Source organism: Thalia democratica, chromosome 6 (genome assembly GCF_965202585.1).
Source record: "Thalia democratica chromosome 6, ktThaDemo2.hap1.1, whole genome shotgun sequence".
Lineage (NCBI taxonomy): Eukaryota > Metazoa > Chordata > Thaliacea > Salpida > Salpidae > Thalia > Thalia democratica.
The window spans coordinates 3,703,803-3,847,981 of NC_139170.1; the positions used below are offsets into that span (position 1 = coordinate 3,703,803).

The 144,179-nt window shown below is 23.3% G+C and overlaps 1 protein-coding gene across 1 annotated transcript; it reads left to right on the forward strand.

Annotated features, from left to right (window-relative positions):
• The first annotated feature begins 58,666 nt into the window (after positions 1–58,666).
• On the forward strand, positions 58,667–117,254 carry LOC145838132 (uncharacterized). Its single transcript, XM_082945678.1, has 4 exons — positions 58,667–58,745; positions 58,896–60,128; positions 116,989–117,126; positions 117,250–117,254. The coding sequence occupies exons 1-4, from the start codon at positions 58,667–58,669 to the stop codon at positions 117,252–117,254; spliced, it is 1,455 nt and encodes a 484-aa protein (XP_082801804.1).
• The last annotated feature ends 26,925 nt before the right edge of the window (positions 117,255–144,179 follow it).

Consider the following 144,179-nt stretch of genomic DNA (forward strand, 5'->3'; position numbering starts at 1 on the left):
TAAGATAACTTATTTTTCTAATTATCTAAATCTTCTAGATAGCTTTTACTGTCCTTGCAATACCGATTAGTTTTATATTTATAAATTTTTATACTTAAAGGTTTTATTAGCATTTCCAAAAAGCTTGTGATTCTTAAGGTAGTTTTTTTTTTCTCCGAAATGAATTAATCTAGTTGTAAGTCTATTATAACAGCTCTGAAATAAAAATCTAGTTTTACAGGCATTACGTTTCTACAAAGAAAAACAAAATTATAATTAGCTTTTATATGAAATTAAACTTTTCTAGTCGTGCATTTATTTAAATAATAAATCATTTGAAAAAACACGATCTTAATCGTCGTTACAAATTAATGAAGTCTTTGAATGTGCAATACTCTAGAAATTATGTCTATTATAAATAAAAGTATTAAGCTTTTATAAGTTGTGTGAACGTGTATGACGTCAAGATGAGGTTAATGACTTTACTCTTTAATCGTTAATTCTTCAAAATATTCAACAATGAAAAAATATTTAAACTCGAACTAACTGATTTTCTTTTAGAAAAATGTAAACTTTCTGCATATTAACACAATCTAATGTTTTCTAATTAAAAGCCTTTATATTAAAACCCTGTTAATTTCTATTTTTTTTTAAGTTTAAAAATTGTTATATTAAGTATAATTTAAGAAACTATAATGAGTTATTTTTGTACTAGCTAAATCAAAGCTGTGTTAAAAAAAGAAACACCAATAGAACATATAAATAATTGTCCAAATAGAAAATACTATAGCCGATCTTTGTAATGCAATTCTTGAAAATTGTTATTTAAGCTTTAACCAATTAGGTTATTTTATTGGTTTTTATGTTTTATGTCTTAACTACGTGGTCTCCAGTAACTTACTGACTGCTATACTTACGAGAAGCAAATAATATACAAACAGTATAAGTTACAAAACTATTTCCTAAGTTATGAATAAAACACACTTTGAATAAATGCAATTTAATTTATTTTCAATAATAATTCTTAGTTCTGAAGAAAGAAACTATTAAATCACGACACAAATAAAATCTATAAAAAGTATCAACAATCGTAAAGTTACATAAATACTAACATCAACTCCGCGATGTAGACGTTTTCTTGATTCTCGATAATTGAAGTAAAACGTTAAACTTAATCGTAACTAGATCATACCGCGGAATAATTTTTCAACTAACTTTTAACGCGTATTTGAAAGACAAACACCGATATATACGCGTCGGAATGAAATTAACTCCTTAAAATAATAAAAATGTTTGTTTTTTATAAAAATATGTTTGTTTTTTTATTACTAGAAGCACGTCACAAATATCTGCGCAAAACACTCCACAACATTCGCTTTTTAATACGAAAATGAGATGTTAATATCATTACATTGTTTCTTTTTTAATTTTCAATTTTAACGTTTAAAGCCTGGTTTTAAATAATTTAAATCCTTAGAATCCTACTTAACTTAAAGCTTTTTATAATTGTTTTTAGCGCGGGTTAGAAAAAAGTAAGAAAAAGAAACTGTATAACTTATTATCTCAAAAGTTACATAATTTACAAAAACTTAGATAAAACACAACATAAAGACAAAGTAAGTAACAATGATAGTCATTTAGTTGTCCTCAGGCTTCTTATCTTTGGGCTTCTTGTCCTTGTGCCTGTTGTCCTCGGGCATCTTCTATTCCGGCGTTTCACTTCCGATTTCTTCTTCTACGGTGGTTTATTTAGCAGGAACGAATTTTTTTAATTCGCTTGTTCTTCTCTAAACTTCAAATTCAAAAATTCATCAAATTCTTTTGTTGACATAGAAAATATTCATCTTTTCATTTTCCATCATTGTAGTATTCATTTGAAAGAATTCAATCCAAAAAATACGCGGCTCAAAAAAAGATATTCTTTCAAGAAAGTTTAGTAAAAACTACTATGTTATTATGCCACAAGACAATAACGAAACTGTCAGTATTTATTTTCAAACTCATTTTTTTATACAAAACAAAACAAAAATTAAGCATTTAAAGGTGCATTAAAAGAAAATTAATAGTTTAAAAAACATGAAAAACTTTAATTTTGTTTTTAACTTAGAAAAACATATGTTCTTAATATTCAACTAGCAAACTTTAATAAACAAAACAGAAAACATTTTCTTTAAATTATTTTACAAAACAATAAGTAGTATTTTCATGCACAAACTTTTAAAGGATTCAAGTATTAAATATTTCTATTTAAAATATTTAATAATTAATAATTTAATATTTAGCGAGTGCTTTTTTTCGATCGTTAACAGTCAAAACTAAATGGGAGTTGAAAATACTTTTAAATTCAAAATTTATAGGAAAAATTTATCACGAGTCGAATTTGAAAGCTTAAAACTTGAACTTGATTATTTTACGAGCTAAAAAAATCTGGTAATTTAGTTTTGTTTTAAAATTAGAAAAAAATGTAGTTACTAAATTTTTAATATAAAAAAATAGGCATATTAAACTTTTTTATTGTATAATTGTTATGTCTTAGCTTTTGATTAGTAGTTCAATTACTAAACTGTAATTTATAATATAAAAAACTTCATAACACATCATTAAAAGTAAAAAAGCTATAAAATTTTACAATTTAGAAAATTTATCAGAAAAGAATACAAAATAAATACACTTAATAGTTTCTTTCATTTTAAATTCTTAAAAAATTACCTGAGTTTAGAAAATATTTAAATAGATTTTCATGTTAATAAAAAGTTACAACTTTTTACCTTTATTAAAGTCTGTTTCGTTAGTTTTGTGAAAATGTTTATATTTTATCTTCAAAAGGGCTTTATGATAAATGGTAAAAGTTTTAGACCTGCTATTAGTAATTCTGACTCTTTTTTATTCTGTGTTATAATTTCTTTTTTGTCAAAGGAATTAAGTACCGTCAAATTGTTTTTCTCTTTAGCTAATATGTTGCTTGATACACTAGTTTCTGATTTTGTTTTTGAAGAATTGTAATAACCTGAATCTTGTTTATAACTTTTAAGCTGCACTGTTGGCACTTTATGTTTTGGCTCGCTATCATATTTTTTATTGTAACTGCTATTTTTCTGATGTTGTTTCTGATGTTTTTCTTTGCTAAGTTTACCTTGTTTTGCTGTAAAAGCAACAGCTTGCTTATAAGCTCTATTAGCTTTTATTTTCTGCTGTTGGAAGTCACTACAATGATGGTTTGCGTCAAATATTTTTTGTTTAAATTTTTGGTTGTAGTTTGAATTCTTATCTACAGCATACTTAGACCCTTGAACTGCTTTACCATTAGGACCTGCGACGTTTGCGACTTCTGGCATGTTGTTTTTACCTACGACAATATCAAACTGGACTTTCTCTCCTTGTGCAAGAGACCTTAAGAATTTGTTCGGGTTGTTTTTTATGATAGCTGTATAATGAACAAAAATATCGCTGTTCTGATCATCACGATGAATAAAACCGTAACCTTTGCGAACATTAAACCATACTACTTGACCAGTTACTCCAATCGCTATTGTTTTTTTGATTACCTTAGCTTTTTCTTTAACTGTTTGAAACTCTTTGATTGTATTAGATGTTTTTGTAGGTAAGTTTTGATGACATGACAAACACTGTGCTATGATAACATTATTACTACTATTCCCATTGTATGATTTTCTTGGTTTAAAAATATCTCTATCTTGGTTATGTTGACGATAATTGTAATTATGATTAATACCATTATCTCTATAATGAAAATTTTGTTGATAATTAGGACGAACTCGCTTATGGTAATTTATTTTAGACCTATGCTGACTTTGCTCATACTGCTGTAGTCTATTGTAATTAACTTGCTTAGGTATTGATGCGTTTTCTTTATAAGCATTCCATATGGCTTGTCCTTTTCTTTTAAAAACTTCTAAGCTTTCATCAAAATGTTCCCTAATCTTATCTTTGATCGAAAAGGGCATTAAGTATGCAAGAAAAAACTTAATTCTGTCCTGTTCTCGACATTTGGCCCAACTTACGGCTGTAGCAAATATTTTATTAAAGTTTGTACACTCATTCCAAATTGGAATTTTATCTAAAATTTCAGCTAACTGATTGTCCCTATTAATAAAAAAGTTTCTTAAAGAACTGTAATTTCTTTCACCTCGTTCTGTCATTTTATAATAGTCTGACAACTCTTCTCTCGGCCAAAGCCCAGTTAAAAATTTATACTTTTCTGTATTACTAGAAATATTTTCATTTAACATTTCCTCCTCGAAAAAACTAATAATATCACGAGGGTTTCTTACAAAGTCTAACCTTTTAAACTTTTTACTTAGTCTTTGCGCCTTAAATGTGTCGCTAAAAATGTTTAAATTATTTTGATTACTTTTTTCGTAATCATCGTAAAAAGGTTCGCGTTTTTCTAGCATCGCACGTTCGTAATGTGGTGATCTAGACTGCTTTAATCTATTATTTAGTTTTTTTATTTGCTTTTGCAAAATTCTTAACTCTTCTTCATTTGTTAGCTGCTTAACTTCGCTTAATTTTCTAAATTGTTGTTGAATGCTGTTTGACGGATAAAATTCAGCATTATAATTCATCATCTCTGCTTGATGAGAATTATTAAGATTGATATCGTCATTGTTGTTTGTGTGCATTTATTCTGTTGACTGCTTAAAGATTCCTACCAGAAGAAACAAGGTTCTTAAAAGACACTGCGTGGTTTCCACTTTAAACAATTGGGACTTTACTTTTGAGCTAGTTTAATATAGTTACAAACTTATTCCTAAGTTATAATAAAACACACTTTGAATAAATGCAATTTAATTTATTTTCAATAATAATTCTTAGTTCTGAAGAAAGAAACTATTAAATCACGACACAAATAAAATCTATAAAAAGTATCAACAATCGTAAAGTTACATAAATACTAACATCAACTCCGCGATGTAGACGTTTTCTTGATTCTCGATAATTGAAGTAAAACGTTAAACTTAATCGTAACTAGATCATACCGCGGAATAATTTTTCAACTAACTTTTAACGCGTATTTGAAAGACAAACACCGATATATACGCGTCGGAATGAAATTAACTCCTTAAAATAATAAAAATGTTTGTTTTTTATAAAAATATGTTTGTTTTTTTATTACTAGAAGCACGTCACAAATATCTGCGCAAAACACTCCACAACATTCGCTTTTTAATACGAAAATGAGATGTTAATATCATTACAAAGCTTTATTTGTACTTTTTGCTTCAATTTAATTTTAAATATATCCTTTAATAATGTCTGTCTAGTGCTAAAACTACAAACTTTTCGTTAAATATATAAAATTTTTTTTATTTTTCCAAACATTTGTCATTCAAAAACATCTGTTTTTATGAGTTACTAATAATAGAATTTGTTAAGAAATTATAACAGTTTTAAAAAGTAATCATTTAAATGTTATATAAAAACCATAAACTTCAAATTCTTTTTTTATTGTAACTAGTGTTGAACCGGACTCACTATCCGGGTCCAGATTCGGCCGGATATTGCCATTTTTGCCTGATATCCGGACCCGGCCTGGTCTTGATATGAAAAAAGATCCGGATCCGGTTGCGGCTGGATCTCGATTTAAAAAATGATACAGATCCGGTTCCGACAGGATCTTGATTTTTAAAAAAGGTCAGATCCGGTTCCGGCCGGATCCTAACAGAGATCCGGCTGATTCGGATCTAGTTAGTAAAAAAGAACATACAGAAAAGTAGTTTTTCAAAAACAAACCTTTGTGTAAATTAAAAAAAGTCATTTTTGTCAGTTAAAATTAAATACCTACCGTGATTGGCTTATTTTGTACACATGACTTATTTTTATTTGTTAACATTTAAACTATGAAATATACATTTCAGAAATGCAACTCTTTACCTATGTTGTAAATTAAAAACTTTACTACCAAGTTGTCAACCTTATAGCTAGCTGTTCTACTGATTATTAGATTAAAGCATTTTTTTCAGTTTTTAAAAACTTTATTCTGAATCAGGCTAGTTTATACTCACTCTAGCTAGTTTTTTTTTTTTTGACCTAAACGGTGGCAACCCTGCTAGTTTTAAAGTTTTTAAGAGTTTTTGAAAATATTATGCTGCCTCAGGCTAGTTTAATTTTATAAAAACTCAGGCTAGTTTTAAAATTTTTTGAAATACTCAGGCTAGTTTTATTTTAGATTTTGAATGAGTTTGAGCTGATCCAGTTTTAAATATTTTTTGATATTCTAGTTAATTTTTATCAAGAATTTGATTTCAGATTGTTAATTGTAAATATTACCTAAAATTGTCAACCTTGTGGCTTTTATTTACAACATACAATATAAGTAGTTTACACTTTGAATTCAGCAAAACTTATTGACAAGTTCCTAGTGCCGTTATATCTTTTATTTAAACAGTTAAAGCTTTAGTAAAAAGTATATACTGAAGCTATTATATTCTAATATTTTTTCGTCGTTAAATTTAGTACGAGCAGTAAACTCGTTGTTTAAAAAAACATCATCAACTTTACCTGTCTGATAAGTCCTAGTAAGTACGAAACCCGTTGTAGGATTTTTGGGTTGCTTTTGATGGTCGTATGATAAAGTTCACTATTTATTGTTGATGTTGCAAAACAACTTAATATTGTTGGTGGAGGCCGAAATAAATACAGTTTAATATTTCTACCAATAAAATAATATTATTTACTACACATAGTTCGAAAACTTTGTTCTTTGTTTGTTTCTTATCGAGTTTCTAGTGACGTAGTATAAATTAAAAAGTAGTATGAAACTTAAAATATTAATATAATTTATTTGATAAAGAACCAATTAGCCTTTCAAAAAGTTATGTTTAAATATCAGTCATACGGGTATCAAGTTCGTATGTATGTTTATCATATGATAAAAGTGGATTCGTTGACACAAAGAAACATATGTTGGTAGAATAAAGGAAGATTACTGTATAATTTGTTTTTATTTATATTCCAGTGAAGTTACTTTACTAGGATCTTTTGTTAGCAAACGATTAAAACTATATTTTGAACAGTTATATCATGTACAGCTCTAATTAGATTTTAGATTAATATTTTAAGTGGAATTTAAGTTGAAATTTTATGAAATTAGGGTAAGTTAAACTATAATAGAATTAATATATAAAAGTATTAACTTTATGATGAATAAAGGTTTTGACAAACTTTGATCAAGCATTTTTGCATTTTAAATGTCTAGAGACGTCAAATACAGTTGAATAATTGAAGCTAAAACCCATATCATTATTAAAAGCACAATTAAAATAAATATGTATTCCAAAGGAGCATACTGTAACAAACAACTGTAACTAACTACATACTTGTGATTTAAATTAAGCTTGATTTTTATTAAGAAATAATTGAAAGTATAGAAGTAAAACATTTTTATAATGCCGTTTTAAGACAATTTAAAAAGAACGCTTGTGTATCATATTTATTAAAAAGAGTTGAATAAAAGTAACAGATTTTTAATAAAAAAAACTTTTTTGAAAATGTTTTTTGTTTAGGTTTCTAAATTATATCAACCAATATAAAAACTATATTTGTAGATAATTTTAAAAAAATTGACCTAAAATTTTAAAGTTTTTAATCATTTTATTCATATACAAAAGTATATAATTCAAATAGTTATTAATATTTTGTTGTTACTAAAGGTATTAAACTTATTCATTTGATAGTAACAAAATTTCCTGAGAAAGTTTTTCTCTGATGTTGAAGGTTATGAGTAACAAATGCTAAATTTTAAATATTGTATTTCAAAAAACTCGTTCAAATTAAAGTGTTAAGTATAATAGCATCTCTACTGGTTTTATATATGTTATTTGAAATTTAGTAATATGTTAGTTTAACTAATTGATGTTTAGAATACAGCTTTAAATTCTCAGAGGTGAATTTTGTGAATAAGAAGAATATTAACTTAATTATGATTTAAGGAGTAAATGTAATACAGAAGTAAATACTATGCGCATAAATTTATTAAGATTAGTCGTGAATTATACTATTACAAAATAACAAAATCTTTTGAGCTTAGTGCTCGTAAAAACTTCTCTTACCACAGAACCTTATTTCTAGGTAAGATGCTTGTTTAAATATATTTTACTAAGTGTTTAAATTGTTTTAGTTTGTACATGGCATCACTAGAAACTAAACAATCACTTTCGTTTATATTGGGAAACTTTTTAAATGAAAATTATGTTTTTGAAGAAAAAATTAAGAATAATTGATATAATTTAAGTTTTGTGCACTATATGTTTTTATATAGATTAAAAAACAACAAATAAAAATTTTTAATACAATATCACTACTACTAAAAATTAGTAGGTTATTTTAGTTTAGTAGATGGCATAAAGAAAATAATGATCTGGGTGTTAATCTGCACACTGAAGGAAACGAAATGAATAAACTATAAGTAGTTAAACAGTATTTAGTTTTTTAATATTTGCAATTATATTGTGAATTAGAGAAAAAAAAATTATCGCTTAAAATATTACAAAGCTTGCCTGTTAAATTTAAAAAATTTTCATTCTATTTTATACTTTGTTTTAGTTATTTGTTTTATTATCTGATTATATATAAACACTGGTTTTGTATAATCAGAAACTAATAAAAATTTAAAATTACATTTAATACTGTTATACTTTTATATCTTTATTTAAAGAGAAACATAAAATGAACATTCGAACTCTACGTTTTTCATGATAATTATTAACAATATCTAAACAACTTTTAAAACTATTAAAAAGTATATTAATGATTAGTCAAAATTAAAAATTAATTAAAAAATTAAATATATAAGCTAATCATCTGTCACAAATTTCATTTTTTGATTTGTTTATAATTTTAAAACGAGCAAAAAAACTAAATAACTGTTAGAACATTGTTATATTATGAACTTCAAATAGATAGATTTAAACATTATTGAGATATCTTTTTATAAGTTTTAAATAAATTTATGAAATTTTATTATGTTTATTTTTGATAGCTGTTCTAATTAAGTAGTTCTTATTCTTTTATAAAATTTGATTACTTAAACATGTTCAAAAGTAGTTTTATGTATATTACATTTATCTATACTACCTGATAAAAAACACTTTATAATACACCATTTAAAATAACTAAAAATCAACTCGTGCTTTAAGACTTTTTTTTTTTATTAGATAAAAAATGATTTTTAATTAATTTTTTTTTTAATATTAGCTTAGTTTTTACTCAAATAGAAATTTTTCATTATCTAATTTTATATTTTAGGTGTTTTATACTAATAACATTTTATATAACAACTAAAATTCTGTTTTACAATATTAGAAATACAAAAGAACTTTTTACAATTATATTCCCTACTATTTCTAATGACTCTAAAACACAACAAAAATTTTATGGTTTTTTTTAAATATTTTTAATATTATTTTGATCTCTTAATTTATCAACCTCTCGTAAAATTTTTTACATAATATATATAAAACTGTATTGTATATATACTGTAATAAAAACCACTTTTTTTTTATAACTGACACATAGTACTTCTCCAATATTACTTAAAAATTCTCAACATTTTAATTTTGCAATCTAATATAAATTTTGTAGTAAAAAGTATAGATAAAGCAAGTTTTCTTACAAAGTTCTTTATGAAGTTAAAGTGGAACAAACTTTAGATTTTCTTTAAAATTTAGTTTTTAGTAATTATTAACTTTCTTCTAAACTAAGTTTTTAAAACACCTAGTTTGGAAGTCATCGTAAAAACATATTTACTTAATATACTTTTTTATAATGTAATATCAGTTTTAGTTTACAGCAGGCGATAACTAGTTAATTTAATAAAAAAAAGAGTAATAAACTAATCAATTGGACGATAAACATATCGAGCAAATTTTTTTTTAATGCTCTCGGTGACGTCATGCGTAGTAAAAAAGCGAGTTTTAGTATGAACTTAGATTATATAAACAAAAGTTTTCATATGTTTTTGTACACATTTACTTCAATGTTTACTTTAATGTTTTTTTTAAAACGAGTACCATGCTTGTTAAAACCTTAAATTCTTTACATGGAAATATATTTCCACACTCTTATAATACTAAGTTTTTAAACATATAAATAGTTATTTATTGAATTTTTGTATATTAAAAAATACTATCATTTTAAAAGTTAATTAAAGAAACTAGAAAAAGAACTCTTTTCTAAATACAAAACAATAACAAACTTCAAGTATACTACCTAATATAACACTATAGCTTTTGTGAAACTTGTTAATAAAAATATCTTTCTACAATAGAACAATTAAAATGCAAAAAAAAATCATCTTTGTAAGATTTGATAATAGAAAAATTTTATAGGTTAAGAAAGATTCATTTATTGTGTTTAAGTCATATTATGCGTAAAAATAAACGTTTTTGTTTTTAATAGTGTTCACGAAACACAATATAACAGTTTTTAAATCTGATTATATTTCTCATATAAACTTTAAATGGTATATAAAACATTTTCTCGAACTTTTATTAAATTTATTAATAAAATATGTTTTTTAAAAGTATAAAATCAAACGAAAAGCCATTTATAAGAAACTGAACTTCAAATGACATTAACATGAAAATAAATAAATATTAACATTTTCTACTATCAATTAATTAAGTAGATGATTGAGTTTTAAAAAATACTAGGTTCTTTATTAAATGAATTTTGATTAATTTTACAAAGACTAGTCGTTTTACATATAGTCTATTTTTTCAACTTATTAATTTTACTGAAAAACGATTGATTTTTAGTAACAACGTTAACTCTAACGATGATTAAAGGGTTTAAGTTAAACTTAACTCTTGTTTTTAAACCTAAGATGAAAAGCCTTTAAATAATATTCATAATGTTAATAAAAACTTTTGTTTTTATATCTAAAATAAAAACTTTTACTTGCGTTTTACTGCGTATGACGTCACTTGTAGCATAAGTCTACTTTACTTTTTTCTGTTGCAAGAACTTGTCAATATACGTTATTCAACTTTCAACTGTATACTTTTTTTGATATTAACTAAAAAATACATTTAAAATAAATTTGTTCTGTTTTACTTGTTTTGTCTTTTACCGATTTCTAAATTATATCAAACTAACATTTTTGTAATTTTAACTTATATAACTAAAGCTTTACTTTCTATACTGAAAAATTGAGAAATTTTATTTCTAAAAAAAAACAAAAGTTTAATTTTAAGCTTTGTTTTTTATATTTGGTTTATCTACTCTGTAAAACCTTTGAAGTTTTGTTCATAATGAAAAGTTGTTTCTTTTATCAGCTATGTTATATGATTTTGTATATAAACCAATATCTGAAATATAATTAAGTATATTTATTTCATAATTTTGTTTCTTCAACTAAATTTTGTACATTTAAAAGTATTATTTACAAATATTTAAATTTGTTTAAACTTTTAAAGCATGAAAAAATCAAATCACTTTATCTGTTTTTTTGTTATAATTTGAAATATTTATGTTATTCGAATATAATATAAACGTTAAATATAAAATTATAACAGAAGCTATATATCCTTTGTAAAATCTTATAAAGTATGAAGCCGAAATAGATCAGTATAATATTTTGATAAATACATGTAATGTATAAATAAAACAAAATGTACAACTTGGCTTTAGGTTAGCATGACGTTATAAAAACTTAAAGAGTATTTTTTATGTTAAACATATAATTTATTAAAGGTTTGGTGATGTTATATAATGTATTGAAGGTATGTTCCATCATGTAAAACGAAAACGTTTTATAAAAAAATATTTAGTTAGTACATATTACAAGCGACTAGCTTGTTAAAAATATTGAGAAAAACGACTACATTATAGCACAACTGATAACTAGAATGTTTTTTGAATTATATATATATTTGCGACAGAACGTAAAACTTGCGATTAATTGTTAATGACGTCACTAGAAACATAAAATGCAGTTTTGTTTTTTATCTTAGTATTTAAGCTCAATTGCAAATAAAAACAGATAAGTTAAACACTAGTTTTACATATGAATTTTGATAATTTTGAATAATTAGAAAATAAAACTGTAGTTCAGATAAAGCCGAAAAGATAACATTGATTTTTCGATAATCAAGATCAAAACTTCTTATTTATCAATTTAAATTTAATGGAAATTAAGAAACTGTTTTTTTTTAATGTGTTTGTATAATTAGAAAAAATCACGTCTTTTATGTACTAGTAAAAATGCTATTTTTTACAACTAGCTAAAGTTAATAATAATATAATTATAAACTGTTGTTAAAGATTTTTCAGTTACTTAGTAAAAAATATACATTTCAGCAGAATAAATTTAATTAAGTTAAGCAAAACAAACTTTGTGGCCGTTTGAAGATATTAAACTAAAATATGGTGTTTCAATAATTAATAATGGTTTTTCATTCGATCTTTAAAAAAAGAATTTTAATATAATAATAAAATTTTGTATGTTATTACTTTTAAACAAAACTATTTTCCCGTAGTTAGAAAAAAAAAAACATCATTCTTTGTCCAATTAAGAGACACTTAAGTTTCAATGATTATAATGCAGATGTTTTTAGGTAATAAAAAAATAAGTTATTTGAATCATTACAAGTAGTAAATCTTAAAACTATGCAAAAACTAATAAAAAGGAGTTAAACATGTGTTGAAGTCCGAGGAAAACATGTTTTATTAATTTCAGTTACTTTATAACGACTTTTTAGGTTACGGAACAAATCTAAAAACATATTTAAAAAAGTTAAATCGTTTTTTTAGCTATTTATAACAAGGTTAACAAGTTTGAAGTATTTTGATATATATAATTTTAGCTGATTAAGAAAGAAACCTTAAAAACGTTTGCAACCTCAAAAATAGTAATTCACCGTAAGCAAAAGTTATTAGATATAATAATTAAAGAAGATAAAAGCTTTTTTAAGTAAAGAAGAGAAAAGCCAACTGTCAGCAACTTAACTTCTAATTTTTGCTTTAGTTTAAAAAATTTGAAAGTTTGTTTAAAATGCATTTATATTACAAGCATGACACTCGTATTAAAAGTTAATAAAAAAAATTAACAAAAAACAATAGTTAAATTAAAAATCTACTTTATATCTATACAAGAGATTAAAGCTTTAATTTGCGTTTTATTTAATTCGAATTCACGAAGGAACTTATAATACAATTTGTGTTTTTAAAACTACAAATACAGAAGCAGTAAAATTAAAAAAGAAAACAACTAAATTGAATAAACTTAAAGTATATGCACGTTTTTAATTCATAACAGAAAAATTTACTCATTTAACAATATTTAAAAACTGTTATATTTATTTTTAAGACAATAAATCTAAATATAAATTGTTTTAATGCGTTAATCTATTTTAGAAAATCGTTATAAAAAAAACTAATATGTTTAAATTTACGGTTATAAATACAGTTTTTTTAATGTTTAGTTTTTTAAATTTGAAATTATAAAAAAATACATAAATCAACTCGAATTCTTTGGTTTTTTTAGATACTTTCAAGTTATTTTCTAATGTTTTCATAAGTTATATTAAACTCGTTTTAAAAGTTCTGAAAGTTATTTAAACGAATGATTTAGCAAATGTTGTTGTTTAAAATTTATTAAACTCAAATAGTTAATGCTGTTTCATATGTGATATTTCGTTAAAAATAAAATAACATAAGTAAGCTCATAGTGACGTCATACGTTAAAAAAGCAAACAAAAGCATCGTTTTATTGAATATAAATTAAACTGATCTTTAGTTATTGTTTTGATTTCAACCTTCAAACAGCCTACAACTTTTAAAAAGAGCATAAGCTCGTTAATTTAAATGATGAATCTTTATAACTTTCAAAAACAAATAGTTTCAACTATGCTTAGAAAAATAAAACGAACTGCATATATTTACTGGTTTATTGTATACATTTAAATTAAATTTCTGCATTTAGAAAAAGTTGTAGTTTGTCTTCACTATTTCTAAAGGTCTTTAAAATGAGCATAAGCATAAATTGAGTAAAATTAAACGATAAATTTCTTCAATGCTCTAAAACACAAACTTTAAGTAAGCTATTTAGAAATAAAATATGACGAACTTAACATAAAAATTTGAATAAAATTTTATTTAATTGAATTTTTATGTAAGTTTTGTTGTCTCTTTCAGCTTAGTTCAAGTGAAAAAAAAACTTCTTAATTTTATTATGAGTTAGAGAAATATTTACTTATATAGAACTGTAAAATATTTGAAAAAAAAAACATTTAGTTTTTGAAAATTGCAAAACCTTTAAAACTACAACATGCCCTTAAAAAAAAAACAAAATTATTTCTCAATAAAAATAACCTAAAAGTATTTATTTTTAAACCTTAATAAAAAGTAAATTAACGTTATTTAATAAATATACCTATTGTATCATTTTAACTCTGGTGTTTAAAGATGAAATATTAATTTTGATGAGAAGGTTTTTACAGTTTAGGTTTTTTTAATACCCTTCTATGTTTTTGTAATTGTTTTTTTTTAATATATAAGCTTTTAAATTTTTTTGTTCATATGAAAAAGTTTACTTTTAAAATATGTTACTTTATCGTTTTTTAAAGTTATTAACTATTAGCAGTAAACGAAAATGTTGCTAAACTACTTAAAACTTTTATTAGTTCCAAAATGTTATACATAAAACTTAAATTTTATTTTTGATCAATTAACAGTTCCATGTTAAATAGAAACTTAATGCTCTGAAATTAATTTTACTATCCTATATAACTTTTAAACGTATACAATAAACGCTTTAAAGGGTTTAAAAATAACATAAATATATACTTTATTTTAAAGTGGTAATGTTTAAGTTAGTCAAATAATTGCGTTCAACGCGGTACATGAACTTTTAATAATTTTATAAATTTTTATTTCTTTTATAAACAGTAAAAAAAAATTAACAGGAAACTATACTTTAAACTAATACTATCACAATAATGTTCTAATTTTATCTAGTTTACAACTAATAATTCGTGTTTAGCTGAGACAAAAAAAATAATTTTCATAGCATAAATTTTGTTAAGTTTCTATAGTTTACTTTAAGGATACACACTGTTTTACTTTAGTTATTATAATCCATTTAATTAAAACACAGTTAATTTCCTTATAAAACTATTAGTGATATTAATGAAAGAAAACATCATATTATAAATAAAAATATCAGTATTTTTTTAGATATTTATAAGCAAATAATAACGTTTCAAACTTTAACAGCCAATGCTAATACAAATTTAATTCTAGTAATCGGACTTGATTATTATTTTTAGTGTTTAAGATAAAAATCTTCTTTTAAATTGTTTTACTTCCTAAAAGTTTATATGACTGGAATTTCTATAAGTTTTACATTAACATTTGTAAATACAATTTTCTAATCTAATAAATTTAGTTTACTAATTCTTTAAAATTAATTTTAAATAGTTTATAATCATAAAGTTCTTAATAACATTATTTTGCGCATGGTTCTTGTATTACACATTATACCACTCAATTAGTTACATATAGTTTGTATTTAGTAGTAACTAGTGTCATTATTTGTTATTAGTAAGGTAAGGTTTAACTTTGTAATGGTTTGTAAAGTTTACTGTAACAGTACAACTTATTAATTTAAGATATGTTTATGATAGGTTAAACAATTAATAAAATACATAAATTTAAAAAGTTCAAATCTGATCTACGAACTTGATATTTGATATATAGAAAACTATAAAGCCAGTGAAAACACAGGCTGCTAGCTTATTTTTAAATTTGTATTGAATTTTTTTTTGCTAGTCTACATCTATTATTAATTGAAAAGTATTACATTTATTGTAAAAGTAAAATGTAATGTTCTGCAAACTAATATCTTATATAGAAATTTAAAGTTTAAAGCTACTATAATTCTATTTTGCATCTAGGAAATTTTTAATTCTGCTAATCAACTATTTACTTACCTTTTTTTTACATTTAAAATAGATTGGATTTCTTATTTGTTATACTTCTTTAGATATTGTTTTATTTTTAATTTTTTCATTACAGTATAAATATTTTACATAGTTTATTGTTCGAAAATTAAAGTTTATATAGAAAAAATTACAAATCAGTTTTTTAATTAAGAAAATTATTTAATCAATATTGTAAAACTAAAATATTAGATAATTTACGCTGACATTATTCCTCAGATATCTTTTTTTTAAATAAAATTTTTTTAATTTATAACGCTTACGAAAAAAAGTTATGCCTAATATATTCTTATTGCAAATAAATATTGTTTAAAAAACGTGCGAGCTGGCTACACGTTAAAATAATCCGTGATAGATATTGAGTCAAAATACATAAAAAAGTAACATATTTATATTTAAATTGTTTGCCATAATTTGTGTTGTTTTCTGATGACGTCACCAAAATTTAAATTTATAGATTTTGTTTTACAAAAATAGAAAAATTCAATAAAGTTAAACAATATAAGTCTTAAAAGGTCGTTACTATATTAACAGTTTTTAGTTGTAAACAAATGCTTCATGGAGTTGATAGAGTTATACGTAACTAAATAAATATAAACTTAATTTTATTAAGCTAAAAAAAATATTAGTAACATAAAAAAACTAAACTGTTAAAAAACAAAAAAACTAAGAAAAAAACACAACACGTCCTATAACTAAGTTATATGTTGTATTAGTTTAAATGTGTTCCAATGACATATTGTTTTGCAATTGGTTATAATTGTAGGCATGACTTTATATATAAAAGACTTAAAACCTTTAATAACATCCAAGTATTTTCGTTTATTTAATGTTAAACTTAAATTTACATCTCTTTTTGTTAATTATACAAAAATATTCAAAAATTATTGCTGAAAAATTGTTATCTTAATTTAAGAAAATGTAATTACTTTGCAATGCATAAATAATATGCAGATTTTATCAGCAACATGTATTTCTTAAGTTAGACATTATTAATATTTTCAATTATATAGCTAAATTTTAAATTTTAAGACTAAAACGCAGCTATTAAACTTTATAATACGTCCGTACTTATAACAATTACTATTTCAAATACAACAGTAGTAAGTGCTTTAATGAATAAAATATCTTGAAACGAAATATAAGTCAATTACATTTTTGTTTTAAAATATGTGTTATAAACAAAGAAAAGGCTTATTTTGCTTTAAGGCATCCAAGTCTAATTTAAGATTTGTTTTACGAATTTCACCACATTTAAAAAAGCATATACTCAAACAATAAATTACTGTTTTTATTTTCAAAATGTTATGTAAAACAGTACTCTAACTAAAAAAGATTTGTCTCATTCAAAAATAATAGTTTTTAGTTTTCTCAAATTTTTTTGTTGATAGTTAGAGTAAACGACATGTTTATAGAAGTATTAAACAAAATTTATCACTATCTTATTACTACATGATCGGTTTTTTAAAAGTATTTTTTGTAAATACGTTGATGATTAGAAACAATTTTGTTGATAAAATTATTATAAGATACTAACTTTAAAACGACCTACAATATTGTTCAAAATAACTAAAATATGTCAAATACATATTATGTAAGCTTTTAGTTGGCTTTTTTCCACATTTTTTTTTGCAAACAATAGGGTTAGATTTAGTTTAAAATTTTTAAAACAGAGATTATTTGGTCTATATAAAAATTGACTTATTTTATTGGTAATTTCTAATGAACATATAACTTGTTTATTTCCTAATATTTATAATTTGTTTTTATCACAAATAGACTTGAACAATTTATTAAACTTTGTATTTTGTGAAAATAAATGTAAATTTTTCATAAATTAAATTTTATTACTACCTTTTCTACCTAAAGCTACTTAAACTCATAAAATAATAAAAACGGATGCCCAAATTTGAATGCAAACATATAGTAATTTTTATTTATTACAATTCTTTTACAACGCTATTTTCTTGTCGGATTTGAACTCAAATATATAGTTTAAGCTTTATATTATTTAAATAAGTTGTATTTCGAGATATTACGAGCTTGCAGTTTGTTCAAATATTTTACGATCAATGATAAGCTATTATTTACAGATTTGATTATTAATATATAAATAATTGTATCATTAGTTTACTACTTTTTTGAATGACGTCAGTAGACTATGAAATTGTATTAAATGTAAAAACATTTTAAATAATAACTTAATTGACGTTATAAAATATTTAGAAATAAGTTTTAAATTGATTCTAATCTTGTGGTTTTGTTGAATGCTGGTTTTAGACGGAAAAATAAATATAGTGTTCAATATGTAATAAAAAAATTGATATAGAAATAAATTTAATTTTATAACTTATTTCGAAATCAAAATTGTAACCTGTGATAATACTATATTCTTTAAACGTACATAAAGCTTCTATAAACTTGTATTAAAATATATAACTTAAAAGTTTGCTTGTTATGACAAGTTATAAAAATTTATATTCAGTATAAAATAGTATAAGTATATAAAGTATCTTAATATATTAAGATTTCAAAATTTCGATTTTCCTATTAGATACGAGTTGAAGGTTAAGCAGAGCAATATCATATTTCAATATGCAATTTATCAAAATTACGTCTAGAAATGCTTTTGATCAAATCATAATCTATTTTTTAAATTTATTAGTGCCAATTTTGCTGTTTGATATTGATTTGAAGTAAATATATTTTGTTCATTACTATTTTAGTATTGAAAAATAAAAAACACTTTTTTGATATTTATTGCCAATAACTATAAAATCTTTAATAAATCAAATTTTTAGATATTTAAAAAAATTTTAAATAATAAGTTTGATTTTTGATCAATTTTTACCTAATCAAAGAAGTATGTTAAGTCTTTAAATATATTTTTGAGAAATAAAATTAAAAAAAAATTGTTAGAAAAAAAGCGTACTTTTCAATAATTTAGTCTAAATATTTCAAACTACTAAACAAATCTTTTTCTTACTTTAAATTAGATCTATTACAATTGCTGACATTTTTAAGAATGTGACTAGAATTTAATCAGCTTTAAATTTAAACAAATACATTTAAATTTATTTAATAACTAACTAATGTAAAATAAGTTTTGCAGCAACACAAATTTTATTGTTGATGTTTGCATTTTTTAAAGGAACTTATTAATTTCAAATAAAACTAATTATCTTGTAAATAAAAAAAAAAAAAAGCAAAAATAATTAAATACATTTTGTTTATCAATATTGAAATATTAAAATAATAATAATAAGTTACATCAAAATACTTCTAAAATTATCATCCTCTTAAATGATATGGAATATAAACGGATACAACAAGTTTAATGATCGTACAAAATTAGGATATAGCCACCAAAGTATTTGCTGATATGATGCTTGACTATTTATACATACCTTAATAAAATATTGTTCTTTTTTTTATGTAAATGACGTCATTAGAAACCAAAACTTGATTAGTCAACAGTTAAACATATTTTTAAAATAAAAAAAAACTCAAAAAATTTAAGTTCTAAAAATCTTTATGTACACTTATGAAATTAAATGTATGAAATTCCTATAATTTGAAATAAAGTTAAAATTTTGCGTTTAATTATGTTTAATAAGTGGAAGCTGAAAGTATTTTTTCTGGTTTCTTTAAGCTAAAACCGTTATATACTATTTGTATGTTGCATTTAGACTTCTTTACTGATTGATTCTTTAAAATTATTACTTACCTCATAATACCAAACTAAATATTGAAAAATAATTTAAATTCAATTCTACGTTAATTTTAAATATATTCCTTAAAAAATAAAAATGTTAACAAATGTTCTAATTTTAAACTTTATAATTGTTCTAGTTAACATTAGTTAAAGAGAAAGAGCATTCAAACTTTAATTTTAACGTTGAATACAATTGTTACTAGTAAGTAACTATATGTAGCATTTAGTATAAGACATAATAAACACAGCATAATCAGAACGTTTACAAGTATAAAATAATAATAATTAATAAGTAAGAACTAAAATGTCAATTTTTCTGTTTTTACTTGTAAATCAATAAAAACAGAAATAATTTACTATGAGCTTTCTGCGCTTTGAAATACCCGATTTCTTATAATAATAAAATAAAAAATTTAAATAAAATTTATCTGTTTCAACTTGCGGTGTTTGCAGAAAACTTCAATAAATTCTATTTTCTATTACTTTATATACCTTAAAGGCAAAAGAATTTCTATTAAAAAGCTTTCTATTTAACATTTACTAAAAAATTAGTTAATTTTGTTCTTTTACGTTAAGTAAATTTTCTGTTTTAAGTAGTATCATTAAACTACCTTTGAAATATAAAATTTCGTTATAAATTTGTGAATTATATTTTTACCTTAGGATTTAACTTACTTTGTATGGCAAATAGTAAATAATATACGCTATTATAACAATTTTTTATTTTAAATAAATATTGTTTTTTTGTTTATAGAAAAGATATTACATTTACACCATGTTACCAGTACTAAACAAGAATACCAATACATAATTTCAAGTTTTAAAGGTGTTTGAAAATATTATACTCAAGTTTTTTTAATTTCTTAAAGTTTTAATCAAATAACAATTTTCTTTTGAATAACGGTTAACGTTTGGAAAGTTATTAAACAAAGCTAAGTTTTAATAAATTTTATGATAAACAATTTTAAGATTTCGTTACATTAAACTAATATTTTGTTGTAAAACGATGCATTTGTTATTAAATATTTTCTTTCAATAAGATTTATAAACTTTAGTAACTTCTAATACTAAAACTGTCTTTTATACATACTAAATAAAGACATTTTAAAAGCTATATAACATAAAAGTCTTCAACCTTTTTTTGTAACAGTTATGTTTTAAATGGATTTCTTCTTATTAGATTCTTTATTAAAGTTTGGCTTTTACCAAAAATCAAAATTTTAGATATTTTTACTACAAGAATCTATCATCAAAATAATTAAGATCATACAACACTTTTTTTCAATATACTAAAACAAACTAGGTTAAATTAAATTTTACCAGGAGCAGTCACGTTTACTTTGATTAAATTATTAAGAACCAATATCAATTTAAATATTCTAAAGTAGTGTTTCATATTAATTAGTAAAAAAAAAACTAGTTTTAGTGTTTACACGTAGTTTATAAGGAAATAGTCTTATTTATAATAAACTTAAATGTTTAAAAAAATTCCTTTTTTACTTTTGATATGAATTTTAAAAGTGATGACAATTTAACTCTATAAATAAAAAACGTTAATAAATATATAAATTTTATTTAAAACAATAAATAATAACAACAGACTAATATGTTTCATAAAATAAAAAAAAATGTTGTTTTAAAAATTTTGGAATTTTATTTCTTTAGAAATAAAATGGTGCATAAAAATCCGAATTATAAATAATAAAAGCACCTAGTACGTCATGAGCAATAAAAACGCAAGTTGAAGCTCTGAAAGTGTGTACATAAACTTACTTGATCTTAAATTGATTCTTAAACACTCATGAAAGTTTTAAAGAGCTTACAGTTCGTAATACTTATAAATACTTATAAATACTTAAATAATCATAGTTTTTATTTAATGGAAATTTTTAATAAAATGTATGAAACTAAACTATTTTGTTGTATTGAATAACTATCTCAAACTTATTGCAAGTATATTTAAAAACAATGATCATTATTTATACTCGTGTATACGCATCGAGATTAATATTCTAAAAGAATACTATTACATATTTATTATATTAACACTTGTTACGTATATAAGTTTGCAAAAAAAGCATTAAAAATTTATTTAAAAAGTGCATTAAACCTATTGACTTGGTATATTTCTCTTTTAAAAATTAATAGTTTATTAACGTCTTATTATTAAAGTTCTATTAATAAAAATTAATATATTGATTACTTTAGTTATTGTAAAGATCGATTATTAGCTATACTAATACAGTCTAAAAAAGAAAAAAAAACATCTAATTTAGTTTAACTGAGTATTTAAAATAACGTGTTTAGTATTTATAAAAAACTTGTCAGACAACTACTATGTCACTAAAATTTGTTTCAATTAATTTTAATACGATACTATTTCAATGAGATTTAACAATAAGAAAAATATTAAACCTAAAACCAAGAATAAAAACTTAGTAATAACAAAGTTAATTTTTAATTAATCGCTTCAAAACTATGTTTAAATCAAAGTATTGCAAAAAAATGTTCAATAAAATACTTTAAATTTTTTAACGCTTGATTTTCCCAATAAGCTTAAAAAACTACAATTTTGGAATTGAATACAAAAATTAAATAAAATTTTTGTTATGCAAAAAGCAATACTAAAAAGAATAAAGGAGTGTAAAAAAATGAGACAAATTCATTTTATAGACTCCTTGTTCAATAAAATTATGAAAACTGCTTGTTATGTTTGAAGTGACGTCATGCACATCAAAAAGCAAGTGGTATCTTCATTTTGTTATTTATATTTTTAATGAGCTTTTGATTAACATATTGTGAACTTTATTTCCTTTGAATTTTTTATACAAGCAATAAAGATTGTGATATACAACTTAATATTTATGGCTTCTATAAAGCTTATACTTGTTGAATTCTTTGTTATATCAGTGATGAAATTTAAACTGAAGACTAGAAATAATTTGTTTTCAAAAGACTGAATCACAATTAAACTTTTAAATATCCCAAATACTTCTCAAAGCTATAATTAAATAAAAGTTAACCATGTGTTTTTAATACAAATTACAAATAGTAGAAGTAAAAAAATATATCGCAAACGTACTTGTATGCTTGTATGTGAGACGTTAAACACTTTTAGTTTTAGCTGTTTGTTTTGGGTGCTAAATATTTTAGTAATTCAAATATGTAATTGATTATATGTTATTGATAATCCCAAAATCTAATAAACAGTAAGTGTTTAATTTTTAACAACTAACGATTGTTGTAATACATAACTTTTTTTTTAGATTAGAACTTTTAGCATGAAGCAAAGTTAAATGTAGATAATTAGCTTTAGTGAGCTGATTATTAATATAAACTTACATTATGTATCTAGTCATTTTAATGTTGTAGTATTACAGTATTACTACACCATTACAAAACTTATTAAAACAAAAAAATTGTTTATACATATTAAATTAAAATAATTTGTATGTTAAAAATAATTTATATATTCTATCGTATATTAAGACTATTTTTGATACAACTAATAAGGAAGTTATAGCAAAACTACAAATATCTTTACAAACTTATATACTACAGAAGTACACATTTATGAAAATAATTTATAATAATCAATAAGTACTTTCAAAAAATTAAAGTGATTTAATTATTTTTAAATAAATTAAAAAAAAATTATATTAACTTATATAAGAAATTTACTGTTAAAGCTTATTATTTTTATAATCATTGTGGTTTCTTTAACTTACAGCTGTATTAGTACTACATTTCTGTTTTAGAAATTTCAAGCAAAACTCCTAACGACGTCATGGAAAATAAAGATATTAAGCAAAGTTTTAGTTTTCTTTAATTTTAGTGATGTAAAAAAATATGGTTTAAAAGCCCAAAAGTTGTGAAAATATACTTTTTGTTTAGAACTACAATTTTATCAAATACTTAACATTTTGACAAAGTTTTTATATAAGAGTTTTATCATAACTTATAAATTAGTATAAATTTCACCTATTTGTAACGCAAAGTTCTGAAGCACATCGCCTTGACAAATTACTGCGAGAGATTGCAAGTAAAATATTTTTCATACGCATTTCGAATATTTAACTCCTTCTAATAAAACTGTTTTATTTATATTTATAATAATATTTTATGACATTTCAAAGTGACAATTTAATGATATTTATTTATTTAAAAAATCCCATATTTATTTACACGCTTTAAAATTACAAGATAAAAAACTAATTGAGTTACAGAACTTTTAATTAAACATAATACCAACCAAATTAAGTTTTAAATAAAAAAGTATCTTGATACTTTTTTTATAAGTACTATAATTAATACTTAAAATATGTTATAAGTTAGTAATAAGCTTTTTAATCTACTTAGGCATTTAATACATGCTTCTTAAAATATTTTATAATTTATAATTTGTTAAGGTAATTAATACTTGTTTTCAATTAAAACATTCTAGACTAAAAAGTATAATTTATAATTAGTTATTAACTGTTACGTAAATATTACACAAGAATAAACATAAAGTTATATACAAACAAAAGTTTAAAAAAATGGCAAATCAGGGAATTACGAGCTTATTACTGCTCGGTCAAATGCTCAAGTGTAGGAAAAAATACATTTTATAATATTTACTTTAAAAAATGTGTTGAAATGTAAGCTGTATTTTACTTTTTGTTTTTATGACGTCAGTAGAGTATTAATTTTATATACATTAATTTTTTTATTTGACAAACTGTTAAATTTAAAATTTGGAAAAACTTATCTCTACAAAAGTTCTCTTTTTGAGAATTTAAGGGATAAACTATAGTTATTTGGCTCTGTTTCTACTTTAGTTAAAACAATGTTAACATGATTTGTTACCTAAACTATTTAAAGTCTTATACTAGTTATTTATTTTATTTAATAAAAGTTTTACGACACTAATTGAAAAAAGTACAATATGAAAAGTTTATAACTGTTCGGCTTAGTTAATTGTGGACTAAACATACAAGACGAAATAGTTTAGTTTTCAATAACATAGTTAATTCAGTAAACGTTCAGATTTAAAGTTGTTTTCAAATTTAAAACTGAAGTACTTATATTATAAAACGTAAATATCGTAGTTTAACTCTGTATGACATCCATATAACAAGCTTGCTGCTTTTTAGGATTTCATCAAGATAACCTTTTTAATAAAAATAAACTATTATGTATATTTGTAAAAATATAGTGTTTATCTATCTAGTTTAAGTAAAATATAGCAAGCACATTTGCATCTTTTTGAATGCAGTTTAATGCTAGTTGTAGATATATAAGGATAAGACTTATTTAATCTAAAATATTTAAATTGTAACAGTGACAAATATTCCGAGTTTACTGCTCTTTTAATCAGATTAAATAAAGAAATTATTTAAATAATGTAATTTTTATGTAAATACGGAAAGCTATGCAACCTAAATTTTTCTATTACGTCATGAAAAAATATAAAAATAAGTTTTTCATATAAATGTCAAGATTTATTTCTTTTAACTTATATAATAACACACTAAAAAAACTTAAACATCATTACAGTCTTTAATCTTTTTTTTACTTTGTAGTTTATTTAAATTAAGTATTAAGAGTATTAGTTTATTTAAATATTTTGCTATAATGTTAAGGGTTCATTTTACTAAATATAATTTTATTGACGTTGTTAAACTAAAATTATAAATCAAAAACAAATGAAAAATGTTGCATATAATTATAAAAAAATGGTTTTAAAAGTCGTGTGGTGAAGTAAAATATCAATTGTAGATTTAATAAAAAAAGCTGTTGAGTTTAAAAAATAAAATAATTCAGTAAATTTATAGCTATATTATCAACAGCAATTTTTTAACTCAAATACTTGTACAATAAAATTTAAACATGCAATTTTGTTGCTTGCTGTTTGTTGAAATTATTGATTATTATTAATGAAGACTGGAACATAATTAAAACTCAATCCATTTATAACCAAATCAATGTTAAATTGCTACTTTATGTTCTTGATGTCACTTGGAGACCAACAATTTTTGTTTATTTTTTTAATGTCCCATTAACGTCATACGCATAAAAAAATTTTAAAATAAAGCATAAGTTAAGAAATAAATATTTTATAGCTTTTGTTCTTCATACATATCATAGCAACTTTTTAATGCAAGCGGCAAGGTTGCTTTAGTAACCTAGATAAATGTAAAAGATAACGATACAACTTCTGGTATTGCTGAATATTTTTATTAAATTCATAAATGAATCATGATGTTTAAAAGAATTTTAAAACATTTTTTCAGAAATAAATTTAAGATAAAATATAAAAAAAACTTGTCTACTTCAAATAATACGTTAAGTACGATTATTATATTGTAAAACGTTACTTAAAATTATTGTGAGTTGGATATGTAGTAATAATTTGCTTATAATAATTTTATATTGCGAGGTTAGAGCTCATAGAAAACTTTTAAGTAAATGTAATTTTGTTTCAAGTAATGTATACTTTTATTTTGCTAAATAAATCAAAAGTTTTGATATTTGCATTAAGCTTAATTTATTTGATTTATTTGAAGATCGTTACTTTAGAATTACGAATTTGTATAAAATTAGAATAGTTAAAAAATTTTTTGATACTCAAATATATTGTAATGTCATAACTATAATAAACGGCTAGTAATAAATTAAAAAATTTTTAAATAAAAAAGTAATACGAGCTTTTTGCTCGTTCAAATATACAGATTATAACTGTGCACGATAATCGAACACATAACTTATTTATAATAAACATATTTTCCTTAACTTGTGTTGTTGACACATGGCGTCATTAGAAATTAAACAATACTGTTTTTATTTTAACATTTTATTACCAAAATGCTTCTTTTTCATTTAATAGCTAAATATTGTAAAAGATCACAATTATAGGGTTAAATTTTAGTTTTCGTTTTAAAAAACATAGTTATTTAAGCATTAAAAATGTCTTTAACTTACTTCGTTAAAAAAGGTGTAAAAACATGTAAATATATTTTAAAATAAAAATAGATATTATAAATGATTGACTCCAATTTATTACATTGATAATCAAAATTTAAAACAGTTAAAATTTAATTTTTTGTTTAACAGAATCTAAATGTGATGAAACTAAAATATTTAAATTTACCACATAAAGTTATTTATTTAATTTACATTAAATTTTAAGCATACTTCTTAGTACTTTTTACAACTTTAACGATTTATTGCACCTTAGAAATTTTAAAATGCATTTATAATTAAATGATATTTATATTAAAAAGAAACTGAAATAGCTTTTTTAAATATTCATTTTTAAGTTAACTTTGCACTGAAAAAATGTTGCACGCTTTTTATTATTTAAGTATTTCAATACATTTCTGAAACAAAAAAATCTGACTATCTACTATCTACTAGTAGTATATTTAAATTTAAAAATTAAAAATTTAAATATAAATTTATTAATTAAAAACGAACAAAGCTTGCTTGTCCTTTATCACCTTAATTAAAATCTTATAAAAAAGAATTACTTGTCACTTTTTTTAACACTATATATTTTAAAAACTTCTAAGTATAGAAAAGTTACTTCAATGAGATATTAAAAACTAAAACAAGTAAACGTTTTCAAGGAATTTTTAATACAGTTCGTATTCAGTTATCTGGACTTCACTTATCCGGACGCTCACTTATCCAGACAGTTTTGGTCAAAAAAAAAAATTGAAATATAAATTCAAAAAAAAATTCAATAGTAAACACAAAATTTCATTCAAAAAGTTTCGCAACTTTTAAAATTCCATAAGTTTTCTGCTGAAAAATGTGGAAAAACTATGAAACAAACGTATATTATTTCTAGTTTAAGTAAAACTTCAAATTAAAACTAGTTTGTTAGGAGTGATATGTTACCGTTAAATTGACTTTAAACTTGATCAAAGTTTCCCGTTTTCTTTTTTTAATTTTTTTTACTTAAAAAAAAATCATTTCATTTAAAGAGATAGGTTTACATTATTTTTTGTTTTTAAGGACAAATTTAATTTATTTTTTCTCTTAAACAATATTCAATATTTTTGTTAAATTAATAGTTAGGGCAGATGCAATAAAAAATGATGAATTTTAATTGCTTAACCCATAAAAAATGTTTTTAGTTGCAGAGGGTTAGTAAGTCTGATGTTTTTCTACCATAAAAAAATAAATTAGTTAACCTTAAGTTTAGCTTTTATTATTTATTATTTTATTTTATATTACTTACAATTACTATGTATTTGTTTTTACCGTAACACTTTTATAATGCATTGCATTATATATAGCAGTTATATTAATATATGAAAAAAAAAATCTTGTAGTTATACGGATTTTTAGTTATCCGGACATGTTTACAGAAAAATCTTGCCCAACGTGTCCGGATAAGTGAATAAACACTGTACTTCTTTTTTTATTTGATTACTAAAAAGAAATTAACGTAATTTTAACTAAGTAACATATAGTAGCTTTATTTTACTACTTAAATGTAAAGATTGAGCTATTTACAATGATCTATTTTAAAATATATGTAACTAGACTTATTAAAAAATATATATAAATATAAAAGAAAAATTAAATTAATCATCATGTTGTTTGTTTACGCCTATCACTGGTGTTACACATTCAAGTTATACAATCTTAGTGTAAATATTGTATAAACAAGGGAAATAGTCTAAAATTTTTCAAGAGTGGTAACACAATTTTTTCATAGTTAACGAAAAATTTATACAAAAGTAGAATTTTGTAAAAGTTACTAATACTATGCTCTAGAAAATTACATAACATTTTACTACTAAATAACTAAAAGTTTCTAAGGTACACATAAATGTTCAAATTTTAAACTGTTTCAAATTAACACTAAACCGGAATGTGTTCTTAAAAAACAAAGTTTGCTGTTTCGAAGCTTAATGAAAAAAAGTTGAGTTACACAGTTTCAATTTAAATTCTCTAAAATCTAATTTATTTAATAACTATATATTCTTTAAAAAAAATTGAACACATTTAATATTCATTACTGCTTTTTCATAAACGTTTCTCAAAAAATATGGCAATATTATTAACATTAATTAAAATGGTTCATTATTTGTGACTACTATTACATCAAGGTTTTTACTACAAAAGAATTATTAATGGTCTCCATATTCTATAAAAGACATCAACCAACTAGAATCTATTCAAAGAAAATTTACGAGATTAATCTTTAATCGGTGCAACATTTCATATACGTCTTACATAGACAGACTAACAAAGCTTAATATTAAAACTTTAGAGTACAGAAGACTTGAATTTGATCTAATTACTTTTTTTAAACTGATTAACAATGAAACTACTATTGATTCTCAAACTTTCTTTAAACCTTATGAAAATAAATACTCACTCAGAGGTAAAAATAGAAAATATACATGCAAATATCATTTCAACTATGTTGGTTGGCAGTAATCTTTTTTCTATCGTTCAGTAAAAATGTGGAACAAACTTCCAAATGAACTAGTATCGTGCAAAAATCTTAAATATTTTTGATTAAACTTAAAAATATTTGATTTAAATAAAATATTTACCAGTAAAACTTATAAGTGATTAGTTTTGTTCATCTCTTAAGCCATTGATTTGGTGTGTGGTATGTAGTTTATTGGTAGTTTAATCTGTAAGCTACACCTTCCCCTTATAGATTTTAGGTACTTTTCAACTTTGAATTTTTGGAAGGGCTGTTGTTAATGTGCTTTGGGCTCTAGATTTTGAAATTATTGGAAATTCAGTTGATTCCTAAGCTAGATTTGTGAAGTGTTGCTGCCAAATTTTTGAAATGATTTTTGACTGAATTTGCCGTCATAACGAGTGGCAAATAGTAGCTGAGATGAATGTTCTGCAAGATGAAGACATCTTCTGAAGATTTGACAGAAATGCTTGTTACAGGGATTTGTTGCTTTGGAACGTATAATTGGAGATTGGTGACTTTGGAATTGTTGAATATTTTGTTGTGAAAGTTTTAATTTATTCAGTTTTTGCCTTGTATAAGTTTTAAGTTTATGTTTATTTAATCACTGTAATTTGTTTTTTCTTTTTATGTTAGTGTCTTTCAGTTTAAGCGGCATAGGTTTTAATGCCTAGGTCCTTCGTTGGACAATAAACTTAATAATAATAATAATGTCTAATAGTTTTAAATACATTTGTCATCAAAGTTAGTGTTCAGTTTTAGAAATATAAAATAATTTAGCTCTGCGTCTATGTCAAAATTAACATTATTTTAAGACACCATTTTACACATTTCTGTTTTTAATCATAAAACATATCTTGTCTGTCTTTTAGTAAAGTTGTTTGACTAATTGTTTTTTAAAAACTAACTTTGCAAAACTGAAATATTCGAGTTAAAACCATAAAAGCTTTAGCACAAGAATGATATATTGGTTTTTATATAAACTGATTAAAAATATAACCAATAAAACATAAACCCCGGTTGAAGTTGAAAAGTATCTTGGCAAAACTTTTTTTTCTTAAGATTTTTCTGTTTGTTGCTATAATTGCCATATATTTACCATGTTTGCCCTAGTGGTCAAATTTTGCGATGTTTTCTAAAACTTGCTATATTTTGCTAAAATATTCTATCAATATGTTTAACATTATAAAAAGCTACACGTTGTTATAATAAGTATAAATCGGCTTTATACCTGATAAAACAGTTAAAATTTGTTAGTTTTATATTTAAAGTTTTTGTCTCTGGTATAGTGGTTTAAATTATTTAACTTTAATAGTTGTCATGTTAGCACATGATTCGATTTAAGTTATACAACTTTACTGTGAATTTATCTATAAACTAGGGACGTGTCTAAACACTTCAAGTTGAGTAGCACTTTTTTTTTGTTTTATTAGTAAGAAACTATTTATAAAAAATAGTTCTAAAATAGTTAAATAATACCGCTACGAAAGTAACATAACTTTTTCTACATAACTATTTCAACATTAAGAGGTACATAACATAAAAAGCTTTGAAATATTTAAAATTAACAGTAAAAAACAATGCAAAATTCTTTGCAGTTGTATAACTTTTAGGAGAATAATTAAAGAATAAACGTAAGTCCTGTTAATATTGAAAAAATGAACTTATACTTAACATTGTAAAGTTAACATGTATACCGAAACTTTTATACATGAGAAACTAAAAACAAAAAATTATCAAAATAAGCAATTAAATTTTCTTAATAATAGATCAACCTTTTTTAATGGTTTGTAAATAATATACTAGGTCAAAATGTCCCACTTAAAATATTTAAGTTGAAAAACATAATTAGATTAAAAACAAACTGTGTTTTCAGGTAAAATAATAGCAGGCGTAAACTAAAAAGTTTTTATAACGTTATAAAGTTGTTGTCTAAAAAATAATAAGTTAAATATAACTAAGAACTTCTGGTGACATCTATAATAATGTTTTTATACTAAAAATAAATTTTTAGTATCGTAAATAATGTGGTTATCATTTTGCTTAGTTTGTATTAACATCATGGTTCTAATAAAAATTGAGTTAGCTGTTGTCAAATTAGCTGTTGGTACGACTCGGTAAAAATATTTATAAGTAAAATTGAGTATTAAAATTTTTTGTCGAAGAAAATTAATCAATTAACACTGTAGTTGAAAGTTTGTTGTGACCCTAATAATAATAACTATTTTATTGTTTAATATTATAATTAATTTTCTTTTAGTGTTAATATTGTATCTAGCTTAACTTTAAAAAGAAAATCATCATCATAATAGAAACTAAAATAAAGTAGAATATATTTTATAACTAGTGACTACATGGTTGGAAAGTTTATAGTTAAAATGTTATTGTTTTCTATTTAATTAAGAAACAAATAAATTTTTACTAGTTTTTAATAAAGTTTGATCAACTAAAACTAGCGACATTGTAATATCTATATAAGTTTTAAAGTGCTGAAAACAAACTTAATTAATATTTCAATATAAAAGAAAGTGAATGTTTGTAGAATGTACTTTACTTACTCAAGTATCAAAAACTATAGTTTTAAATGTTTAAAACAGTTTAAAGTAAAATCTAAAAAACTTAATTTTTTCGATTACGTTTTGGTATCATTTTTTTACAGTTTAAGACTTAAAACATTTTAAATTTGTATAGTAAATGCTTTAAGTACGTATTTAATACTTTTTGTTCGATGATTGTTTTGTCTAGAAATTCAGTTTCATTCACTCGTTAAAGCTTTCTGGTTCCATTACAATGTTTTAATAAAAAAGAACAATTGCATTGCTTGTTGAGTTATAAGTATTATTTTTGGAATTCAAATAATCGATACAAATTTAAAACAAAAGTTTTATTATTGAAACAAAATACTTCAACAGATATTTTTCTTTTTCAATTTGTTAATTTGTCTGTTTAATTTCAAGTTAATTCAGCTGGTCTTTAGAATATGTTTAAATATGAATCTAATAAGTAAAACATTTCACAGTATCTTGTTTTACGACACAAAAAGAAAATAATTAAGAAGCCTTATATATATTATAATAATTAGGAAGAGTAACGTTTATTTAGATCATTTCGACCCTAAATTGCAAGCATTGCACTCGTAACAAATTTTGAAGTCTAAAATTAAATTTGATTATATAAAATTTTATATATACAAATAGGTAATTTATTTTCATACTTACATGACGTAAATAGGGATTCAACAAGAACAAAATTTTAATAAAAATTATATTTAGTAAACAAAAATATTTTTATTAGTATAATAAATTTCTCAAAAGTTTTTATTTAGAACATAATTGTTTTTAAACTTTGATAAGTTACAATTTTATTTTAAACTTAGTTTCTTAAACAACGTACAATCTAAAAATGACACCAACTTTTTAAAGCCAAAAAAACATTCATATTAAAAATAAAAGAGTATACCTTTTAATTTACAAATTTTATAAATATTACCAAGTATGCATATATTTTTAAACTGATCATATGAAAACAAAATTTTTCGAATTTATCGGTTAATTTTTTAAAACAATAAATAACTTGTCTTTTACTTATACTGCCAAAGTTAGATCTAAAATTGCATCCACAATCTATTACATACGTTACCAATAATGCAAATACAAGCTTAAAAGCTTAATACTTATATGTAAACTTAAGTAAAAAAACCAATTAGAAATTTACTACCTACAATAAGCAACTTTTAAAATGAGCTTCAAACATTTTCCATAACTTATTTAAGTCTTCATATAAGTTTACCAACATTCCTACTGTCATTGTTTTGATGTGAAAAATAATAGTACAATGAATTTGAATATCACACTTAAAGGTAAAAGTCAGTGCAACAAAAATATTTACAAATATTATTGCAAAATTTAGTATGTCAAAGGTACAGCAGCAAAATTAGCAAAATCTTTACAAGTATATATGCTGTTACATCGCTTTAGTTTGCTTTTAGCAACCATGACGTCTATAACAGGTTAGTAAATAAACACATTTAAAATGTATTTTTATTAGTTTGTTAGTAAAATTTTGTTTTGACTAAAATCTACTCTAAACTTTTGTATTATTTGAATATAAATAATTATTTTTATTATTGCAAATTCAATTTGTTTAAAAAAAATAAACATATCGTTATTAAGTTCTTGAAATTAAAGTACGGTATTTTTCGTTTAATATCTTTTCCCACCCTATTAATTTTTCACAATTAGTTTCCACCCAGATCACTTGCCAAATGAATCAATTTCCACCCGAATCAATACCGGTCAAGTTGTCCGTCACTTTTGCAATGATCTTTTTTTTTCACGGCACCATTTTCATACGAGTTTCATTTTTGCACGAAGCGTCACTTTTGGACGAGTGTCTACTTTGCATGACAACACTTTTAAACAAGTCGTCACTTTTGCAAAGATAAAATTTTTGCATAATTTCAGTTTCATAACCCTTAAAATATAATCACGAAGATTATGTAAATAATACAGTGAATTAAAATGATCATATATGGGGTTTAAAATAAAGACTCAAAGTTGTTGAACTAGGAATATCAAAATAACAAACTTTATACAAAATATGTCATGTGTTAAATATATTAAAAAATTATATATAAGGCATCAAATACGGAATATAAAATGAAATAGCTGATATACACTTTTTCTTAATAACTTTGATTTTACAACTTACTAACGTTTAAAGTATAGTTTTCGGGTTTTTGTTTTATGGTTTTTTTAAGAACTTTTTCAACACTTAGCAATTGTAACATTAATGTAGTATTACTTTACGTATTATGTAGTTTACTTTTTAATATTTTAACCGAAACAATTTCTAGAATGGTATTATCACAAGTTAAAAGATTTTTTTTTAATTATGCACTTAATTATAATTTTATGTTTTAAGTCAAACAAAAAAATTAACAAAAAATAAAAACATTGATATATGACCTTTTTTAGTTTTATTTTTTTGCAATCAATACTTGTTTTACCCAATAAGATTTTTTCTATACAGTCTAAATCTATAAAGTTCAGATTGAAATTTTTTATTTATTATTTTCCTTAGTAGAGCTTAGTTTCAATTTTCGATCTACGTTATGTAAATAAATTAAATTTCTATGCTTAATCTGAAAATATTTATTAATTCAATATTTTTAGTTAGTATTAACTTTTTGACGGAAAAATTAAACAATCATAAAGCTTGCAACTCATATATGTTTTAGTTTTATGAAAAATTGAGTTTCTTAAATATTAAAGAATTTTTAGAACCAAAAATTTTTAATTTAGTCAAAATGCTACCTCGAGCGACGTCATGTACTATGTATTTGTAAAATATATGTAATAAAATATACGTAAAATATGTTGTTAAATTATAAAATATATTAGAAATTAAACGAAATTCATGTTCAAATAATATTTTAACATAGAGTTCGCATTACATACATACTGAAGCTTAATATTTTTAACGAGAAATTTAGCTTAGTAATAAATAATAAACAAAATGTATAGTTCTTAGATAATAAATCAATACATTTTGTTCAACTATATAAGGTAACTATAGGTTTTGTGTTTGAAACCATATTTTATAGTTTATTTATCGTAAAAAACAATTATAAATACACATCATTTTAATATCAATTGTAATTAAGTCTTGTTAAGTTCTTAGTGACGTCAAGCAAAAAAACGGAGCAGAATGGACCTACATGTTTTAATATATATTATACTAAATCAACAAGTTACTCGGATCAGCTAAAAGATAAAATTTTAAAAGAGCATCAAGTTCGCAAAATATGTTTGTTATGTGATTAATATATAACTTAAATGACTTTCTCATACGATACATAAAATACAGTTTAATACAACCAACTTTAAATTCACCTTCTCATTGTAAATAAGACCTGAGATATTAAATTATCATACATAAAAGAATCATAAATAGAAACTTCTGTTGTATTCTTCTATGTCGTTATATCAAGCAAATAAAAAGCATCGAAAACTTAAGTACTTTTATTTAATAACAAAAAATGTTAAAAATATTGAGATTTTTTAACTAGATTTAAATTAAATGTAGTAAAATTATTAAAAATAAATTGTATTTAAGCATTCTAAAATTATTTAATAGCTAAAGTTATGAAGTTTAAATTTGAGATCACGTGTTTGATGTTCGCTTGAAGTTGTTTAACCATATTATTAATGTACAAATTAGTATAGAACTATTAAACTAGCTTTGCTTTATATCTTAAATTACAACATTTTAAAAAAGTTTACTTTACACTTTAATTATTGTATACAATTCAACTAAACACTACTAAATAAATTTACTTGAAAAAAATTACGAGTAAAAAAATAAAACAAAAAATAAATGTTCTTAATTTATTACATGCTTTCAAAATCGAAATTCTTCACGATCGAAAGTTATATAAAAGTTATTATTTTTTTTTTCTAGGTAAACTAAAGTTGTGACTAAACTTTTTTTGACGTCTTACGGAGTTAAACAAATCAAGTAAAATATTGACAGAAAGTTTTTAATTAGAATAGGTTTAATCACTAGTCAAAATATTTCATTTTAATTTTTGTGGGATCATCAACCTTGCAGTATGTTGTTATAATAAAGCATTTTTACAACTCCTTTAGTTATATACAATTCAATTTTTACTTAAAAAGATTTTTTTACAAAACTTGAGTATGCTAGTGTAAGTGTTGTCAAGACAATTATAGATAGATATTTTTGAGATATTATGTTTACAAAGATATTAGCATCGTAATAACAAAAGTAAACTTATAAAATTTATTACCCGAACATAACTGTGGAAGAAATTTTTTTAAAAGAAAAGGTAGTTTTTTTTTCTGTAAAATTAAAAGCTTCTTTTTAATAGAACGATTATAAGTTTCAATGAAAAACCTTGAATGAAGTAAAAACCGCGTGAAAGTTTTACTGACAAAAATATAGAAAAACAATTAATTGTTCAGTAAAATAGACAGATTCATAATTTTTGTTTTTTAATAACTATATGAATCTATGTTTATAATTCAGGTATAATTTCACTAAAATAAACGAAGTTTTCATTATTTAAATTATATTATCAACCTTCATAAGATGAGTTAAAATTTTGATTAAACACTTAACTTTGTCAATAAAAATGATTTTATACTTTTAAACTAAACAACAAAAATTTATTAAAAAAACAAACATGTTTTATCCATCTTTATTTTAAAAGTTAGAAAAATTTAGTTGAATTTAAGTTTTTTAACTGCTTTAATTTATACAAGAACTTTTTACTACAAATACTTCTAACTAAAAGGCAATAATTTAAGTTAACTCGTTGTTAAGTATTAATAGACGCAAAAATTATCATTTAAATAAAACTTAAATAATTTTAAGCTCAAGTTAAGTACATTTATTAAATGGACTCTTCAATATAATATACATTTTTGTTCCTGAAAATTTATACGAGCACAAAGCATCGTACAATAGAAATAATATGTTACAGTACTACTTGAACTAAACTTTAGATGAGCTTTTTTTTATAAAACTATAAGTTTTTTCTTACTTAAAAGCCAGATACAAATTAAAACTATGAGGCATATTAAAATTAACCTTATTCATAAAACTTGATCGTTAATAAGTTTTTGAAACATAAAATTTCAAAATCAACTAGTATAATATTTAAGTCTTTAACTTTTTTAGACGTCATACGGATTAAAATAAAGTAAAAAGTATCAGACATTAAGTTTAATCATTAAGTTTATTGTTTTAAGTCAAAATTTATTACATTAGTTGTTTCCTTTTAATACTTAATCAGATATTTTACTATGATAACAGATATAAAGTTTAATTTATAACAACTTAATTGTAACAATGAAGTATAAGCGTTCATAAAACAAGTTATGTTTAAGTATTGCATCATATGTTATATAAGTACGTACAATTTACTAGCTTTTAACTTAAGTATTAATATTTATCTTAATATAAAACGATTTTTCATTACAATTACAACTTTAAAGATCGTCAACTAAAGCAAGATACTAAATAATGTTTTTTTTTTCATTTGTTATTATAAATAAACTTTTTCATAGGTTTACATACTTTATTTATGAGTTTATGGTGCGAGTTTGATTCTCGTTAAAATTTAGAGCAAATGGAACACCGATTAAATAGAAATTTATTTTAAATATTAAGAGAGAAAATATGCTTGTAGTTACTTCTAATTTTCAGTGACGTTAAAGAAAGTAGCTTTAATTTTTCTACAAGTCGAGTTAAACTAAATTATCGAAACTTTTAAAACTTGGTTATAATTTAAATGTTTAAAATCACTTTTTATATAAAAAGCACTATAATAAATAAAAAACTAAATAATTTTTTGTTTTCACAAAATCTCCAGTACCAATACAAGTTATAACACATGCAAAACAAAAAAAATATTACTACTTAACCAAGAATTGTCAACATACTGATTCAATTCATCTATTAATAAAAAAAGAATTAAATAGTTACTTTAACAAAAATAAACTTGACTTTATAGTTTCTCTAATTTCTTATAAATAATACTAAGCATTTTGTTTTTTATCTTTTTAATTTTAATTTACATTAATAATAATTAAATGCATAACACATATACAAAAAACTTTCCCAATTTTTTCTGTGATACTTTATACGTATTACATAACTGTATACGTATAAACTATCACAGAAAAAAATAGAAAATTGTTTTATATATCACTTATGCATTTAAATAAATTATCAAATAATGTTTAAAGTTTTAATAGTTTTTAAATTTTAATGTTATAAAATTAAACTAATTAAGTTTAACGTAGAAAAGATGTAGTTTGATTATGATTTTTTTTTTTTTAGTGTTTTATAATAATTTTGCCTTAATTAAAAATACGTAGTTGTCAATTACACATTTATTTTGTTAAAAGAAATAGTTTTTAATTAAATCAAAAATATAAATATAAAACCTAGTATAATTAGACAATTGTTTCAAATGTGTTTACACTTTTTTATATCACAGTTTTTTTAGTACGGTTGCAATATATGTTATTTTTTATGTAAACCAACTTAAGTGTCATAAGAAAGATATTCGAAATGTGATTTCCAAAAACATTAGAAAATATGTATTTATAAAGTATGCAAACGAAATAAGTTTCTTAATATTTAATGGTTAAACCTTCCAAATTACTCATTATTGAATAATTTATTAAAGTTCAAATTGAATTCAGTTTATTTACTTAAATTCAGAAGTACTGACTTTCAGAAAACTTATTTATGCATTTTTTTAAACTTTTTTTGAAAAATTTTTTTAGTTGTTTTGAAAAGTTTGGAAAAATAGTATTCGTTTAAAATTAGTTATTGAAAAGCTAACACAACTAAACATTAGTATAGCACCACAACTATTGTTTATGCATTTTTTAATTTGTACTTCTTTATAAGTGCTCAATAGCTACTAAAAAGATTAGTTTAATAGAAATAGAGTAATAAATTGGAACTTAGAACTGAGTATAGGTTTAAATTTGTTTAACTTTTTGGCTACCAATCATTTGAAAGAGACTAAAGTTAACTTAAGGGTTTTCAGACGTTCATTGTATTTTATTAATTACATAAACATCGCAACAAACTTAAACAGCAGTAAGTTTTTAAATTTCACCTCTATTAAGCTAAAAAGTAGAGATTTTTAATCAAACGAACATATTTAAAGTATTATCGGGTTTGTAAAGAATCAATCTGGTAGTGATAAAAATAAAATAACTTTAAATGATTCATTACATCACCAGCTTAATTCTTGTTATAAACTGAATCATGTTTTCTAAGCAATTTTAATTAAATTATATAAATAATATTTAAAGTTAAAAAAGCAACTTTTGTTTTTTATTCACATTTGCGACATAAGGAATTGATAAACTAGTTGACGCTTAATTTAAGTTTTATTAATAACTCATACAATATATGTTGTTTTCAAAGTTACGAAACACGTAAGTTTATTAAAGGTTTTAGTTTGAAAAAAACTAAAAGAAATCTTGTAGTTTTAATAAATCCTGTTTTTAAGTGTTATAGCTTATGAATTTACTTTCAAAACATTGTCTAGGAATTTTAACATAAAGTCTACAGTCATTACATAAGCTATTCAAAAATTTATTTAGAGTATTTTAATTAAAACTGCTTATAATAACGATTTACTAGAAAATATTTTCTTTATATTGAAGTTTTACTTCATATAAAGATTGTAATGCCCACAAATATGTTAATAGATAAATTATTATCTGTATCAATTTAAATACTAAGAATTATAATCAAGTTTCAAAGCAACAATTCTTTTATTAGAAATAGGGTTAGTAAAACTTTTATACTACAATATAATTTAAATTTGTAGACTAAGTTCATTTAAAAAGTTAATAAAAACACAATATGATGACAAATAGTTGTTTTTAATGGAACGCGTTGTAGTAAATTTATCAATATTTATTTATCTTAATCCAACAATTAAATAAACTCAGACATTTTTTCAAGTTTTGTACGAACATTAAGCTTGCTGTACTTATTTTTGTACTTGTTTATTTTCATTTAACAATGTATCAAATAAAAAACTGTCAACTTTAGAGAAGTCAAAATGTTAATGTTTTTATTAGGTATTGCGCATTTTTAATTTTTGGTATTTTAATATTTAGCTAAAAAATATTAAAAGCTTGAAAATTATTTATGATTATCCCTTGTTCAAATTAATATATTATAAATTGTTTTTTCTAAAAACAAAGTCTTTAGATACTTTTAAAACATGATAACACTAATTTATGAAATTCAAGATTTGGAAGCAAACTCTAAAGCTTAAGTAAATGTTTTATTAAGTAAAAAATATCTAAAACAATTTCATACGAAAAACTATGTTAACTATATGTTCATTTACTAAAAGAAAGTTAAAAACTATATAGATTAAAACTAAAAAAAAAATAAGGTTTTTCATCAGAATGTTTTATTTTTTTCGAACAATTGTGTTTAATTGTTAAAACTTCAAAAACCTGATTAAAGTGACTTAACTATTTTATAAGTTTTTAAAATTACTTTTTATTAAACAAAAATTTGACTTAGTTGTTAGACTTCTGTTGACGTCAAACAAAATAAAAAATTAAGTTCAGGTTGATGTTGTGAATTTAATTCAAAAATACTTCTAATTTTACTGAGCTGCAATTAACAGGATAGTTTTAACGAGTAGAAAACTCGGAACATTACATTTTAAAACTAGTTAACTTGAAAAAACAAACAAAAGTAAAGTGGTTTTAGTTATTAATATAACATTAGATTAAATTTAGATTAAGTTTTTTAGTTTTAAATTTACAACAAATCGTTAAACTCGTTAACAATACTAAATATCGTGCTCATTATTTAAATATTTTTTATATACCTTTTATTTAGATATTATATCAATATATAGTGGTTACACGTTATTGTTTTTGTAGTTATTTTCAAACATTGCAAAATTTTTGTTTACAAAAGCTGATTAAGTTCTTACTGACGTTCTTGATAACAAAAAAGTTTCGTTTAGTTTATTCTTTGCTACAAATTATAAGTAATACACAAAACTTTATAAGCTGATTTTCGTCTATTTTGTATCAAGCATCAAGATCGTAATATAGCAATATATAGACTATAACTGTAAATAACTATAAAAGTAAGTAAAATATCAAAAATCTCTGGTTTCCATTTAGCGTTATTGATACTAGTTTATACAAAATTTCTAGCATTCGCAACCAGCTTAAGTATTTAGTTAAAGAAAGTAGTTTTATACTTTACTAACTTACTAATACTTTTGATAAGTTTGTTTAATCAAAACTTTCTACTTTCTAGGTTAATGAAGGTGAAATTTGAAACGGACTAATACTTAGTTTGTTGCAAAACTTACAAAATTAAAAATAAAACAGATTTATTTTGCTAAAATGTCTAAAGCAAATTTAGTTATTAAAAGTAAATTAACTGTAAATTTTTACTCAATCCTTCGTTCTTTTTTATAAAGCTAATCTTCTTACTATATAATAAGCAACTAATAAATAAGTAAACATTAAAATTAGGTATAAAAAAAGTATGGTGCTATACTTATGTTTTTTTGTGATAAATGTTTTTATAGTTGAATTTAAAGCATTATAATTTTATCCTAATTTTTTCAAAACAACATCATAATTTATTTTAGAAACGTTTTTCAAAACTTTGTTAAATAGATTTTTCATAGTCAATTGTACTGTTTTAAAGTATAAAAATATAATTTAAGATAAGTTTAAACAATTTTGAACATTTATTACAGGTTGTTATTTTTTAGCTGTTGTTGCAAAGATAAGTTCTTGCTGACGTTATAAATATTATAATCGTTTCGTTTAATTGATTTTCTCTATATATTATGAGTAACACGCAAAATTTTACGTTCAAATATTTTTTCAATTTTGTACCGAGCATCAAGCTCGTAATATAGCAATATATATATTCTAACTATTATCAACCATGAAGACAAGTAAAACATCTATGATAGCTTATTTTCATATTGCGTTTGTGATCCTATGTAGTGATTTACACAACGATTTCTTACATTCGCAACTAGGTTAAATGTTTTTGTTAAATTCAATGATTACTAAAAGAATACTTGCTTAGTTTTATACTGTTCATACTTTATTAAAACAACTTTTATGTGATAATTAAAAAAAAATTAAGTAAGTTAATTTGTCTCAACTTTGCTTTTAGTTCTAAACTGTTAGGCGTACATTGCTGGAAGTTATAAATATAATTTGCTAACGTATTGTCTTAAATCAAAAATGATTTTAACATCAATTAAAAGTATATTTTCTTTTAAAAACGTATTTGTAAAAATGTGCTTTGGTTTTTAAAGTTTTGTTTCATTTAGTTTACTGAAAGTTAGAGTAAACCTTTTAAAAACCTTTTTAATTATTAATGTGCAATAAATTTAGTAGGTTTATTTTAATTTGATGCTTCTAATTAGTACCGTTGTAACAACAACAAAACAAGGATGATTTGTCCTCCTGGATAGATTAAAGTGTTATATTGTATTTATAAAGCTTGTCCAGAAGTAATATGTTTTTTTTCTACTAATTTTTTAATTGTTTGTATTTGGACAAATAGTTATTAAAACTTAAACTCATAAAGCTACATTTTTTGTAAAAAAAAAACTTTGAAAACTTTTCAAACGGTTTTTCAGTATTTTTTACATAAGCACGCTTGGTATGATCTCAGATGTGGTTTATCGCGACAATGCCTGCCTGATGAGTCCAAATAAGGACGAAACCGGTCTTAAGTTGTCTCAGACTCTGCTGTTATTAGTGTTGTAGTGAAGATCGTTATCGGTTAAATAAAAAACAATAAGTTTATTTAGTAATCATAAGTAAAAGTTCAGATTGATTTTAAACCAGAGCCCTTTGCTCGCTTCAAATTTAATTTTTATTACAAACATAAGTGATAAGAAAAAAGAGATAAATCTTCTTCGAATATATAACAAAACTTGTAGCTTAAGTTTTTTTTTCTTGTGTATGACGTCACTATAACCTTTTTATTCGCATTGCTTATTTAACTATGCTATAGTATTCCTTAAGTGTTTGAAAAAATCAAAAGTTTAAAAACCACTGAGATTTTTGTAAATTGTATTTACAAAACACGCTTTTTGCATAAATTTTAGATAATAATAAGTTCAACACCAATAAAAAATAAGTAAAATATTGAAAGTTGATTCAAACTTTTAAAACCAACATGTTTTTTAAAGCTTATGTAGATTTCTTAAACTAAATGATAACATTTTTACTTGTAATGTCATTAGATATAATATGACATTAAAACTTTGAAAACAGCGTATTTTAAGTTTGTATGTTAATATAAAAAGTAAAGTCTTACTTTAGAGATAAAAATAATTACAGTAATCTTCATAATAAAAGCTCGAAAATTGTTTTCTGAATTTTGTTTTTTTCTTTATTATCTTTTTAGAAAATTTATTTACCTAGTTGTAGTACAATGATTGGTGTAACTGATCTATCTATTTTTTATTGCAATTTTTTTTTAAGTAAGATAAATGTGTTCCAAAACTAAATATTTCCTTACTACTCTTATCAAAAGTACATGACTAATTAACTAAATGACGTTGAAATTGTTAAAACCTAAAATATCGACTACTGTTTAGAAAATATTAGTTTAGCAGCTGTGAACATTAAATCAAGTCATCGTTAATATATGAGCTAATTTATGATTTTAAAACTAGTAACTCTACTGAAAGTGCTCGATTTTAATTGTAATAGAAACTGTTTATAATGTATATAAATATACAGTTATAACGAACGTAATGCCTGTTTTTATTGATTACAAACATTACACACTAGTATCAGAAAGGAAGTTAATGGAAGTCACTTTGTTATATACTCTATGTTACAAAATTTAAATTGATTAAACTTTTTGAAGGTTATTTTTCATAAATTCAACAAAAAGTTTTACTTATATTTCTTTATGTTTGACGTCACTAGTTCTGTGAGTAATATAAAATTTAATTTTAGTTTAATTTGATTTGTTTGATATATAAAATAAAACTTGTTGTAACAATATTTCTTAACTTTAAAATAAAAGAAATTTATGTTGCTGTTACTAAATATCCCTTTTCTTACTGTTGACAGTAGGTTAAAATACTTGATATAAAATTTATAACTGTTTTAAAGTATTAAGTTCAAGCCTATTTTGTATACAATAAAATTCTACAAAGTTCTTCAATTAAATTATTTGTTCATCTGCCCATCTTTTATTAATAAATTTACGACTTCCATAACTTGAATTACACCTAGTAATTTTATATTTAGAACTCATATAATAAATAGGTTTTAATAAGTAAGTTAGAGTATAACCACATAAACTGTTCTGCTTTTGAAGTTATAACATTAAAAATCTTATAAATTTTACAATTCTACTCAAAAGCCAGATCTGAGTTTTGTGTGAAAATTCAGACGTTTCAGTTTTAATAAAGTAGTTTCGATTTGTATTTGAAATAGTATTCAATAAAATAAACCTGGCTTAGTAAAATCATGAATAGCGAGCTTAGTGCTCGTACAAAATTGAGACAAATTTAAAAACTTATTTAATAGTTAGTTTAAAAAATATAAATATAGTTTGAACTCAACATTATTTGTTTAAAAAAATTTATGACGTCAATAGGAACTTACACTCAGCTCAATTAAAAAAATTAAACAAGTTAAATTACGAGAAAAATATTTTTTGTAACGATAAATAATGGTTACTTTAAAATTTTTATACGGTTTGTAAAAAGTAACTTTGATAAAAATAAATAGAACATCTGTTAAAGTAACTAAAATTTATTTATCAAACTCCAAACTAAGCTATTTACGACATATTGATATTTTTAATTTTAAAGCTTTATAAATTTACTAAAATATTTAATTTATAGAACATTTTATAGATAGTACATGTTAATTTAATTAAATTAAAATCATACACAGTATTTATGCTTTTGATATTATAAAACTGAACAATCTTTATTTTAGCTTAAAGTTCATAATATTATTTGAATGCCAGAAATGATTTTTGTTTGAATAGTCACACATTAAAATTTTATTACCGTTGGTAAAAATTTTTTTGATATAGTATCAACTAATTAAGTCTAACATAATACAAATAAATAAGCGAGCTTGGTGCTCGTAAAAAGTTAGAAGGATGTTGTAATCAAAATTATTTGGTAATTAGAATAAATTATAAATTTTAAATCAATAATATTTGTTGTTTAAAGTTTATGATGTAAATAGGAACTTTAAACTCAGTTTAGCTAAATTTATAAAAAAAAAGTTAAAAGTTTTTTTATTAAACTTTTTTTAGAGCTCTGAATAAAGTATACAGCTTTGAGTTAGCTAAGAATTACGGTACGGTAAAATGCAGCAATTTGGGAGCTAAAAATATTTTTTAAACTTTAATTTTTAGCTAGAAAATGTATATATGGTGGATATTAGTACTTTTATTTTATTTGTAGGTAAAATAAGCTAAATATTGTTTTAGAATACATATTATTTAAAGAACCGTACAAAGTAAAACTATTTTATACTATTTAGTTTTTAGTTTGAAATAAAATGTAATATCAATCAAACCTAATTAAAATTATAATAAATAATTTAAAAGTATTTTTAAACCATAACTTATAAGTATGTGTGTTAGGTATTCACTAATATATTGAAGTTAATTTGTTAGGTAGCTTCCGTAATATTAGTAAATAATTCTATTTAGAACATGTTGTTCGCTAGTATATCCATAAAACACTCTATTTACCTGTAACTAGAAATAAAAAACTTAAATGGTGACTAAATGTACACTGTACAGAATTTGTGTATTGATTGTAATCATTTTTGAGTGAAAATCTACTTAAAGCTTTCTACTCGTTTAAATTTTTAATGAAAGACATTTAATGGTATAATTATTTCATTAAATAAAATAATAAAACTAGTATACACTTAAATTATAGGAAACTAAGTTAAATTTTAAAAGTACGAATACTTTCCAAAACCTTATATAAACAAAAATCAACCTAGTAATTTTAATCCAAACTACAAGTACTAGATTTTTAAGATACTAAATAAGATTTTAAATAATACAAAAATGTGCTTTTTGTTGAGTTTTTGAATTTATATCGCAAGCTTAATACTTATTTAAAGTTTTTGACACTACTATGAACCATGTCCTGCAAAACTAATTTTAAAACTATAGCAAAAATTTAAACTTGTACTTAATTTTAAATGTAAGCGACATCAATACAATATTATAGTTTATTAAACGAGAAAGAAGATGGTTAAAATATTTAGTCCTTAGAACTGATGCAAAAAAAATCTTTTCAGTTATCGAGTCACACACCACTGATACATTTAACGTCTTGTCCAGGACATATTTGCACTGAAATTTTGATTTGCTTATTTTATGAGAAAAATACAAAAAATATTAAACTTCATGAGTCAAGTTAAATATAAGTTTTAAAGTGTTTATATGTAATTTTATCTTTGATTTTTTAAATTTTATTTTACAAAATAAAGACTACTTTAAACAAAATAAAAAAATATATTAAGCTTTTAAAAAGGCTGCAAAAAAAGAGGAACAAAAAAAAAGTTTAATTGTTTTGCGAAACGTTTTCAAAAAAACAAACTAATTAGTTTGTTACTAAAAAATAACTCAAACATTTTTATTAACAAAATAATAAACAAACTCAAAGTAATAATTATATATCTTGTTTTTTTCTTTACGATTTAGTAAGCAGTCTTCTATTTAAACTTATTCCATTCGCAATTAGATAAATAGTTATTATTTTTTTATTATTAAACTTTTAAAGTTTGAAAAAGTTACGTATGACTTACATAAATTGCATTTTGATATAGCAAAGTAATTTTTATGTATTATTTATGTTTTTAAATCAGGTCAAGTTTTTGTTCAACTGAATTTCTATTATAATTCAGATATATTTAGACCTTTTAATGCAATTAAGTACCATTTAACTACAAGACAAACAAATTTTTTCATTATAAACTTTATTAAAACTTAAGCGCTTTCGGAATGTCCATATTCCCTTATCAAAATACTAAACACTCTCTAGTTAAACTAAGACAAAATAAATTGAGTGAAATTATATCATTTGTAAAAAACACAACTAATTAAAACGACAAGTAATTAACTAAAATGGATTTTTATAAACAATTAAAACAAAATGGATTATTTAAACACATTTATAGTTACTCTTGATCCTTTATCAGGACCAAGCTGATTATTCAAATTTGGCTGGAATTTTTTTATGAGTAGAGCTTCAGAAGATAATAATTCATTATACGAAGTGCACGTTTTAATAACCTTGAAACAATTATAAATATTTTTACAATTAGTACAAAATACACAATTTTCAATATGTTTAAACACCGCACTGTTGGTTGGGGTCACATGTTCTTTAATTCTGACGAAAAGTTGTCTTTCTGTCTCACCAATGTACTGGTTGTTCAGATCTCCTGGACACATAAATTTATAGACAAGACAACTCTGATACAAGCTACTTATTGAATCTTTTAGGGAGAAATATTTCCCTACTTTTTCTGATCTATAAGTAATGCGTACTTTTACCCCGATGCTTTCAAATACTGCTTTTATGTTCTTGGCGAATTTCTCTGATGTCTTTTTAACATATGGTATTGTAAAGAATTGTTTCTTATCATCTTTATTTTCAATTAATTCTGTCTCAAAGGTGTCTTTCTTTTGTATTTGTTCATCGATAAACTTGGCCGGAAATGAGTTTTTCATCAACAGCTCTTTTACCTTTTGCCACTCGTTATTTTGTAAATCTTCTGTAACGAGATTTTTGATTCTGTGATTCAGGTTTTTTACTAAATTTCTCTTCCACGACTGCGGTACACACGAGTTAAAATTCATGAGCACGCCCGTGCTTGTTGGTTTTCTGAATATTGATGTTATAAACTTGTTGTTTTTTATTGTCACCTGTGTATCGAGATATGGTAGTTTACCTTCTTGGCAAGTCTGGATTACAAATTTCATGTCTTGATGCATATTGTTGAGTTTTTCATCAAACCGATCTATTTGTTCTTTATTTTGGAAAATGCAGAAAATGTCGTCAACATATCTGCAGTACATTCTTGGCCTTGCAGTTTTGTTGAGCAGCTCTGTCTCCAATTGACTGACAAACCAGTTGGCCAGTAAAGGGGCAAGAGGAGAGCCCATTGATAAACCGTTTGTTTGTTGATATATGGTCCCATTGAACATAAAGATGCTCTGTGAGCATGCTCTTAGAAGATTTTTAAATACTGTTTGAGTCATTTTTGATCGGGCAAATATTGAACTAGGATTGTCTATGTATACTACTTTCGTAACCTTATTAATAGTCTCCTCCAACGGGACGTTGGTATACAAACTCTTGATATCAAATGTGACACAAATGTCTGTGTTCAATGGTCGAAAGTCTTTCAATTTTTCAACAAACTCAAAGCTTGAGTTAATAATCCAGTCACTTTTTAAGTATGGTTTAAGTTCTGTCTCTAGCCATTTACATAAGGCGTATTCTGGGGTTTTTGTTGCTGATAGTACTGGTCTAAGAGGACAATCAGTTTTATGGTTTTTAGCAAAACCGTACATTTTTCCAGGCTGTGTTCCTTTGGGTATTAACTTATAGTACACTTTGTCAGTGACTAATGGTTTAATGTATTTGTATACAAGTCTGTATATAGTTTTTTCTTTTAAGTACCAAGGTGCTCTGCTGTAGTTGTTTGAGTTTGGATCAAAGTTAAGTTTTTTGAACCTACTGCCATCTTCTAGAATCTTATTCATTTTATCATTGTAATCTTTTGTGTTCATTATCACAACTCCGTTACCTTTGTCCATATTTAGGCACCTAATGTTTTTATTCCTTGCAAGGTTTATTAGTGTTCTGTGTATTGCCTTGTTTTTGTTGGTTGCACATGCTTTGTTGCTCTCAGAAATAAACTTTGTGGTACTGTTTCTTAGACTTTCTAGCAAGTCATAATTCAGAGTTTTGTTTTCTTTTGAACAAACATTTTTGGTTTGACTCTCAATAGAAGCTTTAGTTTTTATTTCATCAATGTGTTTAGGCATAATGCTTCGTTTGAAACCAAACATCAATGCTGATTTTTCGCTTAGTGACAACTTGTAGGAACTTAAATTGATTACACAGTCTGGCGTTTTACTTTTTCTCTGTTTGTTCCACAAGTTGAAGAGCTTCTTTTGGTGTGTTTTACTCTTATCCGACACCATACATTTGATGCTGTGATCTCTGATCTGCTGTAATATCAATTGATATTGACATATAGTTAACCTATCACGGAGATTGTACATGATATCATCTCTTGATCTTTTTGTAGAATGAAACTCTTTTTTGGCTATCTTAATTTGTTCTAAAAGAACTTTACGGTAATACTTGTGCACGTTTTCATAAACGTTTAACTTTGGTGGCCTGAATTTCAAAAATTCAGGAATTAAGTCTAACTCTTCGCACTTTTTTAAATATTTAATATCCATTCTTCTCATACTTGTCTTAATCATTAGTTTTTCTAATTTTCTTAATTCATAAACTTTAACATCGGTCATACTTGCAGTTTTCTTGTATAATTCAGATATATTTAGACCTTTTAATGCAATTAAGTACCATTTAACTACAAGACAAACAAATTTTTTCATTATAAACTTTATTAAAACTTAAGCGCTTTCGGAATGTCCATATTCCCTTATCAAAATACTAAACACTCTCTAGTTAAACTAAGACAAAATAAATTGAGTGAAATTATATCATTTGTAAAAAACACAACTAATTAAAACGACAAGTAATTAACTAAAATGGATTTTTATAAACAATTAAAACAAAATGGATTATTTAAACACATTTATAGTTACTCTTGATCCTTTATCAGGACCAAGCTGATTATTCAAATTTGGCTGGAATTTTTTTATGAGTAGAGCTTCAGAAGATATTAATTCATTATACGAAGTGCACGTTTTAATAACCTTGAAACAATTATAAATATTTTTACAATTAGTACAAAATACACAATTTTCAATATGTTTAAACACCGCACTGTTGGTTGGGGTCACATGTTCTTTAATTCTGACGAAAAGTTGTCTTTCTGTCTCACCAATGTACTGGTTGTTCAGATCTCCTGGACACATAAATTTATAGACAAGACAACTCTGATACAAGCTACTTATTGAATCTTTTAGGGAGAAATATTTCCCTACTTTTTCTGATCTATAAGTAATGCGTACTTTTACCCCGATGCTTTCAAATACTGCTTTTATGTTCTTGGCGAATTTCTCTGATGTCTTTTTAACATATGGTATTGTAAAGAATTGTTTCTTATCATCTTTATTTTCAATTAATTCTGTCTCAAAGGTGTCTTTCTTTTGTATTTGTTCATCGATAAACTTGGCCGGAAATGAGTTTTTCATCAACAGCTCTTTTACCTTTTGCCACTCGTTATTTTGTAAATCTTCTGTAACGAGATTTTTGATTCTGTGATTCAGGTTTTTTACTAAATTTCTCTTCCACGACTGCGGTACACACGAGTTAAAATTCATGAGCACGCCCGTGCTTGTTGGTTTTCTGAATATTGATGTTATAAACTTGTTGTTTTTTATTGTCACCTGTGTATCGAGATATGGTAGTTTACCTTCTTGGCAAGTCTGGATTACAAATTTCATGTCTTGATGCATATTGTTGAGTTTTTCATCAAACCGATCTATTTGTTCTTTATTTTGGAAAATGCAGAAAATGTCGTCAACATATCTGCAGTACATTCTTGGCCTTGCAGTTTTGTTGAGCAGCTCTGTCTCCAATTGACTGACAAACCAGTTGGCCAGTAAAGGGGCAAGAGGAGAGCCCATTGATAAACCGTTTGTTTGTTGATATATGGTCCCATTGAACATAAAGATGCTCTGTGAGCATGCTCTTAGAAGATTTTTAAATACTGTTTGAGTCATTTTTGATCGGGCAAATATTGAACTAGGATTGTCTATGTATACTACTTTCGTAACCTTATTAATAGTCTCCTCCAACGGGACGTTGGTATACAAACTCTTGATATCAAATGTGACACAAATGTCTGTGTTCAATGGTCGAAAGTCTTTCAATTTTTCAACAAACTCAAAGCTTGAGTTAATAATCCAGTCACTTTTTAAGTATGGTTTAAGTTCTGTCTCTAGCCATTTACATAAGGCGTATTCTGGGGTTTTTGTTGCTGATAGTACTGGTCTAAGAGGACAATCAGTTTTATGGTTTTTAGCAAAACCGTACATTTTTCCAGGCTGTGTTCCTTTGGGTATTAACTTATAGTACACTTTGTCAGTGACTAATGGTTTAATGTATTTGTATACAAGTCTGTATATAGTTTTTTCTTTTAAGTACCAAGGTGCTCTGCTGTAGTTGTTTGAGTTTGGATCAAAGTTAAGTTTTTTGAACCTACTACCATCTTCTAGAATCTTATTCATTTTATCATTGTAATCTTTTGTGTTCATTATCACAACTCCGTTACCTTTGTCCATATTTAGGCACCTAATGTTTTTATTCCTTGCAAGGTTTATTAGTGTTCTGTGTATTGCCTTGTTTTTGTTGGTTGCACATGCTTTGTTGCTCTCAGAAATAAACTTTGTGGTACTGTTTCTTAGACTTTCTAGCAAGTCATAATTCAGAGTTTTGTTTTCTTTTGAACAAACATTTTTGGTTTGACTCTCAATAGAAGCTTTAGTTTTTATTTCATCAATGTGTTTAGGCATAATGCTTCGTTTGAAACCAAACATCAATGCTGATTTTTCGCTTAGTGACAACTTGTAGGAACTTAAATTGATTACACAGTCTGGCGTTTTTATGTATCAAGACATGAAATTTGTAATCCAGACTTGCCAAGAAGGTAAACTACCATATCTCGATACACAGGTGACAATAAAAAACAACAAGTTTATAACATCAATATTCAGAAAACCAACAAGCACGGGCGTGCTCATGAATTTTAACTCGTGTGTACCGCAGTCGTGGAAGAGAAATTTAGTAAAAAACCTGAATCACAGAATCAAAAATCTCGTTACAGAAGATTTACAAAATAACGAGTGGCAAAAGGTAAAAGAGCTGTTGATGAAAAACTCATTTCCGGCCAAGTTTATCGATGAACAAATACAAAAGAAAGACACCTTTGAGACAGAATTAATTGAAAATAAAGATGATAAGAAACAATTCTTTACAATACCATATGTTAAAAAGACATCAGAGAAATTCGCCAAGAACATAAAAGCAGTATTTGAAAGCATCGGGGTAAAAGTACGCATTACTTATAGATCAGAAAAAGTAGGGAAATATTTCTCCCTAAAAGATTCAATAAGTAGCTTGTATCAGAGTTGTCTTGTCTATAAATTTATGTGTCCAGGAGATCTGAACAACCAGTACATTGGTGAGACAGAAAGACAACTTTTCGTCAGAATTAAAGAACATGTGACCCCAACCAACAGTGCGGTGTTTAAACATATTGAAAATTGTGTATTTTGTACTAATTGTAAAAATATTTATAATTGTTTCAAGGTTATTAAAACGTGCACTTCGTATAATGAATTATTATCTTCTGAAGCTCTACTCATAAAAAAATTCCAGCCAAATTTGAATAATCAGCTTGGTCCTGATAAAGGATCAAGAGTAACTATAAATGTGTTTAAATAATCCATTTTGTTTTAATTGTTTATAAAAATCCATTTTAGTTAATTACTTGTCGTTTTAATTAGTTGTGTTTTTTACAAATGATATAATTTCACTCAATTTATTTTGTCTTAGTTTAACTAGAGAGTGTTTAGTATTTTGATAAGGGAATATGGACATTCCGAAAGCGCTTAAGTTTTAATAAAGTTTATAATGAAAAAATTTGTTTGTCTTGTAGTTAAATGGTACTTAATTGCATTAAAAGGTCTAAATATATCTGAATTATACAAGAAAACTGCAAGTATGACCGATGTTAAAGTTTATGAATTAAGAAAATTAGAAAAACTAATGATTAAGACAAGTATGAGAAGAATGGATATTAAATATTTAAAAAAGTGCGAAGAGTTAGACTTAATTCCTGAATTTTTGAAATTCAGGCCACCAAAGTTAAACGTTTATGAAAACGTGCACAAGTATTACCGTAAAGTTCTTTTAGAACAAATTAAGATAGCCAAAAAAGAGTTTCATTCTACAAAAAGATCAAGAGATGATATCATGTACAATCTCCGTGATAGGTTAACTATATGTCAATATCAATTGATATTACAGCAGATCAGAGATCACAGCATCAAATGTATGGTGTCGGATAAGAGTAAAACACACCAAAAGAAGCTCTTCAACTTGTGGAACAAACAGAGAAAAAGTAAAACGCCAGACTGTGTAATCAATTTAAGTTCCTACAAGTTGTCACTAAGCGAAAAATCAGCATTGATGTTTGGTTTCAAACGAAGCATTATGCCTAAACACATTGATGAAATAAAAACTAAAGCTTCTATTGAGAGTCAAACCAAAAATGTTTGTTCAAAAGAAAACAAAACTCTGAATTATGACTTGCTAGAAAGTCTAAGAAACAGTACCACAAAGTTTATTTCTGAGAGCAACAAAGCATGTGCAACCAACAAAAACAAGGCAATACACAGAACACTAATAAACCTTGCAAGGAATAAAAACATTAGGTGCCTAAATATGGACAAAGGTAACGGAGTTGTGATAATGAACACAAAAGATTACAATGATAAAATGAATAAGATTCTAGAAGATGGCAGTAGGTTCAAAAAACTTAACTTTGATCCAAACTCAAACAACTACAGCAGAGCACCTTGGTACTTAAAAGAAAAAACTATATACAGACTTGTATACAAATACATTAAACCATTAGTCACTGACAAAGTGTACTATAAGTTAATACCCAAAGGAACACAGCCTGGAAAAATGTACGGTTTTGCTAAAAACCATAAAACTGATTGTCCTCTTAGACCAGTACTATCAGCAACAAAAACCCCAGAATACGCCTTATGTAAATGGCTAGAGACAGAACTTAAACCATACTTAAAAAGTGACTGGATTATTAACTCAAGCTTTGAGTTTGTTGAAAAATTGAAAGACTTTCGACCATTGAACACAGACATTTGTGTCACATTTGATATCAAGAGTTTGTATACCAACGTCCCGTTGGAGGAGACTATTAATAAGGTTACGAAAGTAGTATACATAGACAATCCTAGTTCAATATTTGCCCGATCAAAAATGACTCAAACAGTATTTAAAAATCTTCTAAGAGCATGCTCACAGAGCATCTTTATGTTCAATGGGACCATATATCAACAAACAAACGGTTTATCAATGGGCTCTCCTCTTGCCCCTTTACTGGCCAACTGGTTTGTCAGTCAATTGGAGACAGAGCTGCTCAACAAAACTGCAAGGCCAAGAATGTACTGCAGATATGTTGACGACATTTTCTGCATTTTCCAAAATAAAGAACAAATAGATCGGTTTGATGAAAAACTCAACAATATGCATCAAGACATGAAATTTGTAATCCAGACTTGCCAAGAAGGTAAACTACCATATCTCGATACACAGGTGACAATAAAAAACAACAAGTTTATAACATCAATATTCAGAAAACCAACAAGCACGGGCGTGCTCATGAATTTTAACTCGTGTGTACCGCAGTCGTGGAAGAGAAATTTAGTAAAAAACCTGAATCACAGAATCAAAAATCTCGTTACAGAAGATTTACAAAATAACGAGTGGCAAAAGGTAAAAGAGCTGTTGATGAAAAACTCATTTCCGGCCAAGTTTATCGATGAACAAATACAAAAGAAAGACACCTTTGAGACAGAATTAATTGAAAATAAAGATGATAAGAAACAATTCTTTACAATACCATATGTTAAAAAGACATCAGAGAAATTCGCCAAGAACATAAAAGCAGTATTTGAAAGCATCGGGGTAAAAGTACGCATTACTTATAGATCAGAAAAAGTAGGGAAATATTTCTCCCTAAAAGATTCAATAAGTAGCTTGTATCAGAGTTGTCTTGTCTATAAATTTATGTGTCCAGGAGATCTGAACAACCAGTACATTGGTGAGACAGAAAGACAACTTTTCGTCAGAATTAAAGAACATGTGACCCCAACCAACAGTGCGGTGTTTAAACATATTGAAAATTGTGTATTTTGTACTAATTGTAAAAATATTTATAATTGTTTCAAGGTTATTAAAACGTGCACTTCGTATAATGAATTATTATCTTCTGAAGCTCTACTCATAAAAAAATTCCAGCCAAATTTGAATAATCAGCTTGGTCCTGATAAAGGATCAAGAGTAACTATAAATGTGTTTAAATAATCCATTTTGTTTTAATTGTTTATAAAAATCCATTTTAGTTAATTACTTGTCGTTTTAATTAGTTGTGTTTTTTACAAATGATATAATTTCACTCAATTTATTTTGTCTTAGTTTAACTAGAGAGTGTTTAGTATTTTGATAAGGGAATATGGACATTCCGAAAGCGCTTAAGTTTTAATAAAGTTTATAATGAAAAAATTTGTTTGTCTTGTAGTTAAATGGTACTTAATTGCATTAAAAGGTCTAAATATATCTGAATTATACAAGAAAACTGCAAGTATGACCGATGTTAAAGTTTATGAATTAAGAAAATTAGAAAAACTAATGATTAAGACAAGTATGAGAAGAATGGATATTAAATATTTAAAAAAGTGCGAAGAGTTAGACTTAATTCCTGAATTTTTGAAATTCAGGCCACCAAAGTTAAACGTTTATGAAAACGTGCACAAGTATTACCGTAAAGTTCTTTTAGAACAAATTAAGATAGCCAAAAAAGAGTTTCATTCTACAAAAAGATCAAGAGATGATATCATGTACAATCTCCGTGATAGGTTAACTATATGTCAATATCAATTGATATTACAGCAGATCAGAGATCACAGCATCAAATGTATGGTGTCGGATAAGAGTAAAACACACCAAAAGAAGCTCTTCAACTTGTGGAACAAACAGAGAAAAAGTAAAACGCCAGACTGTGTAATCAATTTAAGTTCCTACAAGTTGTCACTAAGCGAAAAATCAGCATTGATGTTTGGTTTCAAACGAAGCATTATGCCTAAACACATTGATGAAATAAAAACTAAAGCTTCTATTGAGAGTCAAACCAAAAATGTTTGTTCAAAAGAAAACAAAACTCTGAATTATGACTTGCTAGAAAGTCTAAGAAACAGTACCACAAAGTTTATTTCTGAGAGCAACAAAGCATGTGCAACCAACAAAAACAAGGCAATACACAGAACACTAATAAACCTTGCAAGGAATAAAAACATTAGGTGCCTAAATATGGACAAAGGTAACGGAGTTGTGATAATGAACACAAAAGATTACAATGATAAAATGAATAAGATTCTAGAAGATGGCAGTAGGTTCAAAAAACTTAACTTTGATCCAAACTCAAACAACTACAGCAGAGCACCTTGGTACTTAAAAGAAAAAACTATATACAGACTTGTATACAAATACATTAAACCATTAGTCACTGACAAAGTGTACTATAAGTTAATACCCAAAGGAACACAGCCTGGAAAAATGTACGGTTTTGCTAAAAACCATAAAACTGATTGTCCTCTTAGACCAGTACTATCAGCAACAAAAACCCCAGAATACGCCTTATGTAAATGGCTAGAGACAGAACTTAAACCATACTTAAAAAGTGACTGGATTATTAACTCAAGCTTTGAGTTTGTTGAAAAATTGAAAGACTTTCGACCATTGAACACAGACATTTGTGTCACATTTGATATCAAGAGTTTGTATACCAACGTCCCGTTGGAGGAGACTATTAATAAGGTTACGAAAGTAGTATACATAGACAATCCTAGTTCAATATTTGCCCGATCAAAAATGACTCAAACAGTATTTAAAAATCTTCTAAGAGCATGCTCACAGAGCATCTTTATGTTCAATGGGACCATATATCAACAAACAAACGGTTTATCAATGGGCTCTCCTCTTGCCCCTTTACTGGCCAACTGGTTTGTCAGTCAATTGGAGACAGAGCTGCTCAACAAAACTGCAAGGCCAAGAATGTACTGCAGATATGTTGACGACATTTTCTGCATTTTCCAAAATAAAGAACAAATAGATCGGTTTGATGAAAAACTCAACAATATGCATCAAGACATGAAATTTGTAATCCAGACTTGCCAAGAAGGTAAACTACCATATCTCGATACACAGGTGACAATAAAAAACAACAAGTTTATAACATCAATATTCAGAAAACCAACAAGCACGGGCATGCTCATGAATTTTAACTCGTGTGTACCGCAGTCGTGGAAGAGAAATTTAGTAAAAAACCTGAATCACAGAATCAAAAATCTCGTTACAGAAGATTTACAAAATAACGAGTGGCAAAAGGTAAAAGAGCTGTTGATGAAAAACTCATTTCCGGCCAAGTTTATCGATGAACAAATACAAAAGAAAGACACCTTTGAGACAGAATTAATTGAAAATAAAGATGATAAGAAACAATTCTTTACAATACCATATGTTAAAAAGACATCAGAGAAATTCGCCAAGAACATAAAAGCAGTATTTGAAAGCATCGGGGTAAAAGTACGCATTACTTATAGATCAGAAAAAGTAGGGAAATATTTCTCCCTAAAAGATTCAATAAGTAGCTTGTATCAGAGTTGTCTTGTCTATAAATTTATGTGTCCAGGAGATCTGAACAACCAGTACATTGGTGAGACAGAAAGACAACTTTTCGTCAGAATTAAAGAACATGTGACCCCAACCAACAGTGCGGTGTTTAAACATATTGAAAATTGTGTATTTTGTACTAATTGTAAAAATATTTATAATTGTTTCAAGGTTATTAAAACGTGCACTTCGTATAATGAATTATTATCTTCTGAAGCTCTACTCATAAAAAAATTCCAGCCAAATTTGAATAATCAGCTTGGTCCTGATAAAGGATCAAGAGTAACTATAAATGTGTTTAAATAATCCATTTTGTTTTAATTGTTTATAAAAATCCATTTTAGTTAATTACTTGTCGTTTTAATTAGTTGTGTTTTTTACAAATGATATAATTTCACTCAATTTATTTTGTCTTAGTTTAACTAGAGAGTGTTTAGTATTTTGATAAGGGAATATGGACATTCCGAAAGCGCTTAAGTTTTAATAAAGTTTATAATGAAAAAATTTGTTTGTCTTGTAGTTAAATGGTACTTAATTGCATTAAAAGGTCTAAATATATCTGAATTATACAAGAAAACTGCAAGTATGACCGATGTTAAAGTTTATGAATTAAGAAAATTAGAAAAACTAATGATTAAGACAAGTATGAGAAGAATGGATATTAAATATTTAAAAAAGTGCGAAGAGTTAGACTTAATTCCTGAATTTTTGAAATTCAGGCCACCAAAGTTAAACGTTTATGAAAACGTGCACAAGTATTACCGTAAAGTTCTTTTAGAACAAATTAAGATAGCCAAAAAAGAGTTTCATTCTACAAAAAGATCAAGAGATGATATCATGTACAATCTCCGTGATAGGTTAACTATATGTCAATATCAATTGATATTACAGCAGATCAGAGATCACAGCATCAAATGTATGGTGTCGGATAAGAGTAAAACACACCAAAAGAAGCTCTTCAACTTGTGGAACAAACAGAGAAAAAGTAAAACGCCAGACTGTGTAATCAATTTAAGTTCCTACAAGTTGTCACTAAGCGAAAAATCAGCATTGATGTTTGGTTTCAAACGAAGCATTATGCCTAAACACATTGATGAAATAAAAACTAAAGCTTCTATTGAGAGTCAAACCAAAAATGTTTGTTCAAAAGAAAACAAAACTCTGAATTATGACTTGCTAGAAAGTCTAAGAAACAGTACCACAAAGTTTATTTCTGAGAGCAACAAAGCATGTGCAACCAACAAAAACAAGGCAATACACAGAACACTAATAAACCTTGCAAGGAATAAAAAAAAAGGTGCCTAAATATGGACAAAGGTAACGGAGTTGTGATAATGAACACAAAAGATTACAATGATAAAATGAATAAGATTCTAGAAGATGGCAGTAGGTTCAAAAAACTTAACTTTGATCCAAACTCAAACAACTACAGCAGAGCACCTTGGTACTTAAAAGAAAAAACTATATACAGACTTGTATACAAATACATTAAACCATTAGTCACTGACAAAGTGTACTATAAGTTAATACCCAAAGGAACACAGCCTGGAAAAATGTACGGTTTTGCTAAAAACCATAAAACTGATTGTCCTCTTAGACCAGTACTATCAGCAACAAAAACCCCAGAATACGCCTTATGTAAATGGCTAGAGACAGAACTTAAACCATACTTAAAAAGTGACTGGATTATTAACTCAAGCTTTGAGTTTGTTGAAAAATTGAAAGACTTTCGACCATTGAACACAGACATTTGTGTCACATTTGATATCAAGAGTTTGTATACCAACGTCCCGTTGGAGGAGACTATTAATAAGGTTACGAAAGTAGTATACATAGACAATCCTAGTTCAATATTTGCCCGATCAAAAATGACTCAAACAGTATTTAAAAATCTTCTAAGAGCATGCTCACAGAGCATCTTTATGTTCAATGGGACCATATATCAACAAACAAACGGTTTATCAATGGGCTCTCCTCTTGCCCCTTTACTGGCCAACTGGTTTGTCAGTCAATTGGAGACAGAGCTGCTCAACAAAACTGCAAGGCCAAGAATGTACTGCAGATATGTTGACGACATTTTCTGCATTTTCCAAAATAAAGAACAAATAGATCGGTTTGATGAAAAACTCAACAATATGCATCAAGACATGAAATTTGTAATCCAGACTTGCCAAGAAGGTAAACTACCATATCTCGATACACAGGTGACAATAAAAAACAACAAGTTTATAACATCAATATTCAGAAAACCAACAAGCACGGGCGTGCTCATGAATTTTAACTCGTGTGTACCGCAGTCGTGGAAGAGAAATTTAGTAAAAAACCTGAATCACAGAATCAAAAATCTCGTTACAGAAGATTTACAAAATAACGAGTGGCAAAAGGTAAAAGAGCTGTTGATGAAAAACTCATTTCCGGCCAAGTTTATCGATGAACAAATACAAAAGAAAGACACCTTTGAGACAGAATTAATTGAAAATAAAGATGATAAGAAACAATTCTTTACAATACCATATGTTAAAAAGACATCAGAGAAATTCGCCAAGAACATAAAAGCAGTATTTGAAAGCATCGGGGTAAAAGTACGCATTACTTATAGATCAGAAAAAGTAGGGAAATATTTCTCCCTAAAAGATTCAATAAGTAGCTTGTATCAGAGTTGTCTTGTCTATAAATTTATGTGTCCAGGAGATCTGAACAACCAGTACATTGGTGAGACAGAAAGACAACTTTTCGTCAGAATTAAAGAACATGTGACCCCAACCAACAGTGCGGTGTTTAAACATATTGAAAATTGTGTATTTTGTACTAATTGTAAAAATATTTATAATTGTTTCAAGGTTATTAAAACGTGCACTTCGTATAATGAATTATTATCTTATGAAGCTCTACTCATAAAAAAATTCCAGCCAAATTTGAATAATCAGCTTGGTCCTGATAAAGGATCAAGAGTAACTATAAATGTGTTTAAATAATCCATTTTGTTTTAATTGTTTATAAAAATCCATTTTAGTTAATTACTTGTCGTTTTAATTAGTTGTGTTTTTTACAAATGATATAATTTCACTCAATTTATTTTGTCTTAGTTTAACTAGAGAGTGTTTAGTATTTTGATAAGGGAATATGGACATTCCGAAAGCGCTTAAGTTTTAATAAAGTTTATAATGAAAAAATTTGTTTGTCTTGTAGTTAAATGGTACTGAATTTCTATTACTATTAGTTATGTTTTGATCTATACGGTATTATATTTTACATCTTTTAAAGCTTAAATTATTACATATAACGTTTTGCTTTAAATATGAAAAATTTCTGTAGATTACCTTCTATTTAGTAAGGGAATATAGATTTGTATTTGTTTTGTATAAATATAAAAGCTAGTACAAATAGAAAGTACTTATTATACCAGTTGTATATTCGTTAACAAATTTTAAGTAACATTAATACAGTTTTACTTAAACAATCGTTTAAAGTAACTATATAACGTTTCCTATTTATTCAATAGTAACTTAAACAAATTGAGATTTTGTTTTAAATAAATTTACTATAAATGAGATAAATAACTATATAAAACTAAACAAAAACTTTTTTTTAAACTTAGTAAACATACTAACATCTCTAATTAAATCTCTAACTTTTTATAAGTTATTTGTACCCGTATGAAGTTTTTTTTTTTTACTTTTAAAATAGAGTCAAGCACTTTTAAAAAACTTTTTTCTTAAATATAAAGTTATTTGATAGTTGTTAAAATTAATTGTAACATTTAAAGCTTCAAAACAAACATATAGCTTGTAACAAAGCTACATACCAATTAAGGTACTATAATAAATCATTTTATATTTATATTTTTTTAGTAAAAATACTTTTGAGCACATAGTTTGAATTATTTAAAAAACTAATTCAGTTGTACGCGACTGAATCCCATATTTTTCTATTATAAAGATTTTATTTATAAAAAGTTTTAGTTATTAAAATTAATTTATATAAAAGTTTCACTTTGAAAAATTATAAATATTTCAATCTAAATTCAAGTTACTTAATGCAATATTGAATTGTAATTTTATTTTACTATACAAACTATAGTGCGTTTAGCATGCGAATATAGACATCTTTTTTAAACTGAACTAGTTATTTTTAATGAGTAAAAACTAAAATATACTTTTTTAAATGAGCTTTTTTGGTGTGAAACTTAAAAAAATACAAAAACAATTTTTTCTTAAAAAAAAAAAATAAAACTTTTTTTTTATAATGACGTCATCTGCAAACAACACAAGTTATGGTAAATGGTTTTTACATCATAGTGTGTTGTTTTTCTTACTACATATTAGCAGAGAGTTAGAGACTATTTGAACGAGCATGAAGCTCGTTTAAATTTTTAGTTTAAGTGAAAAAATTTTATATGAAAACAAAAAAAAAATTATGCATTATAATTATTATTAGCAAGTACTTTTTGTTTTAAATATCTAATAACCTTCAAGTTTTGTAATCATATTGATTACAAAAAATGAAGGAAACCAAAAACTATTTTTACGAATTGATAACGAACCAGGGTCATTAGCACAACCATTTGACATGTTATATTCATTGTATAAAATAATTTCTGTGTTGAGTTTATTTAAAGTATAATTTAATAAACTTCTAATTATCTTTCGTGTTAGATTTTTCCGTTTTGAGTTTTTTAATCATATTCAAAAATATATATCGCAGTTTTTCTATTCTAGTAAAATTAGCATTGATTTTTTAAAATCTATTTTTTTAAGAATTAAATAAAAAATATTGTTATGACAACATAAAGATGTAATAAAATTATTTTTCTTAACAGCAAAAATTGGAAAAAATCATTAGATTTGAGTATTGCATTAAAAAAAAGACATTTAATTTTTTTTTTTCATTACATACCTTGTACATTTAATTTTTAAAGCTTCGTTTATTTCTGGCTTTCACCATACTAATAATAAGAATTTTTATATTACTTAAAATTCCCACAACACAAAATCAACAATATTTATAATGCATATATCAAATTTAAATTTAATAACGATTTCGCTTTAATTTATTTTAAATATGATTGTACAATCATTCTTTACAATATATAATTTTTTACAAGTGACGTTATTAATTTTTAAAAACAAAAAAAAAAAGTAAATTTCATTTTTGTTTTTACGCAATTTCCTAAGAAACAAATTTTTTATATCAAATAAAGTTATACGAGCATTAATCTTGCCAATTTGTTTATATAAAACTAGTTTTGTTACATATAGCAAAAACAGGTATGTATTTACTTTTTTTTATTAATTACTTTTATGGTTAGTCACTAAGTTTCACTCGTCTTGATTTAAATTAGGATTATGAGTACTCAATTTTATAGATACTACATTTAATTTGCTTATTTTAAAGTCAGCAGAAATGTTATGTATGGTAATCATAGTATTTTAAACATTTTACTAGAAGAATTTTTACATTAGTTATTTGAAAGAGCTCATAATAACTTATATCAAAAGGGAGTTTTTACTGGTAAAAAAAAAACATATATCCTTAAAAATAAAATTAAATTTAATTTTATAAATAAAAAATATTTACTTAAATTTTTTTAATTTTAAAGACAAAATTCAGTAAGATTAATATTCGTAAAAAATTTATCAAATACTATGAACTACATATGGTACCTGACATATCAATTTTGTTCTTTTTTCTAAAATACTGTTTTAAAAAATATCAATGTAACCTCGGTTAAACAGTTTTGTTGAAAAATAATTCAAGTTAAATAATATTTGCAAAACATTTAATTTAAAGTATGTATATAAATAATTAAGTTTCAATTACTGTAGAGAATAAAAGTTTTATACTGGTTACAAAATCATTCATAAGTATAAAGCTGGATTTTTTATTTATAGTTAGCTGTTTATAGTTGTCTATAGAACATTTTTTGTTTTGAATATATTCAACAAAAGCCTTTTTAGCTCAGAAATGATTGTCAAATAAAAAATGAACCAAACTATTTATTCACAAAGCTTTCATCAGTTATTTGACATTATTAATGTAATAAACTGGTGTTAAAAGTCAAAAACTAAAATAAAAATACATAGTTTAAAAAAACAGGCGAAACTACTAAAATTACAAAAATTAAACAATTTAAAGTTTACTTATCTACACAAACTAATTGAAAGTTTTTTTTATAGTCAACTGCACAATAAAACATTTCACTAAATACTTAAAATTTATTTAAGTAGTACTTCAAGAAAATCAAAAAAATAAGGTTATAAACACTACCTTATTATTTTTATCATATCATAAGGCACTTTCATATTTAATTTTTTGCTTGAAAAAGTCGCAATCTCTTGCCACAAAATCAGGTCGCGAATAAAATATACAATTTGCATAAATCTATTTAAATAAGCTCTTTACATGCCAGTAAATTGAGCATTCTTTTTTAGTCAAGGCAAATAACTATAAATATTAAGAAAAGAACAAATTTGTATACAACAAAATTGATATATATATAAACTTACAAAAAATACATCATCTTACTAAAATGTATTTTTACTATTATACTCCTCTATAAGAAACTGTGTTGTGTTTAAACTAAGTGAATACTTAATTTTATTGATTCTTTATAGTCTAGATTATTAAAACATGGTTGTTCCAAAAAAAAAACTTTGTATGCGTCATTATTTTAAGGATCTCCAGATTGTTAATCTAATTTTCATTAGTTCTAAAAAAAACACAAAATTAAATTTTTATGTTTTTTTGTCCTTAATAGATTTCGTTAAAAAATTAAAAGCTTTAAAAATAAAAAAGTATATACGTGAAAACTTAGTAAAGAATACGTCCTGGACAAGACGTTAAAAGGTATCCGTGGTGTGCGACTTGATAACCGAAAGGTTTTTTCGTACACCAGGTCTTAGGAACAAATGTTTTAGCGTACTTTTTGTCGTTTAATAACCTGTTTATATATAAAAATAAATTACAAGCTTCGTGCTTGTTTTAAATTTTAGTTACTTGTTGTCATAAAAACAATCTTTTTCCAAATACCTAATGAAATATATTTCAGTATTAAAAGTATATACACCAAATTGTTTTTTAAGTATGGCTTAGAAATTTTAAGCAGCTCTGCTCATTTGTTTATAATTAGTTTTTTATTGTTTCATTCTTACATTTGTTAAAAAAAAATTTGATTGTAGAAAAAGAAAGTACAAAAGTTTACAGTAATAAAAATATATTTATTAGTATTTTACTAATTGAAATAAATACTAGTTTAAAAGCAAAATTATTAAATTTTTACAAATAAAATTTGATTAAAACTGACCAAAACCTTTAGATTTTTTTTTCCAAAAAAAAACAAGTAAAATATTTCTAAACACTAAAAAAAGTTTTAGCTTTGTTTATACGAAATATTATCAAAACTTTGCAAATGCACGTACAAAACAATTCAAATTAAAAAGTTTACTTTTTACTTAAACTAACTTGAAATTTATAGCTCAGGTTTATATTTATATAAAAAAAAAATTAATGGAAAAATAGAAAAGTATATTAAAATAAAACATTTAAAACAATTGATAGTTAATATTTTCTTTAAACAAAAGTATTATATATTTTGGGTGAAAAAAAATTTCATATAAATGTTAAACAAACACTTATAAGAGACTATTAGTAACTTTAAAACTATTTTAAAGAGATTTATGCTCGCTTATAAAGTTGTGATAAAAAGCTTATAAATGACTATTTATTCTGAATTTGTTTAATTTGTTTGAATATAATGAAAATTAACGAATTGTTGATTTGCGTTTTACTGTGCATGACGTCACTTGTGGCATAAGTTTACTTTAATTTTGTTTCAATTAAATTTCGTCGCAAAAAGTATACGATGTTTAACAAATAAAAAACTTATAATAATTATTATGAAGTTCTTAATGAAATCATAGAAAATAAATTTCCTCTAAATCATAAAATAATATAAGTTAAATTAATTTCTCTGATTTTAATTATAACTTTTAAATAAATTCACTATATCTTAGCTGTAAAGACTGATTTTTAAACAAGCACAGCTTGAAGCGCAAAACTATAATCGACTTGAAATATTTATTAAAAATTAGTTGTAGAGTTTAAGTACACTATTGATTTTTGTTAAAATTCAATTGGTTTTATTTAATTAAGTTAAATATCTACCAGATTTTTTTTTAGATATTTACCATTAGAATGTTTAAAAGTTTATATTTGTTTTGCGTTATATAATTATTTAACTATATGATATTTATTGCATCTATAAAACCATAAAAGTTATATCACCAGTTAAGTATGGCACATATTGAATTATTCTTCATTAAACTTTTATAGTTTAGTTTATTAAGTTCTTAGAGATTTAACATAGTTAAAAAACAAAGAAAAAAATACTGTATATTAAGAAATTAAATCTAGCAAATTTTTCACAAACTCTGGAAAATTCTAATAACATTAACAAAACAATATTAATCATTATTTTTTGAAATACAAACTTAGTTGGAAGTATAAACAATTTTTCAGTTTTATATTTTTTTGACAGTTAAAATTAATACTAATTATTTTTAAAATTACACACGTCGTTGAAAATTAAGATAAACCTCAATACTTAAAAGTATATAAATATGCATACTTAACAAAGTACAAGTTTGTATTTAGTAACCAATGTGGGTTTTCTGTTTGGTTTGGTTAACTGAACTAGGTCTTGATGAATAAAATATAAAAGCTTTAAATTATAATTTTATGGGTGAATGTCTAAAATGCACGAAAGGTCAAACATCCACAATTATGCTTTTGCACGAAAATACTTTTGCACGGCGTCAATTTTGCACAAGGCGTCACTTTTGCAGGGGCAGATTTTTTTTTATTACTTTTAGTTGTTTAATATTTTTTTTTTACTTTTATTATCACCCCTAGCCCATATCCTCTGTCGGTATTTTCTTATGTTTTTTGTGTTTTTTATAGTTTGTTTTTCATTTTTGATTTTATTTTATTGTTCTTTTTTTTACTAATATTTTAATTAGGTATATATTTTTTTATCACTCTTACCCTTGACCCTCACCTTTTTATTTTCTTGTTTTTTTATGGATAGTTAAGCTTTTTATTTTTCTTGTTTTTTCACTTATTTTTTTTTGTTTATTTATTCTCGTGCAGAGATGACCCTTCGTGCAAAAATTACTTAACGCAAATGTGAACATGGTGCAAAAGCGACCCTTTTTGAATTTTTGACTCTACGTTCAAAAATGTCTTCATGCATATTAACCCGTTTCCGTATTCTATATACATTTATGAACGCTTCAGTTTTCTGCTTTAGCTTACGTGATGTCATAAATAAATTGTTATCAGAAAACGTTTATCGTTGCAAGGGGTAGAGTTTGAGACTAATGTTTTTAACTATAAAAAAACATAAACAGTAGAAGTATTTTATGACTTTCTGCAGATATACAGAATGTATTTTAATTGTTATTGGTTTTTTTAAATTTGTTAACATACATTTATATTCCCACAATTTCTTAAAAAATGGGTTTAGAAAAGTAGTAACTTATAGTAAATAAAAATTTGTGTAAATTTTAAAATTTAGCTAGGGATAACAACTTATAAAATTTAATTGTCAAAAATATAGTGAATGTACGACAAGCATGAAAAATAAAAACTAAAGTTCAATTTTAAGAAAAATTAAACTTCAATAACATAGATAATCGAACTTACTATTTTATACTAGTAAACTTATCATGATATAGTTTCCGAGCTTTAAACACGTAGAAAACTTCGAAACGTTTATAATAAATGTATAAGTTATATATATTTAAAAACATAAAACTTAACTTTTATTTTATTTTTAAAATTAATGACCTCCATAGAAAACTAAAATCTGTTCAGGAAAAAATTGGTTGAAAAGTCTGAAAAAAAAACCAATAGATAAATTTTTAATTTTTTCATAATAAGTATTGCTCTTTTTACGTTGTAATTCCTTTAAATAAATACAAATTTAGTTATCTTTAATACAGTGAAAGCCAGAAAGAAACGAATTTCTGAAAATTAAGTGAATATTTTATAAATAAAAGAATGTTTGTGGTATATATGAATATACATTTTTATTCATAATTCTTTATTAGATCACATTAGGCTAAAAATATTTTTTCTCTTGAGATAATTTTTTTTGATGCTAACATAATGTCGTCGTTAAATTTGTTTTTGTTTAAATATTAAAAACAGTTTCTAAAATATTAATTATAATTATAGTATCAATAAATAGTTGCGATTAGTAGTTTTCAACTATGCTTTAATATTTAGAATGTGAAATCTACCATGTAAGGTATTGTTAACATATAAGTATAAATACACTAAATATAACATGTTAACTGGTTGTGCTGATCAAACTGGTTAGTAATCAGTTTCGTTGAATTAGTTTTGTTTACTTTTGTTTCTAGAACAAAAAAAAAAAAAGAAACCTGAATATATTTAAATAACTAATTTGAAAAATATGCATTTATAATAACTATTTATAGAATTTACCGTAAAAAAATTACCAGCTTTCTGTTATCTGTAAATAGATTATATAAATGAATATTTTGTTACGAACTTTTGTTAAAATAATCAACCTACGCATTGCTAGTATGTAAAAAACTAATATTACTTATTAATTTCTTATTTTAGTATCATAAATTTCAAGTTTTGTGCTCGTTGAAACACTTTACCACGCACGGTTAGAATATAAAAAAAACACATTTTAACGTAAAAATTACTTTAACTTTTGTTGTTTGCAGATGACGTCACTAGAAATAAACAATCTCTTTATTTCTAATTTTAATTGAGAAAAACTTCTTTTTTTTAAGTTGTCATTAAACAAATTGTTATAGAAAACTTAATTTTTTTTAGGAAGTAGAAGGTACGTTTTACTAAATTTAAAATATAAGTTATGATAAAACTACAATTTTTGAATGTGATTACGGTTACTGAAACATATAAAATTCTTTATTTTATTGTTAGGCAATTTTTTTTAGATTTAGTGAAACATTATAAAAACTAAACAGCTTAAATTATTTTTTTCAAACAATTTTAGTCTTTTTAACAAAAAAAGTGTATTGAAGTAGAAGTTTAATGTATTTAAAGCAACTAACCTTAGAAGGTTTTTATTTACGAGTATGACACTCGTCCAAAGTTTTAAAAATTGAGAAACACAATTTTTAGTAATAGTATTATAATATGTATTCACTGATTTAGACTTTAACTGATTCTTTTTTGAGCATGTCGTCAATAAAAATAAAAAATGCAAATAAGCTCATTTCTTATAAATAATGTTAAATTTAAAATAGTTTTGTTATACAAGCTTTGTGTTTGTTGCCTGTATTCAAATTACCTTCACATTTAAACTGACACTCGGTATACATTTCTTTCATAGTAACAACGTATACTACTATAATGAACTTAACATAATATTGTTTAACTTACAGCTGTATTAATTAAGCTTCAAAAGTTTAAGTTTAAACGTTTCTGATATCAATTTAGAAGAAATAGTTTATTTTATAAAATTTCAAATTTTGCAACTCTATGTGAACAGTTATTAGACAAACTAATAATATTTGTGTGTAACTAACTGCTTGTATTTAAATTTTATATATTTTGGTTTTAACAAAGTCATAATTGTAAAAGTAGCCTAATAAGTGCGTACAAAGTTACGTTTCACCTTATATTAAAGCATGAATTTTTATACAAAGATAATAGAAAATATGTTTATTTTGATATATTGTGTTAAACTTATACGTTACTATGGTAGGGCCGTTTAAAACAACTTCTGAAAATCAAGCTTGCCTAAACCAACGTTGTTTATATCGTATTAAAATTTCGCACTAGAAGGTGTATTTGTTCTATTACTTAATTTTGTTTCTTTTTGAAAATGTCATTTTTATAACCAATCTTGATTTAAACAATATTTATTAAACAACTTTTACAACAGTTTAACTAATTTGTTCAGATATTCCGAGCAGGATTCTCGTCAAGATACACGTGAAATACAGTTTCTAAGTATTACAATAGTTTATACGGAACTGACACCTAATTTAATTGATCTTTATAACTGACATTTTAATTTTGCACACGATGTTAATCTCAACCACTAAAACATTAACATGTACAGGAGGACTCAAGTAATGTGACGGTTAACACTATAATTATAACTTTTTTACAAATGTCTAGAAAACTTCACCTTTTTGACAATGATTTTAAAAGTTTTTTTTATAAATTAAATATAGTATTTAAAATCGTTTGTCAAGCTAATCGTTTGTAAATAAAGATATAAGTGAAAAAAAGTTCGCTGAAATATATAAGAATAAAATTCACAGTACTCTTTTTTTTTATAAAACTAGAATATGATTCAGTGTAATATAAAGTTATACTTTTTAATGGAGCTATGCAAATGTAAATAATACAACGTGTCGTTACAGTTATCTAGTTTTAATCACTTCATGTACATCAATTTACAAGTTAGTTCTTAGCCTAAAATAACTTATCAGAACAATTTTTAAACTAACATAAATCAATGAAGTAAGAAAATGTTTACGAACATCAAGCTCGCAACACATAATTATAGTTAGACATATAATTGTCTTTTAACTGAGTTATCTTTTAAACAGATAACAATTTGTCTTTTTCTTACAAAGAAGTTATACATAAAAATGTTTTGTTATGTAGAAAAACTTAAATAAAACATTCGATTAAGTTCTTAACTTGTTTCCAAAATTTATAGCTGTAGAGTAAAAAGAAAATAACAAATATGAAACTGTGCTAAAACTATAATTTTCACTACAAATAAAAAAAAGTTTATTCTTTTTTTTGATATTTTAAACAGGTAACAGTTTTTAACAAAACTGTATCTATTTACTATTTCAACAGTCTATAAATAAAACTAGCTTTTTCATATAAAAAAACAACAAAATAAAGTTCGTGTTTTGAAAAAAAAAACATTTTTGCTATATGACAAGAACTATTTACACTACAAACTTTTGCAGGCTTGTTCTTAATTTATTTAAATAGATAAAGTTGAACACAGTAAAAACGTTTAAGGATAAATAGAAGTACAATAGAACAACTGAAACTTTAAAATTATGTTACTTTAAAACAGACGAAATTGTATTTGAAATTTTTATATTGACGTCATAAGTATTAAAAATCAAGTTAACGCTATAGTTTTAATTACTAAATCATGTAGCTTTTTTTTATGATTGAACTATAGATATATAATGAGTTTTAAAATAATCATCTAGCTCACAATAAGTTTTTATAACAATTAAAACGAGTTTTTATCAAGCTAAAGTAATTGTAGTTTAAGCTTGGCTCGTTATTTTTTTAAACAAAATAATGCTTATAACCTTGATTTTAGTTTAATTATGTATGTTCAAAAAAAAAAATGTTAAGAAATAATCTGAGACCAAAGTAATTTTTATCTAAGCAAAATATATAAACGTTATAGCTTTTCTGTAGAAGCAAGAAGATTAAAAGTTCTTTTTTAGTCGTAATGTTTATGTAAAAAAATTATACAATTGATAAAATTTTAATAATTAATTAATATGAATTTAATTAAAAATGTATATCAATCAATTAACAACCATATTTTACTAAAAAATTTATTCTCTTCAATTTTAATGCTATTAAAGTTCAATTAACTACTTTTAAAGTTGATAGTATTCAATAGTTTAATTTTTCCACAAGATAGGAAGCAAACTTATAAAAACTATTATAAAAACAATACTTATTTTAGCGTAGCAAAATATGATATAATAATATTAATAACCTAATTGAAACTATATATTTGTTTTTTCTTTTAACTTATAGAAAATAACAATTAAAATAATAACTTTTGTAATTTGAAGCTAATGTATATACACGAAAGTTATAATTCAACACTAGTTTTATTGAAAATAAAATGTAGTATATATATTTGTCTGGTCATTAAACATATAATAATTGTTGTTTAACAGTAAAATGCAAACTCTTTTTTTTCTTATTTGACTACATTAGGTATACAATCTAAAACACTTTTTTTAACTAGTAAAGTACTGTCTTACTACAAAAAACTTCTGATCTAAATGAAATATTTTTATTAAAGAAAACTACTCGTGTAGTTTTTACTTACGTCCTGTCAATTAAAATGTAATTTATACCTTAACTTAAAAATATTTACAAATCAACTTTGACTATACTATATCTTTTCTTTAAGAAATTTTATACGAGCGTCAATCATAAAGCATATTAAAAATTCTGAACACGTTTTGTCAAAGTAAAATAATAAATTAGTTTAAATAGTAAAGTAAATTAGAGTTTCTTTGATTACTTAATTTTGTCAGTAACGCATAGTGATAAATAAACAACAACTTTTCTCTTATTTAAATAGATTATTAGGTAGTGTGTACGTTATAAATATTACGAGCTTAATACTCGTACAAAAATCCGATAAATGTTAAATACAGTTTACTAACAACTTTCTTTAATATATGCATTTTATTTAACCTATAACTTGTTATTTAGTGTGCATGACGTCAATTGAAACTAAGCAAATAACTTTTCGCAATCAAAATAATATCAATTATAGAATTTAATTAAAAATTTTAAACTGATATTGTTATATAAGTTTTTTTATATAGGAAATTTGTTTTTTTTTTAGATAAATATATTTAAACGTTTTATTTTTTCTTTCTTAATATTTAATATGTAAAAAACTTTTAACTACTACAATATAAAAGTATGATTAAGTTAAAAAAACAATTAAATTATATAATTTATATACAATTTTATATGTAAAAGAGGGAAATAAATGTACATACTAGTTTAGTAGCGATTATAAATTGGTGAATCATATGCAACTTTCTAGTTTAACATTAATTTTAGTTATTGATTTAACAACGCAGTATTCTAGTAACAATCTTTAAAAGTGTTTTTTAATTGAAAACCTTATTTATGATTCTTAAGGCATTTATAATTTTGGGATGACTACAAAGCAAAAACAAGTTTTTTTAATGCAAATTATATCAGAAGAAAGTTTTGTAGATTTAAAAAACTGTATACATAACTTTATACACCTTGTTTTCATTACAGAAAAAGACTACGTGAAATGAGTAATTGTAAAAATTGCGTTGATGAAATGAAATAATAGTAATATTTCATATTTTTCCACTTACTAAAAATACTGATTTGAAATAACACAAAGTTTCCAAATCCAAAACTTAGTCGAGCATTAAACTTGTTATATAAGCTCTTATCTTATTGTAACTTTTCAAACTTCAGATTTGATGAAAAGTCAAACCCTTTTTTTATATAAATTGTTAGTTTAGTTATACTGATGTAAACATTCATAATACAATATTCAAATTAGCATAATTAGTTATTAATACACTTTTACCGATAAACAACACTAAATATTTGTTGTAAATATTTAATATTTTGAATTAATATCACTTAAAATAAATACTTAAAAACAAACAAAGTTTTAATTTTTTTTTACTTTTGAAAACTGACGTTTATATTAATTTAAGTATGAAAAAACTTCTAATACATAACTGAAAGTACATCGCTTAGACTATTTCATCCAACTCACAGTTTATATTATTTTAAAAACAACTTTTTTCTTAACTGAATTTTAAATGTCTAAATAATTTAAAAAAAGTTTTCAAAATCAAAAGGACGTTAAAAAAAGATGTTACTTATCGTTAGTTGTTTTTATAAATAGACTAAATTCAATTACCAAATGTTTAAGGTATCTTTTTAACTCAGAAGCAAAATTTTGCTTTTTTTTTGGGACATCTTGACGATTGAAAGTAAGCTAAAACATAAATTTTAGTACAAATTTAGATAATTTTTAGCAATTAATGCATATGACTACTTTATCGAATTTTGGACGATTTTTATTCTTGCTTACTCAACTATTAAAACAAAAAAAAAAGACTAGTATCGATTATTTTTTTCTAATAAGTTACTTTAATTTTAATTTAAAATAAAACTATTGCTACTTTAAAACAATTAAAAGATTGTAAAAATCTTAAAACGCGTAGAATGCGTTTTTGTGATGATTGCTACATGTACAAAAATTTGCAGATTAAAACTTTAATTTTAAATTCTTAAGGTCCCATACAACATTTATACGGGTTGTTTTTAAAAAGTGTTAAAAGCGCAGCGGTAGTAAAATCTAGGAAGCCAACATTTTTTGTGTTGTTTATGTATGTGTTTCCCAATTTTTACATTTATCTATATTTATATGACTTAAAAAAAATATTTAGAAGCTAAAAGAATTGGGAAACGGATGTACTTTACTGTACAGTATTTTAATTTTAAAATAGTTTTGTAAAGAAGTAGTTATATCTGTATTTGTTTTAAAATTATTTTCAATTAAAAATTTAAGGCAATCAATCTAAATTTCTGATGTAAAACGTATGTTAATACTGTTTATGTGTATACTTTATTTTAAGACCATTAAAAGCTTTCCGTTTTTTTGATCAATAATTAAAACAAAAGCTTGCTAGTAAAAATCTAATAAAAGATGAAGTAATGCTACTTAAATTTTAAAAAACTAACGAGAACTTATATTCAACGTTTTAAATCAAACTTAAGTTTTATAACTAATGCTTTCAACTACAATTAAAAGAAATAACAGCTATAAGCAAAACTTAAATATTTACAAAAGCACAAACATTACTACATATAAAATATACGTTGAGCTTGCTGCTCGATCAAATATTTGACAAGAAAGAATGGTAATAATATTGATAATAAATTTTTTTATACGTAGAAATGTAATCTTAAACGTATTGCTTTTGTGTAAGACGTCAGTAGATTTTTTTTGTTTCTATGTAAAATTATTGAATTGAATAAATATATTACATTAATTCTATTATAGGATTGTAGTGAACATTTTTTATAAAGTAATGTTTATTGAAATTGTTAAACTACAATCAAAGTGTTATATTCTTAAATTTAGATTGTCGTGTGGCAAAACGTAATGACATGTTTAGAATAAAACAACAAAATTAGTTATTTTATTAATTGCAAGTTTAAACCTCAAAAACTTATAATACAAAATTTAAAGATACAATTTTGGTTGTTTAAGAAAAATGTTCACATTTTATTAAAAAACAAGAAGATACAATCATACAAAACTATCAGTTTGACATCATCTATATTTGTAAATAACGTCACTTAGAGACTAACACAATTTCGTATTCTCAGTGACATCATAGAAAAGTAAGTTAAAGCTTAAATCTATATAAAAAAAATATTCTAACTGAAAATTGAAAAAAAGCGTCAAAATTAGTTAACATTAAGTAAAACATTATATAAAAACATTACAGCTGCTAGTAAATTAAGTTTAGGTTTAGACTGAAATTTACTTTTAAAACTAACTATATTCTTAAAAAACTAACTTAACATTCTGATAAAAAAAATTAGTTCAAATTTTAGATCAAAATCGTTTATTTCTCAAAGTAACCTCACACTAAAATAGTCAAAATAAAATTTTTTATACAGTAAGAAATGTGATATTTTGCTTTTACTAATACAAAAGCTTGTTTTGTTATGTCTTTTAATAAATTCAAAATACCTTTATTTAGAAACAGTAAAAAGTATTGAATAACTAAAGTCAATGACTACAAACAAGTGATATAAATGTTAAAATACCCACAAACGAGTATTTGTGTGAGTTTAAAGAGATTGTGTTTATTAAGAGTAATAAACACTACCAACTTGAATACATCAAACAGTTACATTAATTAAATTTAGACGCACAAAAATACAGTTATTAAAACTAAGTTATAAGTGGCTATAGTAAATAAGAATTACAAACTACAATTTTAAATTGTGTTGAAAATTGTATTTTCATAAAGTATTAACACTATTAATAGTATTTATTTTATTTGAATAAGTGTTTATTCAATTAGAATAAATTCGTTTGATTAGTTTCAGGCGAGTGAAACATTGTATTAATAATAAAATTTAAAAAGTATAATTGTAAAGTATTAATTCAAAGAAATAAGACTAATATAAATCTAAACAGAAAACTAGGTTGTTTTAAAATATATCATTTAGAAGAAATATGTTCATCAGTTTATACTTCTAAGATAAATTGTTATTAGTTATGAAATTAGATTTGGTAGCTGTAACTTGTTTATTGTTGTTTGTAGAAATACTAAGTTACAGAAATTACTCAAGATACTGTAGCATAGAAATATGTAGGACTGTCAGAATTTATTTTTAAAACTGTCAAACTCATCTTGAAAAGAGTATAAAAGAGTATTCATTTGAAATATATTAACTCCTATTTACGTTTTGAACCTTGACATCAACTGTAGAATTAAAAAACCAATTTGAGTTATAATTAAACATTTCTGAATAAAGCTTTTAGTTTATTTAACCATGACTCACCGATATAAAATTGGTTCAAATCTATATATTTTTTCTACTAATATTTCATGTACTTTAAATTCAAATTATAATTGCTAGTAGTTAACATAAAGTATATTTTTATTTTACAATATAAATGATTAGTTTTAAATGAACAATAACCTGCAAAGTGAACTTCAAAAAGAAAGATAACATATATGAATGAAAGTTAAAGTATTATAAAATATCTTAGATAGTATTTAGATGCATTATAATGCTTTATTAGAAATAATTTTATAGACGAGCTTTTTTTTAAATTCAGCTATTTAGAATGTTTACATAAGTATACGAAAACTTTTCTTTTCAAACGAATAAAAGAATCATGTGGTTATATGAAAAAAAAAGATATAAGTTGTGTTTTTTAAACTATCTTATTCTCCGATTTCTTAGAAAATATCAAGTCAAGTGTAAGGTCTTTAAATTAATTGAAGTTAAAATTATTTTTTAATATTAGTAGCAGCCAGTTAAGCTATATAAGCTAAGTTTACAATATGATAAAATTTTGTTTTTAAAAAATTCTTTTACTGCAAACGATAAATTATAACGATTAATGATAGAAAAGATGATGAGTCACAGAAATATGAGACTAAAACTTAATTTTAATGCGTATGGCGTCACCTAAATGTCAATTAAAAAAAGTTAAAAATCATAAAATATTAAGTTTTACAAAATGATTTAGTGATTAAATTCATGTTGTTTGTTGCGAGCTTGATACTCGTTAAAAATCCCTGGGCCTTTAAAAAAACAATTAACTTGTTAAAATACACAAATATTTTTAAATAACTTATCTTTTAGTTTGTTTTTTAAAAAGTATGACGTCAACAAGGTTTAAAAATGTAATACAGGTCTATTTTGTTAATACAGTACAAAACTCTAGACACTAATTTTGTCTTCTTATAAATTTCCTTTTTACTAGTTAATCTATTTGTGAAAAAATAAACATTTTATTTTGTTGCTTTATTAAAAAAGTTTAAACTCTAATTTATTGTTAAGTTGATATTTGAACATTTACTATTTTGTATTTTAATAATTAATTCTGATGAAATAGTTGTTCCAGTACAACAGCATTTTGTAACAATTTCGTTTTGAATTAGTTAATTAATTGTTTTGTTTGGATTAATTTTAGAAACATTAATTTATTACGCCATTAAAAAATTTTGATTGTTTTAAAAGTTTTCAGAAAAATTAGTTATACTTAAACGTTGATCATATTTTTTGTCAATTTTAGACAATTTTTAGTTAAAAAATATTTTTTAAGTAAATTATCATAGTAAAAAATCGTAGCTCACACAGTTTTAATTAAAAATTAAAAAAAAAAATAAATAGCAAAAAAACAGTATATTAAATTTGAATTTTTTATGTAAATAGGTAGAAGTAGAAAAAATTTATTTTTTGCATTTAGCTTTTAAATTCATATCAAAGATTACCATACATTAGGACAACCAATTAAACTTTTGATTTAAAGTGTTGATACTATTCTTGCATTTATTATAATTTAAAATAATAAACTTTACTTCGTCTTGTTTTAAAAGACTTAACGTAAAAAAAATCAAAAGCTTAGAAAAAACTTTTAAGAAATTAATGCAAGTTAACATAACAATAAACCTAGGGATAATGAGCCGAGGGTAATTCAATTTTTATAACAACTTTATAATAAATTGAATTTTAATTTCATTGTCAATAAGTAGAAGTAGATTAATCTTTTTTTTTTTAATAAAAGCAATCAAACAAAATCTAATATGCAAAAAGTTGATACTGCTTATGGAGGTACTTTGGACGAAGATTATAAAAAATGTTTTTGTTTTTGCTAGCTAGTAAAAGTCTTTTATTTTTTTTTATATTTTATTAAACTAACGAGTACTTACACTCAAACTTTAAAAATCTTAAACTTGAATATTATAATTATTAGTTTTGATATCAACTGTTGGGTAATTAATACATAAATAAAAGAAAAATATATATTTAAAAATACAAAGATATGCAAAAAAACTATTACGAGCTTGCTTCTCATTTAAATATTTGCTTAAAATAACTACTTTTTAATATACCTAGGAATGTAAGCTTTAGGCTACTAGTATCGTATAATAAGTCAGTAGAAAATTAATTTCATGTCAAATTATTAAATTAAACAAATACATTACTACAAGTATATACTTTATAAGATTTTTAACGATAAACGTTAGCGGTTTAAGTTTTTTCTTGTTAAATTAATTTAGGAGAAGGTTTGAATATTTAGCTATTTTCAGAATGGTATTTATTACTATTTTTATACTATATGATTTACTCATTTTGTAAAACTAAAAAAAAACTTAAATAAGTAATAATCGTAATGTAGCAAGTTGCTAATTTTAGATTAAAACAAAAGAATGTATTGAAATTAGTAGAGTAAAGTTAAATAAGTATATCGTTTGTTTAAAATAATTTTTTAATCTTAATTTAAATTACTTTTTATAGTTTGAAGTCTTTTGCTCGTTTAACTAATCTGTCTTAATAAGAAAAAATTACGTATTAAGAACCAACTTGATAACATTTTTAAAAAATCAGCTGTAGATTATTTTTTTGTTCATGAAAATATTAAGAGAAAAACGATGTTTTTTAAATAATTTTGTTAATAATTTTGTATCAAGTAATAACACATCGTACTCATTAAAAAAACAAGTTAAATCTTAAGTTTTTAATTATCTATTTTTAATCTATCAAAAGTCGTATTCAAAATTTGAGACTAGCGTTAATATAACTTTTAGTAAATAATAAACATTAGAATTCAAATAGATTAAGTTTCAATTCAATGAAACTACAATGTTATTGTGCTGTTTTAAAATAATTGAAGTTTGATTTTACTCCAAACTAATTTATATTTTAAATTAATTCAAATAAAATTAGATTATTGTTATATTTTTTTGTAATTTAGTTTGATTTTGTACTGGAGAAGTTTGAATTTTCTACATTTTTAATTAAAATACTTTAAATAGCTATTACAAACCACTAAAAGTTGTGTTTTCTTTAATTGATATTTTTTTATGATAAATTTTTTTATCTTATTTATAAAAGATTTATAGTTACCTAAAAAATAATTTAACAAGTTTAAAAATAAAATTAATAAGTTTTGAACAAATAAACGAAAATCGAAGGTCGATGTTTTCTTAATTATATAAACTTCATCTATGAAAGTTTAAAACTAATTGTTTTACTTGTTAGCGAAAAAAACAAGTTTTTTTATATATACTTATTTTCTAAAAAGATTTACAAAAATTTTCGGTTCTTTCTAAATTTTATGAATAACTATTTTAAATTTTTATAGATAAAATTTGCAAAATTTAAATGAAAAATTCTTTTAAAAGCACCAAATGACGTCACTGCTTTAAACAAGCGAACGGTAGTATCATCATTTCATTATTATAACTTATCATTTTTATCTATTTAGAAGTAGTTTATTAAATAAACTTTTTGATGTTTTTTCTAACGAGCTGGATGCTCGTAAATAAAACCTTATATTAGTTAAAAATAATAGTGTTCGTGTTATTACAGTAGGTTGAATAGAAAGAATAGAAAAAAATAGTTATTTTAATTATTTGGGTTTATAAAAGGTAAGCTAATTATTTATATTTTACTAAACTTTTTTTTCTGTAAAATATGGTTATGTTTGTGAAAAAAAATCTAAACTTTAACTTTTTTTTCTGGAAATTTTATGGTAAAATGAAAGACTGTCAAAGATTTGTTAGACGAATCTACGTTAATTATATTTCTAATATTTTTAAATGAAAGCGAAATATTTTAAGTATTTTAAATGTGAAACTTTTTTAACATTCTTTTTTGTATTATATTGCAAAAAGACACATCCACAAATAATTATTGTTGAAACTATAACACAGCTTCTCTAAAGTTAAATAAAACCAACTAATATTCAACCACATCAAGTATTTTTGTTTTTCATATAGGTAAGACTTTACAAAACGTAAAACATTTTTTTAATTATCAGTTTTTAAAAACTATTTTTTTTAGCTTGTAAGTTCGTACTTTTTTTAATTTTATACTTAATAGTCAGCAGAAGAATTTTCTACAGTGAATTTATAACCACAGACTTTTAATTTCTTTATACTGGTAATATACATTTTTAGAACTAATTTTTAATGCGTTAGTTATTATTACTAATATGTTATGTACAAGGTGATAACTACTTTAGTTAAAAGTCATAACATAACGTACTCAGTCTATTTTGAGTTCGTAACACAACATTAACAGTAACGTCTAAAACTATATAAATCTTTGTAATGTATGCTAAAACAAAACAGTAAACAACATTTTGAGCAACTTTTTGAACTGTTCATCACATAAGTGTCAATCAATTATTATATATCTAGAAAAAAGTATTCAACTAGAATAACTTATATATGCTTTTAAAGGCTTTTACTAGCAGAAAAATCTTACTTGTGAATTTAAAAATTTGTAGTAAAAATATTTTCTTTTAAAAGAAAAAGACTATTTTTTTAATTTTTGTGATCATTGTTCTATTTACTTTAATTATCTAAGTTCATAAGTAACATATTTTTCTTGTAATTTAAGAAATATTTTTTAAAATTTGAAGAAGATTGCTTAAAAAAAGAAGTAGGAGATAGACTTTTAGTATTTTTTTAAATTTCCGAGAAAATTGACCCCGAAAAATTTGCGGCCTAAAAGTTTTAATTTAGGGGATTTTATAAAAAAAAAAATGCGCACCCCTGACCAAAATATGCCACTGGTAACTTTTAATACTAAAACTGTTTTTTTATACATACTAAATAAAGAAATTTTAAAAGCTACACTAACATATAAATTTTCAAACTTTTTTAGTAACAGTGATGTTTTAAATGGACTTCTTCTTATCAGATTCTTTATTAAAGTTTTGTTTTTACCAAAAATTTAAGTTTTAGATTTTTTTACCACAAGAATCTATCATCATAATAACTAAGATTATACAACACTTTTTTCAATAAATCTAAAAAACTAGTTGAATTTAAATTTGACCAGTCACGTTTACTTTAAATAAATTATTAAGAACCAATATCAATTTAAATACTTTTAAGGTAGTATTTCATATGAATTAATAAATAAAGTTAGTTTTAGTGTTTACACGTAGTTATGTATTTTATAAGGAAAACTTGTACTTATAATAAACTTAACTGTTTAAAAAATTCTTATTTTTTTTGATATGAACTTTAACAGTGATAACAATTGAACTCTATTAATAAAGACGTCACTACATATATAATTTATATTAAAAACAATAAATAACAAAAGACTACTATGTTTTATAGAATAAAAGAAATAAATTGTTTTAAGTTTCTGGAATATTATTTCTTAAACAATAAAATTTTGAATAAAAACCCGCATTATAAATAAAAAAAGCACCTAGTGACGTCATGAGCAATGAAAACGCAAGTTGATGATTTGAAAATATATATACAATGTTACTTGATGTTAAACTGATGTTGAAGCATACATTAACAATTTCAAACAAGCTTACAGTTCGTAATACTTAAATGTTTAACTATCAAGCATTTTAATTGCATCAAATATTTAACAAAATGTGTGAAACAAAAGTATTTTAAAGTGTTTAATATCTCTCGTAAACTTAATGCAAGTATATTTAAAAACCATGATCATCAGTTATACTCATGTATATGTTTCGAAATTAACATTGCTAAAGAATAATAATACATATTTATTAATTAACACTTATTACGCAAATAAGTTTGCATAAAAAGCATTTAAATTATATTTCAAAAGTGCTTTAAACCTATTGACTTAGTATATTTCAGCAATATCTAGTTACTCTTGTAAAAATTAATATATTATTAAGTTTTTGTTGTTAAAACTTAATTAATAGAAAGTAATTGTTGATTACTTTAATTATTGTAAAGACCGATTATTAGTTATATCAACACAGTCAAAAAAGTTAAATATCTCCTTAACTTTTACTTAGTAATAAATATAAGGTGTTTAATATTTATAAAAACTTAATAGAAAAATACTATGCCACTAAAATATTTATAACTTACTATAATACGATACTATTTCATTAATATGTAAGAGTAAGAAAAAAATGTTTCGTAAGTATACCTAAATTTGTATACATAAATATAGAAAATAAATAAATAATACGTAAAATATTAAAAAGATTAAATTCATACAAAGTTAATTTTTAGTCAATCGTTTTTAAAACTATGTTGTATAAAAAGTATTGTAAAAACATGTTAAATAAAATATTTCTTTTTTTCTAACGTTGGATTTTTCCAATAAAACTTAAAATTAATGATTTTTTTACTGAAAAATGATGAATTGAATACAAGAAAAAATAAAGTCTTTAATATGCAAAAAAAACAATACAAAAATAACAAACTTAGTGTAATAAAATAAGTTAAAATTTAGTTTTCAGACTACATAATATAAAAAATTATAAATACTTGTTATGTTTGATGTGACGTCATGCCAATTTAAAAAGCAAATAGTAGCTTAATTTTTTTATTCATATAATTTCAAGCTTGTGATTGCACAACTGGTTGGTTTTACCCTTCTCTCTTCGAATTTTTCAAACAAGCAATAAAGCTTGTAATGTAAAACTAAATTTTAATAGTTTGTTTTTAAATCGAACTCTTTGTTGTTTTAGTGATGAAATTTAAATTAAAATCTAGACATAATTTGTTTTTAAAAGGCTGTAGTACAATTAAACTTATAAATACCTCTAATTTTTTTCAAAGCTATAAATAAAAGTTAACCTGGAGTATTTAGTATAAATAACAAATAGTAGAATTAAAAGACTCTGTCGCAAACTTTCTTGTTTTGCTGGTATAAGAGGCGTAAATACTTTTAGTGTTAGCTAAATGTTTTTAGTGCTAAAAAACTTTAGTAGTTTTAAAATGGTTTTGACTATGTTTTTCTTGTAAACTAAACTTTGTTAAAACAATATTTTTTGTGGTAAATGTTTAAAGTTATGTAACACAATATTTTGTAACCACTTTAACTACATACTCAATTAGTTAAAATAGTTTTAATAACATACTTCACAAATATAACAGATACTATAGTTATTTACATAGTTTTTATTTTATTCATAGGTCATAAAACAGCTGAAAATTATTATTAAAAAAATACCAGACTTATATATAGTAGAAATCAATAAGTTGTTTTAAAGTATTTGTTAAGCAAACATATATTACAATAGAATTAACCTGCTTAAAAATTTTAAGATAGTTATAGTTTAGATTTATAAAACCGTTTTCATCAATGTGATGCTAATAAATTACATCTATAAATAAACTAAACAGAAAGAAAGTGTTATTATCTTTCAAAATAAATTTAGTTTTTATTTTGATATTTTTGTTACCTTTAAAAAACTTTTCAAAAGACTATTTAAACACTACAGTAATAAATATAATATGAAGATTATGTACAATGAACGTATAGTTTCAGTTTAATTAAATAATACTAAAAAAATATTCTTGCAATAATTAACTTCATACTTGAATAATGTAAAAGTACAAAATGTAAACAACTTCACATTTTTTTTTCTTATACGGAGAGGTAACAATGATATTTAAAGTATAAGAATCTGATAACATTGAAAAACATATTGATAAATTAAATACAAACAGTAATAAACAGAAATAAAAGCCGACCAAAGTTAAAGGTTAGGGGTAACATTTAAAACAAAAAACAATCAAAAACAATTTGTGTCTAAAATATGCGACTTTTAAGCAATTTAAATAAAATATATTTCTAGTTTTTAAATAAGTTATGCCTGATATGTATATTACGTGATTAAAAACTTAACAACTTTGACTTTTGATAGTACTTATTGTGTAATTAGCAACACAATATGTGTGTATAACTATGTTTCTAATAAAAATATTAAATTTTTTACAGCGTAATTTTTACTTAATTTGCTTTAAATAAAAAAATATGAAACAACTTTTATACAATTAAGCTATTTCAAACTGGCCATAGATTCAAAACAACATAGTTTTACGAAATTAAAAAATAATTGTTCATGTTTACTTTTACTTTAAATAGTAATATAAAGGAAACTTGTTAGTAAGTTATTGTACAAACTTACTAAATTAGACATGAAAAGTTTAATATTAAAAAAATATTCTTAGCTACCATGCTAAATCGGAATTCTGTCTGTACATAGAATAAGAACTACAATTCACAAATTATAATAAAAATACCGGTTAATAAACGAATTTTTTAAACAAAAGATATAGTTTGAAATTAAATAACTTTTTTTTTAAATGATTAAAAATTTCAAAAAACAGCTGTTTAATAAAAACTTTTTTTTTGGTTTTTTGAATTTATTTTAACAACTACTTTTTTTTAGCTTTATAATTACGGAGCTGACGTTTCCAAATTTTTAAATTAAAATATTTGTAAGTTTTAGCGATTTTGTTTAGTTTTTTTGTTGAAATAAAAATTTAACGTGCTATAGGTTTTATAAATCCTTGTTTTAAAAGAAGAAAAACTCTTACAAAAATAAGATTTTATAACATACCTCTAAGTGACGTCATAAATAAAAAGCAAGCTAGGCTAACTTTAGAATGTATATCTAGAAGTAAACAACCATACAATGTTGCACATTTGATACATCGGATATTTGAACGAGTAGTAAGCTCGTAGAATTTTTCATAAAGTCAACAAGGATTTCTATTTAAAGATAACAACATACCCTACATAATTACTTAAACAAACTTTCAGAAACTGTAAAATAAAGTGTAAATATCTTTAACAGTTCTTAACGCTTACTAAAATCAACTAACTTTAATGTAACTCTTCAAATAACCTTAAATTCTCCAAATGACATAACTTCATTTATGTCAATGAATAAACTTAAAAGCGGAAAACATCATTATGTTTTGACTTGTAAGTTTGATTTAACTTTTATGAATAATAAACTACCTTTAAACGTCGTAATAAAAACTGCTGTAAAATAATTAACTCTAATTCTAATAAACAAAGATAAACATTCATTTAAACTGAACTTTTACTTTTATTTTCAATCATGAAACCCAAAAATATTTTTGTTCAACCAATTCGCTTATTTCCATAAACTTACACTAATATATTCCCTAAATATTTGATAAGGTTAATTACATGTTGCAACTTAAAACAGCTTTGTAAATTATTTTTTTAACTATACTGGAAGGTTTTTTATTTAGTCCCAGTATAACTTGCTGTAAATTGTGTAGTTCAGTTAAACGCTGATTTTAGATAGAACACAAAGAAATATTAAATACGAAGAAACGAATAAATACGAAGATAACGAATAAATTTTTTATAATAGATTTTGTTGAGCACATAAGTATGTTTTAACTAATTTATAGTTTTAGTCTGAAATACGTGTAAAATAATGTTTAAACTTATAGATATGGTTTTGAGTAACAATTTATTACAAGCTAGCTACTCGTTACAATATTGGGCTAAGTCCGAACAAAGCAAATTAGTGAACAATGATCATTTACTTCATTATAAATAAAAAATTTCTTCTTTATAGTATTTTTTTAATCATTATGTTACTTATAACAAGTTGATACAATAACAAATAACAAAAAATACTGGTAAATATTTATGCTTAAGATGTTATTCAAATTTCAGTATGAAATATGTTCTTGAAAAAAAAATTAACGTTTTATTTTAAACTTCATTATAAGTTTAGAACAAACTTTTAGATATTTCCAAGATAACTATATAACAAATATAATAAACAACAACATTTGATATCAACAAAACAAGTGTTTCTTTTATTCAATCATATTCAGAATAAGGTTTGTTATGTCCTTGTTCACAGTCGAAGTACTTTTATTTTTAAATAATTAAGTATATAATGTATAGAAAGCAATTAAAGTTTAGCTTCAGGACTGTTGTAAAAAAGACATTTTAATTTAGATTTCGTTAAATATTTCAACATAAATTCATATTACTTTCGAGATAAACGTCAATTCAAATGGATATAATTCTATGAGGTAGAATAAAAAGCACAACCTTTTATACATTATTTTGTGATATACATTAATAAAAAAAAATAGCAGTTCAAGAAATGAACTAAAAACAGTTTTATATACTTTAATATAATAATGTCATAACAAGTGTTAATTTTAGAGTTTTTGAACAAACAACGACGAATTATTTTTTAATAAAATTTATTTTTGCAATTACAATTAAGTTACAGTTTTAAAGTTAGCCATATCGACTTGAAAGATGTCTTTTTTTTTATATATCGAATCTTCTTGTTAAGTTCCTAGTGACGTAATTCACATAAAAAACTAACTAAAGTTAAATTAATAATGTCTATAAAATTAAGCTATACAAATATTGTGCTCATGAAGTCAAAAAATACCTTGGACGGGCAATAAGCTTGCAGTATTAACTTACCCTGAGATTGATACAGATTACATATTCAATTTGTTGATTCTTAGGTTGTTTATTAGGTTATTTTTTGTTTATTAATTAATACTGCTCTGATGAAACACATTAAAACATTGTTGAAGAAAAACTACAAGTTTATATATTATGTTCTGTTTTAAGTTATAAAAATGATGTCTAACATTTATATATCTATTTTTTTAAGTTTTACTATCCAACATTTTTATAAGATAATACTAAAAAATAACTTTTACAAATTGTATATGTTAATATTTATATATTTATTTTTAAATATCAGTATCAAAGTTGCAGTATAAAACATGCATATAAATTATTTTTTCGAAATGTGCACAGTAATACCTTACAAATAAACGATAAAATAAGTTTTTTAAACTTGTGGTGACCCCTATCGCAATAAGAAAATTAATTATTCAATATTCTAAAAATATGTCAAGTAATTTAATAAATAACCTTAGTAATTTATTAAACAAAATAAAACCCGAGTATTAAACTTATGATATAAATAAAACTTTAACAGTTTTGACGACAGTTCTGACAGGTAAACAACCTCAAAAGCAACTTTTTAAGTTATTTAAGAAATACTTCAGTTTTAACTAGTTTTTAAAAAAAGTTTACTTAATAAATAATTTTTATAATTGAATTTAGTAACCTTATACTATTTTGAAAACTGTAACACTATTCTAAACAAAGTAGCATTCAAAGAACAAAAGTCAGTGCCTTTTTATATAATTTACTTAAGCTATATTTAATTATAAATATAGACAATATAATATAAACTATATAATATATAACAAATATAACTAATTTATAAAACATTTGAAAGTTAACTAAGTCTCGACTTGAAAATAAAATGATTATATTTAAACAGTTTAGTGAAACAACTTAAGGTTTACCACTTCAAAAAACTTTAGTTAAGGCTTCAACTTAATATTAGAAAAATTACAAGCTTTTAACTTATTTAAATTTTGATTGGTCACTTACTACTACAAGTTATTATTTCATTTTTTCATGAAATCATTGTTATTCTAGTATTAAAAAATCATGCAGCAGTTCAAAATATTATATAATAAATATTCAGCTTAGTGAAAGAAAAATCACAAGCTTTGGGCTTGTTTTAAAACTTAGTAACATATTATTACAAATAATCACTCAATTATTTAAAAAAAAAACATTTTTAAATTAGTAATAGAAATTTGTGCTCCAATTTGCGTTTTACATACGCGTGACGTCGACAAGAGATTTAGATAAATATTTTCTCGCATATTTAACTTTGAGTATTTTATTATTATTATTTGTGACCAGATTTATTCACTAAATTTAAAATTGTGTATTAATTATAAGATACTTATAACTTTAAATAGATTTTTTTTCATTAAATTCTTATAATATCAATTACAAATTGTTTAAGACTGCAAAACCTTCTTTTAAACTTTATTATAAAACAAATATGATTATAAAGAAACTAATTGTCGGCATAACATAAAATAGGTGTTTTAGCTTTTCAATAAAATTATATTCACTTCTATTGTTAAAAGCAAAACTACTTAACTTTTTAAATCGAGTTTGAAAAATTTTCATAAATTTAGAGAAATTTTACTGCTTCGCAATTTATCTACGCAATTTACAAAAGATTTTTTTTTTAATTAAATATTTCATAACTCACATTTAGATATTATTTGTTGTAATGAAATTACAATTTCCATTATAACTTTTTCGTAACAAAAAAAAATTGAAAAAAAATTGCTTTTAATCAGATCAAAGTTATGCAAACAAAAAACATGTAACAAAAGCTAATCTAAAATCTATTTTTCTTTTTTTTTTTAAGTATAAAAATTGTTGTAAAACTCTAGTTTTACACTCTTGATGTCTATAAATTAAAAGTTCTGTTAAAAGTTTTTATGCAACTTTAAATGAAATATACCCGTTTTTTGTGAAACTTAATTATAATTTAGTTGTGAAACAAGGATAATTCTCAAAAATTATTAGAGTTATACTTACTTAAATTTTATGAACAAAATTTATTAGATGAGCAACGTGCAGTGAAATCATATGCAAAAAAAAAAAAAAACACATTTATTTTTAAGCTTTACAGTGCAACTTAAATTTTTTGCTCATATAAAACAATAGAATTATATAATACTCTTTAATTTCAAAGACGATCAAACAGCTTGATGCTTTAGTAAAGATCTTGATGCTAGTTGTTTTTAAAAGAATTTAAATATAGTTGTTATTGACAAATTCAGTAATGCATGATACTTAATAAAACATTGAACTATTGTTTATTTTGTTATATATAGTGTTATAGTTATGTATCTTGAATACTCATAACAACTTCTATAGATACAAGCCACTAATTGTTTAAACTATAAGTAACTTATTAATTAATTAAAAATAAAACTAAAATTATTGAAATTTTTTTTAATATTTAAATTATACTACGCCTTTATAAAAGTTTAAAGCTCAAAACTTTACAACCAACTGAAAAAAAAAACTAAACATATATTAACAATAAATTTAAAACACTAGTTTTAGTGTATTAAAAAATTAAAACTGACTTTTAATAAAAAATAGAATTTAAGTTTTGATATTTTACTGAATAAAGTAAAAAAAATTAACATTTAAACTAATTCAGTAATTTCTTTTTTTACTGTAGTTAATTTTCTTTGTGGAATTTTAACAAATTGATTATTTACCATTTTTCAAAAAGATAGCTTATATTACAAGTTTAATTCACTTATCAATCTTTCCTTAAAGTTATAATTTAAAATGTAACAAGAAAAATCTGAAACGTTTTACTGACGTCATGATTAAAAATAACAAACAAAAACTTACGTCATATATATATTTTCACAACCAATATTTCTATTAAGTCTTGTTTAGTCCAAATGCAATTTTTTGACGTGCAATTAGCACGCAATCTACTTTACAACTTTTTATAGGTTCACAATTAACTACAAATAAATATTATTTTTTTAGAAAGAATTCATTAACTACCTGAAAAAACGTTATTTCTTAAACACAATTTTTTCAATAAAAGCTCATTTTGAATTTTTAACTTGATTAAAATAACTTACTTAAAACTGCATTTTAAGAATGTTGCAATTGAAAACCTATTAATCAAAAGTCTTTGTTTAACAACTAATCATAATGGTCGAATAAATAAAGTAAATATAGTATGTTAGTACTAGCATATACTACTAGTTTTTTTTTAATCCTCGTTTTGAAAACTTCTTATCGCCTTTTAACTATGCGTGGGTTTAGTTAAAAAAAAGAAAAAATATTCTATCTTTTTTCTAATTAATTAATTTATCGTAACGTTATTTTTACAGGTTTTACATTGATAAAAGCGTATATAACAATTTAAGACTGGTTTTTTAGTCATTAAACGAACAATTACAGTAGTTAAACTTTTAGTGAGAAATAAAAACAACTCTTAATATAACAAAACTAGTTTTGAAGCTGAAAATGATTTTTATAACTACTAGTTATTTGTTTCTGTTACTGCTTATTTGTACAATTTTACCAGGGGCTTATACTATTAAATTGCTAGGTTTTTTATATTTGACTTATTTGCTAGTTTATACAACCTTGTTAGAACTGGTACTAATTTAAACAATTTTTTGTATTTGACTTATTTGCAAACTTTGTAGATTTGTATTTTTGTATTGAAATTAAACTTAATTAATTTATGATATTGCATATACTCTATTAATTTAATTAAAGTATCTTAGTCTAAATTATACCTAATATGGTCCCTAACTATAAACCCCCTTCTAATCTAGATGTAGCAAAGCTACCAAATAGAAAACCTTCCCCACAATTTAGCCACTAATGTGTCCACCACTCCGAAGCATTACCCCAAGTCAAAAGATTAATGCTCATTTACAAATTTGAAATGAAAACATATAAGTGATTAGTTAACTTAATCTTTTCAAATTTACTTCCATATATTTAAAGCTAGGTCTTGGATTTGCTTTATACTGTGCATGATGTCACTTCTAGTAAAATTTTACTTTTTTTAAATTTAACTTTTTATGTCGCAAAAACTTATCTGTATATGTTATATAAATTGACTTCGTATATATTTTTCTTAAAATTAACTAAACACTTAAGTTATACAAAATGTTAAAGTCCATTTGTTTTAACCTTAACAGATGTCTGCGAAGAAGCAATTTATTTACATTTCATTAGTTAATTTTAAAAGTTTATTTTAGAAATTTAGTTTAGCTTCCATTAAAAACTACTACAATTTCGTAAATTAATCGTAAATAAAAATTAACTATAAGAGGGTAGTTTTGTTTTTATTTGTTTTATAACATTTTATTGTGTATAAATAACTAATTTCAAATATTGAAGTAAAAGTATATCCAGTTTCTTTTTTCAACTAAATTAAGTGTCTTAAAATAGTTTTAGTTTTTTTCATAATTATCTTAAACATTATAGAGTTAAGTGATTTTTTATGTTTTGTGCAATAGTTTAAAAATATATGTATTTTCAATTTAATCCAAATTTAGTTTTGCTAACAAATATGCTTGACGTTCCTGGAACTTAAAAGCAGAGTTTTTTTCAATGTTATATCTATATTTTATTAAAGGTTGATACTTAAGAGAATTAACGCAAAATCAATTAAAGTTTAACATCAATAAATAGTTGATTCAAATTAGGTATTCATTCTGTTTACTGGTGAACAGAATAACAAACTTAGGTTATGCAATAGAAAATATTAAATTTGAAAATTATATAAATTTTTAAAGAAATGGGTAAAAGTGTAGTAAAATTAAAAAAAAGTGTTGTATAAACTTTTAATACTACATGGTGGCTAATTACGTCATGGTACAAAACTGAAATTAAATTGGATTTTAACGATTAAACCGTTGTATTTTAGCTATTTTGTATGAGGTAAAAACTTTTAAGTTTTTGATAAGAAAAATTGAGCCTGACTAAAATACAAAACTTATACAAGTTTGCAGCCACTTTTCACTATTGTATTAAATTACTTTGAGTAATAACTATTACATGTATTAAGAAAAGAAAAGCTATTTTTAACAGTTCTACTGTCAATGTCTGCTTTAGTTTTAAATAAATTTTTTAAAACTAAGTAGATTTGACAAAAAAAAAAACTGTAGGCACTAATTTATTTTTACTAAACTTACTTTAAGCCAAACACTGTTTGTGCAATAAGAAGCAATTATTTAATCTCCTTGTAAAAGTATATGTATTTAAATTCGATTTTTACAAAAGAATAAAACGCATAATAAATATTCTTAAACAAATGTAGATTTTACCTTAAAAATGTAGCTTAGAACCTGTTTTGGAATGTTTTTAGTTGTTCATTATTTAATTTGGATTAAAGATTTAAAGATTATACTTATCATTGTTGTTTTATATTATTATTATACTAAAATTTTATGATAAGTGGTTGCCTTTAAAGTCAGTTATTTTCTTTTAATAAAATTAAAGGTTTGATAAAAATAATAAAAACTAAAGATTAAATCAAATACTAAGCTTGTTTGTATACCTCATGCTGAAGTTTATCATTTAAAAAAATTCCGGTATAGTCTGAAATGTCTAAATATTTTTGCACAAAAGTTTTTGTGTAGTTTTTAATAATAAGTTAAATAAAGATGTGCAAACTAAATGTTTTATTTACAAAAACTTTCGGTAACAAAAAATTGCGACCTTTTCAAGTAAAATAAAGTAGTAAACTGAATGAGAAATTTTAAGTAAAATTATCTTAACGAGATTTACACTCGTTTCAAATACCTTTACAACAAAATCCTACTAACAATAAAAACTAGTTATAATATAAACTAAATATAGTAGTTTCTTATTTTAGCTTTTATTCGTATGACGTCAAAAAGATTTGCGACCAAATTTGAATGATTTTAATTTCTTAATTTTTGAAACTTAAAGTCTCAAAAATAAACTTGCTTAACATCAAAATGAAATCCCTAAAAAGTTTAGTTTTAGTCAGTAGATTATAATAAACTATACAAGTCCTGTTTTAAATAGTTGTATTCTGGTTACTGATATTTTTTTAAAGAAATTTGTCTTTTAGCATAAATATAAAAAGTAAAATGAAAAATAAACTATATATATAATGAGAATTTTTTTTTAATTTTTACATATACTATCTCTCTCAATTTTTCGTCAATTCCAATCTTGTATAATTAATTATTAAAACTGAGCAGTTTAGGGCGAAAAAAAAAATATTTTATGATTATACTAAATTAACTTATTTTATTGTCTTTTAAGAGACTATAGTTTTACATCTGTACTATACTCTGTCTGTTTTTAAAAATATTAGGATAAAAATGAACGTGACATGGATAAGTCACAAATGTTCAAGTTGTGAACAAAACAAAAGCACACGGCTGTTGGCGTTGTTAGATTTTTTTGACTGTATAACTGTATAATAAAAGCACAACTTATTTAAAAAAAGTATTGTTAGTCTTTTTGTTTGTTCAATGTTAAGTTTTTACAAAATATTTTAAAGCATAATATAATACTTTAGATAAACTTCTATATCTAAATGGTTGTTTTACTTAGTTTATTTTCATGATGAAAACATCTATAATAATATGCTTTATAAGTATAAGTAACTTTACTCATCAGCAAGGAATTTACTTTACCTGTTATCTTAAATAGATACAACTTTCGTAATGATTGTCTAAAACTCGGCAAACACTAATTTAAAACATTATAATTAGCTATATTTACTAATAACTAACTTTAAACTTTCATTTAGTTTTCTAGTTTTATGAGTTTACGATTTTAAAATACTAATTTAGTCTAATTTTTCAATAGGCTTTTAAACCTTGTAGTGAACTAATATTATTTGTAATAATTTTTTATGTTGTAAAACATTTTTAGAAGAAAATATATTAAGAATAACCCATTTTTTTTAAACAGTTATTCGATTGCAGCAAAGTGTAAACAGTTATATAATATTTTGTTCTAAATTTGTTGATTTAGTTGTTAATGTTTCCTATTAGCTATTAAATGAACTAAGGAAAATTATTAAAAAATGCAATATATTAAATTTTATCAAAATATCTTTAAGTACCTAGTGACGCCACGCGCATAAGAAACGCAAATCAAAGACGCAAGTTAGAAAAAATATGATTATATATTAGTTAATCAATACAATATACATAAAATATACAAATAAATTATGTTAATCAGTTGTTACAAACGATTGAGAGGATTTTTTAAACGGAAATTTTTCTCGCAATTTGTAGTAATTAAGGTAGTGTGTTTTAAGAAAATGCAAATATTTTAGTATTGATAATAATATCTAAAACTACCATGGTTTATTTATATCATTTTAAATTTATAATTTTATTTTTAGTAGTAAAATATCAAATTAAAAAACTTGAAATAATAATATAACTAATATAACTGCATACAGGTAAAAATAGTCATTTAACATTTTTACAGTTTGTTGGATTAGTTTTTAGTTTTATATTTGCTATAAAATAAACTTACCAGCATTATTAAGCTCTGCAATATTAGTTTTATCAAGTATCTCTAAGCACTTAGTGACGTCATGTGCAACTAGACGCAAAATACAGCTTCAAGACAAATATATAAAAAAAAAATAACACTTTTCTACGAGTGTAACCAGAAACAGGTTCCGATTATTTAAACGAGCATTTTGCTCGTAGTTTGAAATTATTACAGTAGCAAATTTTTAACGACATAAAGTTTTCAGGAGTAACAATAATATTAAAAATATGTCATGGTTTAGATACATAGTTTTTAATTTATAATTCTGACTACAAAAAACTAAAGTTTTAGTTTTTTTAACAAGTGAAGCATAATAAATTTAAATACAAAATGCTTATGCTTTTAAAACATTTTTTTTATCTTGTGAACTAAATGCTGAACAATAGTAAAAATATGTCATGGTTTAAATACCTAAATTTTAATTTAGAATTCTAACTACAAAAAAAAAAGTTTTAGTTATTTTAACTAGTCAAGCATTATAAGTAAAATACAAAATTCTTATGTTTTTAAATTTTCTTTTTTATATTGTGAACTAAATGCTGAATTCAGCATTTGAAGATTACCTTATTTTTCAAATTAAGAAATGTAAACATATTAGATTTCTTTTTTATAAAAGTTAAACAAACGCAAAAAATTAAATTATAAAACTACGTTTTCGTAACAAATTATATGAGTTATATTTCTTAGATTCAATAAAAAAAGTATTTAATAAAGTCAAGTTTATAAGGCCACCTAAACTAATGTTTGAGTTGTTTTTTATTTATATTTATTTTTGTAATATTAAATAAAGACAATTTTGCACGGAAACATTTTTGCAGTGGCTGATTTCTTTTTCTTTTCAAATGTTACTTTTTAACTTATTAATCTTAATAATCTTATTTTTTCTATCTCTGTTACCGCTAACTGTTACCCAGGTTCGGTAAATTATAATTCTTTTTCTATTATTATTTCGTTTTTAAATATATTTCTATTTTTGTTATAATTTTTGTTAACTTTTTTTTCTATTTTTACGATCACTGTTACCCCTAACCCTTACCCTCGGTCAGTAACTTTTCTTTTTCTGTTTTTTTATAGTTTACCTGTAAGTTTTTATTATCTTTTTTTTCTGTTTTTATTTACTCTCGTGCAAAATTTAACTTGGTGCAACTTTGTCTTTATGCAGTTTAGCCCATTCGTGTAAATTAGTATGTTACAGTTTTTTTCTGTCTTGCAAATTTGACCCCTTTCTTTGAAAATTATTTGTCAAAATAAAATTTTAAAACGTTAAAAAAAAAGAAATTATAAGTGGTTTTATATTTTAAAGTGTTCTAATACATATTAATTTATTTTTGAAAGCCGTTATTTAGACAAAATCTTTTTTTTTTTTGCCATTTTTTGAAAATTAATTTCAAATGTATTCGGTTTTTTAAATTGTAGGTACACTTATTTTATATTATAAATAATTAAAGAAATACAAAAATTTACAGAAATATTTTTCTCAAAGTTCTACGTGACGTCACTGCTATAAAAAAGCGAATGGTAGCTTCATTATGTCATTTTTATTACTTAAAATTTATATTATTGTAATAACAATTTTTATACTTGTTGACGTGTTTTTAACGAGCTCGATGCTCGTTATTACAATTTCTTCTAATTTTGAATATTAGTGCTTGTGTACTTCTGTTCGTGAATTAAGAAAAATACAATAGTATTAAATACCTTAGTAGTCTAAGTTAATATAGTTATTTGCCTTAACTAAAAAATATGTAAAAGATTATTTACTGGGACGTAAAGAACTTACTTAAACAGATTTATGCAAACTGTTTATTTTATTTGCGACCGGTTTCGGTGGCAAGAGATTGCGACCTTTTCAAGCAAAAAATAATAAACCATGAAACTGTTTCATATTTTATTTTTTGCTTGAAAAGGTCGCTATCGCTTGCCACTGAAACCGGTCGCAGATAAAATATACAATTTGCATAAATCTATTGTTATCTAAGTTCAAAAACATTATTATTTTTTTTAGAAAAATTATGTTTTTTTTTTAAAGTGTTTAAATTTCAATTTTTTAATGTAAACATAAAGGCTTATCAGATATTTAATATAAACAATAAAGTTAATTTTATTACTAGTTTTAAATAATATTTTAAGTATTTTAATTGGGATAGTTTTTAACAATAGTTTGTAATCTGCACGAATTAGAAGCAATACAAATAATCATTGCTAAAACTATAACATAGCTTCTCTCAAGTTAAATCAAACCAACTTATATGTTATTTTAACAAGATCAAATAATTATTTTTTGTTTATAAACAAAATAAGACTATACAAGTTATCAAACCTTGTTTGAATATTCATCCAAATAATGCACTAATTCTATTTGTCAAAAACACTTTTATATGCATACTGTATATGGTTTGATTTAACAAAATCTAAACTTGTTTTCAATAAAAAAGAAGTAAAGACAATGTACAAAGCTTACTAACATCATACACATCAATATATCGAGTTAAAACCAAAAAAAAGTTTATATATTAAAATAGGTAACAAATAGTTAACCAAAAAAAGCAGCTTTAAATAATTCTTAGTGACGTCATACGCATAAAACCATCAATTTTCAATTAAATTATCAGAACATAATTTATATTGTTTTTTTTATCACATAAGCTTTTTGACCAAATATACTTACGAAACAATTTTTCCAAACAAACAATCACCGCTTTATTTAAACTTGAGTCACAATGATGAAAAAGTACAAAATAATTATAGAACTGACAAAAATTTAATTAGCTTTTATAAATAATGCTTTAATTTTTATTAAACTTTAGTGTAGTTCTTTCAAACTAAATCATATTACTTGTTAATTGGTTGTCATCAGTCATTGGTTTAATTCTTACACCTTCATAAAAAATAGAAGAACTTATAGTGCTTAAAAAATTTCAATTTTACTACTCTGTTAAAATTAATTTGACTGTTGTTTTTCATAGCAAATTACGTAGGTTTTACAACTCCAGTTTTATTAAAACTGCTTGATAACTTTAGAAAATATTTTCTTTAAATTTCATTTTTCTAAAAACACTAAAAAAAATAATTAATAATTTTTTAGCAAGTACAAAATGAAGTTTTATTTTTATTAATACGACACATTTAAAATCTTTGCAATGTAAACTTACCTTTAAGTTGTATGAAATTGATTGTTTTTGTTTAAAACTAACATTAAACTCACAATTAAGGTATATATTTGTACTAAAAAAAGATATTTTGATGAAAAGTTATTCGGATAGCTTTAGCTAAAATATTCCTTTGAATTAGCGAATATTCACTAGTATTATTAAAAAAGTTTTTAATTTATACAACGAAAATCTACCACATTTGAATTTTCAACTAACACCTTTATATGACTTTAATATTCCTAAGAAAAACTCTTTTAACTTTTTAGCTTAAAGCTCGTTTACAAATATGCACTAATAGCTACTAAGTAAACATCTGGTCTTTTAAATTCACTGCATTACTTTTATATATTAGTGTAACTAAAACCTCCATTGGCGTTTTTCTGCTCGTGACGTCACTTGTAGCATAAGTTTTAATTTAATTCAAGGTAACATTTTTGTCGCAAAAACAAGTTTGCGTCCGCTATTCAAGTTCTAGATGTAAACATATATTTAAATGTTAGTTAAACAATTGAGTTAGAAAAAAATTGTTATATTTAACTAATTAAATATATTACAAGTTGCTCAGTGATATTGAACTGGAATTTTAATAATTTTACCTTTTAAAATTAAGCTTTACTTGTATAATTCAAAATTGCGATTTTTATTTGTTAATTAATTAAAGCAAATATGTTAATTATCTCAATTTAAATTAAACAAGTTTTTTGTTTCTACACACTAAATTTTACATTATCTTCAGTAAAAAAACACTATGTGATTAATAAGCAATCATAATATTTAGTCCTTAATAAACTTATGTATATTTTAGCACTAATATTTTTAATATAACGAATACATTTCTTAATTTAAAACTATTTTACTTACACTTCTTGTTTTACTTAAACTTATTTTTTAGAAATATTATGAACTTGTTTACTAACCTCTTATTATGTTTTATAAGATTAATATAATTTACAATCTAAAACTTAATTAAAACTTTTCTCAGCAAACAACTTTATTTTGTATCAGTTTTGAATTTCATTACTAGTGACTATGAGACAAAAAAAAAACAGGATATCTAAAAATTGTATTAATGAATAAATATAGTAGCATTACCATAAATTAAATTAAGCTACTTTTGGAATCTTGAAACCTTTATGGTATCTGAAAAGCATAAGATATCATAGGAACTCAGAATCATACTCAAAATCAATTTGACTGAATTTACTGTGGTTAAATAAATTTGATAGTTTGTATTTATTTAAACAGTGAGCATTACTTTCATATAAGTTTTAAAAATAATAAAAATTAACTACATTAAAAAATGAGATTTTATATATACTAAAGTTAATCTTTATTTTTTTAATTATTGACATCACTAGAAACGAAAACTTAAATTAAAAAAAATGTTATTTAAAAACCTTACGTTAAGAAAGTTTTAAATTTTATAAGTAATTAGTTGTTATGTAAAGAATAAAATATGACAAAAAGTCAATAAAAGTGAACATAAACAAATGTAACAAGCTTAACGCTCGTATAAAACTTGGCCAGCAAAATTTTGGTTAATATCTGAATAGATGAGTAAGTCAATATATACGACTTTAGCTTTAATTTATTTTCTTATTAATGACGTCACAAGTCAAAATTAACATTTCATGAGCAAAAAGCTTATTATTTTCAAAGCAATACATTGTAAAAGTTCTTAAGTAAAAAGTTATGTTTCAATGTTACTTAAATTAAATAAAATACTTATTGTATCCTAAAAAATGAATGCAACTGTCCCTGGTTAGAATCATGTAAAATGTGTAACTACCTTTTGAATAAATTTAGAAATTATAAATGGTTAACTTATTTAATTATACCGAAAACTTATACTTAAAACATATTTTTAACAGTGTCTAAATATGGTGAAACTAAAATATTTAAAGTTAACATATAGGTATAATTTTTTTGATTATATTTGAAATTATAAGCAGGCGAACAGTGTACAACAGTTAACAACTTTAATGATTTACTAAAAGTTTAAGTTTTTTATATGTTTTCGTTATTGAATAATATTATTTAGAAAAAAAACTTCTTTAGTTATACACTTTATACTAATCTTTGCATAGAAAGAACGTTATTACAAGCCTACAACTCGTTAAAATGTTTTCAGACTAATGGCATCTTTTTACGATAAAAATAAATTTGCTTGTTTATTTTACATTACGTCAAAGAAGTCTAAATTGAAATATTTTTGTTTTAAATTTTGCTTTAAAATAAGCTTCAAATACAACTAAGTTAGTTTAAGCAATTATTTTGAAATTTATTAAGTAAACACATTTCAATAGTTGAGTATTAAAAAATTGTTATCAAAACATTTAATTAAAAAACCCTAATTTAATGTAATTTGTTCTTTCTAGCTGTATATGTTTTAGTACTGCATGTAATTATAATAATATGTACATTTTATATTAACTAGTATTGTTACAAATAATATATTTATATTTTTACTACAACTGTATAATTGTATGTAATTAATACAAGTAATTAGCAAACAAATAAGAAATTTTCTTAAGTTTCACAATTTACTTTATAAAATTAATTTTGACAACTTAGGACTCCATTATTTAAACGATATTCATCACCTTCATTAATTTAAAAATTAGAATATGGTATATTAATTAAATCAAAGTGTAAATATATTAAAGATTTGTGCTTCTTAATTTATTTGATTAGATAGTGTATATCTATGTTTCACAGACTAATGTATTATTTAAACTAGAATTAATTGTCGTGTGAATAAACAGACATTATAACATCACTAAAATTGGTTTGAGTTGTACTTGATATACTACTAATTAAAATAAATATTGCTTAATACATTCAAATAAACGAGCTAGATACTCGTAAAAATTTAGGCAATTTTGGCAAGCTTAATATCTGTTAGATTAGAACGTATATACAATTGAAACTCAATATGATTTGTTTTTTAAATTTTATGACGTCAAAATTAACTTAAAACTCAATTTAGCTCAAATAAAAATTAAGTATTTGAATAAATCTAAATAAATAAGTTATTTAACAAAATTCGTTATAATTTAAATTATTTAAATAAAAATATATATATATATAAGAATTGCTGATAACAGATACCTTTTAACGTCTTTTCCAGCACAGGACATTGAAATGAGTTATTTTTTAGAATTAAAGACTATTTTGGAATAATTAGCTGAGTGTATTACTTTAAATTGATTGTTTGTCAATGTACGGTTAACATATGAAATAAAAATAAACTAACAAATGTTAGACTTTTTTTATTACCAAACCTTAAAGCTAAAATCATTGTTTTAAAAAATACTTTTGTTCAGCTAAAAAAATATGTCTATCCATATTAGTACTTTTTTCAATATTTCAGTACTTCAATAATTCTTTCTGAAAAAACACTTAAAAATATTTTACGTTTACAAGCATTAGTTTTAAAGATAATAAAAAAATAGTTATTAAGATTTATAAAACTTGTTAGTTGAATATTTACCGCAGTACGTATTAATAGTTATGTGTAGCATTACGTATATACTTATGGATTTGAACAAACTCAAAGACTTTTATATGTAACAATAATAAAAATTAAAATAATGAACAAAAATAAAATTTTACGTTTAAGTTGTATTTTATTACAAATTTTTTGTTTGCCTATTTATATCTTTAATTAAAATTGATATTTACTTGCCTTATTAAAAAATGACGTTAAATCTATATTTGTTATACTTTTTATAAACTTTATGTTTTTATAAATCAGTTAAAAATTAAATCAAAACAAATTTTACGAAATTTTAAAGATATAACATTCAAATAAGTCGACGTTGCAAAGCATCGGTTATTGAAACTATATAATATACACCGTAAGCTGTTTAAAGTATAAACATGAAAAAAATAAATTATGCCTGGATTTTGTTTTATTACCTGTAGTTAACTTTCTTATAAATAGTTGTTACGCTATTTCAAAAATATATTACGCTATTAAATTGTTCTTCGCTCGTTCAAATATGCATCAACTCACATCACGTGTTAACTACACGATTTTATGTAAAATTTGATTATCTTCCTTGCGTTGTTTCAAGAAATCCTCAGTATATTTTATTTTCTGATAATTTTTTACACTTTGTAAAAAAGTGCATTTTGCTTTTTGTTAAACTTTATAATATATAGAATTAAAAAAAAAAATAGATTTTCTTATTTTACTTAAAACAATTTTTATGTATTATAAATAGTATTAGATTTTTAAAATAAAAGTTTCAATAAACATGTAAATGATAATTGTACCTGAGAATTAAGCTTATTTTATGATGCAATATGCTAAACACTTAAAGTTTCTAAAATGCTTCATTTTACTTCAGCATAATTAATTTAAAACTATTTAGTTTTTTGTTTGTAAATTTTACATGTAATATTTTATTACAACAAAAAAGTTTAGGCTAAAACTTTTATATATAAGAAAAAGACTTGTAAAAGTTTTTAATACTTAAATCTTTATAATTATTTTTTATAAAAAAATTAATGCACGATCTATTTATTTTTACTGAGTCTGTAAATATTAGCAACTTTTTAACGCTGAAAGTTGATGTTTTTATTTATTTTATTTAAAACTGTTCCATTTACAATAAAAAATTAATCTTTTATTTTTCAAAATAATTTTTTTTAAGTGTTAAGATATAACGTTTTTCATGAAAAAATTATGCTACAAAATTTACCTGTTATAATTATTTAAAAGCTTAATTAAAGCTTAATGTCATGCGCACTAAATAAAGAAAAACATTAAATTAAAAAAGGACATTTGTCAGTTTTATATGCTTTATTATGACTGTTAAGTTTTGTATGCTTCTAAAACTTAAGTTCTCAATTACTTTAAAAATTTAATGAAAGAACTTATAATAATCGAAAAAGCAATTTTGATATTTAGCTTTCAAGTATATCTTAAATAAGTAAGAATATCAAGTTCAACAAAAGTTATTTGTTATACTAGAAGACAATACTTTACAGTACTTCTATCTTTTAACTAGTTTTATAAGTAAAAGAAAGTATAAACTTTTAATTTTTTGATAAATTTTTTTGTGTAAAAATTCTATTAATATAGTATAATACTCGTACTATATTACAAGTACAACTGAGATTAATATTTTGTTAATAATATTAAAATTAATTGATTATAAGTAAAATTTAAAACAAACAAAAACATAAAGCTCGTTTGATCTAACATAAAACACTTATTGGTATAATTTTCCAAAAACATTTTTTGTCTATATAGTTATTTGTTTTAACTAAATGTGATTGCGTTTTGAAGAAAATAGCAAGTTAAAAAATATTCAAACAAAGACAATGTAAAATTAAGTTACAGCTGCATAACAATAATTAAAACAATAATAATAAACGATAACAAAAATTAATAAATAGCAAAAAACAAACAAATATGTATCATGTAACTGCAGAAAGAAACGAACAGCGCAAGAAGGAGAATACAGGGCAGAAAATGTCATTCACCAGATAACAATAAAAACATACAATTCATCAAAAATATACATAAGACTAAGTGCCAATCAGCTGAAAAAACGTATAGCAACAAACAATATCATAACTTATAGCAAACCAAGCGAAAAATCTACTCTCAATACAAACAAGCAACTAAATTTTCAAAATTAGCATATAAATTAAAAAATGAAAATAAAAGAACTATAAGTTAACTTGGAAAAAACAAAACAGAAAGAACGTTTAAACAAGTAATAACAACATGCAGGTTGTGGTTAAAAGAAACTTTATTAATACTTGAAAATGATAAAAAATGCATTAACAAAAGAGAAGACTAAATGAACTCATGCAGGCGCAGAAAAATATTTCTATTGATAAACTGGAAAGCAGAATATTTTGTTATAAGTTATTTTTTTACGAGTAGACTTATTTGTGATAAAAAACAACACACACGTTTATTTATTATTTTAAATAAATGATATGAAACCTGTCATTTTTTAATTTATATTTCAATACTTACTATACTTTTTTTTTAACAATAATAGTTGAATCCAAGGGTGTTGTTTGAAATCTAAATTAATTTTAATCAGAAAATACTTTTCAAAAACTTATTTCCTTAAACTAACGCTTAACTAAGTTTCGAATTAAGTATGATGTTTATAGTAAAAACACATTAGTTTCATAAAAAAATATTCGATTAACTAAAACAGGTGCAGTTGTATATATATTTTTTTTAATAAAAATCTTTAGAATATGGTTATTTTTTACTGCAAAACTAAACTAACAAAAAAATAGTTTTATTAATTGTAACTTTTTATTGATCAAATTTACAAGAAAAAGTAATCTATCTTTGTATTGATGCAATAAACTAAATTTAATTCAATTTTACAAAGGTTATCTTGGCAGAAAAACAAAATACAATTATTTTTTACTTAGAACTATATAACAAAAAATAAGTTAGGGTTTAGTTCGTAATGTTATATGTTTTAGTTCATAACAGTTTTATACTACGAGCCTGACTCGTAAAAATTTTAAGGTTTCAATTCATCTTATGTTTAAAAGTATTACTTGATTATAAACTTTTGGCTTAAGCTTAAATTTGTTTTTATAATGTACGTGACATCAAATAGAGCTCACTAAGCAAATTCGCTTGTTAAGAAAACAATATTTAACATTAATTGTATATAGTAAACAAGTTTACTAAAAGACCAGTTAAATTTTCAAACAAAATTTTCATGCATGAAATACTAGCATCATACAAATTAATATTGATTATATTAAGTATTTATTTTTAAAGACAAAATTGTAATAAATTTAATTGTTAAAAAAACTTATCAAAATTTAACATCACTTATTTATTCTATGAAAAGTTTAAAGCAGTCGTGGAATTCAAATAATCAGGTAATACAAATTTACACTATACAAATAAAAACATCTATTTAAAGTTTTATAGACAGTTCTGATTTTTTATTACATATACAAACATAGTTTTACAATTATAAGCTAGTTGTGATTTAAAATACGACTTTTGTTTGCTACCAATAGCTTAATGAACAGAAAGTTTATGTTTTATCAACAAAAGTTCTTATTGAGTTTTTCGTGACGTCATGTAAACTATGGAGAGATTTAAGGCTTTTCTTTGAAAACAAAGAAGCATCCGGTTAATGTAAGAAAACGTGTTAGGAAATTTTAAACGAGCTTAAAGCTCGCAATTTATATATATATTTAAAATCTGTTGCAGTAAATAAAAAACTGTTGAGATAGTTAAATTTTAGTGTAGGGTAATATAGAAAGCAATAATGATTTTATTTTTTGTTACAAATGAAGAATCTAAATTATATCTAAACTAGAAACATAATGTTTGTTTGAAATTAACAAAGTTTTTTTGCCTTACAATTATTAGAATTATTAATTAAATAGGTGACTGTTGAACAAAAGTTAATTTTTTATTACCTAGCATTATTATGTGCTTTTAAAAACCTTTATTAAAATTTTACAACGAAAGTTTATCATAAGGAAAAATAAACTTGTTTCTAAGTTTAACATAGATATTGTACATAAGCAAGCTTGGTCTCAGATGTGGTTTATCGCGACTATGCCTGCCTGATGAGTCCCAATAAGGACAAAACCGGTCATAGGTTGTCTCAGAATCTGTTGTTGTTGGTGTTTTAGTGAAGATCGTTATCTATTAAATAAATAAAAACAAGTTTGTTGAATAATCATAAGCAACAGTTCAAATTTGTTTAAAACTAAAGCCCTTTGTTTGCTTAAAAAATTAATTTTCATTACAAACATAAATAATAAAACAGGAGATAAGTTTTCGTCGACTTATATATTAAAACTTGTAGTTTAAGTTTGTTTTTTTTTTCTTGCGTTTAACGTCACTATAACCTTTTTATTCACATTTCTTATTTCATTAAGCTATAGTATTACTTATGTGTGATAAAAAAATATAAAGTTTAAAAATCACTGAGATTTATAATTATTTTACTTACAAAACACGTTTTTTTCATAAATTGTAAATAATAGTAAGTTCAACACCAATAAAAAATAAGAAAAATATTAAAAATTAATTCAAACTTTTAAAAATAACATATTTTTTTAAAGCTAATATAGACTTTTTGAACTAAATGATAACATTTTACTTGTCATGTCATTAGATATAATATTACCTTAAAACTTTAAAAAACAGTGTATTTCAAGTTTGTATGTTAATATTAAAAGTGAAGTCTTATTTTATAGATGAAAAGAATTACGGTAATCTTCATAATAAAAGCTCAAAAAAATGTTTTCTAAGTTGTGTTTCTTTTATTTTTATCTTTTTAGAAAATATAATTACCTAGTTGTAGTACAATAATTGCTGTAACTGATCTATCTATTTTTTATTGCAAATTTTTATCAAGGTTAGATAAATGTGTTCGAAAAGTAAATATTTCCTTGATACTCCTACCATAACATGACTAACTAACAAAGTAACGTTGAAATTGCTAACCTTAAATAATGTATAGAAAAATATTAGTTTAGAAGCTGTGAACATTAAAACGAATTATCGTTAATATATAAGCTAATTTATGATTTTAAAACTAGTAACTCCACTGAAAGTGCTCGATTTTGTTTGTATTAGAAACTGTTTATAATGTTTATAAATATACACTTGTAACGAACGTTATACCTGTTTTAATTGATTACAAGTATTACACGCTAGTATCAGAAAACAAGTTGATGAAGGTTATCTGCTATAGATTCTTTATTTATTCAATTTTAATTTTGAAGTTTTTTTATTTAAATTCAACAAAAAAATTTGACTTGCATTTTTTTTTTGTTTGACGTCACTAGTTCTGTGAGTAATACATAATTTCAAATTATTTTAACTTGATTTGTTTGATGTATGGAAAAAAACTTGTTGTAACCATATTTATTAACTTTAAAATGAATTAAATTTATGTAGCTATTACTAAATATTCCTTTCCTTACTGTTGACAGTAGGTTAAAATACTTAAAATACAACTTGAAAACTGTTTAAAGTTTTAAGTACAAACCTATTTTGTATGTAATAAATATCTGCAAAATTCTTTCAGTTAAAAATTATTTGTTCATTTGCTCATCTTTAATTAAATAATTTACAAGAACTATAATTTGAATTCTACCTAATAATCCATATTTATATTTATATTATTATGTTATATTTATAACCCATTTAATAGATAGTTTTTACTAAATAAATTAGAGATAACCGCATGAACTGTTTTGCTTTTGAAATTATAACATTAAACATCCCATATAGTTTAAGTTTTACAATTCTACTAAAAAGCCATACTTGAGTTTTGTGTGAACAGTTAGACATTACAGTTTCACTAAAGTAGTTTTTAGTTGTATTTGAAATATTATTTGATAAAATAAACCTGGCTTAGTAAAATCATGAATAGCGAGCTTAGTGCTCGTACAAAATTGAGATAAATTTAAAAACTTATTTAATAGTTAGTTTAAAAAATATATATATATATTTTGAACTCAACATTTTTTGTTTAATAAAATTTATGTCGTCAATAGGAAATTACAACTCAGCTCAATTAAAAAAAATGAAACAAATTAAATTACGAGAAAAATATTTTTTGTAACGATAAATAATGGTTGCTTTAAAATTTCTATACATTTTGTAAAAAGTAACTTTGATAAAAATAAGTAGAACATCTGTTAAAATAACTGAAATTCATTTATCAAACTCCAAACTAAGCTAAAAAAACAAATCTATTTACAACCTGTAGATATTTTTAATTTGAAAGCTTTATGAATTTACTAAAGTGTTTAATTTATAGAAAATTTTATAGATAGTATATGTTAATTTAATTAAATTAAAATCATACACAGTATTTATGTTTTTGAAGTTATAAACTAAACATACTTTATTTTAGCTTAAAGTTCACATTATTACTTGAATGCCAGGACTGATTTTTGTTTGAATAGTCACACATTAAAAATTTCATTAGAGTTGATAAAGATTTATTTGATATAGTATCAACTAGTTAAGTCTAACATAATACGAATAAATAAGCGAGCTTGGTGCTCGTACAAAATTAAAAGGATGTTGTAAACAAATCATTTTGTAATTAGAATAAATTATAAATTTTAAATCAATAATATTTGTTGTTTAAAGTTTATGATGTCAATAGGAACTTTAAACTCAGTTTAGCAAAATTTTTAATAAATATGTTAGAAACTAGACAAGTTTTTTTATTAAACTGTTTTTAAAGCTCTGAATAAAGTATACAACTTTGAGTTAGCTAAGAATTACGGTAAAATGCAGCAAATTGGAAGCTAAAAATATTTTTCAAACTTTAATTTTTAGCTAGAAAATGTCTATTATTGGATATTAGTACTTTTATTTTGTTTGTAGGTAAGCTAAGTTAATTAATGTTTTAGAATACATCTTATTTAAAGAACCGTACAAAGTAAAACTATTTTATACCATTTTAGGTTTTAGTTTGAAATAAAATGTAATATTAATCAAACTTAATTAAATGAAAAGTTATACGATTATAATAAATAATTAAAAAGTATCTTTAAACGATAATTTTTAAGTATATGTCTTAGGTATTTACTAATATATTGAAGTTAATTTATTAGGTAGCTTCCATGACACTAGTAAATAATTATATTTAAAACATGTTGTTCGCTAGTATATCCATAAAACACTCTATTTATTGTAACTATAAATAAAAAACTTGAATAGTGACTAAATGTACAGAACTTTGTGTAAATAAAAACTTTAATAGTGATTGTAATCATCTTTGAGTGAAAAACTACTTTTAACTTTCTGCTCGTTCAAATTTTTAATGAAAGACATTTAGTGGTATAATTTTATCATTAGATACTAGTAGATTTCATTTACTAGAAATCATACATTAATCCTAAAACTTAAAATTAAAAGACTTTATTAAAAGGTGTCGCAACAAGAGGAAACTAAGATATTTTCAAATAACATATAAATAAACGTATATAAAAATATTTAAATGAAATGCATGATATTTAGTATTGCTTATGAGCATAACGATTTGTTGTAGATTTAAAACTTAAAAATTCAATCTATCGATATATTAATAATTAAGTAACTTTTTTTTTTTGTGCGTCAGTTAATTAGTTTTGAAAAATGTAATGTTGCGAGTTTTCTACTCGTTGAAATTCACCTATTTAATGCAGCTCAGTAAAATTAAAAAACTTTTTAATTTAAATTCACAATATCAACCTGAACTTAGTTTTTTATCTTGTTTGACGTCAACAGAAGTCAAATAAAAAATACTATTGTTTTCAAAATTTCTTTAAAAAAAGGTCCTTTTTAAAACTTACACATATAATTAAGTTACTTTAAACATATTTTTGAAGTTTAAAAAGTAAACACAATTAATCAAAAAATGAAAACATTGAATTTACAGAAAAAACCTTAACAAAAAGTTTTTTTTTTGTCAATTTTTTTTTTCTCAGCTGTGTTTTACTAAAAGAATATATAGTTAAAATAGTTATTTGTATGAATTTATTACAAAAATATTTTACAAATTAACAAATTTACCTAAGTGTTTTAGTTTGCTTCCTAATCGTAAATTTCATAAATTATTAACATCATAGTTTTAATCATATCTAAAGTTTTTTTTATTAGAATTAATAATAGACAGTATTTTAATTAAAGCAAAGTATAACTATATATAAAGTCTAAGCTTTTAAGAATATTAAACTAAATATCATATTATAAAAATTTAAAGTTCACAATACCTAATAAAAGCAAGAACTGAGTCACCATACAAACTATTTTGCTTTTGAAGTTATAACATCAAAAATCGTATATAGTTTAAATTTTACAATTCTACTTAAAAGCCAAATCTGAGTTTTGTGTAAGAATTCAGACATTGCAGCTTTAATAAAGTAGTTTCGATTTGTATTTGAAATACTATTTGATAAAATAAACCTGGCTTAGTATAATCATGAATAGCGAGCTTGGTTATCGTGCAAAATTAAGAAAAATTTAAATGCTTATTTTATCGTTAGTTTAAAATATATATATGTATAAATTAAACTCAACATGATTTGTTTTATAAAATTTGTTACGTCAATAGGAGCTTTTAACTCAGTTTAGCTCAATTAAAAAAACTGAAACGATTTAAAGTATAAGAAAAATTATTTTTATAACTTTTGTTATAGTTGCTTTGCCATATTTATACAATTAGTAAAAATTAACTTTGATAAATATTATTAGAATATTTCATAAAGTAACTCAAATTAAGTTATGTAACTTCGAACTAAAAAAAATAAAAGTATTCTATTCACGATCTATTGTGATATTTAAACTTAAAAGTTTTATAAATTTACTATTATAAAACAACTACATCCTCCTGTTTATAAGTTACTTCTACATAAATGATGTAAATTAGGTGAAAAAAGTTTTTGTTACGAGGTTTTACCCGTTAGAAAATTATAGAAAAAGCTGTATTTAATTGTAACGAAGATATACTTATTTAAATATTTAAAATAAAAACGCTTGTTTACGTTTTTTTAGTGCATGACGTCATTTTAAAATTAATGACTGTTTTGATCGACATTTTAGTTCATAAGTCGTTCACAACTTTTGAAATTTAAGTTGATAAGTTTCTATACACAAAAAAGTTTAAAAGTAAATGAGATTGCTTTAGAAAGATTTAAATAAGTTTTAAATGTGTTAAACTTTTATGAAAACAGTTGATTTTTTTTTAGACATCGTACAACTTACAGTTATAAAATATACAAAATAATAGATAACAAAGACTGTATTTTTTTAGCAAATACAAAATCAAACGTAACTTTTTTTTATGTAGGAGCTGAAGCAATTCTGTATACTAAAAAAAATAAAACCTAAAAGAAAAATAAAAACATATAAAAAAAACTTTTTTATTTTTTTGAATCTGTCAACAACTCAGATTAAGTTTTGTAACTAAATTATTTAGTAACATTAAAAAAAAAGCTTTAGTACTATAGAAACACTTAAAAATGAATTTTATAACTTTTGTTATCGTTGCTTTACCATATCTATACAATTGATAAAAAGTAACTTTGATAAATATTACTAGAATGTTTTATAAAGTAACTGAAATTAAGTTATGTAACTTCAAACTAAAATTAAGAAAATAAAAGTATTCTATTCACGATATATTGTGATACTTAACCTTAAAAATTTTATAAATTTACTAAAGTTATTTCTAAAACAATTTCATGTTTAAAAGTGATTGCTACATAAGGGATTTGAATTAGGTTAAAAAAGTTTATGAGTAAAAAGAGCATTAAGAGTAAAGAAAAAAAAAATTTATAAAAATATTTAAGTTCATAGCATTTTAATAAACACATATAGACTTTTCAGATGTTTCCCAACTTGCTGTTTTTTTTTTCTTTTTTGAACGATAAAATTTTTTTTAAAAGATTGTAGTTCGGTTCAAATGTAAAAAACTATATCTATTTTTATTTATTTTTTTTAGAAGCTAAAGTATTTTTAAAACATTAAAAATTAAAATAGAAACATTAAAACAATTCCAAGTATTTATTTAATATATATTCAAAGTCAGTCGTTTATAAATTTTTAAATATAATGTTTTAGATCTAATTATTCTGAAAAACCTTAGTTCCTTAGAAACTCTTTAAATTTAAACTAGTTTACAAAAATTACAGTGAAGTGTTTTCAAGTTGCAACAAGTATTTAGTTTCATCTTTAATAACCTATATTTGTAGAGAAAAGTAGTGAAATTGCATAATAAACTTTTTTTAAAAGTCATGTATAACTATAAACTAGTTAGAACTTGTGTTAGAAGATTTTTAACTTAAAATCTATTATGATATTATCATTACTGAAATTTATATAAACTCGATCTATCATCTTTAATTTAATGTAATTTTAGTTTCATAACAAGTTACATGCAATGTTTTAAAAATTTAAGTAAAATAGATTTAAAGTGTAATTTAACTTGTTTTTTCCAAACTATGTACAAATTTTTTATAAAATTTGAAACAGAGTAGTAAATTATGACCTTTTTAAACTGATAATTTCCGACTACTTATTTACAACTTTTTTTTTACTTCACAAAATTCAGTATAATATTCCTAGAAAATTATTAATACACTCTTAATAAATAAAATACACTAAAAAAATTATCTTTTTTGTTTGCATATTATTTGTTTCGTTTGCATATATTTTTTACATTAATAATAATCCAAGAAATTTTACGAATATTTTTAAACAAAGAAAACAAAAAAATTATAGAATATTGTAAAGAGTTACTTTTCCTTTATAAAAGTCTAGTTTTGAGTTATTAAAGACTTAAACTAAAGTTATAAATTTATTTTAAACAAGTAGTCAGTTAAGAAGAAAAAACAATTTTGTTTTTGATTCTTAGTGACGTCATTGATATTAACGTACTAGTTAATTCTTTGCCTCAATATAAAATTAATAGCTAACTACATAAATTACTAGAACTTTCACAGACCAAATTTTTTACGAGTAATAAGCTCGCAATATTATTTCATAAACATTAAATTAATACAAAATTTGAATCTGTTAATTGTTTTTTTTTTTATAGTTGTTTAAATTTTATTTGTTCCTAATAATCTTTTAATTAATCTATTCAAAAGCTTTTAAGAATATTAAACTAACTATCATATTATAAAAATTTAAAGTTCACAATACCTAATAAAAGCAAGAACTGAGTCACCATACAAACTATTTTGCTTTTGAAGTTATAACATCAAAAATCGTATATAGTTTAAATTTACAATTCTACTTAAAAGCCAAATCTGAGTTTTGTGTAAGAATTCAGACATTGCAGCTTTAATAAAGTAGTTTCGATTTGTATTTGAAATACTATTTGATAAAATAAACCTGGCTTAGTATAATCATGAATAGCGAGCTTGGTTATCGTGCAAAATTAAGAAAAATTTAAATGCTTTTTTTATCGTTAGTTTTAGATATATATGTATAAATTAAACTCAACATGATTTGTTTTATAAAATTTGTTACGTCAATAGGAGCTTTTAACTCAGTTTAGCTCAATTCAAAAAACTGAAACGATTTAAAGTATAAGAAAAATTATTTTTATAGCTTTTGTTATAGTTGCTTTGCCATATTTATACAATTAGTAAAAAATTAATTTTGATAAATATTATTAGAATATTTCATAAAGTAACTAAAATTAAGTTATATAACTTCGAACTAAAAAAAATAAAAGTATTCTATTCACGATCTATTGTGATATTTAAACTTAAAAATTTTATAAATTTACTATTATAAAACAACTACATCCTCCTGTTTATAAGTTACTTCTACATAAATGATGTAAATTAGGTGAAAAAAGTTTTTGTTACGAGGTTTTACCCGTTAGAAAATTATAGAAAAAGCTGTATTTAATTGTAACGAAGATATACTTATTTAAATATTTAAAATAAAAACGCTTGTTTACGTTTTTTTAGTGCATGACGTCATTTTAAAATTAATGACTGTTTTGATCGACATTTTAGTTCATAAGTCGTTCACAACTTTTGAAATTTAAGTTGATAAGTTTCTATACACAAAAAAGTTTAAAAGTAAATGAGATTGCTTTAGAAAGATTTAAATAAGTTTTAAATGTGTTAAACTTTTATGAAAACAGTTGATTTTTTTTTAGACATCGTACAACTTACAGTTATAAAATATACAAAATAATAGATAACAAAGACTGTATTTTTTTAGCAAATACAAAATCAAACGTAACTTTTTTTTATGTAGGAGCTGAAGCAATTCTGTATACTAAAAAAAATAAAACCTAAAAGAAAAATAAAAACATATAAAAAAAACTTTTTTATTTTTTTGAATCTGTCAACAACTCAGATTAAGTTTTGTAACTAAATTATTTAGTAACATTAAAAAAAAAGCTTTAGTACTATAGAAACACTTAAAAATGAATTTTATAACTTTTGTTATCGTTGCTTTACCATATCTATACAATTGATAAAAAGTAACTTTGATAAATATTACTAGAATGTTTTATAAAGTAACTGAAATTAAGTTATGTAACTTCAAACTAAAATTAAGAAAATAAAAGTATTCTATTCACGATATATTGTGATACTTAACCTTAAAAATTTTATAAATTTACTAAAGTTATTTCTAAAACAATTTCATGTTTAAAAGTGATTGCTACATAAGGGATTTGAATTAGGTTAAAAAAGTTTATGAGTAAAAAGAGCATTAAGAGTAAAGAAAAAAAAAAAATTATAAAAATATTTAAGTTCATAGCATTTTAATAAACACATATAGACTTTTCAGATGTTTCCCAACTTGCTGTTTTTTTTTTCTTTTTTGAACGATAAAATTTTTTTTAAAAGATTGTAGTTCTGTTCAAATGTAAAAAACTATATCTATTTTTATTTATTTTTTTTAGAAGCTAAAGTATTTTTAAAACATTAAAAATTAAAATAGAAACATTAAAACAATTCCAAGTATTTATTTAATATATATTCAAAGTCAGTCGTTTATAAATTTTTAAATATAATGTTTTAGATCTAATTATTCTGAAAAACCTTAGTTCCTTAGAAACTCTTTAAATTTAAACTAGTTTACAAAAATTACAGTGAAGTGTTTTCAAGTTGCAACAAGTATTTAGTTTCATCTTTAATAACCTATATTTGTAGAGAAAAGTAGTGAAATTGCATAATAAACTTTTTTTAAAAGTCATGTATAACTATAAACTAGTTAGAACTTGTGTTAGAAGATTTTTAACTTAAAATCTATTATGATATTATCATTACTGAAATTTATATAAACTCGATCTATCATCTTTAATTTAATGTAATTTTAGTTTCATAACAAGTTACATGCAATGTTTTAAAAATTTAAGTAAAATAGATTTAAAGTGTAATTTAACTTGTTTTTTCCAAACTATGTACAAATTTTTTATAAAATTTGAAACAGAGTAGTAAATTATGACCTTTTTAAACTGATAATTTCCGACTACTTATTTACAACTTTTTTTTTACTTCACAAAATTCAGTATAATATTCCTAGAAAATTATTAATATACTCTTAATAAATAAAATACACTAAAAAAATTATCTTTTTTGTTTGCATATTATTTGTTTCGTTTGCATATATTTTTTACATTAATAATAATCCAAGAAATTTTACGAATATTTTTAAACAAAGAAAACAAAAAAATTATAGAATATTGTAAAGAGTTACTTTTCCTTTATAAAAGTCTAGTTTTGAGTTATTAAAGACTTAAACTAAAGTTATAAATTTATTTTAAACAAGTAGTCAGTTAAGAAGAAAAAACAATTTTGTTTTTGATTCTTAGTGACGTCATTGATATTAACGTACTAGTTAATTCTTTGCCTCAATATAAAATTTATAGCTAACTACATAAATTACTAGAACTTTCACAGACCAAATTTTTTACGAGTATTAAGCTCGCAATATTATTTCATAAACATTAAATTGAAACAAAATTTGAATCTGTTAATTGTTTTTTTTTTATACTTGTTTAAATTTTATTTGTTCCTAATAATCTTAAAAAAACATTTTGCATCAAGGTTAATATATGGTATCCAACTAACTGTAAGAATCATTTTTATAAGTCTTTATATAAAACGAAGTAACATGCCAAGTTTGCGCAAAAACACTTTTGAATGAAGGGTCATTATGGCACTAAAGTAAAAAAATGAAATCTGCATCGGACTCAAAATATTCAACTTTATAATTTTCAGCTGAAACTTATTTTAAAAGTTGCTTATTATTTATATATATATATATTGTTTATTTAACGATCAAAAAAGCTTTCCAAAAGTTTGGTCTAAGGAGCTGGTGTAAAAAGGAACCTTTTAGTTATCTAGTCGTGCACCACATGCGTTTAAAGTTTCTTACGAGCTATTACACATAGTTTTTTCTTTCATTTAGATATTTAAATATTTAGTAATAAACAATCAATTGAACGAAGTTAAATTAAACGAAAGTTAACTAAATTTGTGTTAATAATGTATTATGAATCTTGTTTAGTAACATATGAACTAAAAAATATATACACAAACATATAAATAAATATAGAAAACCACATTGTGCACAAAATAGACAACTTAAAGAATTTTCGGTAGAGGTAAATTTAATTTCAAGTAATTTTTATCCATTTTTGTAGTTTTCTTTAAACTCAACTTTTTTTTATTAAAAGAACTATATTTCAATCGTTTTAAATTGTGCACAGTGTGTTTTTTTGATAATTTACCACATGTAAAACAGTTTTCAGCTAAAAACCCTAAAGTCAAATTTTTTGCAACCCATAAAGTTTGCATTAGAGTATTTAGATAGTAAAAAATAGCCTTTATATTTACTACTCGAACCAGAAAAAATTTTCACATATGGTTTTTGCAATTCTCATAAGGTGAAAAATATTTTTAGTTGAAAGTTCAAAGATTGCTAATTTTTTATGCATCCTCTTGTAAATATATAACGCTTTTACAATCAATTTGTTTTTGGGAACGGGTTTAAATTACACGAATAAACGAAATTACACGAAGATGATTTTGCACCAAGGGTCAATTCAATACATTCAGTTTTTTAATATATATACTTTTAAAGTTTAAAAGTACGAGAAAAAGTTGTACATTTAATTAAAATAAAGTTGTACTTATGTCTACAATGGTGTAATACGCATAGCTAAATAAGTGTACGCTAAACACTTTGATATAATTATTGTAGCTTTATTAATTTATTTATAACAAGTCTTGATAGGATTAAAGAAATAAAGTTTTATTTTTCAATAACTATTTTAATAATTATAAAAAACGTTTATACTATCTGGATAAATGTTGAAGTGTGTTAAACACACGATAAATGCAAATGATTTGCTGACTTATTTTATAGTAATTAAACCAAGTTTCAACTTTTCCTCTGTAAAACTAATTTTAAAACTAATCTTTAAAACTAGTTCTGCTACAATTCTGACAAAACTATTTAAAACATACGTTCGCCCTAAACTTGAGTTTAGTACCCAAATTTGGTCACCCCATTTAAAAAAGGATATTAACAAAATTGAATCTGTGCAAAGGAGTTTTACCCGTCATATTTGTAGTCGTTGCAACATATCTTACACGTCATAAAATGATAGAATGATTAAATTTGGCTTGAAATCACTGGAATATAGAACATGGGAATTTGATTTATTATTTCTTTACAAAATTATCAATGGCAAATATAAAAGTTTTTTTAACCAGTTTTTTAATTTTTCCCAAAATAAATATCAACTAAGAGGAAATAATTTGAAAATAAAATGTAAACATGATTTTCAAAACAGTCAGTGGCAAGGCACATTTTTTCACAGAGCAAAAGCTATGTGGAACAGACTACCTCAGGATATAATATCTTGTGAGAGGGTAGAACAATTTCGTTTAAAGCTAAAAAGATTTGATTTAAATACGATAAATACCAGTAAAATTCACTAAGCTTCCACTGTAACAAAAGAAAAAATATTCGTTTCCCTACGCCTCCCCCCTACAAACTATTAGTTTACTTATATATTTCGTAGTTATGAAATTTGTTTTATAAGCCATGATTTTAGACAAACTTCTTTACTGTGTGTACTAAGTAATATATAAATTTGAATTTTTTGATCTGATTTTTCAATTTAGATCATTTGTTTATCATATTGTGTTTAACTTTGTGTTTTCATTTAAATTATGTTTGTATATATATATATAATTTATCTTAAAGTTTTGAATATAAGTTTATTTTCTTTTTTTCTTTTTGTGTGTCCTGTTTAAGTGACTTAGGTTTTGATGCCTGAGTCCAACATTGCACAATAAACAATATAATAATAATAAAATAAAAATATATTAAGTAGAAAAGTTTACTATGACATTTTTTGTGTGAAAAACAAATGTTTGGTTGGTGTTTCTTTTTAAAAAGTTTATATCAATAGAGATTTTAGTTAATTTGGCTGTGTTCAACAATTCTGGTAATTAGGAGTGGGTGTCACAAAAAGTACACAAAAAGTAAGTATAGCACGATGGGTCACTTTTAAAGGAAGACATTTTACTTGAGGAAGACATATTAATGTGAAGCAAGATAGTCGAGGTGAAGTACGAAAGATACAATTTCTACACCGATTTTTCGATTTTTTTAGGAGCACGTGAGTTTTGTGAATCCCACCTGTGGCTTGAGTATTCACGTGAGGACGTTCCTGAGTTTTCCATTCAGACGCTTCAGTCGAACATTCGTTTCGAAGCTAAACAAGATCTGAAGATAGTTGAAAAACAGATTTGTACAAACAAAGACAAATTTAAACCTTTTATCAAAATTTTAATTTTTTATTTTCAAATTTTGTAACAAGCATTGTATTTGGTTTTATTGATGTTATTTACAATTATATTATATTTGATTACAGATTAAGATAGACTATAATAGAGAAAATATTGCATCACCGTGCTATGGATGCTGTGCTTTGGATGTTTTTAGTATTCTTATTTATTTTTACAATCTATACACATCGCTACTACGTATAGTCGGTATTGGCTGATAGCGAGCGAAAAACAAAATTTGCTATTGAAACTTTAATTAATTTTTGTACCATTTTGTTTTAATTGGTTGGTGTACATATTGCAGTTTATAACAAGCATTAAGCTTGTGATGTTAAGAATCATTTAAAGTTTTTTTAATTTTAGCACAACCAGGTTGATATTCTATTAACTCTCAAGTACTTTTAAAATGTTCGTTTGATTAAAAATCTCTACTTTTCAGCTTAATAGAGATAAAATTTAAAAAACCTATTGCTGTTTAAGTTTGTTTACATCTTTACTAAATTTAGAAAAATCAATAAATGTATGTTTTCTGAAAAGCTTTAAGCTAGTTTTATTCTCTTTCAAGTGACTGGCAGCCAAAAATTTAATTAATGTAAACTCATATTCAGTCCTTAATTCCAATTTTATACACTCTTTCATTAAACTAAACTTTTTTTTAGCTATTGAGCTCCTATAAAGAAGTAAATGCATAATTAAAAAATGCATAAACAATAGTTGTGGTGCTATACTAATGTTTTGTTGTGTAAACTTTTCAATAACTAATTTTAAACGAATATTATTTTTCCAAACTTTTTAAAACAACTAAAAAAATTATTAAAAAAAAAAATTTAAAAAATACATTTATAAGTTTTCTGAAAGTCAGTACTTCTGATTTTAAGTATATAAACTGAATTTATTTTGAACTTTGATAAATTTTTCTATCATCAATATATAGTGGTTACACGTTAATATTTTTGTAATTATTATTCAAACATTGCAATATTTTTGTTTAAAAAAGCCAATTAAGTTCTTACTGACGTTTTTCATAACAAAAAAGTTTCGTTTAGTTTATTCGTTGCTATAAATTATAAGTTAAACACAACATTTTTCCTGCTGATTTTCGTCAATTTTGTATCGAGTATCAAGATCGTAATATAATCAATATATATACTTTAACTGATGTTAACTATGAAGATAAGTAAAAAATCTATGACAGATTGTTTTCGTTTAGCGTTTTAGATACTAATTTACACAAAAGTTCTAGCTTTTGCAACCAGCTTAAGTATTTTTGTGAAATAAAGTAGTTTTATAATTTAAAAACTTACTACTACTCTTGATAAATTCGTTTGATTAAAGTTCTCTACATTATAGCTTAATAAAGATAAAATTTAAAACGGGCTACTACTTTAGTTTGTTGCAAAACTTACAAATATTAAAAAAAAAGACAAATGTATGTTGTTTGAAATGTGTAAAGCTAACTTTATTTTTTAAAAGGCCACTAGCCGTAAAAAAAATAAATGTAAAGCTGTAATCAGTCATTCATTCTAAATTTAATGTTGTTTTTTTATATAAAGCCAAATTTATAATAACGTAATTTTTTATAAGCAACTGATAAATAAGAAAACATAAAAAAATTATACAAGAAAAAAAGTGTTGTTCTATACTTATGATTTATTGTGATAGACTTCATTAGTTAAATTTAAAGCTCAAAGCATTGTAATTTTATCAATAGCTTTTATTAAAATAATAACAAAAGTAGTTTTAAAAACTTTTTTCAAACATTGTTAATTAGTTTTCTCATAGTCAGTTGTACTATTTTTAAGTGTTAAAATATAACTAATATAAATTTAAACAAATTTAAATGTTTTTTACTGGTTGCTAATTTTTTAGCTATTTTTTTAATGTTGCAAAGATAAATTCTTGCAGACGTTATTCATATTAAAAACATTCGTTTGGTTTATTCTTCTCTATATATTATAAGCAACACGCAAAGTTTTGCATTAAATTTTTTCAGTTTTGTATCGAGCATCAAGCTCGTAAAATGAGCAAAATATATATTCTAACCATTATCAACTATGAAGATAAGTAAAATATCTATGATAGCTTGTTTCCGTTTAGCGTTTTTGATCCTAGTTTGCACAAAAATTTCTAACATTCGCAACTAGCATAAGTATTTTTGTTAAACTAAATTGTTACTATAAGAAGACTTGTTTAGTTTTGTACTGTTCATATTTTTTAAAACAACGTTTATGGGATACTGTTTAAGAATTTATTAAAATAATTTTAATTGTCTCAACTTTGCTTTTATTTGTAAGCTGTAAGGCGCACAATGCTGGGAATTATAAATATATTTCTCTAATAAATAATTTTATATCAAAAGTAATTTCAACATCAATTAAAAGTATATTTTCCTTTTATCAACGTATTTTAAAAAATAGCTTTAATTCAGAAGTTTTGTTTAATTAAGTTTATTGAAAATGAGAATAAACCTTTTCAAAATTTTTGTTATTTTTAATGTGCAATAAAGTTCGTAGATTCTTTTTAACATGATGCTCTTGATTTTATTTATTTGATACCAGTGTAATAATCACAAAACGAAGAAGACTTTGTCCTGAGCAGATTAAAGTGTTATATTGTATACTTAAAGCTTGTCTAGAAGAATTTTAAACCTTTTTTTATTAAGTCTTTAATTGATTATATTTGAACATTTAGTTTATTAAAACTTAAAATTTTAAAGCTACAACTTTTTTTATAAAAATCTTAGATATTTTTTAACGGTCTTTTCAGTACTTTGTACTTAAGCCCTACTGGTAAGATCTCAACTACGGTTTCTCGTTACTACGCCTGCCTGATGAGTCCCAATCAGGACGAAACTGGTCGTAGGTTACCTCGGATGCTATTTTTATTAGTGTTGTGGTGAAAATCATTACTTATTTAATCAAATTTCAGGTTTATTAAATAATTATAGGTAAAAGTTCAGTTTGTTTTTAATGTCGAGCTCTTTGCTCGTTTGAATATTAAGTTTCAATGAAAAAATGTGTGTGATAAATAAATAATTTATAATCCTTTCAATATTATAATAAAACTTGTAGCTTAAGTTTATTTTTTTCTTGCGTATGACGTCACTTTAAGCTTTTCAATCACATTGCTTTTTTTTTATTAAGTTATGTTATTGTGTATTAAAAAATCAAAACTTTTAATTGCTAAATTTTCAGTAAAAAATTAGGAGCTATTTTTAGTAGATATAAATAAACAGTTAAAACGAGCATAATGCTTGTTTTTATTGATTACAAATATTACATGCTAGTATTAGAAAAGAAGTTGATAGAAGTCACTTTGTTATATATTCTATATTACAGAAATCTAAATTGTTTGAACTTTTCGAAACTTACTTAACTATACATTTAATACAGAAATTTCAAATTCCTTTTTTTTTGTATGACATCACTAGTTCTTTGAATGATATCAAATTTTACTTTAGTTTAAATTGGTTTGTTTGTTTATATAAAATAAAAATCTTTAGTTGTAAACATATTTCTTGACTTTTAACAAAATTTAAATTTATACAGCTTTTATTAAATAATCCTCCTTTCTTACTGTTGGCAGAAAGCTAAAATACTTGAAATAAAGGTTATACTGTTATAATATCTTAAGTTCAAGCTTAGTTTGTATATATTAAAAATCAGCAAAATTATTAGACTTAAAAGAATTTGACTAGTTTAGTTTAAAGTTTGTATATAATATAGTACTATACTGGTTTAGTTTATAGCAGAATAAAGTACGGTTAATCACTTAAAATAAAAAACTTGGACCAAAATTTCATAAACTACAAATTTAGTTTGCACATATTTTACTAGCTAATAAACATATAATAAGTTTAAAAATAAACAAGCACTTAATCGACCAGTTTAATAATCTTAAGTAGTCTTTATATAAATATATACTGCAGGAAATACAACTTACTACGTATCGAGATTAACTTCACTTGGAGCTAAAATTCCAGAACATATGTTTTAAAAAGACTAAAAAAATGTCTTTGATATTCAGCTGGTTCAACTTAAAATAACACATATTGGTAAAAAGAGATGCAAAGTTTGTACGAAAAAACAATATTACGTAGTTATTGAATGTTGTACAGTACAAATATTCGATGCGAAATCTAATGTTCCATCTAAACCAAGGGCAAAAATTCTTTGAAATTCTTTTATTTACCAAACAAGAAGGTTGTTTTAATTTTATAATTCACTTCTTCATCTTTAATTAAATAACTTACGACTACCATAAACCATAAATTGAATGATACATAATATTTTCATATATTTAATACTTATAACAGGTAGGATTTATTAATTAAACTAAAGTATAACATACAAGCTGTTTTGCTTTTGAAGCTATAATGTTTTACATCCTCTTTAGTTTAAATTTCATAATTCTTCTTAAAAGCCAGATCTGAGTTTTGTATGAACAGTCAGACTTTATAGTTTTAATAAAGTAGTTTCGATTTATATTTGAAATACTATTTGATAAAATAAACCTGGCTTGGTAAAATCATGAATAGCGAGCTTGGTACTCTTACATAACTCAGAAAAATTAAAAGGCCTATTTTATCGATAGTTTAAAATATATATGTATAGTTTAAACTCAATATGATTTATTTTATAAAGTTTGTTACGTCAATAGAAACTTTAAACTCTTTTTAGCTCAATCAAAAAAAAACGAAACGATTTAAAGTATAAGAAAAATCGTTTTTATACCTTTTGTTGTCGTTGCTTTACCATATTTATACAATTAGTAAAAAGTAACTTTGATAAATATCACTAGAGTATTTCATAAAGTAACTGAAATTAATTTATTTAACTTCAAACTAAAATCAAGAAAAAAAGTATTCTATTCCAGCATATTGTGATATATAATCTTAAAAATTTTGTAACTTTACTAGAGTTATTTTCAAATATCTACAACCTCCTGTTATAAGTGACTGCTACATAAATAATTTAAATTGAGTGAAAAAAATATTGTTACGAGGTTTCTACTCGTTTGAAAATTTTGAAAAAATTTTCAGGTATTACAAATGAAGAGATACTAATTTAAATGTTTAAAATAAATTTCTTGTTTACGTTTTTTTAGTACATAACGTCATTTTAAAACTAATGAATGATTTGATCGACATTTTACTACAAATGTCGTTCACAAATTTTGATATTTAAGTTGATAAGTTTCTTTACACAAAAATAAGTGAATGATATTGATTTGTAAAGAATCAAACAAATTTTAAGTTTGTTAAATTTTATGAATACAGTTGGTTTTTTTTTAGATATCGTACAACTTACAGTTTTATAATATATAAGATAATAAATAACAAAAACTATATTTTTTAGCAAATACAAAATCGTATATTATTTTTATTAATTTTATGTAGCATCTAAAGTAATTTGTTTACTAAAATAAATAAAAAATCTTAAAGATAAATAACAACATATTAAAAACTCTTTTTGCGTTAATTGTGAATATATTTTGAATCTGTCTAAAACTCAGATTAAGTTTTTTATCTCAATTATTGAGTAAGATTGAAAAAAAGTTTAAGTACTATAGAAACACTTTTACTTTAAATTAATTTATGAAAATTGCAATGATAAATATTTTTAGTTTCAAGTGGTTTTTAATTACATTTACAGTAGTACTTTTCTGCATTCAGTGTCTCTAAGATGCACCAGCAGTTCAGTGAAACAATTATATATAAATAAAGTCTAGTGCAAATGTTACAAAAATATATATTAAAATTATTATATAATAAAACTACATACAACTACACACAACAGATGAATACTGTAGTTTCATAGAACAAAAGTAAAAATTTGTTTTCAAATTTTCGTGCTTGTATGAAAAATAAAATTGTGCATAAAAATCCTAATAGTAATTTAAAAAAAGCTCCTAGTGACGTCATGAGCAATAAAAACGAAAGTTGATGCATTTAAAATGTATAAATAAAGTTACTTGATGCATTTAAAATGTATAAAAAAAGTTACTTGATGCGAAACTGATGATTTAATTAGAGTTGAAAATTTTTAACGAGCTTATAGCTTGTTGTTCATAACTATTAAACTATTAAGTATCTTTAATCGATGAAAATATTTAACAAATTACACCAAAACAAAGTATTTTGAAGTATTTAATATCTCGTGTAAACTTATGGAAGTATAATTAAAAACAATGATCATTATTTACACTCGTCTATATATATCGAGATTAACACATTAAAAGAATACTAATACATATTTGTTAATTAACACTTGTTACGAACATAAGTTTGCATAAAATTCATTGAAAGTGTATTTTAAAAATGCATTAAACCTATTGATTTGGTATATTTCAGCAATATTTAGTTACTCTTGTAAAAATAAATAGTTTACTAACGTCTAATTGTTATAATTCTATTATTAAAAATTGATATATTGATAATTTTAGTTACTGTAAAGTTCAATTATTAGTTATACTAAGTCAGTTTAAAAAAAAACATCTAATTTATGCTAACTGGTTATTAAACATAACGTGTTTAATATTTATAAAAAACTTGTTAGAAAAATACTATGTCACTAAATTTATTTTTAATTAATTTTAATACGATACTATTTTAATAAGATCTAACATTAAAAAAAGAATTAAACCTAAAACTAAAAAAAAAACTAAGTAATATTATAAATAATTTTTATAACTAGGGTTACGCAAATTAAATTTAACTTTATTTTAATAAGTAGTAGTTTTTAAAATATCTATTTTAAAACACAACCAACAAAAAAAATCTTTTTACTGCAATAAATTAATATATTCTATATGAGTAATATCTATACACATTTTAGCTTTATTTTGGATAGAAAATAATTTTTTGATATCATCCTAAATTTAAATTAAAGATATTCAGCTCTAAAGTATTTAAAATGCTGCTAAAAGTCAGTTGGATAGTTAAGCAACTCACACAAATAACGTTTTCAAATTAAAAAAAAGAGCTTATCAAAAATGGTCATATGTAAAGGTTCTTTTTTAAAAATAACATATTAGTCCACATTATTTACTTTGAAAAAAGCAATGATTTAAAAACTTAAACACATAGTTTTTAAACCGAAAGTGATCTTATATTTTGTTTTGATGTTTAAGTTCTAAACTTTAACAAATACTTTATAAAAGGTATATTTGTATAAAAAAATCTGATTTGTTTTAAGTTATTTACTTATAATTTAATAACAAACTTTATTTACAATATTAAACGTATAACTAAACAATGAATTTGAAAATATTGAAAAAGTAGCTATGTTTGTTAGATATGTATTATGAGTAAATTTTGATTTTTAATTATAAGCTTGCAAATGGTAATTGAACTTTAAAGTAATTTCTGCTCTCATGATGTTTGCAAAATGTTTCGAGTTCAAAATTGTTAAAAAAAAGTTTCAATTTCAGTATTCCTATATAAAAAAAGAAACAATTATTGTTTTATCGTGTATGCACTTCTACTTAATAAAGTTTTCTGCTAAAAATGCATAAAAATTAACTATTTATGCCTCCTAAAAATCTATTTTATTGTTTTATTTTTGTGCTCGATAATGTTTCAAATCTAATAAACAATTTAAGTATTTTACTAATATGACCCTGGTTTTAACGACTTTTTTAATAAAATCAACTATTAATCATTTTTATCAGTCTCAGCATTTAAAAATAAAATTATTATGTTTACAAAAGTAATAAATAATATAAATTTAGTTAATAAAACTAACAAAAGTTAAGCGTTAGTTATTAGAAATAATTTTATTTCTTTTTCTACTATAAATTACTTTAAAATGAAACGTTTTAATTTTAATGAACTTTACTAAAAACTTACAATTAAAAAAAAATAAGGAACAATAGATTCAAATATAAGTAAATTATAGTATAGATTGTTAAGCTCTTAGTGACATCATTGCTTTAAAAAAGCTAATCGAAGTTTCAACTGTATTTTTAAATTTAGTCAATTTTGAAGAGCTTCAAAGATATTTTCTGTTTTGATAATATAACAAACTTTTAAAACGAGTATTATACTTGTTATTTTAACTATACCAACTTACCAAGTAATGTTATTCAGTTTTTAAAACTTCTAATTCTACTTAGAAATATTATTATATTTAAAAGAAGTGTCACTTTCTGGTTAATCTACACAATTTAAGCTTAAAAATTTAATTCTCTTGATTTTACATTTACTTAACAATAATACAAAAAGTTAATTACACTGCATTTTAGCTCTGGTTTTTATTCATTTCAACAAAAAATAAAAACATAAAATACTTTGTTTATAACTTAAGTAAGCTGAATTAGTATTATTTCTAAAAAAGTTTGTTTAGTTTAGAATATTTATTTTAATAATTTATATTATATTGAAACTAAAAATATTACTTCAAGCTAACAAATTAGTCTATATAAATACAATTTTCTAAGAGACAATTTGAAAAATTTTCACATAATTCAAAAATTTGATACTAAGTATTTTTCAGTTGTTTAATGTTACTAGAAACAATGATAAATACTTATTACTTATGGAATCTAATTAAGCGACTATTAACTAATTTACTCAACAAAATAATAAGACAAGTTATTAATTTACATAATTAGTTTTATGTCTTTCAGTGAATTTTGTACTAACTTTAATACTCTTATGTATATTAAGTTACTTTATGTAGAGTTGTATAAATGAAACAAATAAAAATATATTTTAGCTGAAATAAAAACGATGAGTTTAAAAAAAAATACAAATTGTTTTTATTCATTCTAACTCAATATGTTTTAGCACTGTGTTTCACTATAAGCACATATTGTTTTATTTCTGATTAGTATACAACGATAACAAATTATGTATAGGTATTTTGTTAATTTATTATAAAATTATATTACTTTATTATATTGTTATACATTACAGTTTACTTCCTTATCTTATATTTAATAGTTTATGACTACTTTAATTCAAGTTATATTTAAAATTTTTGTTTATAAAACAAGTAGTTGGTAGCAAATAAATTAAGTTCAAGTATATTAAAAAGTTTTTTTTCTCCTATTAAAGCTATATATTAAAATAGTGAATCTCTACAGCGTATAGTTCATGGTGCTACTTATAAGCAAGAGCTGAGTTATGTGTAAATAGTTAGACATTATAATTTCTCCAAAAACAGTTGTATTATTTTTGTAATTAATGAAATAAATATAATTAAATATCAAGTATAGCGAGCGTGGTGCTCGTACAAAACCCAGAACAACGTTTATGATTCGTTGATATCGGTGGACTAGAATATTTATACAACTTTTAATCAAAAAAAATTGCAGTTTACAGTTTATGACGTCAGTGTACATTTAAAATCAGTTTAGCTTAGTTTAAAACAAAAAATAATTAAGTTTTAAGAAAAATATACTTTTAATAACATTTATAATCATTGCCTTACCATTTTTATACAATAAGTATAATGTAAATTTAGTAAATATAAATACAAAATTTGTTAAAGTAACTGAAATTAAGTTATCAAACCGCAAACTAAAACTAAGAAAATAAATTATTTTACAATCTATTGTTATTTTTAAACTTTAAAATATCAGAAATTTACAATACATATTTAAAAAATAAAAACAATTTGCTGCTTATAAGTGACTTCTACATAAAGGATTGGATTTGTAAGAAGAAGTTAATGTTACGAAATTTCTACTCGTTGAAAATTGTTGAAATGAATGTCACTAATAAAAGTTAAGAGATACACACAAATAAATTCAGAATAAAAACCTTTGTTTGCATTTTATTGGACATGACGTCACTTCAAAACTAATGACTGTATTGATGGATATTTTAGTTCATAAATAATTCACAACTTGTTGTTTAAGTATATTGGTTTCTATATACAAAACAAAACATTATGAGTGAGGTGAGAGCGATTTAGAAAGAATTTAAACAGATTTATGTTTATTACATTTTTATAAATACATTTTATTATTCTATACTTTATAGATATCGTACAACTTGCAGTTACGATATTTTTATAATATATAAGATAGTTGGTAACTAAGACTGTTTTTGTTTAACAAATACAAAATTATAGACGATATTTTTTAATTTTTATATAGCAGCTAAATTTTTTTTGTAAACTAATATAAAATTAAAACTAAAAGAAAAATTAAAACACATAAAATTACTTTTAGCGTTTTTTTGAAACGTATTAGGAGTCTGTCTAGAATTTAGAATAAGTTTCTTTTTTTAAATTAGTTATTGAGATCTAGTTTAGGACTTCTTTTCACCACAATAATTGAATTTAAGTTTATTACTTTTAACTACATCAATTTCTGAAATTTTAGATGATGACCTCGACTTTAATTAGCAAGTAAATGCTTAATCTCAAATTATTTACAAAGAAACAAAATAACTTTTTAATAATATTTAATTTTATACGAGTGTATAGATCACAAAACTTAATACATACTTATATTGAACTAAATTTTTTGCAAATCTAATTTTAGTTGAGGTTTCTATTTCGTTACTATTTTGTTAACTAAACTATTAAACTTGAATTAATACTATTTAACATAAAAATGTATTTAAAAACCACAAAAAAAATTAGTAGGTAGTTATAAAACTTTATAGATGTTATATGATATATAGATCTTAAAGATTTTTATTTGTAAATAACAATACTAAAACAATAACTTTCAAATATAGATTTTTGTGATTTTTATCTGTAAGTATATTTTATTTAAAAAATTAATACGAGTATATGCTCGTTTAAATACTAACCCTCAAAGAATTGACGTTGAAAAATAATTCACATAAATTTATATTTATATATATATTAAGTTGTGGTTTTTGAAGATGATGTTAATAAAATTTATTGTAAAATTTTATGATCAAAAAGCTTGTTGCTTTTAACAAAGGTTAACTCTAAAAAACTAGCTATTAGTACAAATTTATTTTAGAAATTTATTTTACACTTAAAAAGATATTTTGATGTAAAAGAAGTCTTTTATTGTCTTGTAATTATTAATTACATAAATGAAAATGTACTAATTACAAAAATATTATGTCTGCTGCTTTTGAAATAACAAAACTAAATGTGATTAATATATATTATCAGTCATTCTTAAAATCAAAATGTTGGACTTTTGTGACTAATAAAAAAAAATATTTAGATAAATTATCTGTTCTTGCATCATGTAATTAACTGTTTATGCAACATGAAAAATGAATATTTCATATAAACAAATATAGCGAGCTCGGTGCTCGTAAAAAAACTTATCGTAGAAAAAGGATCATTTCCTAGTATTTCGTGTAATTAGATAGACTAAATCTATATTATGTATTGCTTTATGAAACTAATGACGTCATTAGTAAACTAAAAATAAATTCAAAAAAATTGATTGAAAAAACAGTAATTGAAAAAAAAGTATTTAAAACAAAATCGTTATTAACTGGAAATCTAATTTGTGCACGTTATATTTTATTGTATATATTGTGGAAAATTTTAATAGTAATAATTTTTTCTAGTTTAATAAAGTATGGTTAAAACCATAAGATTAAATTATGAAAACTAACTTGTATAAGTTCTGAAATGAATGCAAAAAATCTAGTTTTACTAAACTTATTTTTTTGTTTTGTATTGCACTACTCAAAACTATTTTTATTTACATATATATATACATGAAGTTCTACATTTAATATATGTTTAGATTGTTAGAATGTAACAGTGTTAATTTAAGTTAATTAGTTAATAAAAATATAAAAGTTAAACTTTTGTAACCCAGTAGATATTTCATAATTTCAAAACAATTTTTTTTTCTATGAATAAGAATAAACAAGATATTTATTAGAACAATATAATATATATGTAAGTACAAAAGGCTAAGCAAGCTATTTTTGTTTATTAAGTCATAAGAAGAGATAAAAAAAAGTGTTTTATGTAAATGTTAATATTTAGTTTTTTTAACTTCTTTTTTTTTAATTACATTTCAAATTATAAAACTTAAAATCATTACAGTTTTTACATTTTTTTTATTCTTTTTTGTAGTTTATTTAGTTTAAGTATTAGGAATATTTGTTTATATAAATATTCTAGTACTATGTTAAAAATTTAATTTATTAAATATAATTTTATTGACGTTGTTAAACTTAAATTATAAATTAATTATAATTTAAACTTTATATGTTGCAAAAAGTTGTAAAAGATTGTTTTAAAAGTCGTGTGGTGCAGTAAAATGCTAGTTGTAGATTGAAAAAAACTGTTCGGTTTGAAAAAGATAATCAATTCAGTAAACCTATAGATATATTATTGACTGCAACTTTAAAATTCAAAACTTGTACAATAAAATCTAAACATATAGTTTTGGTTTTGTATGAAAAGGTATAAGGAGCTCGGAGTTCGTTCAAATTAGTGGTGATTACTTTTGAAGACTGGCTCATGAATAAATCTCATTATATTCATATAACTGTTTATTGTTTTAATGTTTCTTTTACGTCATACGCATAAATAATAATTTGAAGGACAAGTTTAAAAATATATATATGGTACATAATTTTTTGTTAAAATACCGAATTTTTTATGCGAGTGACAAGGTCGCGTTACTTATCTAAATAAAATGTAATAAGTGACATTTAAACTGCTGATATTGCTGAATACTTTAATTGAATTATAATATAAAACGTGATGTTTGAAAAACTTTAAAGAAGTAATTTAAAAGTCAAATTTTAGATAAAATATGAAGAAAACTTGTCTACTTAAAACAATACGTTAAATATGATTATTAAATTATCTCACTTTATATAAGAGTGAGTTGGATACCTATTTGATACAAACTAGATTAAGAAATGATAAATTTGTTGAGTCTGTGTATTATCAATCAAAGTAGTTTAAATTTAAGCAAATAAACAACTTAACATTGCCGCACACTCAGACTAAGTCAGGCTAGTCTATAACCGTTTCGAATATCAGGCCAATTTAAGCACTTTTTCAGTTTTTTTCTTATAGTTTTTTATTCTAAAGAGTACATATAAATATTTTAATACTTTTTTACATAGCATAAAGGTGTTGAATTTATTTGTTACTAGTTACTGAATTTCTTAAAATATGCAAATTATTTAAAAAGCAAAAAATATTTTTAACAGTTACATTTTTTTTAAATATGAGAAGTGAATGTAAGTATAAAACATATATAAAAGTGACCTTTAGATGATTTTCGAGCTTGATTTTTATAGAGAGTTAGGTTGTAAAATAAAGAATATATTAAGTTAATCTTATTAACTTTTCAAGAAAGTAATAGTTTATTAAGTTTTGAGTATATCAGTCTATGAAATTTTTATTCAATTAAATATGTATAATTTATTTAGGTATTCTTTGTTTAGCTAAAAGTCATTAAAAATAATAAACTGAATAAAAATAAAAGTTTTATATTAGTGTCACTAAAACCAAAACTGCGGCCTGCGAAGATTTTGGAGACTTGAAATTTGGCCCGCGAGCACCAACTGCCTGCCGACCCCTGAGTTAGAATTATCTAAAACGCATTGTAATTCAAGCCTGATATTGATTATTAGGAAACTTTTTTACTAAAAATTCATGAAATTACCATATTTTAATTGTTTTCAAAAATTTTATTTTTATATAATTACGTCATGCATTTTTACTAACAAGTTAATACTTAGTATAAAAATATTTAAAAAGCAAATTTCCAAATTTGTGTCATATCAATTTGGAAAAATTCTCAAACAACAATCAAGGTTGTTATATACATTTGATATTAAGTTAGGTGTTTAATAAATCGAACAGCGGCGACCTGTGATATATTTGTTGAGTTTGTAGATGCACTTTAAACATTGAATAAAATTTAAACTATGTACTTTAACAATATCTAAATGCTACAATTAGAACAAATTGTTAATAAAAAAAGTTTATTAAAAATATTCAGCAGTTTTATTTTATAATAATTTATCTAATTTAGGTTAAGCTTAGTTCTTAACACCAAGCGACGATCCTTGTAACAAATAATATTTTAAATAAGCTTGACAAAAAAAAAAATTCAATTATTGTAAAAAAATTAAAATAAATTTGAAACTTTTTTAAAAATTTCAAACGTTGAAATATTGTTTAAATTAATCATAATATTATAGTAGCTTTAAGTATAAAGCTTCTGTTAATAGTTTAGAATGTTTGAAGTAGCAAAAACGTTTTGAAAATTAAAAACATTAATAATACAAAATATGTTCAACTAAGTTTATGTGTCTACATTAAAAGCTTTAATTGACATTAAGGAAATCAAAAACAAAATTAAACTTTAAAATTGATAGATAAATTAGGTTTAAAATAACTCTACTATAGGTTTTAAACATGACAACTTTTTTTAAACTTTAGACAGGCATCAAGCTCGCAATATATTATCTAAGTAGATTAAATACTTCAGGGTAAACATTTATAATTTAATTAAAAAAAGTTTTTTTTTTTCATTCACTTAACTTTTATATAGTTTATAATTAAAATACACTTAGGTACATTAATCTACAGTAATATTTAATATTTTATGAACTTAAAAGTTGTATAGCTGAGCTGAAATCTTCTTAAACTTAATACAAATAAGCATAAAGCTCCTTTTTTGTTAGAAAAAGAAACTATATAACACAACCTACAAAAAATATACATTGTAATATTCTTACTTTATTATAATTTTATCAAAACTAAGAATATTAACAAAAAAATTTAAGACTGCTTTGTCAAATATGTTTTTTTTATCTTAATTTCAGACTATAGATCATTAAATTTTTTATATTTTATAAACTTTGTTCTTAAAAATAAAAACAATATGTTGAAATTTACTGTGTGTGGTTGAAAAATGTATTTTTTTTTATTAACTTAATTTACTAGCGAAATTTTAAGTATCATAAACATAAAACATATTTTTATAGTTAAAACAAATGGACTGTAATATTTTATTATTAAATAAAACTTTTATTAAATTAAGATGCAATTTTATCGACAACAAAACTTACTAACGTTGTAAATCTTTGCAAAAAACAAACTAAAGTAATTATAAATTACAAATCAAATTAATTTGATAAGATTTTCAATTGATAAGACAAACAGGTCTACTTAAAACTTAGTGAGTATATACAATATATTAAGTTTATGATAATCACAAGTTTAGGTTACTGAGAAAACAACTAGAGGTTTATAGTTTGAAAAATAAATATTTTTATTTAAATATATTTGTGTTGCTTTTAATGTACATTACAATTCTAGAGGGGGCTAAACAAGTAGATTCGCTCGCTTAAAAAAGTTGTTTCTGAAAAACTATGTTTAGTAAATACATTAGGTATTTTAAGTAACTTTTAATTTTAATTTTTATGATAACATCGTTGTTAGTTTAAAATACTTTTTATCTATTATTTATATTAGTTCAATTCAAAAGGTTTACTATTTATAAGTGAAAATAAGTTAAAAAACCCTAATTTGTAATAGTTTAAACTATTTATTTGGTTGAAAAGTTAGTTTCAATACTAAGATCTACTTTAAGCTAACGTTTAAGTCAAAATAAGTATAGCAATCGTAGAGATAAATTGAAAAATATTTACATTATTCAAATTTATAATATCAGAACAGGTTTGATTTTTTCAATATTTCTATGTAGAATGATAAATGTTATTTATTTATCTTTGCGAGTTAGAAAATTAGTAATGAATTTACTTAAAAATACATAGACTTTTGTTTGCAACGTAATGCTTAAGCAATTTTTTAAACGAGCAAGTTGAATTTTAATTTTCTAGTGGCTCTATTAACGTTTAAAAATAACTTGAAGCTTAACTGAAACATATTTTTACAATAAAGCTTGTAGTTATATATGATAATTAAAATAGCTTTAATTAAGTTAACACAAGTAATAATTTGGCACTTTATGTTTATCTCACTCAGTTTTAATTAGGGTTTTTTTACTTATCTGTTTATTTCTTTACTATTATGTTGTTTAGTTTCTGCTGAAAAAAATGTTGCAATGTTGTTGAATATTAAAAGTTGTTGTCAAATAAATAAAATTTAAGAACTTGTAGTGACATCTGTAATAAATAAGTTCATGCTTTAATACTAAAATTAACTCTTTAGTATTGTAAACATTATTGTTAGCATTTTATCTAGCTAAAAGTTTAATAAGTATTAACATCATGATTCTAAGTAAAAATGAAATAGCTTTTATTACTAGTTACGACATGTAAAACTATTTATAAGTCAAATACAACATTAAAAGTTTTTGTCGAAAAAATAATGAATCAAATAACACTGTAGTTAAAAATTTATGGTGACCCTAATAGTAATAACTATTTTATTGTTCAATATTAAAAAGAATTCTTTGGTAGTATTAGTAATGTAGTAAGCATCATACCTAGCTTAATTTTCAAAAGAGAATCATTATCGTGATAGAAATTAAAATAAAGTAAAATATATACTATAACCAGTCACGACATAGTTATAAAGTTTATAACTAAATTATTATTATTTACTAATTAATTAATAAACAGATAACATTTTACTAGTTTTGAATTAAATTTGAACAACTTGAACTAGTGAAATACTAATATCTAGATAAGTTTTAATGGGTTGAAAACAATTTATTTAAATATTTCAATATATAAGTAAGTGAATGTTTGTAGAATGTTCTTTACTTAATCAAATAAACATCAAAACAGTTTAAAATAAAATCTAGAAAGCTCAACTTTATTCGATTATTTTTTGGAATCTTTTTTTTAAACTTGAAGACTTAAAACATTTTGATTTTGTTTAGTTAATGCTTCAAGTACGTACTTAATACTTTTTCTTCGATGATTGTATTGTCTAGAAGTTCAGTTTGATCTACTTGTTAAAGCTGTTCTGGTTTCATTAAAAACTTTTGGATTAAAGAAAAACAATTGCATTTCATGTTGAATTTAAAATTTTATTTGGTATTTAAAATATCAATACAACTTTAAAACAGAAGTTTTATTATTGGGACAAAATACTTCTTCAAAGAGATTTTCAGTTTGTTAATTTATCTATTTAATTTTAAATTAAATTAGTTAGTCTTTAGAATATGTTGAAATATGAATCTAATAAGTAAAAAATTTTACAGTACCTTGTTTTTTGACACAAAAAAAAACTAAGAAAACATTATCTATATTATAGTAATTATAAAGAGTTTAGTATTAAAACCATATTGACTTTAAACTGCGAGCATGACACTCGTAACAAATTGTGAAGTTTAAAATATAGTAAATTTGATTAAATAAAATACTATATATACGAATAGCTAATTTACTTTCTTATTTACATGACGTTAATAGGGATTCAACAAGAACAAAATTTTATTAAAAATTATATTTAGTAAAAAAAATATGTTTATTAGTAATATAAACTTCTCAAAATTATTTATTTAGAACATAATTGTTTTTAAACTTTGATAACTTACAATTTTATTTTAAACTTAGTTTTTTAAACAACCTACAATCTAAAAATGACACCAACATTTCAAAGCCAAATAAGCATTCATATTAAAAATAAAACAGTATACCTTTTAATTTACAATTTTTATAAATATTACCAAGTATTCGAATTTATCGGTTATTTTATTAATACAACAAATAACTTGTTTTTTACTTATACTGCTCAAGTTAGATCAAAAATTGCATCCACAGTGTAATACATAAGTCATCAAAAATGCAAATCAAAACTTAAAAGCTTAAGTCAAATATATAAACTTAAGTAAAAAATACTCGATTATAATATAAACTCATTATAAGCTTTAGAAATTTACCACCTACAATAAGCAGCTTTTAGAATGAGCTTCAAACTTTTTTATAACTTATTTAAGTCTATATATAAGTATACCAACTTTCCTACTGTTATTGTTTTGATGTGATTAAAAAGAGTACAACAAACTGGAGTATCACACTTTAAGGTAAAAGTCAGTACAACTGAGTTAGAAGTTTGGTGTTTTTTTCATTGAAGATTTAATATAAATGACGTAAATAATGATAAAATGCTCAACGAGCAGATTTAATTGTTTAAAAGAATATAATTTCAGTATGAATTATTTTAAGTAGAGAAGAGTTGTTTTTTTGATTGCAGATCAAAATTTTGTTGATTTAAACAAATCAGTATATTGATTTAATTGTGATGCAGTTTTATTTTATTGAAAAGTTTTAACGAGCTTTTTGCCCGTTTAAATATTCTATGTGATGCTACTGCAGCAATGACAAATATATAATTCATATTATATAAAAATTGTTTATTAACTTTCGTTGTTTGCAGATGACGTCAGTAGAAGTTTATAGTCACAAAAACAAACATGTTTTATCCATTTTTATTTTGAAAGTTAGAAAAATTTAGTTGAATTTAAGTTTTTTAACTGCTTTAATTTATACAAGAACTTTTTCACTACAAATACTTCTAACTAAAAGGTAATGATTTAAATTGACGGATTGTTAAGTATTAATAGACGCAAAAATTATCCTTTAAATAAAACTCAAATAATTTTTAGCTCAAGTTAAGTACATTTATTCAATGGACTCTTCAATATAACATACATTTTTGTTCCTGAAAATTTATACGAGCACAAAGCATCGTACAATAGAAATGATATGTTACATTACTACTTGAACTAAACTTTAGATGAGCTTTTTTTTATAAAACTATAAGTTTTTTCTTACTTAAAAGCCAGATACAAATTAAAACTATGAGGCATATTAAAATTAACCTTATTCATAAAACTTGATCGTTAACAAGACTTTAAAACATATAACTTCAAAATCAACTAGTATAGTATTTAATTCTTAAACTTTCTTAGACGTCATACGGATAAAAAGTAAAAAAAAAGTGTCAGACATTGAGTTTTTTCGTTAAACTTCTTGTTTTAGGTCAAAATTTATTACATTAGTTGTTTTTTTTTAATACTTAATCAGGTATTTTACTATGATAACAGATATAAAGTTTGGTTTATAACAACTTAATTGTAACAATGAAGTATAAGCGTTCATAAAACAAGTTATGTTTAAGTATTGCATCATATGTTATATAAGTACAATTTACTAGCTTTTAAATTAAGTATAAATATTCATCTTAATATAAAACGATTTTTCATTACAATTACAACTTTAAAGATCGTCAACTAAAGCAAAATACAAAATAATGCATTTTTTTTCATTTGTAAACTATAAATATATAAACATTTTCATAGGTTTACATACTTTATTAATGAGCTTATTATGCGAGTTTGATTCTCGTTAAAACTTAGAGCAAATGGAACACCGATTAAATAGAAATTTATTTTAAATATTAAGAGAGAAAATATGCTTGTAGTCACTTCTAATTTTCAGTGACGTTAAAGAAAACAGCTTTAATTTTTCTACAAGTCGAGTTAAACTAAATTATCGAAACTTTTAAAGCTTGGTTCTAAAATTAAATGTTTAAAAGAATCATTTTTATATAAAAAGCACTATAATAAATAAAAAATTAAATATTTTTTTGTTTTCACAGAATCTCCAGTACCAATACAAGTTATAACACATGCAAAGCAATAAAAATATAACAACTTAACCAAGAATTGTCAACATACTGATTCAAATCATCTATTAATAAATAATGAATTAAATAGTTACTTTAACAAAAATAAACCTGACTTTATAGTTTCTCTAATTTCTTATAAATAATACTAAGCATTTTGTTTTTATCTTTTTAAATTTAATTTAGATTAATAATAATTAAACGCATAACACATATACAAAAAACTCTCCCAATTTTTTCTGTGATACTTTATACGTATTACACTACTGTATACGTATAAACTATCACAGAAAAAATTAGAAGAGTGTTTTATATATAAATTATGCATTTTAATAAATTATCAGATAATGTTTAAATTTTTTAGATTTTTAAATTTTAATGTTATAAAATTAAACTAATTAAGTTTAACGTAGAAAAGATGTAGTTCGATTATGAATTTATTTTTTCTTTAGTGTTTTATAATAATTTTGCCTTAATTAAAAATACGTAGTTGTCAATTACACACTTATTTTGTAAAAAGAAATAATTTTTAATTAAATCATTAATATAAATATAAAACCTAGTATAATCAGACAATTGTTTCAAATGTGTTTACACTTTCTTATATTACAGTTTTTTTAGTACGGTTGCAATATATGTTATTTTTTATGTAAACCAACTTAAGTGTCAACAGAGAGATATTCGCAATGTTATTTCCAAAAACATTAGAAAATATGTATTTATAAAGTAAGCAAACGAAATAAGTTTCTTAATATTTAATAGTTAAACCTTCCAAATTACTTATTATTGAATAATTTATTTAAGTTCAAATTGAATTCAGTTTATATACTTAAATTCAGAAGTACTGACTTTCAGTAAACTTATTAATGCATTTTTTTAAACTTTTTTTGAAACAAATTTTTTAGTTGTTATGAAAAGTTTTGAAAAATAATATTTGTTTAAAACTAGTTATTTAAAAGCTAACACAACTAAACATAAGTATAGCACCACAAAAATTGTTTATGCATTTTTTAATTTGTACTTCTTTATAGGTGCTCAATTGCTACTAAAGTGATTAGTTTAATAGAAATAGAGTAATAAATTGGAACTAAGGACTGAGTATGGGTTTACATTAATTAAATTTGGCTGCCAATCACTTAAAAGAGACTAAAATTAACTTAAGGGTTTTCAGACGTACATTGTATTTTATTAATTACATAAACATCGCAACAAACTTAAACAGCAGTAGGTTTTTAAATTTCACCTCTATTAAGCTAAACTGTAGAGATTTTTAATCAAACGAACATATTTAAAGTATTATCGGGTTTATAAAGAATCAATCTGGTAGTGATAAAAATAAAATAACTTTAAATGATTCATTACATCACCAGCTTAATTCTTGTTATAAACTGAATCATGTTTTCTAAGCAATTTTAATTAAATTATATAAATAATATTTAAAGTTAAAAAAGCAACTTTTGTTTTTTATTCACATTTGCGCCATAAGGAATTGATAAACTAGTTGACGCTTAATTTAAGTTTTATTAATAACTCATACAATATATGTTGTTTTCAAAGTTACAAAACACGTAAGTTTATTAAAGGTTTTAGTTTGAAAAAAACTAAAAGAAATCTTGTAGTTTTAATAAATCCTGTTTTTAAGTGTTATAGCTTATGAAAATACTTTCAAAACATTTTACACTCACGTCAAACTAAACTCTAATTGTTAAAATTTAGTATAATGTTAAAATAATTAATATTTCAAGTAACAAAAAAAAGTCGAGTAAAATTTTTTGTGCATAAGTGTTTCTATACTTTAAAACTAAACTAAATATCAACCTTACCGTTTTTTGTAATAGTTCTATATTTACGAAATACACAAAAAGTGCTTATGATTTCTTTATAGAAATGCAAGCTTCTTTAGAAAAAATAAATTTAGTGCACAACAGTTATATAAATTTTATTAAAATGCACCTTTAAGCTTGAATTTTTGATATATACTGATTTTTATATTGAAATACGAAATAATAAAAGAACATTGTAATAAATTAGTGTGAAACGATTACAAATAAACATTAAAATATAACAAAAGTAGCTTTTGATAAACTTAACAAAAGTTCATTTATCTGGCTCTTTTGTGAATACATTTTTTAAACGATTATTATGATTGCAATACAAAATTTACAATAAAAAAATTAATTATACTTGTAAAAATGTGTAAGCTAATTAATTTTGAAATAATATTTTTTAATGATTTTATTGTCTTACTTTGCTTTACTTATAAGATATTTTGCTACCAGCAAATGCTTTTAAGTACTGTATTACAATGAAACATATTTTAAACGATTAGTAAAAACACGTATATTTATAATTATATCAGGTTTGATTTAATACTTATTTAAACCTATATTGTTCAAAGTGTGGTTTTAAATAACTTATATGTCGTATTCATTGATTTATAAAAGTTTTATAGTTTGTTGATGGTAAAACTTATCAACTTAACCGAAATCATTTTTTAGTGAAGTTTTCTTACAACAACACAAAATAAGGTAGATAATTTTCATATAAATACATAATGTTTTCTAATTTATCGTGATTTGGATAACATTAAATGTTTGAACGTGCTGATAGCCCGTAAAAATTTTATATAAAACTAGTGATTAAATAAAGAAACCTTTGCATAGATACATTTTTTATTTTGAATAGAAATTTGAGACATGACTTATTTAAAAAAAATTATATTAAGCAAATAAATAAAATGTTTTTAAGCGAACCGTTAACAAATATTTTTTTACAAACTAATTTTAAAATACTTGTTGAGTAAGTAAACAGTCACAGTTTTAGAAAACATTAAAATTGATAAAATTAAGAAAATTTATTTAGATATAGATTCGCAGTTCATAGTTACATAATTGCAAATTACTTAAAAATTTGATTAGAATAAGCACACATAAAAAATACAAGTAAAACAAACAATAAAATTAAATAAGCGACAAACATAATACATATAACAAACACAAAACATATAACAGCTTATAAATATTAGATTTATAAACGTACTTTTGATTGAATAGATTAAGTCCAAACGTTTTCATAAATAAATATTTTTAAACCCTTAGATGATAATTATTATGTACCTAATTAAAATTTAAAAATGATTATCATTAAGATTATTCGATAAGTGTTCAGCAATCGCTGATGACCTAACAAATGGTTTATACAAACCCTCTTCCAACTAACTTCTAAAGTAAAGCCGGGCAACGTTTTTAATCGGCAGGCCAAATCCGGTAATTTTAATCTCTAGCGGGCAGAAGCATAAAACAAAATATAAAATAACGAAGTTTTTTTTAACTTCACTTAAATACGTTCTAATAAAAATTTTAACCTAAAAAGTTATGCTTTTTTTTAATAATTCTTTATAACAAGCTAATATTAATTTAGTTTTAAGCTAGATATATAACTTCAATTCTCTTTTTAATATGTTTTTCTTAAAGTTTAATCATTAAAGACTTTTAATGGAGAACATACATTCAAACTAATTATTTATTAAAGTTCATGATATAGATAGTTTAATTCACGAGCTTAGCGCTCGTTTGAAAAGACAAGTTTGACTTTTACCATAAATTGCAAAATAAGCTCTATTAATGCATATTTAAATTATAACTGTAATTTGTGTTATAATCCGCATGACGTCATTAAGCGCCTAAAATTTTAATGGAATTAAACAACGTAATATAAAAAAGAAGGAGAAACTGAAAATTGAGTTTAGGTTATAAATTCACTAATTTGTATATAATGTTTTGTTGGTTTAATGTTTATATAACAGTTTCTATTGACAATTAATTTATAAAACTAATGTCTACGAGCAGTTTTAGGCTTATTTGATGTCATGCAATTTAAAATGGAATTTAAACGTTAAACTTTTGTATCATTTTAATCAGTAATTTTTAATTTTACGTTATTAACACTTGTCTAGAAATTTTAACATTAAGTCTTCAGTCATTACATAAGCTATTCAAAAATTTATTTAGAGTATTTTAATTAAAACTGCTTATAATAACGATTTACTAGAAAATATTTTCTTTATATTGAAGTTTTACTTCATATAAAGATTGTAATGCCCACAAAAATGTTAATAGATAAATTATTATCTGTATCAATTTAAATACTAAGAATTATAATCAAGTTTCAAAGCAACAATTCTTTTATTAGAAATAGGGTTAGTAAAACTTTTATACTACAATATAATTTAAATTTGTAGACTAAGTTCATTTAAAAAGTTAATAAAAACACAATATGATGACAAATAGTTGTTTTTAATGGAACGCGTTGTAGTAAATTTATCAATATTTATTTATCTTAATCCAACTATTAAATAAACTCAGACATTTTTTCAAGTTTTGTACGAACATTAAGCTTGCTGTACTTATTTTTGTACTTGTTTATTTTCATTTAACAATGTATCAAATAAAAAACTGTCAACTTTAGAGAAGTCAAAATGTTAATGTTTTTATTAGGTATTGCGCATTTTTAATTTTTGGTATTTTAATATTTAGCTAAAAAATATTAAAAGCTTGAACATTATTTATGATTATCCCTTGTTTAAATTAATATATTATAAATTGTTTTTTCTAAAAACAAAGTCTTTAGATACTTTTAAATTATGATAACACTAATTTATGAAATTCAAGATTTGGAAGCAAACTCTAAAGCTTAAGTAAATGTTTTATTAAGTAAAAAATATCTAAAACAATTTCATACGAAAAACTATGTTAACTATATGTTCATGTACTAAAAGAAAGTTAAAAACTATATAGATTAAAACTAAAAAAAAAAATAAGGTTTTTCATCAGAATGTTTTATTTTTTTCGAACAATTGTGTTTAATTGTTAAAAATTCAAAAACCTGATTAAAGTGACTTAATTATTTCAAAAGTTTTTAAAATTACTTTTTATTAAACAAAAATTATTAGACTTCTGTTGACGTCAAACAAAATAAAAAATTAAGTTCAGGTTGATGTTGTGAATTTAATTCAAAAATACTTCTAATTTTACTGAGCTGAAATTAACAGGATAGTTTTAACGAGTAGAAAACTCGCAACATTACATTTTAAAACTACTTAACTTGAAAAATTTAACAAAATTAAAGTGATTTTAGTTGTTAATATAACAATAGATTAAATTTAGATTAAGTTTTTTAGTTTTAAATTTACAACAAATCGTTAAACTCGTTAACAATACTAAATATCGTGCTTATTATTTAAATATTTTTTATATACCTTTTATTTAGATATTATATCAATATATAGTGGTTACACGTTATTGTTTTTGTAGTTATTTTCAAACATTGCAATATTTTTGTTTACAAAAGCTGATTAAGTTCTTACTGACGTTCTTGATAACAAAAAAGTTTCGTTTAGTTTATTTTTTGCTACAAATTATAAGTAATACACAAAACTTTATAAGCTGATTTTCGTCTATTTTGTATCGAGCATCAAGCTCGTAATATAGCAATATATAGACTATAACTGTAAATAACTATAAAAGTAAGTAAAATATCAAAAATCTCTGGTTTCCATTTAGCGTTATTGATACTAGTTTACACAAAAATTTTTTGCATTCGCAAGTAGCTTAAGTATTTAGTTAAAGAAAGTAGTTTTATACTTTACTAACTTACTAATACTTTTAATAAGTTTGTTTTATCAAAACTTTCTACTTTCTAGGTTAATGAAGGTGAAATTTGAAACGGACTAATACTTAAGTTTGTTGCAAAACTTACAAAATTAAAAATAAAACAGATTTATTTTGCTAAAATGTCTAAAGCAAATTTAGTTATTAAAAGTAAATTAACTGTAAATTTTTACTCAATCCTTTGTTCTTTTTTATAAAGCTAATCTTCTTACTATATAGTAAGCAACTAATAAATAAGTAAACATTAAAATTAGGTATAAAAAAAAGTATGGTGCTATACTTATGTTTTTTTGTGATAAATTTTTTTATAGTTGAATTTAAAGCATTATAATTTTATCCTAATTTTTTCAAAACAATAACATAATTTATTTTAGAAACGTTTTTCAAAACTTTGTTAGATAGATTTCTCATAGTCAATTGTACTGTTTTAAAGTATAAAAATATAATTTAAGATAAGTTTAAACAATTTTGAACATTTATTACAGGTTGTTATTTTTCAGCTGTTGTTGCGAAAATAAATTCTTGCTGACGTTATTAATATTGTAAGCGTTTCGTTTAATTCATTTTCTCTATATATTATGAGTAACACGCAAAATTTTGCGTTCAAATATTTTTTCAATTTTGTATCGAGCATCAAGCTCGTAAAATGAGCAATATATATATTCTAACTATTATCAACTATGAAGATAAGTAAAATATCCATAATAGCTTGTTTTCATATTGCGTTTGTGATCCTATATAGTGATTTACACAAAGATTTCTTACATTCGCAACTAGGTTAAATGTTTTTGTTAAATTGAATGATTACTAAAAGAATACTTGCTTAGTTTTATACTGTTCATACTTTATTAAAACAACTTTTATGTGATAATTAAAAAAAAATTAAGTAAGTTAATTTGTCTCAACTTTGCTTTTAGTTCTAAACTGTTAGGCGTACATTGCTGGAAGTTATAAATATAATTTGCTAACGTATTGTCTTAAATCAAAAATGATTTTAACATCAATTAAAAGTATATTTTCTTTTGAAAACTTATTTGTAAAAATGTGCTTTGGTTTTTAAAGTTTTGTTTCATTTAGTTTACTGAAAGTTAGAGTAAACCTTTTAAAAACCTTTTTAATCATTAATATGCAATAAATTTAGTAGGTTTATTTTAATTTGATGCTTCTAATTAGTACCGTTGTAACAACAACAAAACAAGGATGATTTGTCCTCCTGGATAGATTAAAGTGTTATATTGTATTTATAAAGCTTGTCCAGAAGTAATATGATTTTTTTCTAATAATTTTTTAATTGTTTGTATTTGGACAAATAGTTATTAAAACTTAAACTCATGAAGCTACATTTTTTATAAAAAAAACCTTTGGCTACTTTTTAAACGGTTTTTCAGTAATTTGTACACAAGCACGGTTGGTATGACCTCAGGTGTTGTTTATCGCAAATATGCCTGCCTGATGAATCCCAATAAGGACGAAACCGGTCATAGGTTGTCTCAGATTCTGTTGTTATTAGTGTTGTAGTGCAGATCGTTATCTATGAAACAAAAAAATAAGTTTTTTGAATAATCATAGGTAAAATTTCAGATTGATTTTAAACAAGAGCCCTTTGCTCGCTTCAAATTTAATTTTCATTACAAACATAAGTGATAAGAAAAAGGAGATAAATCTTCTTCGAATATATAACAAAACTTGTAGCTTAAGTTTTTTTTTCTTGTGTATGACGTCACTATAACCTTTTTATTCGCATTGCTTATTTAACTATGCTATAGTATTCCTTAAGTGTTTGAAAAAATCAAAAGTTTAAAAACCACTGAG

Coding starts and splice junctions, on each gene's coding strand:
- LOC145838132 (XM_082945678.1), top strand. CDS start 58,667: ATGGACAAAGGTAACGGAGTTGTGATAATGAACACAAAAGATTACAAT. Junction 58,746..58,895: donor TAAGATTCTAGAAGATGGCA/GTAGGTTCAAAA, acceptor TAATACCCAAAG/GAACACAGCCTGGAAAAATG. Junction 60,129..116,988: donor ACATGTGACCCCAACCAACA/GTGCGGTGTTTA, acceptor CGATTTTTTTAG/GAGCACGTGAGTTTTGTGAA.